The sequence below is a fragment of the Spea bombifrons genome, chromosome 1, assembly GCF_027358695.1.
Source record: "Spea bombifrons isolate aSpeBom1 chromosome 1, aSpeBom1.2.pri, whole genome shotgun sequence".
In the NCBI taxonomy this organism is placed as follows: Eukaryota; Metazoa; Chordata; class Amphibia; order Anura; family Pelobatidae; genus Spea; species Spea bombifrons.
This window is the reverse complement of record NC_071087.1, coordinates 111,475,388-111,619,566: the sequence shown is the minus strand read 5'-3', so window position 1 is coordinate 111,619,566 and position 144,179 is coordinate 111,475,388. Positions and strand designations below refer to the sequence as shown.

Below are 144,179 nucleotides of genomic sequence, written 5' to 3'. Positions count from 1 at the left end.
TTATACATACATTACTCTTTAACATAAGAAGTGTTTGCCCACAGAGTGTTCCCGTGGTAAATCCATCTGGATTCACAATAGGTTGCTGATGCAATAACCTTTGCAGGGTCCCACAAATAAACTATTAACCCCCAGTGAATATTAGAGCTTTACGCTTGTCTGTAATGTTACCTAGGGGCAGTTGGTTCTCTGGTCATTATCATGGGTTTTCCCCTCTCCTAATCCTGGGGAGCACTGCTATGTCTGCGTGCACTGGAGGGTCCTGAGACTTCAGGCAGCTGAGTCTCCAGGACAGAAAAGGTATAGGAAAAGGGGATTTGTAGATTACTAAGGTTAAGCTTAATACATATTTCTTAAAAATGAGTTCTGGTATATCACTGTGTTTTGTAACATATACAAACTAGATGAAAAATGCAGATGAATAACTAAAATACAAAATATCACAAAAGATTTTACAGCAGTAGAAAGAATGTATGCAAAGATTTTCACATTAAATAATTGAAATTTAATAAATAGGTACAATATAGAAATAATAAACTTGACAGATTGTTTTATATTAAAATGTACATATATAATTTAATACAAACTAATAGATCATTATTGATATAAATAAACAAAACCAGGTTTCAAGTTTTTGAAGTACAACCTCCAATCCCTTTTCCATCACACCTAATAACAAGCTAGTCACATGGTTCCTTACCAAAAATCACGGTGATTACTCACTCTACAATATACATTTAATGTCCATATTTCCAAGCCCACCTGAGGTTTAACAAATGGTCACATCAGATGAGGAATTCACACTACTGACCACTGGCTTGTTACAAATTATTGAACTAGTCAGCAGTAAAACAATTTAAGGTGAGGACAAGGGATTAGTATGACTTGAAAAACAAATATTTCCTTAATATACACCTCTGGATGCCAGAAGTTAATTTTTTGTGCAAAATTCTAGAACAAAACAAAATAGGTATTTTCCTGCTAGAAATGCAGCTCAACATAACTGTCTTCAAAGATGTATAGGGTCGGGGTCTGATGCTCAAGGTTACTTCCTATTATTGATGCCGAGTCTTCATAACGGGAAGTAAGGTGTTTAAAATTACTGTTTATGCTGTTGTGAAAGATTGTGCTTTGGAAGGAGCATCTTTATTACTGTCAAAACAGCTGTGATGAAACCACTTCCCATGGCAACAATTTGAATTGGTTAACACTAAAGAAAGACTGAATGAACTGCTGAGTTTAAATAAAATATAAAGGAACAGTCATTTTGTTTTTGGCATGCCAGTTACTTGAGCTAAAAGTCCCTGCAGCCTGCCTGGCCTCTGCACGGTGTTCTTATGTAGCGCATACGTCAGGGCCACTTGGCTCCCACCTTGCTATGATATGGCACTTGGGCCTGTTCAACAGGGTAGTGTGCCAATGGCACATATTGTTTACTGCGGGGCTCAATCCTGAAACCAGTCACTAGGAAAGAATGCATTGGTGGATACAACTGTCTGCCCCCAATGTCTCTGGACACTAATGCAGTACACCCAGCGATGCTGATGTTCAGAAAAGAGCCAGTGTCCACCAAGAAACTAAACTAAGTAATATAATTTAACTGAATTACTATTTGTTTTACTGAACACAGGGCGTCAGTGAAGCAAACACGCAAACACTAATACCCAATAAAATGGACAACATCGGTATATCAAACACTACTTCACTAATACCCCTCAAAAATAGGCATACAAGACCCGTTAACTAAGATATCCCACAAAGGCATAGTATCCTACATCAAGTTTTTTTTCCCCTTAGACCATTACTGATGCCCACTGATTTGCCAACATGGGGTTGGAGCCATTTGATTTTCTACTGCACCTGTAATGATTCAATGGGTCTCCTTTGTAGTTTGGTGTTTAGTCTATTAAAGTAGTGTAATGGAGAGCAGTGTATTAATGTACAAAAAGCATTGAAAGACTTTTCATACATGGACACATGCTTTTTCTGTCAAACGCAAACAAGTATTTTATGGTTGTGCTTTGCTTACCTTACATATACCTGTAACAGACCAGATAATATTTACCCCTTCGGGGTAATCTAACTTGCCCTTTCCTTCCTCCTCTACTTTTATTGTCAGTCAACTGAAGTTGCTAATTATGTTGAGTTAGAGCTGGAAGTGTTTGTGCACTACTTCTATCCTCTTCTGGTGGACAAAGAGCTGCGGAATGAACCAGTAGCCTTAGTGATATTAGGATTCCACCTTCGTTTTTTGAACCTCTTTGTTCTTTCCCTGGTGGTGAGACTTTTAAGTGCAATCTCCACATCTCCCATGAAGTCCTTGTAAAGTTTCAGTATTCGACAGCATTGAAGCTTCTGTTCAAAGATGCTACTTTTAGGTATTTGTAGATCAGGATAGTTCTTTGTAAGTTTGGTTGTGTTGCATAGCATACATTTGATGTTGAACTGAAGTGCAGCTACGCTGCTGTTGGCTTGTTTTATCTCTTTGAGATGGCGGTGTTTGTGTTTCGCCAGAGCACTGAAGGCCTGAAGGAAATAGGACAAGGTCTTATTTATCTCTTGCAGCAGTTTATCTTCTTTTTTGATATGGGTAATATCTGATTTGGGAAACCATTCCACTTGTTCATCACACAAGTTGACATGCTGGAGTTCATGGTCAGAAACCTACAAATCATAGAAATATATAGATATATTAACATGAAAAAAGACGCACCATTTTTAAGGCTAACTGTCACAGGTGCATACGTTTTTTTACAGTAGCTAATAGCAGCTAATACTTGTGCCCACCTGAGGTGACCAAAAAAATGGTCCCACGGTCATGACGATTTTAGGAGGCTTACCTGAAAAGAAGCTGAAGATTGTATGGTCACCCTTACTCTAGGTTATAAGTAATGACTAGCAAATCAAGCGCTAGAGAAAAACATTGCAACTTTGATTTCAGTTTCAACGTGTGTATCGGTTATCATGAAGAACCTCAGAATCATAGGAGTCTATTCACTAAACAGGGTGTTTAACGGAAAGCTAACCCTGATATCACTCTGTATTATCAAGGGTAAACCAATATGAACTCCTACAAGAGTAACGGAGTTCATGCTGTATAATGCATAGCTCAATTAGGTGAGTAAATCTCACACATAAGCTATGAACTTATTGCAGTAAAAATACAGAGTGAAGTGAAAACTTCAATTTTCCTGCAAATTCACTTATTTAGTGAATAAACCTCAATCACTGTTGTTTCCTGACCCTATAAATCCAAAAAAGGATGATTTGCTGTTTATGGGGGGGGCGACAACAAATAAACGGTATAATATAATGGTCCATTTGAAATGATCACGGGAAATACATTTTACATCACATTCTGAAATAACACTTTTGTTGTAATAGGTCAACAATGAGAACTGTCTACATTTGAAATTGACTACACTTTTAACAGTTAGTATGGGTCTACTATTGACCTTTATGTAAGATTTTAAAATTATGAAATTGAATGTTATTGAGAGAGCAACAGCACCAGTGTATACTCACAGATAAATTAAATAGCTCCTTGCCATCAATGAACATTTTTTTGGCCTGCTCTATACTCTGGTTCAGTGTGTTTGTCCCACACAACTCGCATTGGACGCTGCTGCTGCTGGCCACTGAGCAGGTGCAGAGGATGGATAAACCATAAATGATACCTAGGTGGACAAAAGAAGAATCATGAGTGTTAGATCACATTTTTTCCCACACATGTGTGACTCCATAACTGGTTGATAGACATGATGTTTTCATGTGAGTCAATAGAAAAAAATCCTAACACAAATCAATTTGCCACACTTTGCGTTCAAAACAGCATCAAGTTATCTAGGTACGCTTACACACATATTTTTAAGTAACACGGCAGGTTATGATTGCAAAAAGAAATAAGCGTGACGTGTCTTTCATCTGCTGCACTAGGTTTCCTTGGCTGACCACTGTTTACAGTCCTCAACATTGCCTGTTTTTTTGTGCTTCTTCGAAAGAGCTTGGACAGAACATCTGGAAACCCTTGTTTGCCTTGAAATCTCTGCCTGGGAAATGCCTTGCCAATGCACTTTAGGAACCTTGTGTCTTTTTGCTGTACTCAGTCTTGCCACAGTGTATGACTTTTGACATTAAACTTCAGCAACCTCACCCCGGTAGTGAGCTTGGCTGTTCCTCATCCAGTTTTATTCCTCCTACACAACTGCTTCTGATTCAGTTAATTATTGTTTGAACCTATGTATTAAATTGCTTAAATTGATGGACATTTGTGCCTGTTTGGTATAACTGTTTAATCATACACACAACTATATGCCTACAAAATCCCTGAGTGTGGAAGTGTACCTTGAAGGATTGGTGCTGTTTTGAAGGCAAACATTGATGTGATTTAGATGTTTCTGCTGTTCACTTAGTTTGCATTTTGTTAAATGATAAAAACTAAACTACTAACATGTATATTTTGGAAAACATTTCTTACAGCATTTTTCACACCTGCCTAAAATGTTTGCACAGTACTGTACATCTCTAGAGATTAATATGTGTGCTGCTTAGTGTGTATGTGAATATTTTATAGAAAATCAGCTTAGGCAAATGGGCTTTGTGTATACTATTAGGAAATTAACATTTGTTGCAGCAGAGGTTCAGTGTATTAAGCAAGGAGTGCTTTCCAAATGTTTCTAGTTAAGTGTTTCAAAAGTTTTGTATGTGAAAGTGATGTTATTTGAGCCCATAGGTTTCTTGTGTCTGCCACCGTGAAAGTGTTGAGCCCATGACTCCATGACGGCAAAATGCTATACTCTCATTTTGTATTCAGGACCCTGAACACGTCTTTTCTTGTGATGGTCATTTCAAAACTAGCTCTGGTGCTGTTAGCTTGACCATTGTTGTGTGGCTGTAGGCACATACTTGATACTGCTTAGTCAGGCATCAGTCACTTGGCATTACTTTCAGACACATGTTGTGATATACAAGAAAGCATGGTACTCATGACACATATTATTTTATGTCACTTTGATAAAAGTCTTAATACGAGTTGTGTGCAAAGAGCAATTCTTGTAAACGTGATGCATTTAACTTAGCAAACAATGTTGCGGCTGATTGCTCCATTTTCTTTGCACCAGACTTACTGACGATTGTCAATGTACAATGATGAAACACCTTATTTTCAATTCTCTTTTATGAGAAAAGATAACACAAAGTACCTAGTCCATAGAGACTATAGGGGAAAACTGATAGTTTTTTTCAGTTTTGACCACAAACCTGATTCAGAGCAGATATCCCACACATTGGTGGAATTTCCTGCCATTTGTCTCCTATTCTCCGCTCACGCTACTTTTAACTTGATTAATCATGAAATATTTTTTCTTATTTAAGTTACTAGTAGGAAAACCACAAGCCATATATGCTTTTAAAAAAGATTCTTCAGACCTTCTGAGGAAGTTTACAGTGTCTCTACAAATTCTATTAGGGGTGATGTTTCAACTAAGCTGTATCTTTGATAAACTGTGATACGTTTCTGAAAATAATATTACAAGCAATGTTAAAAAAAAAAACTAAAAAAAAATGTGATATTAAACCTCTTATGTCCAAATGAACCTGTGGCAACACTGCACTTAGTTTACAGATTGTTATACACACAGAGAAATGGATGAGGGTTAAAATAATTATCACGTTTGAAAAATAACGTTAAACGTTCCCGTAAAGCACAGTTTAGGGAATAATTAAAATATTGGAAATAATTATTTTTCCAGCTCTGTATGATAACCAGATTTGTTTAAAATCTGTGCATTTGCGCTGTTAGAGAAGATAATACATAGTTGCAAAATGCATATGACTTAGCAAGAATAGCATGTGTTAATGTGTGTAATGACTCTAATGTCTTATGCTATGCCAGACAATAACCTCTAATCACATGTTTCAAAGATGAAAGCATTACCAATGTCACAAGACAGATATATATACATAGATATAGATATACAGCTAATGTGTATCAGAAGTATCACAATAGACATGGTAATAGAAAGCAGTAGCAAAAGTATAACATACCTGATAAAATCCAACAATTTCCAAAATTCCCCAGCATGCTAAGGGCTTCCCGAGAGTTTGTGTGCGTCTACGATTGTTTCTAATTTAAGTGGTTTGAAAAGAAGAAGTTGTCTTTTATCTAGTCCACAATCGGATAGGAGATGACCAATCTCATGGAAAATTCATATTAATACTCTTAGAAAAGATGTGGCCCCAAGTAGGAAGTGACGTTGGTTTCTCGTTCGAAATAGGTTTCTAGCTGGTATGGGTGTTGCAAAATAACTGTCTGTAAGACAATGACCTACCGCTTGTGTCATTCTTAGGGCTCATTTGTGGCTTTGAGAAATACTTGTCTACATCACAATGGAACAAAACTGAAACTGTAACTTTTCAAGTACTTGAATGATTGTACTAATTAAAATCCAGATTGGTTTATGTTTGTGCGCACATAGGGAGAGCTGTTATCAGAAAGTGTGGGAAAGCAAAAATGTTGGGACAGCTACACTGGACCATTAATATTTTTAATATACTATTTCTTCTGTTGGATTTTGAGTCTAGGATGTGTAAGGTTATGTATGTGTGTATTGTACTTGTGATTTTAGAATACATGCCAGCCAGGGCCGGCCGAAGACTTAACGCCGCCTGGGGCGAAGTTTAAAATGCCGCCCCCCCCCCGCCGACGCCGGGGGGGGGCGGCATTTTAAACTTCGCCGACGCCATTATCTACCCCCCCCCCCGGTACTTACCTTTAAACAGTCCTGCGGCGAGTCTCCCTGCTCTGCCACGGTGCCGGCTTGTAATGCTGAGCGCCGGAAATTCACGTCACTTCCGGCGCTCTGCATTACAAGGTGGCACCGAGACCGAACAGGGAGACTCGCCGCAGAGGAGAGAGAGGGGCGCCGAGCGGGTAAGCTCTCTCCTCTGCTTCAAAAAAAAAAAAAAAAAAAAAAAAAGTGCCGCCTCGGGCAATGTCCCAGTCGGCTCCATTGTAGGGCCGGCCCTGATGCCAGCACATGCAGGAAGAGCTGGTTCCAACTTCATTCTTTTTGTGTTGTCCATACTGGGCCTGCCCATTACAGAGCAATAAAAACTGGAAAAATATTGCACGACAAGATGATTTAAAATGACGGTTGCTTAGAGTTACTGTTGGGCACTGAATAGTAACAAAAGTACTATTTTATGTTGAACAACCTCCCCATACATGCAATCAATTGTGATATGGCTTGATAAGACATACTGACAAGTACCCCTTTGCTTGGGTTGCTTAACGTATTTTTGGACCAGCAGTAGCCTTTAACTACTCTGAATCTAGTCATGATCAGATATCAGTTATTAAGGTACTGTTTCGTCATATAAATATTTTTTGGCTACTGGTTTGAGCTTTGTGGCCCTTTTTTGCAATCAGACAAGATTAAGGACTGATGAAGACATGAGTGAAAAAATAGGCAGACTAGACGGCCAAATGGTTCTTACTTACCATCAGGTTTTGCTTCTATTTTCCTTTTCAGCTGATACTTACTTTGCATATCTGGTCACTGATAAATAAACACAAAAATGGAAAAGGAACTCTCAGATTAGATCAAAAACTAAAACCTGCAAAAAGTGCAAAATATACTTAAAGTATTTGAGTAACTCTTTAGTAGGGGTGTTTAATGTACAACTCCCCTTAGTGCATGCAGCTACTGTATGATTTTTGGTGGACCATAATGTTCCATGTGCATATTGAATCAGAAATTTACAGTTTGGTGGAATACTATCATTAAGATTATATTGTATGATAAAATATGCCAGTGGAAAAAAATAGTTTACCAGAGCCAGTCCCAGTAACACGTATTCCTCATCCATTGTTACATTATCATGGTAATACTAGGAACAATGTAAAGAAAAACTCTCAGCATTTATATAGCAAATAGAAAATGCATTATTGAAGTTATTGAAAGAGATGTGTGTTGAAACATAAATGTATAACAGCAGCACATTTCATATATATAGATTAGCTAAGAAAAAAGAGAGAGATGTATTAATGTCTTCAGCAGCCCTACCCTATACTTCCCAGCAGCCGGGATATTCTAGAGCAAGAGGTAGCAGTTCAATATGGGATCTCTCTCTACATTACGCAGACTTCACTCCCTTTCTGCCTCAGCCCACACCCTGCCTTCTTGCCTCCCACTTCCCACCCACTAAAAACTGAGGCTACATCTGCCCCTACACGTAGCCAGACGCATCCGTATGTATACATGGACTTGGGATGGGTATATACCCTGACTGATATAACTCTGCTAATAAGCCCTACTAAGTATACCTTCGAAGTGTCTGTCTTTAGGGCCCAAATCCCACACTATAGCGTCGGTAAAAATATAAAACTCTTGCCACTGATAATAAGTGTGATAAGAGATGCATTATCAGTTGCCGCTTTAGCATGGGTCTATTACACAGCTCCGTGGAGGTAGATTTCACTCTAGATTTAATACTCAAACAAAGACACTTAGTTTTGGAGCTTATAATGTACATTTGTGGTTTCTGGAATATTGCGAACAGCCCCATACAAAAGTGAGAATGTGTTCACGGTTAATGATTTTTTGCTTATAGTCCATGGAACTCACAAATGGACAGACCCTTTATACCTATATATATCAGAAAAAAGACCACAGCCTATGAATGGCCCCTGAATTTTCTATTGTATGCTAGTTTCCATTAGAAATGCAAGTGTTATTTGCTTACGTTCTGTTACAGTCTCTGGGAGAATCACTGTTTGATTGTCAGGGATACATTGGTGTAATAAAATCTGTGTCCTAGGTCTCCCTCAATCCTTCATCAGCTGTCCACCATAGTATATCCCAGTGCTTCACCTTAGAAGGATACTTGGGACTTGGTACAAAATACTATGAAGGGTGATCCCAACAGGATGATCTGCTCTCTATTATGCAGCAGTGTGGCTGCAGACCTACAGCTGATAGAATATTCATAGTATAGAAATGACCATGCAGTTTAAATACTCAGGGTGTATTATGTGTATGCATTCGTCCAGTATGTACATTCTTATTTCCAACAGCACACACATCATGATAAGGTCAAGCATTCTTACATACAGTATCCCACTATGGTAAACTAAGGTGATATCTCCTTTAATCCTGTTTTAGATGTAAGTGTTCAAAAGCATATCCTTGCAACATTTTTTAGTAAGTGAAATAACATTGTTGCATTTTAATAATGCACATATTTCCACTTTATAGAAAAGGAAGGAAAGAACACTTGAAACTTATTTTAATCTTAGATGGTTAACCGGGAACTCCCACCGTTTGGATATTATTAGTATCAGAGTAAAAATAGGTTTTCAAAAATGTTTTTTTCTTAAAAAGTTCTACTTTTTGCATATAGTAATGTTTTCAGGCAGCTGCATATTAGCTATTTGTATCTGTTCTGGCTCTGTTATCTTAGCCCAATCTGCTAGACAAGCACTCTGACTCCTTATCATATTGCCTAGTGGTATACAATAGAATACTAGAATACCTTACTTTTAAATCACTCTTTGAAGGAATGGACATCATTAGCGTTGCCTTAAAGAATCAAATCACAAGTCGACAAAAGTATTAGTTAACTGAAAACCATGGCAGTCTTTGGAACAAAATGAGATTAAACCAGGATTTATATAACATTTTGAAAAATGACAGGTGAATTGAAAAATACTGATAATCTTGTTATGATGGCACCTGCCAGTGGGTGGGATATATTAGGCAGCAAGTAAAAACTGCTTCCTCAAAGTTGATGTGTTAGAAGGAAAATGGGCAAGTGTTTGAAGACTTTGACAAGAACCAAATTGTGACAGATAGACGACTGCGTCAGAGCATCTGCAAGACTACAGCTTTTGTGGGGTGTTCTCGGTCTGCAGTGCTCTGTACCTATCAAAAGTGGTCCAAGGATGGAAAATCGGTCATGGGCAGCCAAGACTCATTGATGCATGTGAGGGCCCATATGGTCAAATCCAACATATGCGCTACGTATTTAGACGTAGATTATTTTACATTTTTTATAAGTGACTTGGGAGAAGGTACTGGAAGTAATTTCAGGCAGTTTTTTCTAAGGCAAGCAAGATGCTGGCATGTATGAAAAGGGAAATAGGTTTAGGAGATCAAAACATAAATGTGACTCTTTATGTCATTGGTAAGACTGCATTTAGAATATGCAGTGCAGTTTTGGGCATCAGTACAAAAGAGGACATACTGGAAACAGAAAAAGTTCAGAGAAGGGCTAAAAAAATGATTAAAGTAACAAGAAATTTCAGCTATGTAGAAAGGCTGGGATTGTTTTCTCTGGAAAAAAGACATCTTAATGGGGATATGATAAACCTTAAAGTATTTTCAAGGTCAATGCAGAGATCTTTTTGAATATCTCTTTATAATTTGTACCTTCCAGACAACACATGGGCATCCTTTAAAATTGGAAGAAATGAGCGTTTCTCTCAAACATAAAGAAGGTTTCTTTACTGTTAGAACAGTTAAATTAGGGAATAGACTGCCATTTAAAGTCATTCTGGCCAATTCAATCAATATATTCAAAAAAGCCTGCTCAGCACAGCCTCCACAGACTTCATTAAAAGGTGATGCGTGTCCTTAAGGGACAGTGCTCCAGGATATGACGTCATATCCTGGCGCTCTGTTTCTTAAAGGTGTGCAGTGCCATTACTGTACCTGAACGCCGAGCATGGAGGAGGAAGCAGCTGGGGCCATTGCCCTGGGTCTAGACCAGTGATACAGTGCTTGGAAATGTGCATAAAATATTGGGAATGTGCATGTCCTGATTTGCAAGTTACAGCAATCAATAACTTTGAATATTATCTCTTTTCTGCAGCTTATTAATTAACATGTATCAAACATGAATGTAACATTTTGTTTGTTTTCATCAGGTGTGGGCTGGCCAGAGTCATTGGGAGGCTGTTCCATTGACTGCTTTGTTGAACAATTTGAGTCAGCTTTTTTATATGTATCTATATATGACTATATGAAATGTCTAGAATATGTTTAGACAGCATTTCCTCCAGTTTTGCTGTTGTGATTGTTTTTCGGAATGTTACACAGGAAATTTTCATATTTTGCACCTACGTAACTGTAGCTGTCTCCTACTTTTGCTTGCACATCTTCATAGATTTTCCGGCCCTGTGAAATATAAACCAATGGACATCTATGGAAATGACTCACAAATTAAATGCAATTAATATATACATTGCATGTTTCTGGGTGAGCTGGGCAGAATGCCTTTTACAGAGAGACAATGTCTCTCCTGGCACACAATGTTAGCTAATGTATGCGCCGTAGTCTGAGACACCACTGACCACACACGAACAGGATCTGTTGCCATCAGAGCTTTAATATTACTTAATGCCATTGATTTAAGATACCTAAAGCTTGCGTGTTTTGTTCTGCAAGCACCATAATTAATTTTGTGATACTTAAATATTATCTTCATGAAAGTAGTGATGGAGGATAACATGATGAGGAGGGATAATCATGCAGTTGCTGAGAAAAGGAAGATTACATTTTCCATTGCTCACAAATATGGTGCGTTTCAAATAGTATTAACTATGCAACACCATTGCTTAGGTTTATTTAGTGTATAGACCTGTAGAACGGGAAAGAAATAACAGATCAGCTAAGTGCCTCCTTCCACTTCTTCCTCTCTTGATAAACTGTGCTGAGCAGCATCAAATGATTCTTGTCATGCGCATCTGCAAATATTGTGTATGTGATAGAGTGCACGGAGAGTGAAACAGGATGTTACAGAGGTGAAACCAGCCAAAGACTAAACCTAAGGAATAATTTACACAGATACTCAGTTACCACACACAATTAACGCAATGAAAAAGCTTAGTGTGTCCATTGGCCGTTCCCTAAGACAGAGAAGAATGTCTGTTGTATTTAGTGTCAATTCATCATTGTCTATGCTGTCATATTAGAAAATAAGAGCCAGGGCCGGCCTTAGGGTGTGCGACCTGTACGGCCGCACAGGGAGCCATGGCAACAGGGGCCCCTGCTCGGGACTTAAATTAAAACATTGTTTTAATTTACTACACTTGATCTTAGCCAAAAGGCTAAAAGGACAGGAGAGAGGGTCATGAGAGACTGTCCAAACTAAGCAGGGAGACCTGGCAGGTATAGGGCTGCCCTTCTTAATGCACAACAACGACAGACTGCACCGAACATAGATACCCAGAACCTGAGGGCAGATCTGCCTTGTTTGGCGCCATCTATGTGTCAGTGTGTGATGACGGTATTGGCTGGAGGGTTAGGGCCAGTGGCGTCGCCAGGGGGGGGCCAGAGGGGGCCATGGCCCCCCTACATTATGCTGTGCCCCCCAGTGTGCCCCCCCAATTAAAACGCTATACCATTTTACCCGGTGTGCACAGCAAGCTCCAATTGCAGCCGATGCGGCTGGCAGCTTCAAAGCAGCTTTAAAACTGCCTCCGCTGGCCGCTTAATGGATTGCCGGCATGCCAATCACTGACTGAGGCTCTTCGTCCCGCCCCTTTGAAGGGGGCCGGCTCTTACGGAGCAGTTGCTTGTCACTGCCTGACAGGGAGAAGAGCACAAGGGAGAAGAGCAGCTGTGTTACAGTGGAAGAATGAAGGCCAGCAAAAAAAAAGTATTTTATTTTAAATAAATAGTGGATGTGACAGAAGGAGGGACATTAACAAGGGGGGGGGCTGCATTGGGAAAATTAAATAATACACAAAGGTTGGCTGGGGACATAATTACACATCAGGGTGGTTAGAAGGATGTCACATATATCAATACACAAACGGGGGGGGGGTTAATACACATGGGTATGGGGGCCATTAAATTAACCAGTACAAGGGGTTGGTGCATCAATACACAAGGGAGGGGGGCTGGCTGGGGGCATCAAATAAATCAATACACAAAGGAGGGGGACTGGCTGGGGGCATCAAATAAATCAATACACAAGGGAGGGGGGCTGGCTGGGGGCATCAAATAAATCAATACACAAGGGTGTATTGCAAAAATGCACAAAGGGGGGTGGCTGGGGAGGCACAAATACACAAGGGTCAATACACACAAACAGCAAAGCAATGTGGAAGGCATTTTATATACTAGTAGTAGTAGTAGTATATAATTAATAATATTAGTGGGTTTTCCCATCCTGATGTGGGGGTCCATGTGGCAGCAGAGCCTGTCCTGGTGTATGTGTTTGGGAGTCAGTGTGGCAGAGCCTGTCCTGATATGAGTTTGGTCATCTGTTTCCTGGCACTTTACTTGCTCTAGAGGGTTAAATAGAACTTTGTAATTTTTATTTATCCAGATTTTGTGGTCACTTTAGAGGACAAAACTTTCTAGGCCTAGAAATCAGAGGAAAAGTAAAGGTTTTGTGTTATTTACTCTTATTTCAATCTGAATATATTATTAAAAGTTAGATGTTGGTTCAGAGTTTGTGAAACTCAGTTCTTGATTTCATTATACAGGACGCTATTCCCCTTTGGTTTCACAGGTCTTCACAGACCAAGTGCTACTCATCTTAGTTATATGCAGCTGTATGCATTGTGTTATCTGTGATGAGGTGTTCATTTGTTCATTTGGTGACGCAGCGCTAAGATGGTTGTGATGCATTAATGGCTAAAAGTTTTGTTGAAGTTTCCATTATGTCTAATCTCCTTAATTTATTTGGGCCTTTTAACTTTTTTGATTTCTGGGATTTTAATAATGTGATAAAAAAGAATGATTTATAGTTGTTTGGATGTCAAATAGTGTGTCAAATTCTGTTGATCTGTAACTGCTATGTTTCCATACATTATTTATGTATACCTGCAAATACAGTTTTTTTTTGTCTTATTCAGTTGCACGTGCTGTTTCCATGTGTTGTTTATTTGATCTATACCTGAACTACAGGGAGAAAGTAAAAGAGCGGTATGGTTTAGTGAATGAGGGGACAAAGGGACTCTGGGGATGATTACAGGGGAGAGGACCTCTCAATGTCACGGTGCAGTCAGAAGGAGGGAACACTGCACTGACTCTCAGTCTTCCCCTGATCTGCAGTCAGTGTGGCAAATATATTGGCAGCAGGGTCTAATATTAATATATATCGGAAGCCGGGACTAATAATATATACCGGCTGCAGGGTCTAATATTAATATATATCAGCAGCAGGAGCTAATATTAACATATAATGACAGCAGGGTCTAATATTTATATATATCGGCAGCAGGGGCTAATATTAATATATATTGGCTGCATGGCCTCTTATCAATAAATATTGGCTGCAGGGGCTAATATTTATAATATATTGGCTGCAGGGACTAATAATTTATATATCGGCAGCAGGGTATAATTTTTATGTATATTCGCAGCAGGGTATAATATAAGTATATATCCGCAGCAGGGGCTAATATCAATATATATCCGCAGCAGGGGTTAATATTAATATATATCGGAAGCAGGGTGTAATATTTCTGTATATTGTCAGCAGGGGCTAATATTAAAGAATGAAAAATAACTGTCACTTTAGCTGTTATTTTGAAATCATATTTTAATCACGGTCTTTACTTCAAAGAGATAAGTGCATATTATGTAGTTAAAAATGCACATCTAACGTGTGTATGTATGTGTGTATATATATATATATATATATATAGTGTATATGTACCGTTTTATAATTGGCCCCCCTACTTTGGTCTCTGGCCCCCCATGTGCCCCCCCTAAATATGAAAGCTGGAGACGCCACTGGTTAGGGCACTGATGGTGATGTTTGCCGACATGTCCTCGCTGAACATACTATGTCCTTCAAAGGCCTCTAGAAACAATTTAGTTTCTTAAAAGAGGGTGGGGCCTTTGAAAACACACCCACTCATAAAACAACCTGTTCCACTATGCCATAAAGCAATCATTCCTGATGTTCCCTCAACAGCTTCATTGTGATGTCATCATGAACTTAAGAATACAATTAGATAGGAGAATGAATTTATTTATTTATTAAATGCTATTGATTAAATGCTTGATTGTGGGCGGTGCTTTAAAAAACACACTCTCTCGTAAACAAACCTTCCTCAAAAACTGAGTGTGGCTTCTTCCAGCCCCGCCCACAATGCCATAAACCAGTCATTTTCGGTGTTCCGTCAGCAGCCTCATTTTGATGTCATCGGTAGCACAGGCAATGAATAGAGGGGGAGACTCGTAAACAGGTCATTGCTCAACAGAGCAGGCGACCGTGAAGATGTGCAAAGCCGAGCGCGATGTGTATCTGAGCCAACTACTGTGTTTGGGGTACATTGGAGCTTTTATACTCCTCTGTATCATATTATTAACACGCAAAAAGAGAGACGACGCTCACAGACAACGACATGGACCCGGACTTCATCTGCACCTCGTGCATTCTCTGGTCAACAACTCCATGTTCCAGATGGAGATGGAACACAGACGGTCCATGTCCCGTCTTATGGACAGACTCTCGAGTCTGGAGGAACATCTAAAGTCAGAAGGTGACTACAGGAGGCGGAGGCATGAAAACCAGTCACCGAGACGCCGGAGAGAACATTGCAAGACCACCTCGAGAAGCTCTCAGGTGTCACGAAAGGACATATCTCAGAATTATTTCAATCTGCCTGCAGACCATGCCCATGGTCTGTCTCAGGAGAACAAGGAGCTCCAGTCAGTTATCAACAGCCTTCGTAGGCAGAACAAAGAGCTGACAGAGCGTCTGGAAGGCATGAGTAAGGCAATCCCCTTGCTTGAAGAACACGTGGCCATCAAAGACCTTGAAAATCAAGACCTGCAAGACAGATGTCAAGACATGGAGATGTCCTCACGTGAATCTATTGAAGCGGCTGAGGAACTCGATGATAGACTGTTCAAAGCATTAGAAGCCAACGAGCAGATAGCTGAAGCCAATGATCAGCTACAACAACAGGTGTCTGCCCTCCGACAGGACAAGCGGAAAGTGGTCACAGTCGTTGAGGAGTTTGAAAATGCTATGGGAGAAATGAAGGCTTTAGTGCCGAGAGATGTACAGCTGAGCGATCCACGTAGCATTATACCTCTCATGATGATGGAGGAACTGATCATTAAAGCTCAAGTCTTCAGTACCATCGTCAACAAGACTCACTATAACTGCTGAATCACCAATTTGGGTTGTGGCCCTCACCACCAAGAGGCTACACTCTAGGGAACTATCACCCAGCCCAGAGGACACTCTTATGGCCACCAAAGAACATGACAAGTTTCCATCTGTACGGTGATTTCTAACAGAGAATCTTCTATTGATCTCCAATCACAAATGTCCAACCATTAATCAATTTGGCGATAAAACTCAATTTAACATCTAGTATGGATCATACCATTTATTATTGGAACAATGGGGGGATTCACAAAGGTGGAGTGAAACCTTCTAAAAAGGGGCAACAATATAATGATGCAAATTCTGAGATCCAGGAAGTTAGTATGGCGGCGTCCATGGTATACACACAATACAGATTTCTTATACACATACAGGAACATTGTACAGCGCTGCGGAATATGATGGCACTATAAACATCATTAAATAGGATTATTTATTGATTTCTATCCATGCCTGGGTAATACCCGGTGTAGAGTAGTTTTGCGTGTTAATAGTTGCAGTTTGGTTTGTAAACACATTTTCAACAGTTTCTATACATATTAGTGTGACATTTAAGACTGTAGAACACTGTATACATTGATACCTACCAAGCATTCAGAGCTTCTGGAAAAGAGGAACATTAAGATAGGAAAGAATTATATGGGGATTTGAGTGCCAAATAATGCTTTCATATTTTGCCACATCTTTCAGACTTCAGCATTAACTATTTTAAGTGACTGTTTCTTGGCATCACACTGTTAATCTGCATGTTCTTTCCATTACTCTTACCATTGTTTTGTATATATATATATTTTTTTTTTTATTTTTTAGCTGTTTATCTATTGATGAGTGGTTGAGGATTACCTTATTGGACTCCTGCTATGGTTAGAATATCACAGACGGTAAAAATGTAAAAATGAATAAAACATTTTACTGTGTTTGGTATTATATAAAAAGGGCTTGGTGTGCAGGCTGTCACACAGCAGTGAGTAAGCAGGGTCACTGAGGGGTAACATGTATTCCTTGGTTGCTTAAAAACTCTCTCAGACCTCAGCAGTTCCGGTTTCTGTCCACAATTGGCTTAAGGATTGACACGGAATGAGCTCTCGTCAGCCTTGTGAACGAAGGTAGAATAGTGCTTTCAGGACTCCTGTAACCAATAATTGTATGAACGTGCTATCAGACATATTCATGTAGCGGTTTATAAATTATGTTCTATGATAACATTGGTGAAGTTCACTGACATGCTGTAGTGCACCTGACCTGCATGGGCCCTATGGGACAGCTCTCTGATTTCTTCTCGTTCTCAAAATATTAATAGTTAATGTACATCTTTACGGCCCCAGGACACAATCTGTAGGGCTTTACATGACTGATAACTATAACAAACAGTATACATTTGCTTAGTTGAAAAACCTCCAACTCTAAGCAGCTTTCACTCTATTTACTCTATTGTTAAATGTTAACGGCCCCTGGAGCAACTAACACTCCACTTGTCAACAACCATATACTCACTGGCCACTTTATCAGGTACAGCTTGCTAGTGCCAGGTTGGATCCCCTTTTGCCTTTGGAACTGCCTTCATTCTTTGCGGCATACTTTCTACAATATGCTGGAAACATTCCTCAGAGATTTTGGTCCATATGGAAATGATGATATCACGCAGTTGCTGCAGATTTGTTGGCTGCACATCCATGATGTGAATCTCCTGTTCCAACACATCCCAAAGGTGCTCTATTGGATTGAGATCTGGTGACTGTGGAGGCCATTGGAGTACAGTGAACTCATTGCCATGTTCAAGAAACCAGTTTGAGATGATGTAAGCTTTGTGACATGGTGAATTATCCTGCTGGAAGTAGCCATCAGAGGATGGGTACACTGTTGTCAATAAGGGATGGATATGGTCAACAACAATACTCAGGTAGACTGTTGCATTTAAACGATGCTCAATTGGTACTAAGGGGCCCAAAGTGTGCCAAGGAAATTTCCCCTACACCATTACACCACCACCAGCTTAAAGTCAGGATGGATCCATGCTTTCATGTTGTTTACGCCAAAGTTTGACCCTGCCATGTCGCAGCTAGAATCGAGACTCATCAGACCAGGCAACGTTCTTCCAGTCTTCCATTGTCCAATTTCGGTGAGTCTGTGTGAACTGTAGCCTCAGTTTTCTGTTCTTAGCTGACAGGAGTGGCACCCGGTGGGGTCTTCTGCTGCTGTAGCCCATCTGCTTCAAGGTTTGACATGTTGTGCATTCAGAGATGGTATTCTGCATACCTTAGTTGTAACGAGTGGTTATTTGATTTACTGTTGCCTTTCTGTCATCTTGAACCATTCACCTCTGACCTTTGACATCAACAAGACATTTTCTTCCAAACAACTGATGCTCACTGGATATTTTCTCTTTTTCTGACCATTCTCTGTAAACCCTAGAGATGGTTGTGGTGAAAATCCCAGTAGATCAGCAGTTTCTGAAATACTCAGACCTGTCCGTCTGGCACCAACACCCATGGCACGTTCAAAGTCACTTAAATCCCCTTTCTTCCCCATTCTGACGCTCGGTTTGAACTTCAGCAAGTTGTCTTGACCATGTCTACATGCCTAAATGCCCTGAGTTGCTGCAATGTGATTGGCTGATTAGCTATTTGTGTTACGAGCAATTGTACAGGTGTACCTAATAAAGTGGCCAGTGAGTGTATATTTAATATAACGTCTGTTCCTTGACCAAAGAAAGCCCCCATTACCTTACAAAATTGCAACAAATGTGAAGTAATAAACGATAATAAAACAAGGTCTTAAACTGTGAGGTAAACAAAACAATTACCGACAGCGATGTCAAATTCAAAACATAGATGTAATGATGTGTTAAGATGCAATCACAGCGTATTTCATAAGGTCAATGGGGTCAACAATTTCTGCTCTACTTTCAACACTAGCATTTCTGTTTCTCCCAGTGCAATACCATAAAAAGGGTCTTTAACACTTTAAGTCCCTTTAGAACAGTGGTTCTTTAGAACAGTGCCTCGACCCTAATTATGTAATTACCGTATTTGCTCGATTATAAGACGACCCTGATTATAAGATGACCCCCCAATTCTGAATATTAATCTAGGAAAAAAAGAAAAAGCCTGAATATAAGACGACCCTATAGGAAAAAAGTTTTACCAGTAAATGTTAATTCATCTAAACTATTTTTTTTTTAATAAAAGCTATGATTGAGAAAAATATTTTGGTTTTATTTCCTTCTATTTTCCAACATGCCCCCCAGTTGTGCATATCTGCCCCAGAAATGCCTTATACCTATATGCCACTGGAACCCATGATATGCATTTTAACCCTCTAAATGTCACTGTGCCCCATGATATGCCTTTTAACCCTATATGCCACTGTGCCCCATGATATGCCTTTTGACCACCTATGTGCCACTCTGCCTCCAGAAATGCCTTATACCCCTATATGCCACTCTGGCATTTAGAGGGTTAAAAGGCATATTATGGGGAAGAGTGGAATATAGGGAGGTTTAAGGCATTCAGGAGGCAGAGTCGCGTATAGAGGGTTAAAAAGGCATTTCTGGAGGCAGAGTGGCATTAAGTGGCATTTCACAGAGCACTCTGCCTCCAGAAATGCCTTATGCCCCCCATTTAACACTCCCCCGCCCCCCCCCTTCTGACTTCCCTGTCATGTAGCCGGGGCAGCGTGTAGATCCCACGCACTTACGCCGCAGCCGGAAGGAGGCGTGGCTAACAGCGGGGGTTGTACCGGTGCGGCACTGGATCTTGATCTTAGTCGTCTCATAGTCAGACCTATTTGGGTCATCTGATTATAAGACGACCCAGATTATAAAACGTCTTATAGTCGAGCAAATACGGTATATATTGTGAACCGCTGCTTTAGAACATATCGGTACATCCTTAAGACCTGAGCCAAGAAGCCCATTAGGATGTACTGGTATGTCCTGACTTTGTTGCAGTGGCAGGGACTCTCTGCTGCTACATGGGAGATTAGATTGTCTATCCAGAGCCTGGACACTCCACTGCCGACCGATTGTGAAACGGTGCTCGTTGCAAGCACCAGTACACCGTCATAAAAGGAGTACCTGATCACATGATTCGGTACTCCCTTCTGGTAGGTGTCAGTGCTGATACCCACCGAGGACAGGAAAGCCCTGATGTGCTCTTCTAGTGCACCTCATGCTGGCTGATTGCACAAATTTCAATTAGGAAGGCAGGGCTATGGAGCCCTGCTTGCTGATCACAGTGTGATCATCACAGGCAGATCAGGAGTAGGAGAGGGAGAAACTTTGTTCAAACCCCTTGAACCAATAGCATTAAAAAAATATGTGAAATATGGTAATACAAGCCTTTTGAATATAAAGAAAATATGTTATTTATTTTATTTTTTAGTATAGGTTTTAAAAATTTATTTCCACTAATAATTATTATATTTTATGTATTTCTATGATTTTAAAACAAGGGGGACCCACTTCTGAACAAAATGATTTATGTGGGTTCATGAAATATGGAAAGGGGGAATCATAGTTTAACAAACATGGTAAAAAATGACAAAAATAAATCTGGTCCTTAGGTTCTCAAAACTCCCGTGGCTAAAGTGTTAACCCCATAATAGATAAGTCAAGCACTATAAACAAGGTATTAGTGACTGTGCGAATAAAGGACTGTGGGAGTGAAGTTTATTCACTTAAACCTGGGGTTTCCAGGAGAGTTGCAATTCCATCTTCTTGGCTGCACCATCCATTATAAAGGGCCAACCACAGAAAGCTTCTCTAGAAAGAAGGGCTGTGCTGGCCCTGAATAATGCAATTCTCCCTATATGAACTTTGCAAAGGAAACACCTCTGGGGTCCCAAAAGCTTATGTAAATTTGGCACTGTTACACCAAGCTGCCCTGTTTTTGCGGGTAGGGGGGATCATGGGCCGATCAGAGGATCTCTCCTGACTAGCCTAACTAACTATGAAATCGATTGAGGTTATTATTCTGGACACAGGGTTTCCACCTCTCGGTTTTCTTCGCTTAGCTCTTTACTCTTCGTCATTTTGACTGTGGAATTACTATAAAAGGATCAGTGCCAGCAGAATATACATTTTATGAATGTTTTATGTAATTTTATTTTTTATTATGTTATTTGTATACATTTTAACAATGTTTGTTTCTTTTTGCTTATGTATGTATGTATTCCAATACAGCAGTACTTATTCAATTCGTGTGTGTTCAGTGTTGTGTTGTGTGTCTGAAAGCCTGTGGTGTGTGTATCAAAAGGGCGGATGAATTAAATTCATTCTGAATTAGTGAAGTTGCATGTGTCTGATCTAGCGGTTTTGATTTAGGAAATAACCCTTTCGTATATAGATTAAGAAGTTATATCACAATTGGGAACCCTGAGACCCCCTCATCTGCTGTTGGATTGTGATTCCCTGCCATCCACACCCACCTAGATACAGCTGTGTATTCAGTTACAATATGTTCAAGATAAATACCAGCAGTTCTCAGAAGATGTTTTTAACACAATCACACCCCTGTTCTGAACCACACCTTCATAGATAAATACACACACATTCTCTCACACATGCATACATAAATATATACTTATTATATATTACTTAATATATACACAGTTGATATAAAAAGTCTACACACTCCTGTTAAAATGCCAGGTTCTTGTGATTTTAAAGAATGAGACAAAGATAAATCATGTCAGAGCTTGTTCCACCTTTAATGTGACCTATAACGTGAACAATTCAATTGTAAAAAAGCTGAAAAAAAAGCTCACAATAACCTGGTTGCATTCTTTAAACTAATATTTTGCTGAAGAACCTTTTGATTGTATTACAGCAATCAGTCTTTGTGGGTAGGAGTCTATTAGTGTGGCACATCTTGATGTGGCAATATATGCCCACTCTTTGCAAAAGCCCTCCAAATATGTCAGATTGCGAGGACATCTCTTGTGCACAGCCCTCTTCTGATCAACCAACAGATTCGGGTCTGGGCTGTGGCTGGGCCATTCCAAAACGTTAATCTTCTTCTGGTGAAGCCATGCTTTTGTGGATTTGGATGTGCGCTTTGGGTCGTTGTCGTGCTTCCTCTTCATCTTCCTAAAGGATGCCTTAAGGTTTTGTGCCAAAATTGCTTGGTACTTGGAACTGTTCATAATTCCCTCCACCCTGACTAAGGCCCCGGTCCCATGCTGCCACCACCATGCTTCACTGTGGGTATTGTGTTCTTTGGGTGATGTGCAGTGTTGTTTTTGCACTAAACATACCTTTTGGAATTTTGGCCAAAAAGTTCAACCTTGGTTTCATCAGACCATAACACATTTTCCCACGTGCTTTTGGGGGGCTTGATGTTTGTTTTTGCAAACTTCAGCCAGGCTTAGATGTTTTTATTTGTGAGAAAAGGCTTCCGTCTTGCCACCCTACCCCATAGCCCATTCATACGAAAAATACGGGAGATTGTTGTCACATGTAGCACACAGCCAGTACTTGCCAGAAATTCCTGCAGTTCCTTTAATGTTGCAGTAGGCCTCTTGTAAGCCTCCCTGACCAGTTTTTTTCTAATCTTTTCATCAATTTTGGAGGGACGTCCAGTTCTTGGTAATGTCTCTGTTGTGCCGTATTGTCTCCACTTGTCTTCACTGTGTTCCATGGTATATCTAACGCTTTGGGAATTCTTTTGTACCCTTCTTCTGACTGATATCGTTCAACAATGATATCACTCTGATGCTTTGGAAGCTCTCTGTGGATCATGGCCATCGCTCTGAAATGCAACTAAGCAAATGTCAGGTAAATCCTACTAGAACAGCTGGACTTTATTTGTGATTAATCAGAGTCACTTTAAATGATGGCAGGTGTGTAATGACTTCTATTTAACATTGGTTTGAATGTGATTGGTTAATTCTGAGCACAGCCACAACCCCAGTGTGTGTGCACACTTATGCAACCAGGTTATTTTTTTGTTTGTTTCCCACCCCCTCAAAGATTTCAGTTTGTTTTGCAATTGAATTGTTCACATTATAGGTCACAATAAAGGTGGAAAAAGTTCTGACATGATTTATTTTTGTCTCATTCTTTAACATCACAATAACCTGGCATTTTAATAGGGGTGTGTAGACTTTTTATATCCACTCTATCTCTCATGTACACACTCTCCCTCATTCACACATATTTAAGTTATTTTCTGAATTGAGCTATATATTAATGTCCAGTTTATGACAAACCATGCCACCAAGCACATTGCTTAACAATACATGTAAGAAGCAACAAAACATTTTTATTTCAATTGTTATTTTCCAGTTCATGCCAAACGAAATCAACAATGTAATGACAACTAAATATTTTACTGAAAAACCCCCAAACAAACATGACATCCTTTTTGTAAATATGGTTTTGGGGGGTGTTGCAGCTTCATTGTTATTTAGGGCCAAGGAAGTTCTAATTCACAAAAAGCGTAAGTGCCCATTCTTTTATTGAAAAGATATACATTTTAGTGTTTTTTTTTTATTTAACTAAAGGTTAAGATAGGAGATTTTTGCAGGTTGGGGTCACTTGCCCAATCTTTGCATGTTTTTCCTGAACTATGTAGAACCCTAGAATAAAATACAGATATCTGATATATTGCATATGTGAGGCGACTGAACTGAAATTTGTGCACGGCCTACAGAGTGCGCCACACTGGAAACTACGCTTCCCCTCAATGGGTTAGTTATATTCATACAAAACTGATTACATATTAATGTTATCCGTGCACATATTTACATAATATGAAAAAATGTGGCTATGTACATATCCCAGAATATTATTCATTTTCTGTTCTTTGACATTTGCTTTGCTTGTTTCTTCTGGAATTCCAGAAATGTTCAAACAACAGGATAAAAAAAGAATTTACAAAAATGTTCTTTTCTGTTTAGCTTCTCATCAAGTTTCCTTATTCTATAACATAATACCACAGGAAACGCCCTGATAGTTACACAAAGTTTTTCGGAGGAATTTCATGTAATGGATGGTTGCTGACCACAGTTAATATATTAATGGGTATTTAAGTGCTGATGTGTGACATGAAGCAGGAAAATTAACCACTGAAAATGTATTTTATTGCGTTTGTTTTCCAAGCAGCCATGTGCACGGTGGAGTCACCCCAGGCAAAGGGGACAGTTGTCTATAGACCCCAAGTAGAGACCACATTTGTATATGTGATTCAGGAACAGGGTTGTGGCTTCATCAGGCCATGATACAATGGAAATATCCAGTTATATGGTAACTGATCACAAAGGATGTGTCTGATGTAATGAAAATTGTATTACTCACTATCCATGTGAACAAAATGCAGTGGAATGCAGACTTGCCCCAGACAGTAACGTTACACTATCTACCACACACAGGACTCCCCTGTTGTGTGCTGTCTGTTATGACTGAGGCAGACTAACCTAGGGTGAACACATTTCCAAACTGCCATTCAGGGACACTTACTTTCTTACTTACATTCACAAGAGCATTGCATCAAAGTTATGCTTGCAACTGGCCAAAACGTATCTGTCACTGCATTTTTCCAGCACTTGCGCAATCAATCACCGGCTACTTAAAAAGGTCATGCATTTCTTCAGACGTCAGTTGTCGCTTTAGAAATAAGGAACGTGTTTTTTTTATTGTTTTTTTCAATGAGCAGGATCTTTTACAAAACATGCATTTTTTCACATATTTCTAAACCAGCCAACCAGAACCTGAGCTGCCAAGTGCCAACCATAGAAAGTACTACTAGACTATGAGTTGCGAGTGACACTTCCTGCACTGCGTCACTCACTCTACATTATACCCACTGCTGCAACATGTGGTGATGTCACCAAGACATCCGCTCGCAAAAGCTTATTCATCAGTGTTCACTGCAGGTGGCAGATAGGCACACTGACAGAGCTTGTTCTGGATACTACATTGGTGACCACTTCAGCAATGTTTTCAAGGACACGTACAGTTAAAGTACTGCACTAGAGTGTGTGAGATATATAACATAGTGATGAGTTACCTTCCGTGTTTTTAGACATGTAACACATTGCAGTGCAGCGCTACAAGAAAATTGCGTCTGTCGTGGAAGTGGCAAATGTGGGTGCCCTAGTAGCAGTTGTTTTACCAAGCAGAAGTACGGCGTAAGAGCATCTGTTTATTATATTTAAATATTATTACATTATATAAATTAATAAATGTAGATTTTCAATAAATGAACACATGGAGCCATTTCTATTTTACTTTCAAAATGAAACAATCAAGTTCTCAGTCCTAAAGTTAATTGAGAAATCATCATTACAGTATATGTAGATTTTTATCCCCTTAAGGACTGAGCTTTTTTTTTTTCTTTTTGTACCCTTCGTGCCTGAGGCTCTTAACATTTTTGCTTTGCTCATGTTTAGCTGTAAATTTTCTTCCTTCTCCTTTAGTGTACCCACACAATTTATACATAGTTTTATTTTTTTCAGGAGAAACAGACTTTCTTCAGAAACCATTATTTGGATCACCTATTTTACTATTAAAAAAAAAATTGTGAAAAATACTTTACTCGTCTACAAAGGCTAATAAAAAAAACCTGCTCAATATATTCTAATATTCAGCCTGAGTTTTGAAATAATCAATTTTTTATCTTTTTTTTTGCAAGTTGTAGAGCAATACGTATTGTTATTTCAAAACCTTTTTTTTTTTTTTTTCCTTTTTCAAACCTTATAATCTTGCCCCCGTGTCCTATTTCGGACATCTTTGAAGCAGCCACTTCAATTTACCCCCATAAAATTGTTTAGTCTCCCCCCCCCAATCGTGTTTTATGTATACATTTACATGCCAAAACGTATCTGTCCATGCATTTTTCCAGTATTTGCGCAACCAATACACAAAGGCTATACTTTTCTTTAGATGTCAGTGGGCGCTTAAGAAATAAGGAACAGGAACTTATGCAATTTAACATATTTCTTAACTAACAACCAGTACCTGAGCTGTCATCCAGAGGGCTGACCTGCCAGGTGCCAATCATAGAAAGTACTACTAGACTAGGACCTGTGAGTGACACTTCCTGCACTGCGTCACTCACTCTATTATACTCACTAATGCAATATCTTGTGACGTCACAAAGACATCCATTTGCAAAAGCTTATTCATCAGTGTCCAGTGCAGTCTGCAGATCGGCACACTGACAGAGATTGGCCCAGAATGAAGATGTCCTGCATGGGTTTGTCGGGTTGTTTAGAGGCTAAAAGCATATTTCAAATAGCGATATTAAAACTCTGTGCGCTATTTTTACCACCAGCCTTTTCCAAAATTGGCCGTAGTAGTGTGTGTGTGTGTGTGTGTGTGTCTATATATCTATATAAATATCTATATAGATATAGATATATATATATATATACACACACACACAATGTAAATTTACATATGGATTGTTAGCTCATAATATGTCACTGCCTACACCCCAATTTGTGTTCAGCAACAGCTCCTGAGCCACAGTGATACCATGTTGTCAGGTTGTATTTTGACATCAGTTAATTCTGGGTCCATGTTCTATTTGATCCTGGCCAATTCAATGTACCCATTCAAACCAAAACCAGACACCCCATGGGTATTTCAAACACCAGTATTTTAACTCTTTTCATGCTAGGATTTTTTTTTTTAGAAGATACAGTTCTCATTTTAGGAGTTAATCATAAAAATATATTTATTATGTTTTACATTTGGTAACATAACTGGATAATTTTTATATGTTATCACATTTTAATTTATTTTACTAATCATGTTGTGATTGTAACATTTCCAGAAGCATACCAGTATACCAAATTACAAGATGTAAAAATAAATAAGTAGACTACTTGCAACAACCAAATTGTTTAGCAAGATCCCTAAGCCTTTCTACGCAAATACATTTTAGTATTTTTTTATTTTCTATTACATGCATACATCAATTTCCCGTTGAACTGAACTGTGTTCCTAAGAGTCAATTGGCAAGCCCAACTTGTATTAAAAGTAAGGTTTGCAAAATTGTTGGTTTAAAAGAGGGGGGGGGTTACCTGCTGATGCCAGAGGCATTTTCTCCCACTTCTCTGGTCATCACTGTAGAAACTGGCTTCTACTGGTACAGGAGACCCTGCTCTGTACAAGTTATGGTTGTTGTACACAATTGTTTTATAAAACACCACGTTAACCTTGGATAAAATAGTTTGTTCCACGACAATCCATGGGGAGCTGGTCCTGTGTAACTTATAGATAACATTGAAACGAGGTTCCGACGCAAAACATTGGGGTGTGGGCTTTAATATCACAGAAAGAAAATACATCAATTTACATTTGTATACAGCCCATGGCTTTTTAGAAAAAATTAATGCAATTAGTCACTGTAACACCACACAAGAAAGACAAGTACACAAACAAACAATCAAGCTGTTTATTAGTACAATATATAAGGCAAAGAGCTATGCAAAAATACTTTATGTAAATAAAGAAAATCAATGTAGTGTATATCCCTTTTTTGCATGTTGCATTGTGAGCCATTGCCAAAAGAGTCTATAAAGTAACAGTTTTACATAACATAAGAAAGGTGCAGTATACCATCATGTCAGCATTAAAGCGAAACTGTCATCCACAAATGTGTCGATGACAGGCTGCCCTACAGGTAAGTATAACACTTTTTATATACATTGTGTTAACAAAAACACCAGCAAATGTATATATACAAAACGTTGCTTAAAAGGTGCTGGGAATTTCCAATATGGTTGCCTGGTTGCCGTTAGCGCATGCACGCTTATCAAGACTACCTTCCGTTAGCCCCGAATGCAGTACGCAAGGTCACGTGCAAAGTATTCTGTGAGTAAATAAAAGGAGGATTGTGGGTGCGCACACAACCAACCAGGTAACCATTTTTACTAGTTTTTTTTGGTCTAAATCCTGCCTTTGAGATAATGGAGGGTTTAGACATTTACATAACTTTTCACTTATACACTTCCTAGCCAATGACCTAACACAATGTATGGGTAAAAAAATGTACCCGCTACAACCCGACACCATGCCATTTTTCAAAGACAATGATGTCATTCCTTGAAATGATATATGTGAAATGGCTCTATCATTCTTTGACTTTGTTGTACAAAGGGTGGAGGTACTAAAGTACCTCTAAAACTAGTCATTGTGCCCTGACACAAAAATGTCCTGTAACCTAGTAATTTCTTACTGCACCAACTATGCTGTGATGACATGGTTGTAACAAAACATTTAAAACGTGCAAACTTTTCACACAAAAAGAACCAAGACTTGTAAAATGACCTTTTGCAAACAAAAAAAATTCTAGCCTATAAATTAAGGCTAGTATAAGAAGAAAAAAAAACAAACACATATGGCATGTGTATTGTTATATGCAAGGCCTTCTGATAGGCCAGCTGTTATGTAACACATTGTGCTAGGGAAACACAATTCTTCAATAATAGCCCTTGAGTTTTCAGATTGCACAGTAACTAAGATATGTCTTAGAAAAGCATTATTTGTTATTTATATGTAAAGTATAAGCAACACTTCAAACACTGTTGGCTTATCACCGTCGAGAAGATTTCCTATGTTATAAGCTTTGGAGTCTGCACAATAATTCCGACATCCAACAATAAGACGGAATACACAAGAGTAACAAATGAGTAGGGAGGAGACATTGTCTCTGTGCAGTTACCGCCAATCCTTGCTCACAGTGAATGCCAAAAATCAAGCAAAGTAATTAAAACCAAACCACTATTTATTTACAACTCAACGGATGTTAAACTTTTACATTTAAACTCTGCTTCACATCCCAAAAGCACCACAACATGTACACTGATGGCAAACTTTAGCTTTTATTCCATCAAAAAACACGGAAAAAAAGGCAAATAACCTATATTTTTAAATGATTACTTAAGCACTTGTGCTTATTGCTTTCAAATGTGGCATCACATTTGCTTTTCTGTAGAAAAGTGCATGCCTATAAAAAGTTTAATTTTGTGCTGCCTGGACCCGTCACTGCAGCATCTGTCACTCGTGTTTCAGAGTGTATGTAAGTGCTTTTCTGAGACAAGCCCTTTTTTTAAGTAGCCGATTCCCTGAAAAAAAAAATGAAATTAGTCGACGGTGCTACGTGGCACAGGGGATATAGCTTTGGAAAGACCTTTAGAACGCATTTCTATCTTCGAGTGAGAAGTGGAGTGTGCAGCAACTCAGGGCCTGTCTTCCTGCTTTCAAGGTATCCCAGAGTCTCCAGTCACTGAATAAGCAGCCAACAGACAGTAAACTTATCTGGAAAACTCCATCTTAGCTTTGACCTTCCTGCCGCTGGTGTAACAAACAGATAACACGCTCAATGTCTTCTTCTGGCACCTGCCCAAAGACAGCAAATTAGAAGTCTGCATCAGTAGGAGCATATTTACATGTTTTGTTTACATTTTTCACCAAAATATGGGAATGGATTATTTTGAAAACAAAAGCAAAATTAAATCTGAAACAAAAATCACACAGCTATTGGTAATAGACTCAAACATTTATGCTGGCTGGAATCCACCTGTGTATACTATTGCCTGGAGAGGCTGGAAACATACTGCACAAGATAACGGTTTAATTGTGCACTCATACTTCTTTTACACAATGCTGGTACTCTTAATAAACTAGTTTAATAACTTTCCCAAGACTGCTTTAACAGTCTTATACCTAGAATGTCAGTTTACATTTGAATACAGAGAAATCTGTATTTATGCCTTCCCCTTTGCATTTTTTTCATGCTTTTGGTGCATATGGAAATGGCCTTACTTACCGTAGGTGTTTATAACACAAAGCTGAATGAGTACCAGAATAGCAGGATGCTCTTTAGTGATAAGCAGATACACATATAGACGATCTTTTCATTTGCTAGTCAACTTGTGATTAAAATAGCCATTTAACTATAAGCTGAAAGGATGCTCAAATGCACTTTAATGCATATGATAATGCCTATGAAAAAGACATTCATTAAAAACCTGTATGACGTACATACACGTCCTCATTTTCTTGCAGTGACAGGGCATCTCCCTGCAGCTTCACAGGAGTTCAGACTGCCAAAGCATCATTGGCTTCCCGCTGATTGATAGCTTGTAATGACTGCTGGCACTCAGAAACATCCAACGGAAGGCCATCTGAGAGCGGGAAGGGATTGTCTAGACCTGCTGGGTTCCTGGGCAGAGGAAGAGAAGACACGCTGTGTGCGAGCCCCAGCTTGCCACTCTGCCCCCAGACATGCCTTATACCTCCTATATGCCAGAGATTCCACTGTGCCCCGATATGCCATATACTCCTTATATGCAACTGAGCTCCCCTGATATACCCTATAACCCCCTGATATGCTTAATATTGATATGCCTTATACCCACTATATGCCACTGTGCCCCCTGATATGCCTTATAACTTCCAATATTCCACTTTGCCCCTCAGATATGCCCTATACCTTCCAATATGTCACTTGCTCCCCATTTATGCCTTATACCTCCCTATATGCCACTCCACCCCCATAAATGCCCTACACCACCCTGAAATTCATTATACTCCCTGATTCACCACTCTGCCTCCCCAGGTATGCCACTCTGAAATTCATTATAGCCCCATACACCACTCTACCTCCCCCTATACACCACTCTATCTCCCCCAGATATGCCACTCTGCTTCCCTGAAATTATACTCCCCATACACCACTGTAACTCATAACCCATAAACCACCCTGCCTCTCTCCCCGACTCCCATACACCACTACCTCTCTCCCCGACTCCCATACACCACTCTCTCTCTCCCCGACTCCAATACACCACTCTCTCTCTCCCCGACTCCAATACACCACTCTACCTCCCCCCACCCATACACCACTCTGCCTCTCTTCCCGACTCCCTGGTGTCTTGTGAACCTCTGTTGCTGACCGGCACTTTCACTGAAGCTTCATAGAAGCCCCAGCGGAAGTGAAGGGGAGTAACGGAGGCTGTCTGCGCGCATCGCGCAAACCCACACCAGCTGACAGAGAGGATGATCCTCTGCAGGAGACCTGGATTCTCCTGTCTGTCCGCCGGTGGGGGTCATTACTCCCCTTCACTTCCGCTGGGGCTTCTGCGATGAAGGTCATGTGATGCTGGCGCTGCATCGTAGAAGCCCCAGCGGAAGTGGGAGAGGTGGAAGTTGTCCGCTGGCTAACAGTGAGAGGAATCCAGGTCCCCTGCAGGGGATCCGGATTCTAGTGTTATAATCCAATCTCTGAGGTCGGATTATAGAAAGAAATGAGTTTTCCCAGAGCAAAAAAAAAACAAACCTCTTTTTATAATCGATCGATTATCGATTAGTTGTTGCAGCCCTAATTATATATATATATATATATATATATATATATATATATATATATATATATATATATATATATATATATATATATATATATAAAAGGATGAAGCCGATACTCTCAGAAGACCCCATACTGAAAAAAATATTCCCTCAGCCCCCTATACTGGCATTTAAGCAACCACCAAACCTGAGGAAAAGATTAGTGCGCAGCAAACTGGCCCCCAGAACAGGAGCATACACAGAATGGCACTGTACCATGCAACAAACCCCGCTGCAAACTTTGCCAACATATATGTGACAGTAACACAGCCAGTCACAACAACAAAACATACAGCATCAAAGACTCTTACTCATGTACATCGGCAAACGTGGTGTACATGATACAATTCTCTGCATGTGACAAAGGGTGCTACATTGGAGAAACTGGGCTTAAGCTGCACCTTAGAATGAACCTGCACCAAAGCTCCATCAAAAACCATGAGGAAGACAAATATTGCACCCTGGTAGGACATCATTTCACACAGAACAATCACTCCAAAACCTAAAAATTAAAGTACTCAAAGGAAATTTCAGAGACTCTCAGGAAAGAAAAACATTTGAGATGAAAATGATTACACATTTTAACACCATAAAAGAGGGACTTAATGTGGATTCTGGTTTCCTTACACACTACCAGAACGTCATATGAACTTCATCTAAACATCCAATGTGTGTCTAATTGCTGTTTCCTTAAGTTTATTTGTTCTGTCCCTGGGTTATCTCTCTACCTCTCTGCATTTCTCACCTCCAGACCTATTATATACGACACCCCACTCACCCCTTCTCTTATACCATCACTTGTTTTAAGTTGTAACCTCTATCATGTTGATTAGTATTGCTTCAGACATGATGAAGGGAGGATAACTCTCGAAAGCTTGTCTTTTTAATATAGGTTAGTCCAATAAAAAAAGGTATCACCGCATACTCTGCAATACTCTATTTTTTGACTGTGTGTGTGTGTGTGTGTATGTAATTATATATATATATATATATATATATATTATATTATATATATATATATAATCATCCTCTCTGTCAGCCGGTGAGGGTCTGCATCGCACAGACAGACTCCGTTACTCACCTTCACTTACACTGAGGCTTCTATGAAGCTGCAGTGAAAGTGCCTGTCAGTAACAGAGCCGGGTAGAGAGGCAGAGTGATGTATGGGAGGGGGGAGGAGTCAGAGGGGTGTATGGGAGCCACCCTCCCATATACCACTCTGGCTCCTCCCCCTCCCATACGCCACTCTGCCTCTCTACCCAGCTCCCTGGTGTCTTGTCAGCAACGGAGGTTCACAGGCGGCAGAGTGGAGTATGGGAGGGGGGGAGGAAGCAGAGTGGAGTATGGGAGGGGGGAGGAGGCAGAGTGGAGTATGGGAGGAGCCAGAGTGGTGTATGGGAGGGGGAGGAGGCAGAGTGGAGTATGGGAGGGGGGAGGAGGCAGAGTGGTATAAGGGAGGGGGAGGAGGAAAAGTGATGTATGGGAGGGGAGGAGGCAGAGTGGAGTATGAGGGGGAGGAGCCAGAGTGGTGTATGGGAGGGGGAGGAGCCAGAGTGGTGTATGGGTGAGTTATAGTGGTGTATGGGGGGGTATTATGAATTTCAGGGCATATAGGGGGTATAAGGCATATCGATATTAGGCAAATCGGGGTAAAAGGTAAATCAGGGGGCTCAGTTGCATATCACTGGCATATAAGGAGTATAAGGCATATCAGGGGGCACAGTGGAATCTGGCATATAAGAGGTATAAGGCATATATGGGGGCAGAGTGGCAAGCTGGGGGTCAGATGTGCATAACTGGGGGCAGTTTGGTAAATGAAAAAAATTTAAACAAGGCTTTTTTCTCAGTTTTTATTAAAAATGAAAAATAGTTAACATATGAATTAATATTTACTAATAACGTTGTATTAAAACCTAGTTTGAGAAACACTGTGTTTGGGTTCTTGTAGCTTTTATTATTATGTCAGTAAAATAAGAAGGTGAATAGAGAGAGGCCATTGCAATAAAGAGATGAAAGTGTAAATTGTATGTTTTTTATTGCAATTTTTCTTCAATTTAAAATAATGTATTTTTTTATCCGATTAATCGAAAAAATAATCGGCCAACTAATCGATTATTAAAATAATCGTTAGTTGCAGCCCTAATACATTTGCTCGATTATAAGACGACCCCATTTAACACACACACACACACCCTATACCCCGATTTAACACACACACACACACTCCCCCCCCCCCCCTCTCAGCCCTCTCTTACCGGTGCTTCCAGCCGGGGCAGCGGGTTGACGTCGCCTTCCGCTGCAGCCGGAAGGAGGTGGAGTTGGCAGCGGGGGTTTGTATGCATCCGTCGCGTATACTTTCCCCGGCTGTCAGAGATCAGAGTTCCCCGCACCTGAGCGGCACCGGTGCAGGGAGCTCTGATCTCTGACAGTCGGGGAAGGTCTACGCGACGGACACAGACAATGCCCGCTGCTAGCCACACCTCCTTCCGGCTGCAGCAGACGTTGTCTATGCAGATCGCGTAGACGTCAACCCGCTGCCCCGGCAACACAGCAGGAAGCACCGGTAAGTGTGTGTATGATGGGGGGGGGATGAGACAGGAGGATCCAGGTCCCCTGCAGCGGTGCGGGGGATCTGGATCTTAGTCTCCTAATCAGACCTCTATTTGAGGTCTGATTAGAAGACGACCCCGATTAGAAGACGAGGGGTATTTTTCAGAGCATTTGCTCTGAAAAAAACCTCGTCTTATAATCGAGCAAATACGGTATATATATACACACACATGTATATATATACATACATACATACATACATATATACACACACACACACACACACACACACACCTCCAGCATGCGACAGCAACGGTTTGGCGGAAAACTCTGGGTGGTCTACTTAGATCCCCATGCGCATGCCTGGATAGCGTTCTCATTGTGCATTTTCTTGCCACTGACTGGCTACTTCAGTGGCAAAAATTGTTGGACTGCGGCAGAGGAGGGCAGCTTTAGAGCTGCAAATTCTACCTCAGGTAGAGTGCATTATTTTAAATATGCATTCTTCTTTAGAGGGACAGTGAACGGCCCTGTAAGGGTATTGACAATAATACATTTATTAAAAAAAAATTCTTACATAAAACTAGGGCATTTTTACATCGCCAGTCAGACTTTACTATCACAATAAGCAGATGGAAACATGATCCAGGGCTCGAGAACATACACAAAGTACCCATAAAAGCCAAATAAATAGGAGCGTGCCAGTGTGATTGAGAACACAGCTAATTGAGAAAATAAAATGTGAAAGCATTGAAGCAGAGCTTAAACGCTCTCTAATTCTTACCAAGGCGTGATCAAAATTGAAGGTGCTAATGTAATAGGCAGATATGTCTGCAGTAGCCAGAGGTCCTGCTATTTGGGCCACGATTCCACATTCATCTGCATAAAACATAAATATGTTCATTAATAGAGACAAGAATACTACAGACAGAGTTACAAATCAACAGTTACCCCCAACGAAGAGAATCTTGAGATTCTGTCAGTTGCTATCCCCAACTGCTGGAACTAGGTTCTAGGAACCATTCAATTAGGCCCAGTGGCCAGTTAGCATGCCAAGAAGGCCAGTGTGCCATCGTTCTGGATGGATGCCCCCAATGCCTGTGCAATGCTGCCATGTGGTGGAAATTGGCTTTTGCTAAGTTAAATACTGCTCATTTAAGCTGATGCCCAAAAATAAACAAAAAAAAAAAATATATAATATAATAATAATATAATAATATAATATAATACACATATATACACACACACACAAACATACTTCAAACGGATGTACACCATAATGCACATGTGAAATAGATAGTTATATTAATGTATATAAAAAAAAAATTCTACAAAAAACAAGCAAGTGATAACAAAGACCATGCCAATGACCTATAATTATTTCCAAGCAAAAGTTGTAATTAGTGCCAGCTTCAAAAACGTCCCTTTGTTCATCCAAGCAGAGCAGAGGCCTATGTTAGTTTTGCTTGAAACATCTTTTTGTGAATTTAATTCAGTCACAAACATATACCGTAGATGTATGAATACTTTAACGCAAGGATGTACTTCACCTCGGGGGTGTAACATAGGCTCCTGTGATGCAGGGGATCTCCAGGTGCTAGCGAGACCCAAAAGGTTTCTTGATGAACAAGTGGATCCTTTGATGCCGACACTTAATGACATCTGCTGCTAATGAGCTTTGTAATAGTGCTATGAAACCTGTTGGCTCTATAAATAAAAGGCAATGTTATTATTTATTACCAGTTGCGTGTATGGTCTTTATCATATCACTGGTTTATTTTTGTGAAGAAATTACAACTAGGGTTTATTAGTTCTATAACGTAACTATACGGTTAAGTTCACAAATATGGAATAATGGCATTTTCAATGATACATGCATGCAGATCCACAATAGGAAAAGCATAAAGGGAGTCTTTTAATACAGCTTACGCTGAAGCCATAACATTTTGTGTTAAAAGCTCTGATCCATCTTTATTTTGTTTGCGGTGGAAAGAACCACAGCGTGCGCAGTATACTTAATTATGCTTCTCCTTTTCAGTAACCAAAGACAAGGAAAATTGTCAACAAAAAATAAGCACAAGCACTAATTTGCACTTGCTTTCGAGTCTGCAAAATAGTATTCGAACCATAAAGAGAAAACAAAAATATGGGCCATATGAAGCAGGCTGTATGTTCATACTGAATAGAGAATTCCTATTTCATTCTATAGCAAGCATTCTCTGGATTTCCAATTTTATGTGGTTTGAAGAAGAAGAAAAAAATGCAGGGTTTCACCTTTTCATGTATTTCCCCGCAAACTTTGGCAACTCTAACACATATTGGTGGAAAAACAGCAATAAGCGAAACCACTTAACCACAGGAACTTACCAAAGCCCAGGGGCTGCCCACCAATTCTCACCATTCTCCAAAGTTCCCCAGATGAACTTGTTAGAAGTAAGTCAGTTGGAAACCTAAGAGATGAAAGCAGATAAGAATATGAGAGGGGGGGGACGCCAGTAATTCCCCTTGGCAGACAATGCTTTATCTGCCTGCCATGGCCAGGAAACCGGTCACGTACGACTCATAAGAAACTAAAAACGTGGGCACTGAAAAAGTAAAATCTCTACTTTGTGAAAATGAAAGATGTGCAAATGCCCACAATACTAAACCTTGGAAATATTCCATGCCATAATTCTTACTTGAGCTAAAAGGTTCAGAAACATTATTAATATTTTAGTTTTAATGCATCAATCTTGTTTCTGCACCTGAATAGCCTCAGAAAGAAATGCAGTCATTAAATTGCAAGGGGGGGGGTGAATATATCCACAATTCTATATGTCTTTTATATGTTGCTAGTGACACAGAGACATTAGGACACAGTGAAGTACAGGCATAGGCTCTTTCATAGGAGCAGCTACCTACCAATCTACAGATTGAGTTCCAAATCTCTTGTTTATTTGAAGTTCTTACCTCTTCTGTGCCTCTGTGTCCATTACAATAGAGATGTACCCATCTATCAAGGAAAAGGCAAAAAAATGGAATAATCCAATGTCCTGGGAGGCAGCAGATGAACTGCTTTGAGATCTGCGATAGAAAAGAACACAGCATAAGCATGACAATTTCCACAAACATTCTACTGAACCTCACATTGAGCGTAATTGTGATCGAATAACTTGGTAGCCCATCACCGAGCGAAGTATGACCAGAACAAGTGCCCTTGCCACATTACAGGAAGACACTCACGTGTGGGAATAGAAAAGGACATCCAGGAGAATGGTTGAAATGGACGGAAGAGTGTCCGGATCCAAGGTCAAAATACAGAATCTATTCGGTGGACTTTGCACTGGATGTACCGTCAGACTGAATACTAAAAAAGCAAAACGAAAAAACAAAAGTGGTCATCAGCACTACTAAATATCAAAATATGCTATATCTGCACTTGAACCACTTTTCAAAAAAAGCTTTTAGGGGCCATAAAATATAAAATTACCGTATTTGCTCCATTATAAGACGAGGTTTTTTCCAGAGCAAATGCTCTGAAAAATCCCCCTCGTCTTATAACCGAGGTCGTCTTCTAATCAGACCTCATTCTGCTGGGGCCAGGCTGCTTAGCGGGCTTTGGTCGCGAGCAGCATCCAGGAGAACAGGAAGCTAGCACAGTCCTCACATAACTCTGCCTTCCCCCTCCTTCCTCTGGGGGCGGGGCCAGAGAAGTTGCTCGCACAGCCGGACCCCTGCAGAAGTCTGCGAGTGGGAGATCTGCAGTTCAGGTAAGGGGGTGGGGGAGGGTTTTTGCACAAGTATGGAATGAATGAGTATTTAAATGTTTGTGAATGAGTGTGTGTGATAGCATGGATGTGTAAGGGTGGTGGGGGTGGTGGTAGCATGGCACACATCCACAGGTTCCAGCATGTACTGGCTGCCTTGGCTTGATAGGAGTGTGATTGCTGTTAGCATATATACATGTACATATATATATACACATACACACACACACACCTCCAGAAATGCATTTTAACCCCCTATATGCCAGAGTGGCATATAGGGGTATAAGGCATATCATGGGGCAGAGGGGCATATAGGGGGTTAAAAGGCATATCATGGGGCACAGTGGCATATAGGAGGGTATAAGACATTTCTGGAGGCAGAGTGGCAAGCCTGGGGGCAGATGTGCATAACTGGGGGGGGGGGCAGGTTGGCAAATAAAAGGAAATAAAAAATATATATTTTTCTCAATCATAGCTTTTATTAAATATGAAAATTAGTTTACATTAATTAATATTTACTAGTAAAACTTTTTTCCTATAGGGTAGTCTTATATTCAGGTTTTTTTCCTAAATTAATATTTTGATTTTGGGGGGTCGTCTTATAATCGAGCAAATACGGTACTTGACTCAGCCTTGTATGCAGTATTTCAATGGCAGCCAAATAAACCCAACCAGGAGTTGATTTACTTCTGCTGCCAAAAAGAAGAGAACTTTGGGCATAGCAAATATGGCCCCGGAAATTACTGAATCTAGTCCCCCCCCCCCCACACACTAAAAATGGGGTTACACATAGATGTTTTAGGAGAACAGGAAAAATGAAACGTATGTATGATAGCACATGGCCCCCCTTATGGTTACTTAGTGACATCAGACTGCATAGAACCTGCCATCCAACAACATGCTTGATCACAACCAATACCCTTAGATAAAATGCAATAATTATACACACTGTGGTGAATGCCATGCCTGTATGATTTGATAACACTTTTTTCATATTAATTTTATTGTGACCTCATTATGTAATCTCAAACTTTTTTACTGTTGCCGTTCCAAGTCCACCAAGTCCTCTACCCTCTGGAATTGATGCGATTGTTACAGATGCATTCTGTGTGTTTTGTAACTGCTCTTTTTCTGTTTTACTCAGTCTTTCTAGTTATAAACAGATTATAAATCTATCTAGTTATAAAAAAGAGGGTGCAAAGCCACTTTAGTGTACAATAAAGCAAATACTGGTCCTTTATCCCCCTCTTGTGGCCACCTGTGTGCAGATCATAGACCATGATGTGAAAAATTCAAAATCCCAAGGACAGGTATTCCAGAGTAAGTACCGTATTTGCTCGATTAAAAGACGACCCTGATTATAAGACGACCCCCCAAAATCAAAATATTAATTTAGGAAAAAAACAAAAACCCTGCCCTATAGGAAAAACGTTTTACTAGTAAATATTAATGTAAACTATTTTTTCATATTTAATAAAAGATATGATTGAGAAAAATATATTTTTTTATTTCCTTTTATTTGCCAACCTGCCCCCCCCAGTTATGCACATCTGCCCCCAGGCTTGCCACTCTGCCCCTAGAAATGCCTTATACCCCCCCTTTTTGCCACTCTGCCCCTTGATGTGCCTTTTAACCCTCTATATGCCACTCTGCCTCCAGAAATGTCTTCTATCCTCCTATATGCCACTGTGCCCCATGATATGCCTTTTAACCCCCTATATGCCCCTCTGCCCCATGATATGCCTTATACCCCTATATGCCACTCTGGAGGTATATATCTGCTAACAGCAATCACACTCCTATCAAGCCAAGGCAGCCAGTACATGCTGGAACCTGGGGATGATAATAGTGTGATTACAGCCTCCCTATGCCATGCTACCACCACCACCCCCTTACACATCCATGCTAGCACACACACACACATTTAAATACTCATTCATTCCATTAAATCACACATACTTCACACATTAATCACAAAACCCCTCCCCCACCCCCTTACCTGAACTGCAGATCTCCCATTCGCAGACTTCTGCAGGGGCCTGGTTGTGCGAGCAACTTCTCTGGCCCCGCCCCCAGAGAAAGGAGGGGGAGGCAGAGTTATGTGAGGACTGTGCTAGCTTCCTGTTCTCCTGCAGCTAGTAGGAGCGACGCTGCTTGCGACCAAAGCACGGTAAGCAGCCTGGCCCCAGCAGAATGAGGTCTGATTAGAAGACGACCTCGATTATAAGACGAGGGGTAATTTTCAGAGCATTTGCTCTGGAAAAAACCACGTCTTATAATCGAGCAAATACGGTAAGTGTGTGTGTGTAAATTGAGCATATCTATGTCACGTACTTCTTAAAGGGACATTTTAGCCATAATGTGCACATTAATACCCTGTTCAATTTTCGTGGCGTCCATTTTGCAAACGCTTGGGGATTCTGCAAAGTATGCATTTGACCCTTCCCCATTCATCAGCAGCCCAGGAGATGTGGTTGGCGGAACACATGCCCCTGTACGTTATATACTCATCTCTAGAAATAGCTCAGCAAATACTGGGGTGAGGGCCTGTTTAAAGTCAGTGGACATGGACCACAAGTGTTCTTATTGATTTTAGTGGGGGTACATACTTAGCATTGAAGGGCAGCTGCTGCAGCAGGCCTGTAACTTCTAGATGAAGTGTTCCTTTTATTATTTTAGAAGAATGCATATTACAGCGGCCACAGATTACTTATATGCATTATTAGTATTCTTTTATTCATATAGCGCCAACAGTTTATGCAGCGCTTTTTACAATACATATATTCAAGGGGTATGATAAGACTAGAATTGACAGACTAAGACAAACAATACATTAGGATGAGAGAGCCCAACTCACAAGCTTACAATCTTGGAGGCAATGGGGTGAGAATAAACATTGTACGATGCATCAGCGACAGGTAAGTTCTAGCAACTAAGATAGTGTGGATTCTCTGAAGGTTTTTAGATGTTTCGAGGAAGGGTGAAAGCTGAAGGTTGGTGGAAGTAGGTTCAAGAGATATGGGGCAGCCCAGGGAGCCAGTAGAGGAGTGGAGAAGCAGAAGAGGAGCGGCGTGCAAGGAAGATAAGCAGTGGAGTCGAGCCAAAAGAATTTTGCAGCAGTCAAGACGGGAAATGATAAGTCAATGAACCTGAGTTTTTGTTGTGGATTCTTGGGTGAATAATGGGCGGAAGGTGCAAGCGGCAGGATCTGGCGAGGGACTGAATGTGAGGGATGAAGGAGGTTTGAGTCAAAGATGACCCCAAGGCATCGGGCCTGGTTAGTAGGAGAGATAGTCGTGTTAATAGTGACACAGAATTCAGGTACTGGGGTGGAGATGGAAGGAGGGAAGAGTTTAGCTTTGGACCAGGAGTAGATTTGGGTATCATCTCCATATAGATGAGGCCAAAACTAGTTGATTAGTTTGCCAAGAGTTGACGTATAAAGAGAGAACGGCAGAGGGCCAAGGACCGATCCTTGGGGTGGGGGTGCCAGCCTAAAGCGGAAGAGGTGGTGATGTCTTGCCAGAGAAGGAACAGTTAGACAGATATCGGGGGATCCAGGACAGACCTGTATCTTGAATGCCTGTAATAGAAAGTGAGTCAAGAAGGTGGTCATCAAAAGCAGCAGAGAAATCCAAGAGTATTGGAATGGAGAAGTGACCTTTGCTTTGGCAGACAGAAAGTTATTGGGAGACTTTTGTTAGAGGTGTTTCAGTAGAGTGAAGGGGTTTGAAACCAGAACCAGAGTGTCAAGGAGGGAACCAGAGGAGATGAAGTTAGTAAGGAGATTGTACACAATCCGTTCAAGCAACTTAGAGGTAAAAGCAAGCAGGGAGATAGGCAAGTAGCTAGTCAGACAAATGAGATCTAAGGATTTTTTAGGTTGGGTTTGAGCATGCATGAAGGTTCCTGGGTACTTACCCTCTTACGGCCTGTAACACAGAACTATTGCAAAGCTGCAACATTTACAGCTTAATCATTTTTATTAATTTGGATACCAACAGTTTAAAGTTCACTAAAAATAAATTGTTCCCCGTATTTACAAACTGTGGAATCTAATGCCTAAAAATATATGCTCTCCAATTACTCTTATTCCTTCTAAACAGAGTGGTGAATAACTTTACTATAGGATTTTTTGTGAGCCGCCTCCCTTCAAACATAATTCAGATTAGCGTAGGCCTTGGCATGCAGTATTCATATGTGCTGTACGGGGTAAAAACACTACATAATCAGCAACACAACCACTTACAGCTCTTTTTCTTCAATTCATTAGTGGCTTCACCACGATTCATCTGAACCAAGTCTCCGTTCTCCTCCCTGTAGATACTAAGTTCTCCTGAGAGTGTGCTAAAGACCACAGGGAGATCCTCATCCCGGACCTAAGGACAAATATAAAGTGTTACTATGACTAGGCTTAATATGTAAACTAGATACAGCCATATCAGTCTTCTGTCTGGGACCTCTAAGGTCCCTGAATCTTTCGTGACTACATATTTGTCTGTATTCGCCAATTAAAGAGGTATCAGCTTGGACTAACAATTCCAAAAAACAAACCACTGCTTTACAATGTAAAAATAAGCCTGTAATAGACTAAGCTTTCAACGAGCAGAGCTGTACCTGTAACCAAACATCTCACAATACAATCTGGGGACAAATAGGGGCAAAAAAGTTACCAACTATTACCTACACTAATGTAGGGCTGTTCAAATCATGGGTCTAGGCCTATGTGGCCCTTGCATGCCACCAATTTGTTTTTCATTATTACTAATTAGTATGCAAAACTGACACCTTTCAGTTATGAGTTATTATGAAGCCAAACAACAAGGAAATGAGAGATGGGGAGTTAATCTGCAAGCAATAAATCAACAGGGTGCTCTATGTACCCCAATGGCCTTTTCCACCCCCTTCCATCTGGCTGGAAAATATTTCTTCTCGTTAGCCTAAAACCACTTAAGCAGATGGTTTGGGTCCCCTTTATAACGTTGTCCCTTCATAAAAGAAAAGTACTTTTTGCAACAGCAACAGAAGAAGCATTACAAGAGCATAAATCCATTTCAAGATGCAGATGGAGCTTTGTAATGTGAAAAACATTTGTATTTCTAGTCTGATCTTTTACTTATTTACATATGTTGCTCACTGGCTAGTGATCTCCTTTGAAGCCAAGATTTATGCTTGTGTATATGTTAACACATTATAAGATTTCTTGGCGTGTGTACAGGTAACATAATAACAGACACTTAGGTTAACAAAAAGTCCATCAACTTCATTCAAGAGGTGAGGGGATCCAGGTTAAAAACAAAATACACACACACACACACACACACACACACGTTTTACTTGTTCCAGAACTTAAAGGTAAAATATCGCTTGAGGGCCTTTTGTTTCCCATTATATTAAGGCAAACTGTCACAGCTTTTAACATAACTAAAATTTATATTATATATATAAATCACAAAAACAGGTTGGTAATGAGTGAGTGTTAACTTTTAAAGTGAACAACTGTACGCAATTATACTGTGTCTGCTAGGCTCACCTTGACTCCAAGCCAGAGAAAGCCTGCCATACATTGTTGATAACTGTGGTCTAACACATCAGGATCATTTACAAATATTAATGAAGGACTGAAAGATGGGGAGGGGTGAAGACTTTTTTTATGTTCTAGGTGCGACTTATGCTATGGCTCTTAAAGCTTGGCCAAACCCTGGCACAGCTCCGATTTGCCCATCTGCAACTCAAGCTGGAGAAAAATATGGCCAAAAATAGCTATAACAGATGGCAAAACATCAGTTTATAGAATGTCTAATAGGTGCCAACCGATGACAAAGTCACTGCATAATCAAGGTGTACGGGCAATGAGGACAACCCTGTTAAGAGTTAAAACAAAAATAATAAATCTTCGTTCCAATGAGTGTCCCAACACAATAATCTTGATGGACATAGATGAAAACTGCAGTAGAAGAGTTTCTGGTTGATGTGGAAACTTGGCACTGCAGGAACTTTAAAGTTTGAGGTCCACCCTGTTTGGAGAAATATAGCTGCCAATGCACAGTAACATATTCCAGATTTCTCACCAAGTCATTCACAAGTTTAATTGGTGACCAAAATCATATTTATACCAGACTGCACCAAAAGTTTGTAAAACAGCTCGCTGCACAACTTGGTTTCACACAGAGAAGTTCCTCACCAAAATGTAGTCAGTCTGGTAGGTCGACAACATCAACACAGATACATTGTGCTCGGCCAGAGGGGCGATGACAGATTTGGCGATCTTCGTAACACCCACAGTCTGGACGCCACTTGAAGAGCACCCATTGGACAGGACGTTCAGTACTCGCCACGTGTTTTCCGCCACGTGCAGGTAATCTGATGGGGGTAGCTCTGAAAGAAATAAGAGCCACAATACACTTGTTAAACTACTAAAAAAACACAAATAACATCTGAAAAACAGGAAGGATTGCTTAACACCCAGTGATAGCAAACAAATCTGAAAACAAAGTCAAATATTCTAAATTCCTGGAAAATTATAGTAACTACAACCCCCAAGGTATTGTTATCATCTGATCAGGAGCACAAGTTACATTTCACACGTACAAATAAGAATATTTCATCTTTAATAGATGACGGGGGAAGCCAAATTTACATGAAGCTGTAAAAAAAGCTTTCCTGAAAGAGCACCTTAGTATTTGTGGAGCATGGTTGTGGTCTGGCAACTTCAAATAATCGCCAAATTAAAAGTCTGGCCCAACATGGAGCATGGAACAGCACACGACAGATTACACATGCTAAACTGCACACACTAACGACATGTTGGTGGCTCCCTATGTCTGTGTTTATCCTTCAATGGCTTGAATCAAAGAACAGCGTGACAGACAGAACGGTACGCTGCAGATTACCAGTCTGCCGATTAATACTCAATGGGGTGTGAAACCAGCACGCCCACCACCTCTCACCCCAAACATTTTTTCTTCTTCACAAAGGTAGCTGCAAAGTCCATCAGTTGTGAAACATAATAGGCAGATCACTGAAATGCAGATGGAAGTGAAGAAACTTCTCCTTCCTGACTTTATACCAAGAAGTTTCATTGTTAACCATTTCATGCCAGCCCAGGTTCCATCCTACACTTATTTGGTACTTCCGGCAAGTCATGCACACCACCCACATATCACTTGCGGTCCTTTGGATCATCCATCTAGCGCAAGGTGGGAGATTTTTCCAGTCATTTAAAATCAGACAGATGGGGTTGATCTATTTAACAAGCTGAAACACTTAATAAAAGATAATTTCATTCTAGTCAAATAAACATGTTAACAATTGCTTGTATGACACAAGATGAGTCAGGGCAAGACACAGAACCCGGCATCACAATGATTTGGGTATTTCTTAAAGCGTCTGACTCACAAAATGATCTGTGCTAAAAACAGGTAAAGCTGCAGGGTGTGTCTAGACGGCCAATAAAAAGGAACCGACGCTCACTTTCATAGGAAGCTAGATGTTTTGCATGGATTGCTACAGTAAAAAATGGTTAATCCAACCAAAGTTATGTATTTACAAAGAAATAGTTTCATCAGCAGTGGAAATTTCCATCTGGAGTTGTATACAAAACAGGTTATTTTATGCCTGGTTCGTATTCTTCAACTAAGGAACACAGGTGTTTGCAGGTAGGGCCACCTTATCCAAAGAGGAAGTTGGGTTTTGTCCAGGGTCCATCAACACAGTCACTAGACCCGATAGTTAGACCTACAGTTAGTAGACAAATGTAAAGTTTTATTTTGGCAAATGGCACCCCATGTTCATATTCATACACATTATCTGATGCCAAGGGAGACTTTAATTAAAAGGGGAACGTTCTCCTTTTTTGTGGCTACTATCATATTAAAAAATATTAAGCCGTTTTCTAACACAATTCCAGTTTCCACACAATGCTTTTCGCCAGCTGCGTGTTAGTCACGTGTATGCGTTCCGGTTTGGGTATCTTAGCCCAATCTAATACACAAACATTATATTTATTATACTGTCTTTATTATACTGTCTTGTGGTAAACAGTAGAAGGGCTCGATCTTTGCCACCCTGAGGGCATGAAAGTTTTCAGGGGAAAGGACTTCTTAAGTATGAAGACTTACACCAGCGTAGAGTTTGAAAAGGGAACCAAAATATCACAAGGCGACCTACAGATTTTATTTTGTGAATAAACTTTAGAAGAATGCATAAAAAAGTACTTCGAGAGTTCTCAAAACAACCAAACTATGGCAGCAAAGCACTCTCATTGAAATCAAAATCAGTTTTTGCAGAATCCCCCCCCCCCATTACCAGCTATCTTATGCATTACAGTTCATATGACGGCTGGAGGGTCCCTTTAAAGTTCTGTCTAGTGTGTTTGAGGAGCCCATGTTGCAGGCCGTTGGTCACACACTGCATTCATACATTCATTTAACTTGCAGGAAACAGGACTGTACCGTATCCAGCAGCTTCTCATGTCCAAGTCTAAAGCTAGCACACATGTTCTGGCACACAGCCTCGCAAGCAAGAGGAAGCGCAAGCCCTCCAAGGCCATCAGATAATAGAGCCAGGCCTTTCTCCTTCCTTCCTGGCGCTATATACCCCTTTCACTTCTACCACAGCGAGCCGAGATCCTGCACCGACCCGAGCAAAAACTTCTTATAAACATCTCAGATCTGTGGCCAACACGCTGCTCTTGCGTAAAACCGAGCGAAAAATAAATGGGATTTTAAATTTAATTAAAAAGCTAGCTTGGACATTATTTCTTGTTACTGAAGTCCTTTCAAATCGAAGATCTTCTACAGTGTTACTCTACTACTATGAAGGAAGCAAGGGTGGCGTATTCCGTTCCTCCGAAGCCGGTGCGGCAGCACATTCTATAGTCACACCTACGCAGGTAAATGTGGCCCATCGAGGGCACTAAGCCTGGCATCCCGCTAGGTCCTCTCCCTTACCAAACACTGTCAGAGGCGGTGAACCTGGACTTCTATAATATCCAGATTTCAGCATCATATGGACGGCGTACGCGACTAAAAAAAGATCCTGTGCACACGATGTCACGCATCATACTGCTGCTACTCCCACGAACTTCACCTTCACAATTTGCACACCTTTTAACCCTTCAGCGACAGCTCCCTTAGGCCTCTTACTGTAGTACTGGTTGACAAAGAAAATTATTTTTAACTAATGCGACTATTCCCGTTTCGTACTTAGTTGTTGAGCAAATGATCATATCCAGACGGTACGGATCATAGGAACGGGATGGAGAAGTGTCAATAAAATCAAGAGTAGCCATAATAGATGAGGAGCATAGCAGCAAAGTCCATCTTGTGGCCGGCGACTTGTTTCCTGCAAAACCTTTAACTGTACTGGAGCCCCGCGGGCCAACATTCTTCACTTGGATGCGAGAAATCCCGGCAGCGTGCTAATTCTGGGTACCACTAGCCATTCGACAATAAATAGACCAGCGAACGGGGTGGATTCACAGTAACCTTTGAATAATGAGATGAAATGCCTCACCTTGCTACTAAATGCGCAGAACTACACGTATAACACACGCCATCAGAACGTTACACCAGCTCTCTGTACCGGAAAATCTCACTGCGGCTGAGCTTGCAGAAAGCATTGTGCCCACGAGCAGCAGCTCATTGTGATAGCCCAATGTGAAAGAACGCTGACATTAGCGAGTAAACAGGGATGCGCGGACAGGACCCCCAACGGACATTCACATTCTACCCCCACGTAACCTCCATAAACAGCCATTTATCATATAGAAGCAGCGCCGCAAGATATTCCTTTACCTTCAAAGCCTTCTTCGTCCAGCATCAGCGTGTAGTCTTCAGGGGTTTCCGTCAAGCTGAAAAACTTGCATCTGTTCAGGAGACAAATGAGGTTTGCTTTCACTGTTCGGGGCCCATAGATAATTTTCTCACGTACATGGCAGAATTGTTATAAAAGTTACACAGAATGTTACATAATCATAAACACCGGCAAAACATCCGGTGCGAGACAGGGATTTTAAAGTTACGAATCAAGCGCATGCAGTCAGACATTTCGTTTTACTTTAGCAAGAGGGTAGTAGATAAGTGGGAGAGGCTTCCAACATAAGTGGCAAAGCTTAACGCAGGAAGGCAATATAAACATGTATAGGATAGGCGTACGGATATCCTGAATCTACAAAGAGTTCAAGGCCTGATGAAAGCTCGAGCCATAAAGTAAAAAATAAGACGTGCAGATTAGACGGGCCAAGTGAGCGTTATTCTGTTTCCAGGAAAAAACATACAGCCGACCGATTAAAGTCACGGCGGCACACGCTCGCAACAGACATCACCATGCGCGAGAACCATGCCTTTAAAACTACTAGTGCCAGTATGTCCAACGGCCACGACTTGGACATAAATATTGTTGCGTAGTTATTTTACTTAGAGAGTCACTTGGCCACCTCTGCTGAAAAGCTGCTCTAGTAAGTAAAAAGGGACATGATTGCAGGAAGCACACGTGTTGTAGGTGAACCTCATCCATGTCATACTTATGGCTGTACAGAAAGTATTTCCCATACAGAGAGCACATCACTGCGCATGCTCTATTTAATCACGTGCTCTTCTCTCCCGCACATATCTGCTCGCAGATGGATAGAAGTGAGGATCCCAGTCTATAAACTTTACTATAACCACGCTCTCCGTATTACGTTATCCGACCCGAACCGTCTGCTTAATAGGAATCTTCTCCCTCTTAGCGATTAAAGCGGTGTGTAATCTGCCTTCATGTATCCTGACGGTGCGGGGCCAGATTGGTCCAGCAATGCATAGTATTTACACAGCGCTACCTCTACGGGGACAGGGATACGGCTGCGCTTGGCAATTGTGACAGGATGGCATGGATGCGGTGCTCGGGGCATCACGGAGGGCTGGGGCATCACGGAGGGCTGGGGCATCACGGAGGGCTGGGGCATCACGGAGGGCTGGGGCATCACGGAGGGCTGGGGCATCACGGAGGGCTGGGGCATCACGGAGGGCTGGGGCACGGCATGCCATATGGCTCATACCGCTGTTGCGAAGCTGTTTACATTGCGTTATGCCAGAGAACACCATCAACAGCACAATGCAAACAACAAGTTTAAATAGACGGTAAACAGGAGACTTTACCGGCGAGCTGAAAGCGCCAGAAACCGGACGCTCACAAGCCCCACGGATCCAAAGCAAAATATGTTTCGGACAAGATGAACCGATACTTATAGCAACTACTCGGGACCCGAGCCTGCCACCCAATACCTGCCCCTCCCCCCGGTACCTGGTGCGGTGCGGCAGGAAGAGCAGCTTGACCAGCGGGTGAGTGTAAAACCACAGGCCGGACTTGTCTATGCTGGTTACCCGCACCCGGTGCTCCAGCAGCTGCAGGTCCATGGCGGGGATACCCTGGGAGCGAGCGTGCGTTCCAGTGGGCGGGACATGTGTTAGAGGGGCAGCGGCATTATGGAACGGATAGGAGGGTCAAGTTCCAGGAGGCGGTGCCATCACGGTAATGGGCGGTATTATGGGGCGTATGGACGGGGCTTGTGGTGACTGGCATCTTTACGGTCTTGCGACTTCATTGTAGGCTTAATGATTGTTCGTTAAGGAGCGAGACGTGAGATGTGACGGCTGCTTCTGTTCTTACGCAATATAGACATATTTCCTCCCAGGAAACAGCAAGTGTATGTGCGTATGTTCCCAAATACACTCATCCAGTCCCTCAGACCTGTGAATGAACATGTAGGATAGCATTTACATCCTGACTGGATCCCTATTCCATTTCTATGCTCCCTGTCTGTAAATGTGTTTAGACAGGATTGTACACATATTCTGTATGCTCTCCTCCCCATACACATACACACTCTCTCTAACACACGCATTAACAAACACACAACAAACACACTCCCTCAACTTACTCAGAGCTTTTTTGTGTTTTAAACTGCTTGCGTACATTGCCACCCTGTCCCTTGTGCCAAGATCAATGATCTATGAAAGAGTTTTCTTTCTCAGGAATGCTAATAGGAATCAGATTCCATAATACTATGACCTAATTAGCACTGTATGGAGAAGCATTACATCAAAAACATTGGAATGCCGCCGTCACCCTCCTTACAGACCTTCCAGGATACATATAGAAACATATTTAATGGCAGATGAGAACAATTCAACCCATCTAGTCTGAACATTTTCCTAATATCTGTCTCAGACTTCAATCAGACTTTGATCTTGTCTTAGATACAGGATAGCTTTATGCCTGTCCCATGCGTGTTTCATTTCCCTACCCGTATAAAACGCTACCATCTCTGGAGGATGGAAGATCTTCCATTTATTTAACACCCTCTCAGTTATTTCAAAATTTCTATCAATTCTCATTAATTTCTATCAATTCTCATATATATATATATACACACATACAGTATCTCACAAAAGTGAGTACACCCCTCACATTTTTGTAAATATTTTATTATATCTTTTCTCGTCACAACACCGAAGAAATGACACTCTGCTACAGTGAGTGTACAGCCTGTATAACAGTGTAAATTTGCTGTCCCCTCAAAATAACTCAACACACAGCCATTAATCTCTAAACCTTGGCAACAAAAGTGAGTACACCCCTAAGTGGAAATGTCCTTAACCATCTTGGGCATGGAGTTCACCAGAGCTTCACAGGTCACCACTGGAGTCCTCTTCCACTCCTCCATGAGGACATCCCGGTAGATGTTAGAGACCTTGCGCTCCCCCACCTTCCATTTGAGGATGCCCCACAGATGCTCAATAGGGTTTAGGTCTGGAGACATGCTTGGTCAGTCCATCACCTTTACCCTCGGGCAGTGGTCGTCTTGGAGATGTGTTTGGGGTCGTTATCATGTTGGAATACTGCCCTGGGGCCCAGTCTCCGAGGGGAGGAAATCATGCTCTGCTTTAGTATGTCACAGCCACTCAACCCTAGCCTTATCCATTCAGCTGCTTTAACCCCTATAAAACCAGGCTGTTTTTTTTTTTTTACTCTTTGTGGCCAAGGATGTTTTAACACTTTTGTGGTGTTCAGCTGTAAATTTTCTCCTCTCCCATTTAGTGAACCCACACAAGTTGTTTTGTTTTTCAGGACAAGAAGGGCTTTTTTCAGATACTATTTTTTTTATCAGATGATCTCATTTCCTATAAAAAAAAAAAAATAAAATGAAATTTTTTAAGAAACCCACTTTTTCTCACTTTTATTTGAAAAATCTTTTATTCATCTAAAAAAGCTAATAAAAAACCTGCTAAATAGATTCTATTTGTTCTGAGTTTAGAAATACCCAATGTTTTTGGCTTTTTTTCTGCAAGTTATTGGACAATAAGTGCAAGTAACGTTTTGCTATTTCAAAATATTTTTTTTCTGAATCTGGTCATTCTGCCCCATGTGTTATTTGGGTATCTTTGAAGTCGGCCAATGCAATGTACTGCCATCAAACGATATATTTTTTAAAACAAGACACCTCAAAGTATTTCAAATGCTGGTATTGTAACCCTTTCCATGCACTAATTTTACTACCACCCTTTGTCAAACTTTGTGATAGTATTTTTTTTTTAATCAGACAAATTGTATTTCAGGTATAGCTGTCACTGTTACACAACACCCCAGTATGTGTTCAGCAACATCTCCCGAGTACAGCGATACCCCCCATGCATGTGTTTGTTAGGTTGCTGGGGACATAAAGTGCCACATTTCGGAAGTGTGCATTTTTTTAACTTGGAACTATGACATATGGTCCTACTGCCCCCATGTCCTATTTGGGACATGTTTGAAAACTAGACTCCCCAGGGTATTTCAAATGGCAGTATTTTAACCCTTTCCATACACTAATTTTACCAGCAGCCTTTGTCAAATTTTGTAGTGGTACTTTTTTCCCCCAAACACACATTGTACTTCAGATGTGAATTTACCACGCCAAGGTCACTGTCAAACCACACCCCAATGTGTGTTCAGCAACATCTTGAGTACAATAATTCCAACCAGAAGGTTGGAATGGGTTTGTCGGGTTGTTTGGGGGCTAAAAGGTCAGTCTGTGCCTATTCCCTCTATCCTTGAAGCCGACCACTCCAATTTACCCCCATCAAACCATTTTTAAAAATGTTTTTAAAGTAGACACCTCTTTGGGTATTTCAAATGCTAGCATTTTAAATCTTTCCATGTCAGGGTTTTTGGGAAGATACAGGGCTAATTTTAGCACTTAATAAACTTTATTATTATTTTTTTTATTATTTCTGGACTTTTTTCCCATTTTGCCGGAACTGGATGGTTCCCCTGATGGGGACATCACTGCATAATTTTTTTTTCCATTTTTGTTTTCATTTTGTTTTAAATATGTTAATAATTGTGATTAGAAAGCTGGGCTCCATTGACTTGCATGGCTGAATGCAGTACCTGAGCCAGCGTTTTCAGGAGGGTCTGGAGAGATCCTCTTGGAAACTTGTTTATTTTTTTTAACCACCATCTTGCAAGTGGCAAAATCTTCCGCAGTGGCACAGTGCATGTTGGGGTGGGTGTTTGGTGTTGCCGAATGCCTCGCTATTGAGGTATTAAACAGGCGTCCACCATCATACAGTGTATGGCAGGCGTTGAGGTCCTGGGAGGGGCCACACGGGGCGCCTAATGCCGACCTCAGTGTTGCTTAATGGCTTGACATAGAGGCATTACAGCAACATCGGTTAACCCCTTAAGGACTTTGGTCTTTTTTCAACCTTATGAACTATGTTACTACGTTATGAACTATGTTACAACGGGCGGTCCCTAAACCCATTGAAAACAATGCATTTTGAGCCTGTACACGTACGGGCTTTGTCATTAAGAGAAGAAAGTGATTGTAGATGTGCCAGGCACGTCATTGGTCGTTAGCGGACCGGTTTAACGTGATGTGCCATCATTGGTCGTTAAGGGGTTAAAATTTAAACCCAAATACTGCAATTTATTTATAAGTCTTTTATGGTGACAGCGTCAAATGCTTTGCTGAAATCTAGATAGACTATATCTGCAGCTCCTCCCTGGTCTATTATTTTAGTTACCCAGTCAAGGAAAAAAATTAAATAGTTTGACAGGATCTCCCTGTAAATGAGTAAAAGTCATCCTGTTTCTGATCAAGCAATAACTTTTGGTGTATCCTTTCCCATCTCACGGTCTTGTCTGGTTTTATTTTGGAGAGTTCAAGCAGAACCGCTTCCTCTGTAAACACACATGCTTTACATGTCCCCCCCCCCCCTTCTTCCGCTGTATATATAATAAAAAAAAAAAAGTCAACGTACTTATTTAGGCAGGCAGCTGGATCTTTTCTTTATTTGTATGACTTCCTTCATTTGCCTTTAATCTAATTATTCTTTGCTTATACCTTTCATGTGTTGCTGGCCAGCACAGGTGAAGTGTTTACCTGCAAAGCATGGTGTTTATAAACTCGGAGTCAGTTACTAAAGTCACAGACTCGATGGCAGAATTTTACACAGGCACCTACATGTGATATTTATGTGGGGATGAGTTTTAATGGAGTATTAAGCCCAAGTTTTAATAGTATTACAATTTGTTGCAAGAACCTTGCCAAGTCTCAAGTGGCTCTATTACAACACAGACCCAAATGTATAAGGGAAGCACAGCTACCTTTAAAGGCGATACGATTTACTTTCTTTTACATTTCCCCTGTCCTCAAAACTCTCGAACTGTAGAGATCCACACTGGAGAAGGAAGAAACAATTTAAATGGGTTTTGTGAAACCATGGGAGGAGGAAGAAGAAGAAAAAAAAAAAAAAAAAAAAAAAAAAGGTAAGCGTTAGGACTCTGGTTTCATTTAAATAGCTTTCCTAACTGCTGTTGGAAGTAGCTTGTGGATTTAACTTAACAATAAATTTATCGCAAGCCTGAAATGGTTCATGCCTTGCAAGAACATCTAAATAGTAAGGTCATTCGAGCAGGGCCCTCCTCACCTGTTTCTGTCAAACAAACGTCCTGTCTACCCTTTGTACAGCACAATCTGATGACATAAAATAATAAAATAAATAAGATAACCCTTAAAGACACCAGCAATCATGTGCACTTTGTTACTGCCAGGGAATTTTGCAGCATAAATTTGCTCCATTTTCCACCTCCAAACTCAATGCAGAGCAGGAGATGCGTTTGTCAGAAGCCATATCCATGCATGTTATTATACTCTCTTCCGGTCTTATTCAGCTCTGGCCAGTGGATGGCGGCGTGCAGGGGTCTCTTTAGACCCAATGCGTATGTGATTTCATCACATCCATTGCTCCAATAACAATTCAAGTGCCTCAAGCAAGAACAGTCAGACCATGGGGAAGGAAGACAGATGTTATTTGGAGGAATGAAAATGTAAGTACTCAGAGTAATCCAATATGCATTGATTTATAGCGGGTGTGTCAGGGTTACTATATTGTCACCTTACATCTGCAGTGCTCACAATTACCATTCCATTACAGCACGCCCACTGAATCTAAGTTACAAACACATGCAATATAAGATCACACAAGGAAGATTCCAGAATCTCCCATTTTCTGAGAAGAGGCAGGATGAGGATGACGACCAAAATAAATGGTTAGTCTGAGATGGGAGTGACCATTGGGCAATTCCGGTGCAGTTTGAGAAGTTGTGTCAACATCCATAGCACTCACTGAAATATGCCTACTGGTGATACCACTTTCATTGTTGTAAAACCCTACGACCAGTGCTGCTGTTTTATAAACCATTCACAGAAGAACTGGTACAATAAAGTATATCTCATAAAAAGGATGCTTTCAGGCATATGCCACAGTTGTTCACATAGACAAGATTTCAAGACAAAAATAAAAACTCCAAAAAAAACTAGAAAGTCTTTAATTAATCTAAATATTGGCAAGCGACTTGATTTTATTTACTTCTTTTTTGCAACAGCTAATACTATAGATAAATAAATATTCCTGCATTGGCTGTGTTTAGTGTAACATATAACACATTCTGGAACAAGCGCCCTTCCCTTTAGAGTCAAGAGCAGGGTCACGGTTGGTCATTCGGAGAATTGGTCATAAAGAGTCTCTACTCCAGGACTCTGGTATATATAACAGATACACAAGCTCAGAAGTGCCTGCTCTTCCTGGATTGTATCTACCAAGAAAGGATATGACAAACACTGCTGTATGCTAAATACAGAGCCAGTTTCTCTGCTGGTCCATTTAATGTTACAATGATTTTTAGAGATAGAGAAAGAGAGCCTGTGTGTTATCTTCTCACGCTGGTCCCATTTAATGAGGAAACAATGAAATCTTTGTGCATAGAGGAAGATGTCCTGTGCTCGGTAGCAGGACATTTGGAATGGTGCAAAGTGCAGGGCGTAAGCCTGACACATCTAACAGTGACACCAGTCATAATACAGAGATATCGTACAGCTTACAACGGATAATATTCCCATATAGTTACTTTACTCCCTTTTCAGCCATTCATTTATAATTCCCACTGGTTTTGTGCCATGACAGAGGCTTATTTAAGAGTTAAAGAATCATACGGATTCCTCAAAGATGAGGTATGCATGACTGTAACCGTTCTGGTAGGTTTTCAGGTTATTTACCACATTCAAAATATAGATTTCGCATAAAACAAGAATGTGTCTGTATCTGCCTTGCTCCACATTCCATTTCTAGAATCCAATGTACCTTCTGTGCAACTGTTAGGAAGGATAGTGTTACTGGAACAGAGGACTGTGACTCCTAACGCAGACAACAGGGATAGGAGGAAGTGGTCATGTCATGGAAGAGGATGGATGTGAAACAGTTATAAATATGTATCTTCACTCTCTTTGGAGCACAGGCTCTCATTTGACTGGTGCACTTTGAAGGTGTCCTTTACATTCTTATTGGGCATCAGAGGCTGGCCCGGTTCCTGCCGGTGGTCTCTTTCCCCTTCCCCTCCATTTTCTTCTTTCACACCCCCATTAGACTGGTCCCCCTTGCCCTTACTCTTTTTCTTTTCTAGTTTTCTCTTCTCTTTATCTTCCTTTTCCCTCTCCTTGGCTTCCTTAGCTCGTAGCTTCTCTTGTTCTTTCTCCATTAGCTTCTGTTCCCTATTCTTCTTACTTGCCATGTGAAGTGGGAGAATTATGGAAGGGGAGTGCTCCAACGGTTTGTGGCTCCATGGATCTGAATCACTAATTGCTTTGGCCCCATGCATACGGGGAGGAGATTTACACTGCAATTCCCCATACTCCTCTTTCCATTTCTTCAGCTGTATCAGAGTTTCTCGTTCCACATCACGTTCAGTAATCGGCAACTCCACAATCTAAGAGGAATGCAATAATAAAAGAGCATGAGTGGTTCATTCAATAACAGCATGCCAAATTAGAGCATTAGATTACTGGAGACCCATTTCTACATATAGGAAACAAAAACGTATATTCAACAAATCATAACTTTTCTGGCCAATCAGATGCTTTACATTTTGACTTGGAGTTTATTATAGACTCTGAAGGGTCATCTCATATGACTTTTAACTATACATTATACAGAGTCAGTTCAGCCCCCCTTGTATATTAACTACATATACGAATGCCCAGAAATAAATAAATATATATATATATTGTTCTGTTTGATTAAAAGTATTAATTTGCAAATTACTTGTATACAGTAATGTAGCTTATTATTGACCAAAACCTTGGTTAATTTAATTGTGTTTAATAAGGCCAATAGAAGATTGGCAGTCCAGGAGGCTGCCATAGTTATCAGTCATGTGATATTTTGACTTTCCCTGCTCAAAACACCACACTGAGCTTCTGAAAACTAGTTTCAATGTGACACTAGTAAAATAATAAAAATGTAGCGGGATTCCCATTTAAACAATTATTAAACATTATTAAATGTTTGAAGAAACCCAGGAGCCACTGGAAGATGCATTTATATGACAAGACCCATGAATTAAAGCAATAAGGCTGAAGGTTCATGCCAGCATTATTACTAAATATCTGACTGCGAGTCCCAAATTGCACTGAGCAACAGATGATATATATATCTCTATCTCCAAAATGTATGCCACTCAGAGGCCACAGAGTTGTATCTAGAACGGTTATAAACACTTGTAAGATGTTTCCTAGTTTAAATTGATATTCCCATATGTTTTATAATACAGTGATCTATTTCTGCTAGTAGAAGTTTTGGCTGTATGTGCTTACCTCAGCAATAAGGAAGTTCTCCTGCATGTATTTGGGGTCAATGGCCTTCAACTTTTCCATGGTCTCATATTGGCCCTGACAGGACTTGAGCTTCTCAGAGGAGCCAAGTGAATACTTTAACAGAACAAGTGCCACGCGAAATATGATCTTCACACCTGCATAGTATGGTAGAGAAAAAAGGACAAGTCAATAAAAGCAATACCCTCAGTTTCCTATGGGAGAGGGAGAGGCAGAGGCAGAATTGGTCAATCTGAGGACTCACCCTCCCTAAATTTTCAAAATAGCTTGGTCTACAAAAAACTGTTACCCGACAATTCTACAACTTTAAGATAACTTAATATAACTTGTGTTATCTTAATTAGCTATAATAAAGCTGTTTCAACAAAACAAAGGAAAAAAAATGAAATTGAATATTTCTAACATCAATCAAGATTCCCTTAGTGCTATTGTCCTCTGGTTACCTCAGAGAGTAATCAATGCCCCCTATCCCTGCATCCAGAAACAGGGTGTTTACATTGTATCAGGGGTCTGCCGTGGCCCCTCAATCCTTCTCCCAGCCAGTGGACTTTTATATGTACAATAAGAGCACGTATGAAATGTAAGCTTAAGGAGGCAAAGGATATTATGAGATGCACCAAAGAACACACGGAGAAGAACATTTACAGGTTAACGAGAACCGGTGATAAAAATCTTTGAGATAGAAGAAAAAGTAAGCCAAGAGTAATTAACCTCAGGGAGTTACATAAACTGGGATAACGATCTTGCCAACCTAAATAAATAAATCTGTTCAGTTTTTACAGGGAAGCCGACAAGAAGACGTCTCAGTTACAAAAAAACAATGAGACGTGTAAAGCATGTGTGTTTATAGAGAAAGAAGTTCTACTGGAACGCTCCAAAATAAAAACAGACAAGTCCACAGGACCCGATAGGATACACACAAAGTTATTAAAAGAGCTTTGGGGTGTTCCAGCAAAACTGTTGGCAGATTTATTAATTAAACCAGTCGCTAATGACAGGAGTAGTTCCAGAAAAATGGAAGTTGGTAACTGTAGTAGCACTCCGCAAAAAAAGGTAGCAGGGAAGCCTTACGTCAGCAGTTGGCTAATGAATGGAAACCACGCTAAAGGATGGGATTGTTAAATATCTGGAAGTAAGTGCCTCAGGGTCTGTATTTTATGAAAATGTTATTGGCGATATTACAGCAGGGCTCGACAAAGCCCAGGCGCCAGGTCGCCATGGCGACAGAATTTTGTCCTGGCGCCTAGGTGTTTGTGAACCTCTTACATCTGCAAAAAATTGCCCCCGCGTCACCACGCGGCGGCGCTGCTGCTGCTTTCTGCCCAGGAGTCTGGGCAGACAGCACAGCCACTTCGAGCCCGCCCCCAAGCCTGAGATCACTCCCACGGAGTGATCCTGTAGGCTGAAAACGCGGTTGCAGGAAAACCAGCAATCGTGTTTTCAGCTGCCACAGGCAGCTTTAGGGAAGGGGGTTGTGTGTTGATTAGGTCCCCACACAAGTGTGGGGACCTGACACAACACCCCCCTGCTGCCTGATCGCTCCATGAGAGAGACAGTGCAGCGTTAACCCTTTCAATGCCGCGATCATTTAGGGGTTAATTCTTGTTTTGTAAGGGGCTCTGCTGCTGGTGGTCTGCCTGGAAGCCCAGGCAGACCAGCAACAGCAAAAACGAGCCCCCAAAAACCCTTTGATGACTCCTGTAGGCATGGAAGCCTACAGCAGTCATCAAAGAGACTCCCCCTGCAATGGCTGGTCTATAGACCAGTAATTGCGTCCCAGCTACCAGAGGCAGCTTCAGGGACAGGGGAGAGGGTTCTTTGGTCTCCACATGAGTGTGGGGACCTGACACAACACCCCCTGCTGGCTGATCGCTCCATGAGAGCGTCAGTGCAGCGTTAACCCCTTCAATGCCACAAATGTGTATGACACATTTGTGGCATTGCAGGGGTTAACATCTGTCCCCAAAAGCTTGTGGGGACTAAATATCAGTCAATGCTGTGCTCCAATGGAACAAAATCAAATAAATAAAAAAAAAGCACTGACCTGGAAGTCCAGGGTGCTTCCAGGTCAAATGCTGTGAGTTTAGTAAGTGGGCTGATGATGATCAGATCACTCCTAACCAACTGTTAGTTTAAAAAAAAATCCTGGCTCCTATCTTTTTTAGCTGGCGCTTAGATTCACAACAAATTTGTCAAGCCCTGTTTTACAGAAGGTTTTAATGGTAAGGTATGTCTTTTTTTTGCATATGATACAAAAAGGTATGCAACAAGGTAGACATTCCTGGTGGAACAAGTAAAACGGCAAATTATTTAAGTAAATTAGAAGAACGGGACAGGTGCAGTTTAAGGTTGATAAAAGTAAAATAATGCACTTTGTAATGTAAAACCCCCAAAGCAGAATATAGCATTAGAGACACCATTCTGTCATTAACAGAAGAGAGGGACCTGGGAATAATTATTTCTGATGATTTAAAGGTAAACAGGTAATGCAATACCTGTGAGGGGATTTAAACATACATGAGATGCAAAATAATGAATTTAAGGCAAGACCAAGGACTGATTATGGTCTGAAGTCTCTACATGAGGAAAAATGGGCAGGCTAGACTGGCTGAATGGTTAAAGTCAAGTTCAATGTGTGCAATTCAATCCAACCATAATGTATGGGCACCCCATTTATAGATTGTCTTGGTGGCGGCAGCATTATATTAGTTATATCATTATAGTTAATTGTGGGTGGCATTAAGGGTGGATATTTTTATCACTGTTTCCGGTCTAGGGCAGGCAGATTTTACCTTTTTTTTTTTTTTTACCTTTTACTACCAGAACCAAGTCACACTCATGCTTGGAGTAGGGTGCGTTCGGGACAGCCGCCATCTTGCATGAGGTGCTTGTGACCACTCTCTGGTGTGGTCAGTGTGCCCTGGGGTGAGTTTCCATTGCCTCTTAATGCCTCGCAATCGACAACTGGCTCCTAGGTTCTTTAAAAAGCAGACGGCTGGCACCATATTTAACACGGCGCACATTGACATCCTGGGAGCCATCAGACGAGGCCCCTGCTGCAGATTTCGGTGTTGCTGAATGCCTCTTAAATCCCTTTGTAAACCAGCATCCCAGACATGTCAATTACCGTCAATGGGATGTTTTTCCGTGGCGTTTCTGCCACGCCAATTGTCAAAGTCAAGTTTTATATGCATTTTCAAATACGTAATAAAAATTGTTTAATAGCTATTCTAAAGCTAAATTGCTATTTCAGGGCTATCCCCCAACTACTGTCCCTTTGTTTGCCTTTTACAGGCCACCTGAAAAACAGCCTACCTTTAAATAATTAATCTTAATTCTGTTAAATGCCCGTGAGGGACAAGGCAAAGACTACAGCAAAGATCACATTGCGGAATCACACATGCGACCAGCAAAACTTCCATGATGTGCCATGAGTTGCGCGGGAATGTTTAACATTCGCTTAGTGTTTGGGGCGCGGTTATTAAAGGGTGACCATTTATTACGTCAGAAAGGTTTTAAATTTAGGAAAATAAGTTTCAATAACACATGCTTAAATGACACACACAGGGAGTGGTAACACATGGTTCGATCCAACTCTTCCAGACAGTAACCAAAACGCAGACACAAAGCTTACATTCAAGTCCTGGCAAGTCCTGTGCAGACAGGCCACACCGCATACACAACCCTAAATGACTAACCGCTGCGCACAACCTATAGATTTCAGACATCGCACACAGATCCTCACAATCTGAACGACGCAAACCAGGGAATGCCCGGTGAATCCCTGCTGTGACCAGACCGGAAAAGCCTGGGGGGAACCGAGTACATCAGAATAATCGCAAGAAGCGCATGTTTAATTAAATAGTCAAACTAATTCCTTTGCTCACGCGACATTAGAAAGTGTTCGGCAATTACATTAACACATGGGATTACATGCTCATGCAAGGAGGAATTACTTGCGTGCGACAGTAAAGAATACAGAGAACCGCGAACATTGCAGTGGGGCATACTCAAAAAAAACTGTGCAAACAGAAGATCTTAATTATGCTCCACAGAAGCCATTTTTTGTGGCAATCCATTAACGTGTTACTTGATTACAGTCTTAAAAAAAGTTTATTTTGCCGTTTTTGAAATTAAAAATTACATTACCAGATGATTTCCAGATAGAGTCAAAATACTGATATTCTATAGATACGCAACTTAAAATAACTGCTAGTACTGCCAATAAATATTTCATAAAACGTAGTATTAAAAAAAGGAGAACCCGGTACCTTCACAGAAAAACATGTCCCAGACGCGCAGGACCGAGCTCCAGGGAAGAGTGCGTGAGAATGCACACATGAACCATTCAGTCATGTACAGGATGGGGTCAATCTTCTGCTTGCTTAGATGCTTGTAAGCTACTGGAGACACTTTACGGAGCAGAGAGAAGAGGATCCTTCCATCCAGCTGAATCGCTTCCTATACGGATACGGAGAAAAACAAGAAACCTTGCGATGAGCGAGCTTTCATAACACAGACGGTAACGGCCTCAAACAAGGGATGCTTATAGGCCACATGTGCGGTTATAACATCAGGTTATAACATATTGAAAGCACAGCGGGACATCCACACACAAGACGAGCTTCTACAAACTGAAGGGCTCTTTTTTTTTTTTTTTTTAACCACAAAGAGCGTTCAAACTCATCCACAAGTCTCTTCCAAATGGTATTAAAAGTGATGTTTTCATTCATAGTTTCAAGCAGGAATTTCAATATAATATAAATATTTCCCTGCGATATAAATTGGATGAACGTGATATCTGGAATATGCGCCTCTAGTGTCGCCTTCCAAAACTGGAACGTCTAATAAATAACAGGAAATCTTTCCTGTGTACTGCTTTTGTATCGGTCAAAAGGAAATCAAAACAAGCCATAGGAAAGCATAATTAAAATTAAAGGTTATCCTGTTAACACATGTTAACAAAATGCTAACAATACCAACCCTCGATAGGAGGACAAGATAAGGCAACAAGCAGCATGGTGAATGACAGCAAAAAGTACGTTAAGTTTAAGAAACAGAAAAGCTGTCAGACTGAAACTTCTGATAACCCTAAACATGTTTTAAGTGAAATGAAAAACTGGGAAAAGAGTAGACGTATTTAAGAACTTTTTTTTTACATTAAGTGATTACATAGTCGTAACAAAGCATGCGCAATTATATCTTAGAATACATCATCAGCAGTTTTCTGCAGCCGCAGACATTTTAACACCTTGGTAACTAAAGAAGTCGGCAGATCTGTAATGGGGTAGGCAGCCTGCGGCTCTCTGTCCGCTAATACATACAACTCCCAGCAATCGCAGGAACTACAATCCACAAACAAAAAACAATCAGGTTTCTGTGACGACAGAAAGCAATGCAGATTAACATTTAGGGCTGATGCGGCCTGGACTCTGAGAGCAGAGTCTTGACGTATTTAAGAAATCTTAAGATCGTAACGACACGAGATAACACAAAGCAAGCGTAAGCTCAGCTTGGCACGCTTCGTCCGCAATGGACTTAATCGTAGGTATCTATACTCGCAAAATACACATTGTATAAAAATATATACAAAAAGATACAATACAGCAAGTGAGATGTATATTCTATGATGTGTGAATAAATGATATCCGGTTACATTGATACAAAGAATACAGGCATATGAGATCAATCCAAAATGGGAATGAGAATTAAACTACAGGAACCTAATTGGGCTACAATGAAAGTTATGTTTCCGTACATAGGGGCTCAATTAGAGATATTATACCACTGAGCACACACCCAAAGAACAAAAAGAAACCAACCGAAGCAAACAAAAAACAAAGAAGTGACCCATTATTAGCTTAACGTATAAAAGTAAATCCATATATTAAATAGATACAAAGGCAGGCTTTGTGCCGTTACGGTCTTAATATTTATTAAATAAAAGCTACGTTTTAATTGAAGTCAAGGCTCTCCAATTTATATATGAATTTGCCTCATCACGGTTTGTTTCCTTTCCAATAGTTCTAGGGGGTCTAATAAGAAAGCACAGCCATTTATTTTACATTTTCTTGCGACTAGCTGCTTCAAGCAATAAAAATGGGCCAAATAAATAAACACAACAGGGTTACAGACAGTCAGCTGTGGCTCAGCAGTGATTTCTTTCGAGTATTTTTTTTCTTCCAGGAAAAGAATGCCTTTTAAAGTTCAGGGTAATATAGTGTGGAAGCATAAGCATGTCGCGGGCTATCTGGTATATAAGACATGCTCAAGGACTGAATAAGGACAGGTGGTATTACAGAAGACAAAAAAATAAAAAACCGGGCAGACTTGATAATCAGATCCCAGGCTCCTGGAAAGTAAGGACTCCTGATTCTGTGAAACATCAATGGAACTGGTGGATAACAGCACATTATGGGCACTTTTACCTATTGTGTAATACACCCCAACTTCTTCTAGATTGTAAGCTGGTTTGAGCACCTCCTCACCTGTTTCTTTAGTCAAGTTGCAATGTTGTACTACTACTTGTCATGTCCCGTCTACCCGTTGTACAGCGCTACAGATTATGATAGCGCTATATAAAATAGGAAGTTTTATACTATCACAAATATCATATAAAGCTAAAAACTATTTTTATCACTCAAGTATTCTACGTAGCACGGTAATAGCAGTCCTAGAACGCTTGCTTTGTGACCAGTGGTTTATAAAACTTCTTTTATAACAGTAATATACCAACCCTACACAAAATTACAGTGCTCACAAAGCATGTGGCCTTTTAAATACATGGCTGATCCATGGGGCCGCCTTACCAGCTTCTCACTGTAATATCCCGGAAGGTACTTCTCGCAGATCTGCACTAGACACCAAAACGCTTGCTGCGGAAGGAAAGAGAAACGTAAGAGACGGCATATGACCCAAACAATTATTTGGTAGGGAAGGCCTGTAAACTGACCTCAGCTGGCATATGCATGAGCAGGACAGCAGCTATGGGGGCCTGGGCCTGACAGTAGCCTTCATCAGGACGGTACAGGGTATAAGCCTTCAGAACCCTGAAGAGATCCTGCTGTCTGCAGGGGAAACACACAAAGAGCTTACACACCTAATAGAGGTGCAGACATCAACATTACTTTGATAGGTAACAGTGCTGAACTACTGCTAGAGAACTTGCTAGAGTTTTAAAGTTAATGGTTATGCTTTCACAGGCAAAGAGCCGTCAACCTAAGCAATACATAAAAGCCAGAATTAACTTACCCATGACCACCACGGGCAACAAACATCTCATGGAATGGAAACTGCCTATGTAGGTCCCTTTCTATTACATCCAACCACTTGGGGTCACCAACCATGGTATCCAGCTCCTATGGTAAAGGAGAATTGGGTATAAGGACCAGAAAGGGCATTTCCACCGCATCTGAAGCGTGCTCCAATTTTAATTTACTTACTTTAAATTTTTCTTTGTTTTGGTCCATCTTTACTCTGCTTCCAGAAAGGTACTGCCAGGCTCGCCCGCGAAGCGATGGTGGAATCCCCTTCTGACATCGCAGCTTTATCTGACGGAACACAGAGAACAGGTTATGAAAATCATTTTTACTGCCAAAGACTCTTCCAGATATAACACACTTACATTGATGCGCAACTTCCACTCTCCCATTCTGCCTTATAAAGCACATTTTGTTTCCTCCACCATCACCTTTAATGATAGCGGGGAGGGGACCATGAAGTGCCACCACATATTATATACGTGGATGGCTCTTGAGGCTTACTTTGCCAACCACATATATCACATATGCGTAGCGGCAGAAAAGAGGTCCACCGATTTTGCAACTAACAAAATACATCTCACTCCGGTAAGAAAAACGTGATGATTACAGATTAATGTAAACTTTTAAGGTCAGGCGCTAATAAAGAACACAGAGGTGGAACTGTTAAAAGGATGTGTCATTCCTTTACACTATAATTAACCTCCAATTTATTTTCTAACCAAACATACACGGATACACAGTTGACCTCATTTGAAGCTAATGTGTGCCCTGGCAAGTGCTAGAATGGGTGTGTATTTTCAGGTTTGTTTGTAAGGCAGAAAACAAGCAACAATCACTTCCTCTTGACTTTCTATACATGCCTAAGGGTTTCACCCGGAACATGAACTCCAGGGGTCCACCCAAATCCACCATGGGCTATGCGCTGCTGGAACCAGGCAGGAAACTTGTTATTCACAGAACTTAAGTACCTGGTACAAATGTGGCCAGAACACCCAAGGGTGCTCAGAGTACACCCACAGCTGCACCCATCAACAGGGTGTGGGGTAAAGGGGTGTCCCAGCTTGATGACAAATGTATACAAGCAGCATCATAGAGGAAGACAGATTATTACCAGGTATCCGGTGTCACACTCACACCGTCAGCAAGTATTGGATTCTTAACTTACCTTTTTGTGCCTCTTTGCCATCCATTTATCCCAGTTTCCGAGCATGTCAAGCCATTTTGCCTCCCTCTGCCTGAGTACGTCAACCGGCAATGCTTCCTGCCTGCAAACCAAAAGTTAAGATGCAAATTCACATCTTATCACAGCGATGAACACCACTGCAAATCCAAAGACGTCCTCGGATATCACTGCCAACCAGAAACGGTTTGCTCCCGAACTTTTTTTTTTACATTCAGAAAATCAGTAGTAGAGCAGCGCCAGTACAGCGTGGGGTTGTGCAGAAGCAGGAGACAGCGTATGGCATTCTCCCACCACACGTACTCAATTCCTTTTTTTTTTGTGCAGGGTACTCTACCTTCACACATGCTAAAAAGTGAAGATCCAGCCGTAGTGGGCACATGCACCTAAACATGATATCATAGAACATGCTCTCCACATGTGCGGGTGTCTGCAGAGATAAAGGGTCCAGAGAGTACTCTGTGTCTGATTACATTATGAGGTACAGGAGATTACAGGGCAAAAAGCAAATATTGCACGTCAACACAACTATCATTAATGCCTTAAAAGGGCCAAGTACCTAACATTTCAGAGACTAAATTTAAATCCCAAAATTGCATCTTAACATACACTGAATATTGGTAGCCACTGATTAGCTCGGGTTCTAACCGGCGAGAGGTATACTCTGTCTGCGCACTCAGTTTACGCTACCAGATATCCTTAATTCAATTTGCAGACAAAAAGCGTTACAAGGCACCAGCGTGACTCTCTGGACGGGGTTTCAGCGAGGGGAAAGACCTGATAACAGAAGTATTGTCAGCCGCTTCCTGCGAGGAGCATTTATTGAATGGATAAAGGGATTCTAACATCGCTGACCTGAGGAAGGAAAGAACATTCACTCACTCAGAGGAAGTTGGACGACTGGTTCCTAGATCCCACGCACGGGTATACAAACCCAACAGACGCCCTACATCAGAATCACAAAGTCCCTCACATGACATTGATTGCTGCTACGTCAACAATGCCTTCTTAACCCAGAAACAAGCATCATATTAAACGGACCCCGCGATTCATACAACTCTTCGGATGACATGTCCCAGAGACGATCTCCTACTTAGAAACATTTCCTTCTGGCAGGAGTTTAGGTATGAAAGGAATTCCCTGGTTGGGTCTTAAAATCCACAGATACATACTGTAAAGGGTTCAGTATAATCTGAGTTCTTATCTAGTAAACACACATTAACCGTTACTGCTTGGAATTAAACTTGTCTTTCAAGGTATGGTGCAGTAACTGTGGCTACTACCTACGCCTCATCAGGCAGGCATTACAAAGGCAATATGGGAGTGAATCAGACATTGTGGCCCCGTGGCTTGGAGAACGGAGAGAAATAAATAAATATACATAGTAAAGTAACTAAACAATAACTCGGCCCCAAAGGAATCAGCAGCGTCACTCTCACTAACTCCTTTGGCCCTAACAAAGAATAGAATCCCATCGGTCCACGTTTGCTCACTGGAGCTTAGCGAAAGGGAATAGGTTGTAGTCTAATAAGTATTTTACGGAACAGAAACCAAACAAACAGAAAACAATTCCACCTTTGTAAACCAAAACATTTCTCGTTTGCCTGTGAGAAGCAATAGTTAGGGGGTTAGAACGCGTGGACAGATCTGCTGAGCAATCTAAACAAATGACCCAGTTATGATCATTATATGGCCTGTAGTCCAATCATTCCTAACCCAGGGGGGACACGGGCGATTGTAGAACCTGATATTAAATGTGAAGTTTTCCATAGAGATTGAGAAGGCCTTGTTATATTAGTACGGTAAACATGTGCACACTATGATCTGAGAAAAAGAAAATACATGAGCTGTATAAAGATAAAGCAACCAAACATTCACTACAAAGTAGGTACTCACAGTTTGAAAGGTAAAATGTTTTGTTATTTCTATTATTAGGAACTCTTTCTAATGAAAACAAGAAACATGGCTCGTTCAAGAATTAGGAGGAAAAAGCCATTTTGAACTCAAATGTTAGCAGGATTGTTCAGCTACAATTTTTTTAGCTTTAGGGCATCGTCTACTCAATCATCGTTACAGTAACCGCTAAAACAGCTCTGCGGATTGTGACACAAGCTACATACAGTGCGCCTGAGATTCTCCAAAGCTTATGCACATCTTAATAGACCATAGGCATTTCTGTCATATTATATACCGGTATATATATGTGTGAGCGTGTATGTGAGTGCTTATCATACACATGTAATTAACTTTCACTTAAACTGACCGCATGGTGTAAGTTTGTAGCTGGTAGTCATGTTAGACATACTGTAAAATGGTTTCCATGGCAACAAAAGCCCATGTGCAACACTACCATTCTGATTCGGCACGGTTCACCCCGACTCCTTTTATTCTTTATCAGATGTTCTGCTGCAGCTCCTTGGTCCCTAAAAATTTGAGTGTTTCTTTCATTTAGATCTTCCTTTCAGTGAATAATTGTATGCCTAACGGCAAGGATTGCTGTCAGGCGTTTGGGGCCAATAAACCACGCCAGAGACAGGGCCCAGCACAACTTGTACAAGCCACCGGCACCCTAGTCTCTTCAGCAGAGGAGCGTGCCGCGTCAGGAAAGGGCAAGGCTGAGGGCTTCTGCAGAGAATGGAGGCCAATCGATTATCCTTGATAAAGGGAAAGTCATGTAAACGATCACTGATAACACTTCACTTTCTCTGACACGCTATACCCATCCCTGCGGGTGAATCTCTCTGTACTTTGTGTATATTAAGTCTGTGTACACAACTTACACTTTCCAATTGTGTTTACAAAACAAAGTCACCTCAAGTGTACATAACTAGGAACAGTACATTTGGGAACATAACTACATAATTATTTGCCCCGCTTATTGAATCCGACATCCTTGGAAGGCGGTATGAGGAAAGGGGGGTTAAAAGTGTATTTCAACACTGAACTCTACTTTCAAACCAAACATTTTCTTTATATTCTTCAGATAAGCTTAATGCAGCTTGGCCCCGACCTCTCATGACCATCCGCGATGGGTAGTGTCCAGATCGCTTAAACAGAAACAAATGCTTATTTTATTCAAAAAGAAAATGTAACAAAAAGAAAAGGATTTCTATATAAAACAAGTGAATATAAGTAGTAAAGAGAGTTTAAAATCGTCCTATTTACATAAAAAAAACTACACTGACTGCTATCAAAATGAAATCTGAAGCATTCTTTTCTCTAGCACTGCAGTATTGCTTTGTATGATACTTTATTTTAACACTTGGTGCGTGGGCCATCCTGCAAAATCCACAAATGCATTTGTCCCTTCCCAACCCCCGGCCCGCTAAACGTCCTGCGAGAGATTGGAGGCAAAGGGCTTATTTTAACGGGGGTGTTTATATTTTTTGACTTTGATCCTCCATTGCCCTGCACTGCTGATCACAGTATCTGATCAGCCCGCAGCGCAGAAATCACCGACAGAGAATGCCTGAACTTCAATTGCCAGAGAAGTCCCAGGCTGTCGAATCTCCCACGTACCGGTCACCCAGGGCTTGTTTCTGAGGACGCAATAGTACGTCCTAAGGGTTAATTGCAGGTAGTGACAGGAAAGTGCTCCTGACCTCAATGCAAGTACTTTCCTACTGCTGACAGATAGCTTCAAGCCGCTGATAGTGGCAAGAAATGTCTAATCATGGAGGAAGAAGGAAGATTTTGCAGAATAGCTGCAAACTCTGTGCCAGGTAAGTTCTTTGTTTTCTCCCCGTTTTGGAAGAATGCATACTAAAGCACTCACAAATGACTAATACGCATTCCTCTATATTAGGAGTATCGGGGATATTCGACTATCCCTTTAATGTCGGTCCTCTTAATCAGGATCAATGCAGTTGGGTTCCACTAATTATTCTGCAACTATATATCTCCAAACCAAATGCACGGATGGCAAAACAAAATGCAAGCAATACATAGTTTTAATACCCGACGTATGCTAAAAGCCGCGATGGCTGCTCTTTCCCTTTTAAATGAACTGAAATACAGAAGTGTTTACTCTTGTGTGGGCATCTACCAGGAGGTGGGAAGCACCTTGGCACGGGGCACGGGTGTAAACACGGGTAGAACAGTGAGCAGGTTTACTCATTATACTAGGAGGTTGCTAGATAACCAATGTTTAAGCTCAGGCTGTTTTCAGTTGAGGGTCAATGGGTATGATGACAGAGCGCCTTTCACATTTCCAAGTAAGGGAATACTGGTTAATAAAACATCGGAGCAGCCCTCCCGGCCAGCACTACCGTACCATGGAGAATAAATACAGAAACGACAGGGTCCGTGGCTCCACGACAGCAATCAAACTTTTTTTTTTGGGAAATACCAGAAACTCGGTCAGTGTTTTCCTAGCAGTCTGGCCGCCTCAGTGATCTAAGTGGAAAATACTTCACAGCACTAAATACTCTGAATACCACACGCTAAATACAAGTGTGCTCCTAAGGGCAGCCCTGAAAGGGCCGCACCATTCCAAGTTTGCTCCCTGGCCACACAATGCCTTGATCTTGCAGCTCCGAAACGGTTTGAAGACAATGGAGAGTCTTTGCGATGGATAAGAGTGTGTTTATTTTGTAGTTCTGTAGAAAAAAGCACTTCCTGAAGTCATTTGGAACGGCTCTATGGATGTGCGCTAATATACACACTATTGTCTGCGTGTTCAGAACACGTAAGAGGCGTGATGGATGGAATACAGAAGGTTGAAAACGGAACACGTGAGTGAAATATCAGCTGTCTCCGTACACACCCATGCCTAAAATCTAAAAAAAAAAATCCTCCGCACACCTGACTGCCACAAGTAAAAAGGGGAAGTCATTAAATCATCGAACGCATACACACAAAAGCGAAGAAAGAAATCACTCCTCCCTCGTTAATATTTACAGCGTTCCCACCGCACAACCCAGCTCTGTGGGCATTAGCACAACCCTATTGTAAGAGATTGTAAGCAGGGCTCTCCCCACCGAATGTATCGTTTTATCTTAGTCTGGCAATTCCCGTCTTGTCATACCCCTTGAATTTATGTATTGTATTAAGTGCCGCGTAAATTGTTGGCGCTATATAAATAAAAGATAATAAGTTTTCCAGTATGGGATGGTACCTCAGAAGCATGGATCACCTCTTGTTCTGGATTTGCACATGTAGTACGTTGCACTGCGTTGTATTCACGGTTACAATGTTTGTCCATCATACGGTAAGGTTTATGAGAACAGTAATAAGCAGGTTACATGCGGCTAATAAGGGTGGGTATGGAGAAAGATTTATACGCTCCTGAAGATACTGCAAAAGTTTGGACAGCAGGTGGAAGGCACCAGACAACCCATCCTTAGTTACTATGGTCAACAATAAACCCGTGCCAACATACAGAGAGCGCTGAAACCGAATCGCCGCACTGCTAATCAAGAACAACCACTCGGTAACATCGTTAGATTCTGGTTTCAACTCGGAGCACGATGGCGCTATTGAATATATACACAATAATAATACCTACATGGCCTCATTATACACATTGAAGGGCCCGTCCCAGCCAGCTTCGGTGACAGGAAGAGCTTCGCTGGCCCTGTATAATGTATAGTTACATCAGTGAGGTTTCTAGGCTCCCCCACCTATGCATTATAGGTGGCCAGCTCAGCCCTTCTTGCAACAGAAACCTGTCAGGGTTGGCCCTGCATGATGAATAGTGTCATGGGAAGTGAAGTGAAACCACAGCTCTCCTTTAGTGAATAAACCCCACAGGATATGAAGCGTTACAGACCGTATCTAGCCATGAACTTCCCTCATCCAGCAACCAAAACAGCCCCCAAAAGACAGAGAAGGAAAAATACATGACAGGTGGCAAGATATGAACAGCATGTGATGTATACGAGGCACTGTAATGGTCCAGCTCCAAGTATACGGACAGACGTGCGAGGTCTTTAGCCAGGTCAACTAATACACCTCAATGAACACAATGGGAGCCCTGCCACCCCCCGTATTCAGCTTACAGAAGTAGCACCAGGTACTAAGCCTTATCCCCAGCAGGTGACAGATTACCGCACAGCCGCTTACAGCGCTGTCACCTTTACCCCCTGGTACTGACAGGCGACACATACACGCCTTGTTCTCAGGAGAGACTCCGCTGAGAAGCCCCCCTGACAATGCCCCCCTCCCGGCGCAAAGTACCGCCCTCCCCACATGCCCCTATTCCACCAAGCGGGACCCAGCAAGCCTGCTGCTCCAGTCACAGCCCCCACCCGTGTCCCACTAGCAGGACGCCAGATGCCAAGAAAATATTCGGTACTTACGTCTCTCCATCGACCTCGGTCTTCAACAGGAATCCGTACTTATCGGTCCTCCTTTCCGCGGGGAACCCGTTAACCTCGGAGTCGGAGCCCAGAGACTCGAGTTCGGGGTCACTCAGTGTCTCCCTAGTTCCACGCAAGCTGGCGGAGGGGGACACGCTGCTCTCTCCTGGGCTTCGCGCCATACCGGCTTGCCCCTACTTAGTAACACGGAACCATTACTTTTTTTTGTTGTTGTTTTTTTTCAGCCCCCCGACAATACCGCGTACAGCTCTCGCCACAGCAGCAGGCACCTCCCGGGGCCCACACTGACAAAACACGCCCCTTAATCACTCATAGCCATTAAGCGGCTCAGCCTTCTTCCATTACCCAATCAAAAGCAAAGGCTGGATTCTGCCAGCCAATCAACCCTCCTGCACTTCATGTCAATCAATCGAGTAGCTAGACGCAATCTCTCCTCCGCCTAATCGCTTCTTTAAGCCAATCAGTAACTAGAGCAATTCCTGTCAACCAATCACTGCACTCAACTCCAAATCCTTTCGACAGCTGTCAACCTATACTACGTCTCCCAGCAGAGAAATCTGAAAAAAATGAATGTTTGTCAGTCGGAGAAGGCGCTTGTCCTTTCGCACGTCAATCATAACATAACACAGCCCATGTAAGCAGTCTGTCAGAACCGGCCCATCCCACTTCCTGGATCCTGCTGCGCGTGCTTGTGTCTGAATAGCTGGAAAGTTTACACGGTGCACTGATGCACAGTCTTGTCCCCGACGTCCCCCACTGGGATATGAATGCTCTGGCTCTCCAGTTCTTGCTGGGCTACAACTCCTATCATGACCATCCACTTTCTAACTTTGCATGGTACTAACCGTAGCCCAGAGTAATTAGATTGACAGATTTTCTCCCGCAGTTCCAGAACAATAATAAATTCCCCATGTGAAGAAGAGACCTCTGAGACGTACTGAAATGTACTACTTCTACATAACTTTCATAGGGTATGCAGGCCCAGGCAGGTCATCTGGTACAAGGCAAAGGCCCGGTGGGCCCCTGGCTGACATTACCGTATACTCACCAATTCTAGCAGCAGATGAGGTGCTGCAGTGTGTGGCCAGCGGCTGGATGTTCCCAGTCGCACACTACGTCAACCACACTGAAATGGGCAGGCAGCTGCCAGCCTTAATGTGCCAGGGCCGCCTGGTCTGGCAAGTAAAGGAGAGTTGACCATTTGTTGCAGAAAGCAGGGACTATCCTGTCTGTGACAGACTTGCTGATAACTGTACAATTTTTTTAAAAAAAATTGCAGCCTTTCTGCTAAGTTTCCATCCTGCACCGATTAAACCTAACCCAGGGCAAGGTAGGCACCAACCTAGAGAGCGGATCTATATTTTGGCAGCGGAATGGACTGCCCACTGCTGAAAGAACAGGGACAGCGACAGGAAGTCCAGTCCACTGCAGACGATGACTACGGTGGTGGGAACGCGGTACCGAGGATGCTGTGCGCCAGAATATGATGTCATATCCCAGCACTCAGCAGCAAAGCCACGGGCACCGCAATGTGAGATAAGAGGCCCCATACTCACACTACAGGACTTCAGCAAAGTGATAGGGAAAAGGGAGACAGATAGTGAGAAAGGGGAGAGATAGATAACGAAAAAAGGGGAGAGATAGTAAGAAAATTGAGCGATAGAGGATATAGGAAAGAGATAATGAGGAAAAAGAAAGGGGAGGGATAGGGAGAAGTTGCAGAGATAACAAGAAAGGAAAGAGATAACGAGGAGGGGAGATGGGAATGAAAAAGAGAGATTAAGAGAAGGGGCGGTAGAGAAAGAATAGAGATAAAGAGGAGGGGAGATGGGAATGAAAAGGAGAGATAAAGAGGAGACAGAAAGAAAAGAGATAAAGAGAAGGAAGACATGAGATAAGAGTGAGAGAGATAATGAGAAAGGGGAGAGGGAGATAAAGTGAAATAGAAGGACAAATAAAGGTAAATGGAAGAGATAAAGAAAAAGGAAGGCTAATGAGAAAGGAGGTTCAATGAAAAGGAAGAGAGGTAAAAGAGAAGGGAGAGGTAGAGAGAGAGGAGGAGAGATAAATAGAAAGGGTAGAGATAGGGAGAAAAAAGGAGAAATAGGAAAGGGGAAAGATAAAGAGGAGGGATACAGAAAGGATGGGGAGATAAGCAGAAAGGGAGACAAAGAGAAGGGATACGAAGAAAAATAGGAGAGATAGAAAGGAGAGAAAGAGGAGAGATAATGAGAAGGGGGGTCAGAGAGATGGGGAGAGAAAGCCTCCTGCCACCGCGACCGAGTGATGCAGCGCTCAGCTAGTGTGCCGGGCGGCTGCTTTTATATATTCCAGCACAGGGATGGGGCGGGATACAAGGAGGCAGCAAAATGAGGTTTTGCATAAGGTTTGGCTATTCATTTCTTATATATAAGGCAAATAATTGATGAGGGTCCTATATTATTCTTTGGTTGTATTCTGAAATAAGTATTGATATAGCTCCACACTCACACCTACCTTTTCCTTCCAGAAACGGCTCATCCAGCAGCACTGCATGTGTCGAGGTGCAAAGGAAATTTTGTCATATCCTGGTGCTCAGATTGGGACTGCGCACCGGGTCTGAGCGAGGCCTGCCGGAGAGGGCCACACTTGATTCTATCGGCCAGTCCCTGTCAGTGCATTCATAACGCGCATTCATTAATTTATTCATTCATCAACCAATGGAGTGAGACAGCAGCCTGTGAGATTTAGACGTTTCAAACCTTTTACTACGTTTGGAATCAAATCGCAGTCGGCCAGCTGAATGCATTCAATTTTCCAAGCATAATTTTCAGCAAATCTGCGATAATTGTTCTAGATCAGAATTTGTTGGGTTACTCAAAATCACTTTCACCCAGAAACGATTCTCGCAGCACCGGCCTTATCAATGACAGACTTCCGGCTATTGTCCAACTTTCCTACCAATAACCAACATAACACGTGACATCAGACAAAATGTGTTTCATTGGAGTGTTTTAAAGCTGATTGGGTTTCACACTACATGGAGCCATCTGTACCAGGTGACAATCTTTTTGAGTTTGACGTCTGTCAGCATTAAGGGGCGGTTGACCCTGTCTGGTATTTGTCATGGCTCGCCTGCCCTGACCTTTTAGATGCCACAACCTGTGGGCTTCACAAAGCACAGTAAGGCTTTTAAAAGCATTCTGGTAGCCTAATGCCTCACAGGAAACCTTTTGTCAGTCCAGGCGATGAGGCACATGACATTTCAAGCATCATTGGATGTTATTGTCCAAGTACTATGCAACACCCAGAGCAGGGGTGGATCCGCTACCTCTAACGAAAATGATTACAATTACATGCAAACAAGGAGCACGGCATCTTTATACGAGTAAAAGCCTTGTTCCAGTGGGTAGTGTCCGTTATAAGGCTAAGAGCCCTGTGATTGGACCTTAGCTGTAGCATAATTAACAATTCGCACTGAGGCTTTACACAATAGTGTGGTGTGTGGGGCTGCCACACACACCACACTTCTAATTATCTTCTATTTTTTTATAGCGCTAACGCTATACACAGCGCTTCATACAATACAAATCAAGGGGTATAACAATACTAGAATTGACAAACTAAACCGGTCCATTAGGTAAAGATGGCCCTGCTCGCCAGCGTGCAACCTAGAAAGAATGGAGGGCAGAGAAACAAAAGGTATGGAGAAAAGGAGCGATAGTGCCGTGAGCGGATGAGGAAGGAGAGAGAAACATGGGGGACAGTGTTAGGAGGTGTCCACAGAAGTAAAGGACTAGTCCTGTTGAGCATAGTTGGCAGTGAAGGGATGCCAAGGGTTGGCGCCCTCTACTGGATAAGAGATGAAAGTGTAAATGAGTCAGGTGAAAAAAACTATATATTAACCCTTTCGTGACACGTGTTTACCCCCCTTAGTGAGTGGCGCTTTTTTGCCATTTTTTGTTCAGCCATGACTCCCCTTTCCCATGTTTACAGCGCCCACACTAATTATATATTAGGTTTTCAAGAACAGATTTTCTTACACAAATGAGGTCCACTGATTAACTTCAGGGATCCCTATTGGAAGGGGATGGAAACCCCAATGACAGCTGGAATTTAATTTGTGTCATTTTATTGAGCTCTCTTTTTTTTTTTAATATAAATATATTTTTTGAGGTTTCTCCCTCTTTTCACTCTGATCACAGAGTGCATTCTTCCAAAAAAAAAAAATAGTTAAAGCATGTACTGGACACAGAAGAGACTGCCCTGCGGCAGGAGCCCTCTTTTATCCATGATCTTGTCACAGATTGGCTACTTGAAGTAGTCAATGGGTCTCATGAAAGCAGTACTTTCTAAACATGCGCAGTGGGGTCTGATCATAGCTAGATGCAGTGTGTATGTATATATTATAAAGGACTGCAATAATATATCGACTAGTAGAGGTTAGATTGTAACATTTTATATTTCCACCCTTGCTTTCATTTGTATCTGTATTAAGAATACCTCACTGTGTAGTCTGTGTCCCTATAAACTGTTCTCTCGCACCCTGAATGGTGTCATGTCATGACTGGTGTTTCCGCAGAGGAGCACTTTTACTCTGAGAACTGATGCGGCCATCTATCTTGTAGACAGCTTACGCTACAAAGAAGGCGGCAACAGCAGCCAGGGGATGCTCTAGTAGACCCCCTAGTTCCCCTGTTACAATATTATATACAGTAGAAGTAACCCTGAACAGGAGCTCCATATGTCACATACCTGGGAGCGCCATCCAGTCACCAGATAAAAGTAAAGAAAGAGCACACCAAGGATTTATCTAATCAGAATAATCAAATATTAGCATAGTGGTTTTATAAAGAACTCGAAGTTACAGTCCCCTCTAGGGACTTATCAAGACAACAATCAACAGGTAGTTTTATTGTTCTTTATTTGTAAGCCGGGTATCATGACATGATAAGTATGCTGGCAGAGAAAGAATTTCCCAGCCCTAAAACTTTCCATTTTGATGTCCCAATATAATGAACAGAAGGTACATTAAATAGCCATGGAAATTATATATAAAAATCATTTTGGGACTATCCGCTTAAATATTCCACTAGTCGCTATGGCAACTGCACAATTGCTTTTTTTTTTATACACAATTCACACCCTCCCATATTAAGATATAACAGACACCCTGCTCCTGCGCACACAGGGGATGTTAACTCTTTGTGAACAAAATGGATCAATTAGTGGCTATAGGAAGCATAACTATAAGAGAGTCCCTGTCTTGTTATTCATTTGATGAACCATTTTTACAGAAAAAACATTTTCATGCAACATATCCTTAATATGTGCCCAACAATGTTACTTTTTTTGCAACCTTTTCAACTGCCCTTTGTGGTCTCACTTCTTCCTGCCTCCTCTCTCTTTCAGGGCTAGGTGAATGGTGGCTCCATTCTGCATATTGTAATATGCTACAGAGTTGGAATCCTTAATAAAGATTCCCTGTGGAAAAAAGAAAATAAAAAAAAGGTTAACCGCTGAACCGTTTTGAATGAATTCATGCTTAAATGTTTCTGCATAAGGCCTACTCACATCATACTGAAGCTTCTGCTTCCCGGCTGGCATGCCTGTGGCCTCGTGGATCTTCACCTTTATGACCGAGACCTGCAAAATTGATTAAAAATAAAGCGGTGAGAAGCAGCAAAAACAAGTGAAAGGAAATACAGTGGCTCTGCCCGCTTAGTTAATACCAAATGCTGACTGTACAATACCTGATCTGAGAGCGGCAGAGTGAATGCCAACACCTGGCCACTCAACTTCCATTCCGTTTTATCCTGCATATTGGGGACTTGAACTTTGACTGTAACAGGTCCCTGTGGAATGAAAAACAAGGTTGGATCTTTATGACCAATGCACTCTCAGGGAAAGAGATTTAGACCTCAAGCTAAATGCTTACACACCTTGTTCCTGCGCAAGAACTCCTCTTCTGGAATCAATGCATCCTCATTCTTCATTTTCTTGGCTGCCGGTTCGTCATCCAACGGGGGTGGCGGATGAGAAGGAGGCATGGGTGCCGGGGCAGGCACAGGGGCCACCGGAGGTGCGGGAACAAATGCTAAACAAAAACAAAGATCCAATGTCTTCAGCAAGGAGGCATTTAAAATGATCTTAAAGTAACATTGACCAGCACTCATTTATGGGCACATATATAGCTGAATCATTTTAACAGTTTATGGATGTTTGCTACTACATAATAATCAGCTAATGTCTTATTTCCAACTACACACATTTCTAAAGCACATTTCTAAAACATTAAACATACCCGCAGGTACAATCATGTGTGGCGAACGCTGCGCCATCATAGGAGGTGGGTTTGGTGGCATGGGAACCACATTGATTCTTGGAGTGTGCAGGATGGGTGGCATAGGGGCAGCCAACATAGAACCTGGTGGAAGACGCACCACTGAAGCCATAGGAGGCCGCTGCATGACTGGTACAGACACCATTGTGGTACGTATAGGAGGCGGCATCTAAAAAAAAATAAAGGATTCAGAAGGTCAGCTTTGAAGTTGAGCTTAATAGGATGGGTGAAATAAATTAACATCCCACTTTAAAGTGGCATCATGCTCTCTAGTGGAAGGATATATATATTATCTTTTATTTATATAGCCCCAGCAATTTACGCAGCCAACTCCGCCCCCTGATTTGCCACTCTACAGTATCTTAAATTATTCAATACTAGGGATGCACCGAAATCGAAAATTCAGCATTCACTTGGCTGAAGCCGAATGACGCAACGCACAGGTACGCAGTAGGGCCACTGCGGACAATTATTTTCCGCCGTTTTTTTTTAAATTATTTCGGCCACCGATATATTGGTGCATCCCTATTCAATACCTAAATGCTTTAATGTTAAAGCTTGCTCATTTATATGTGGCTACTTATCGTTCAGCTGGAGGGTTCCCAACTTATATTCTTTATTACACGTGCCAGCTTGAGAAAGGTACAGCGAGGCTGAAACACATTTCATTTGGAAGCAGATGTGGTTTTTGAATTAAGGTTTCTCCTTAATGTTTCTCCATACCTATTCAAGTGAGTTACTCAAATTTATACGCCATCTAAGACAACATTGTCTACATATTGTAAAGGTGTTTTCCATGTACTTGCCATGACACTTAAGGAAGCTTTAACGTTAAAGGCATCTAGGTATTGAATAAGTTAAGATATTGCAGATATTTTATATACCAATTGCCATTCATATATTTAGCGCTGTCCATTTTTTATATTTACATAGTAAATAAGGTATTTTTGCCCTGCTGTTTTTGGGGATCTTTAAGGATTATCTTTTATTTATTTCATTTATCACAGTGGTGTTTATTTAGCGCTGTACACTATTATTTTTATCATCCTTTTATAATTGTATTGCCTTCCTGAAGGAGAGGCACTGGTTTCAAAAGGCACAGAAAACCAAAGTTCCGAAAATAAGTAGCTACATTGTTTTATAATCAATAAAAGGAAATTAATAGGGCCTATTATATGAAACTTAAATGTTCTGAGAGAAGAGCAATTAGGGATTACCGAGGGGGGTCTTGACACAGGTGTGCTCATCTGCTGGTGGTGCGACACTGGTGGGGGTCTTGGAGCAGAATTCATGGGTGGAGCGGAACTGGTCAAGGTAGAAGCAGAGGATGGCTGTGGAGGCTGTGGCATTTCATTGGGCTTGCTCGGTCCAATCTTATCCTTGCCATCTTCCTCTGGCACAAGTCCCTTGGCCTTATGAATGGCCTCTATCTGCTCCTGCAAGGTAATATTTGCCTGTGCAGCCTGCTGGGTACGTGCCATGCTGCCAGAGTGACCATCCCATGTCACCTACAGAAAAAGAAAAAAGCGTCAATCTATATAACAATGACGAAGGCACAGCTTTCATATGCAGGTATTAAACCTATTTAAGAGCGTACCTTCTCCTCTGGCTTCTGGATCTCCTCCTCACCAATCTTTTTACCAATAGCCGTTTCTTCAACACCGAAAATATCGGTACGGCGTTCAGCCAACTGTTTCAAGCTGCTCTCAATGTCCAAGCCTGAAAAAAGTGTACAACAGTTCATACAATTGGATTCCCATGAAACAAGAAAAAGTTTACAAACCAAAGAGGACAAAGCAGTAAAATTCAAAAACAGACCCTACCTGGATAAAATAGTCAAACTTTAATTAGCTCCTGCTGCTCCCAGCCATTGATTCAATGGCAAGGCTTTAGTATGTATCTCTTGAGTATAATTGCAATTTATCATGCTTTTGTTAAAACGCTAAATTTTTGCTGTTCCATAGTGTATTACTGCGATAATTACCATTGCAAAAAGCAAAGACTTTTCTAAACCCAGGATATTGAGATTTACAGAAAAGTGTACAAGAGCCTTTTAAATAGAACTGTACTCGTTATGAAGCTGTACTCTCTAATCGTATATTGAAGGAATGTAGTGCTTTCGTCTAAGCTCATTGGAATGAAGTTACTGTTGAATCCAAGATGTTTGATATCAGTAGCAACCTACCTGGTGCATAGACTTCATCATCTCCTTGCTTCTCCCTGATGGAACGGTCCCTTTGCTCAAGCCACCGGGGATCCAGCAACCCAATGCGCATGTGCTCTTGCATCTTGCTGGCAGGAATCTTCTCACCAGTGATGGGAGACACCAAATACTCATCCAGAGCAGGTGCCGGAGGCTGCGGCTTGGAAGCTGTGGGAGCCACACACAAAGTTAACATCTCAGGAAAAAATGATTTAGCTAGACTTAGAATGTGCAAAAACACTCACCTTTGGGATCGTAATCTTTACGAACAATCACTTGGTCAGGAGTAGGAGGCAGAGGTGGTGGCATGGGAGACTCTGGAGGCAGAGGAGCTTTTTGTGCATAGTCTTCATCATCTGAGCCCTAGGGAAAAATAAAATACCCGAAGACTCATTGAAACAGTAATGTACATTACATACAAGGAGTTTGCCTGTCCCACAAATTACACACGAGGATGCCACATGTTGTAACTGGCTATGGGCAAGTGTAGGCCTAACCATAAGGATCCACATTCTCGCGTTTGATAGGAGGGTGATCATATACATATTATATTGTCTATTACTTTGATCACCATCGTAAACAGCACTACGCAAATGGCATAGATAGTCAAACTTTGGGGTCCAGAGATGACAAGCAAATCCAAATACTCTCTAAAATAATGCACATATGAAATAAGATCTTACCTCATCCATGTCTTGAACTCTAGTATCCTGGTCCATATGAGAAGAATCCCCTCCCTTGCCATCTTTCACTTCATCGTCGTCATCCGATTCCACCTCCATCTCCACGTCCTCACTCTCTCCAAACTTCTCGTATCGCTCCTGGATTAGAATACGAGCTCCCAGCTCCTCTGGGGTTGTGGGAGGTGGGAAGTTACCTGCAGGATAATAAGAAAGAATGTTAACCCTCTCTACATAGGCCAACAATTGTTAGATCTACAAAACTGAAGGTAAATAAGACTAGTCTTCAAATATCTTATAGAGCCCAATGCTAGGATATTTAAGCCAAGCTGCAGAAAGCCCCAGATTTAATTGTGCTGTAGTTCAGAGTTTGATCGAAGGGTGTTACAAGTCATGTAAAAACATTAAGGCATGAAATGTTTACTTAGAAGATCTGCGATATCAACAAACGTCAACATCGGCACCATCTTAACAACTTTCCTTACCTTGCTCATTGGGCTGAAAGTCTACAGTCTCAACTACAACAAAATCATGCCAATCTATTTGCGCATAAGCTACACGCTCTCGCTCCTTCTCTTCCTCCTCCTTTTTACGCTCCCTCTCCTGGAACTTTGCCCACTCAACACGGTAACGCACCTATAGTATTATAAAGACACAAGAGTAACTAAAAATATCTAATGTAGAAAAGAATACAACCAAAAACAGTTTACAAAAGAGTATGCCATATGGACAGCATTTTAAATGCATAATATAGTGTCATGGTTATCCCCCCCCCCAGAATGTATGCTATATAGCAGGGTATTGTTTTGTTGCTATGGTAACATGTAAGGGCATTCATCTGGAAAATGGAAAGTTTGATAGACATAAATTGCTCATCTTTTTGGCAGACATTGTGAGATTTTCACCTAATCTGTGCATTTTAGCCCATAAATAAATATATGCGAGGGGACATGGTTATAATTTCAGTCCACATTATGCGGGAACTACTCAGCTGTTCTTGCAGAAGAAGCTGAACAACTTAACACATCCAAACAGTCTCCAGGTTTTCTGTTTAGTTAAATGTTTATTGCATATTTTGGGTCTGATTTTAGAACAAAGGGATACAAATCCTGGACTCAACTGAGAGCTACATCAAGGAATTTATTAAAGCTGTGTCTGGTTCATTTGTTTTTCAACCCACAAAAATCATACAAGCCATGACAGAAAATCAACTCTACATGAATTTAAGCAGCAAATACAAATAAAAGGTCAAGAAGCAGCAGGAATTACCTGATCCAAAACTTCTGTGGGGTTCTCAGCCTCTTTCTTCAGTTTTGGAAGCAATCCTTTAGGGGGAATCAGGATCTGAAAGAGAAGGGGTCAATTACACAGAGCCATCCAATAACAGAGCAGGACAGCAAACAGTCATCGTTATTAATAACTGTGTCGTAAATTCCGTCAGTACCAAAGCAGCCGAGGGTGACTCATGCCTTTTACCGCAGCAATCTGATTAGAAAAGTCCGGAAAAAAACATGGATTTCATTCACAATCAATAAGTGAATAAAATTGACATTGTATCTATAACTTCAAGCTAACAATGTCTACAGCAGGCACACTTTGAACATCCAAAATGTTCAGGGCATGGCCTATACGCACGATGGAGGGTTTGAAAACAACAACACGCACAGTTTTATTCATTAAGAAGGGGGCCTGCAGAAGTAGTTTTAAGCCGGAGACAGGGATTATTTGCAGGAGAGCTGAACATTTCAATTGCCTGTAATGACTATTGTCAAAGGCAAACCGCGGTAAGCGTCTCACACAAGAATGACTTAGCGGGCTCTAAATAATCCACAGGCACATCGATAAGGAGTTAATAAATCTTCTGAGGCTAGCTCAAGTGTTTTCATAGGAGATTCCGGAGTGTGCACCTGATAATGCATTCTACTTTTTAGTCACTTTGAATAAGGAAGGGCCAAACCCAGTATAATTGCGACTTCTACTGTATTTAAATACACAGAAACACCATAGATTTAACGTAAAGCAGGCAGGCGGGATAAGTGATCCGTAACAGCTGCCAGCCCCCCAGTGACTACATACCTTAGTGTACTGTTCCACCAGCTTGGTGAAGTAGTTGAAGAGGCTGTGCTGCGGACGCAGGAAGTCGAACTGGTAATTCCTCTGCTCCTTCTGCATGAGCTGCGTCAGAAACTGGCGGCCATTCCGGGCCACAAACTGAGCAGTCAGCTTTACCACGTCAAGGTCAAAGGCAGAGATCGATGGCGGATCAGCCACAAACTCAAACTCCGGAGGTGGTTCCTTCGGGATAATTGTCTCCTGAACCACCTGGGCCTGGACCTGCCAAGTTCACAGTTCATATGTAACAGCATAGACTGACAAGCCACAACACACTAAAACATGTCAGTAATATATATATATATATATATATATATATATATATATATATATATATATAATTTAAGAGAGCTGTAGAAAGCTGGGAGTGAGCTATGTCTATGTGCAAACATACTGTACTAGGGTTTACTTTATGTTCTCCCAAAACAAAATGAAGACATGAAGCAATAATTACCTTCTGAGGCAGCTGCTGCACAGACTGCTGCTGCTGCATGACTTTGGGGATGGCAGCCGACGGCTCCTGGGCTTTGCCCTCCTTGAACTCATTGACTTTGTGGCGGTAGTAGGCATGGTAGGGGTCATTGGGGTTCAGAAAGTTAAACTTTGGGTTGTTTATTTCATTCTGTCGGATCCTGGCCTCAAATTCTGGGCCATTTCTATGGACAGATGACAGTTTAAATGTCAGTGCTTTAAAAAAAAACACACACACACATATACATATATATACACATATATATATATATACACACACACACACACACATATACATATCAAAAATACATGTGGCAATAAGTGCAAGGTTGACTGTAGATTCTAAACTAAAACAAAGATTCCACTTGCATTAAATGCAAATCCAAATGCATTAAAAGGCATTTTATAATTCACAGTCTAGAATGCTTCTTGAACATGGAGCAGCTGTCCAGTGAACTGGAGACATAAATGTTTTGAAATGTGTGAACAATGTAATCACATATATAAACCTAAAAATGTCTTGAAAGTAAAGTTTTAGCTGAAGGAGGCAGTAATGTTTTTCTTTACATAGCTTACTAAATATAATGTGGCTGAACCAGGTCTCGAAGGCTGCATGTTACCCAGCTCTGGCACACAGGGAAAAAAGAGACAGACTAGATGGGCCAAGTCTGATGTCAAATGTTATTGCTTAAATTCATATATTCCATACAAAAAATAGGGTAGATATCTGCTTTTGTTGTGCAGAATACCAGGGATCCAGAATTTAGAAAAGATTGAAGCCCCAATAACAATAGAAGTTTTGGGGGAAAACAATGTACACTCGTACTGAAGATTGTACTTAATATTAGCCTTAATTTGTGTAATCCCCATAGCCTACTATAGAAAGTAGATTGATGCCATCATTTAAACATCAGAAAATGAAAAAAAATGTATTACCAGGAAACATGCTTTTGCACCGTTTGATTTGCCATCTCATTACAGACATGGAAACTAGCGATATCCCCCAATCCTACACGTCTGTTCAGACTTACCTAGCTACGAAGCTTGCAGTCTTATCCACAATATTTCGGACCTCAGGGGGCGGGTAAATAATTCCCACCATAGGCTTTGATGGAGCCACCTCTTCTTTCTTTTCCTCTTCCATTTCCTTTTTTGGAGTCAACAGAAAAACAAAGAATAGAACAGATGTTACCAGAGAAACACATAACCCAGTTTTATCACATTGTGTTAGTGTGTATATTCATTCATACAGCCATATGTACGGCTCTTATATCTGCTACAGCACAGAAAGAAATGTGTAAGCGAGCGTTCCACCTACAAACGTACCCCGTCGTACAGTGTGAAACGATTGCCACAATTGTCTTCTAATATTCAATCAATAGCATTTACTCCATTTGTATACAAGGACCCAATTACTAAAGCCCAATTGCGTTCGGACGTCAGTATATAGTGAGCCTGCCTGGCTCAACAGCTTGGTGTTATGAACTGAGCCAGACCGTCTCGCAATGTAAGGAAAGTCTCGTGAGGACAAGAATTCTCAGCTCCTGAGAAAATCTAGACTGCTACTTGAACTCGTTATGAAAATCGGTTTTTAACTTAGTGGTTCTCGGTACTTTAAAAACTGATTAAAACAAATGGATAGAGCTGCATCAGCCCAGGAGAGAACGAAGGCTTAACACAGGAAAGGATGTAAAGGTAGAAAAGCCATCAGGACCTTATCTTTAACACTGCAGAATAGAAAAGGAATGGTCACAATTGTTTACATTAAAGCTTTACTGCCCCTGACAAGCCCTGCTAAAAAGGAATGCATATGTGGAACTTTAACAAGCACTCTTTAAAAATGTACGTCACTTGATGAAGAAGCCGACTGAAGGCAATCAGGTGCAAGTCGTGTTCAGCAGAAAATAGCTGGGGGGAGCAAATGCATATGGGGCCATCTGGATCACCCCAAAACATTTAAAGTGACCATGCAGCTATTATATGCGTTAAAGTGCTACCGCTGGCTGGAGTGTCCCTTCTTCAGATTCTGTAGGTTGATTGTAAGGGTAGTGACTACATAGAAGAACTTCCCATCACGGGTGCTAGGAGCTGATACAGTGGTGGAGTATAAACATGCATGGGGTTGGCATAAAGCCATCATTACTGTAAGACTAGACCAAGGACCGATACAAGTCTTTACATCGGGGAAAACGGGCTTAATGGTTCTTGTCTGCCATCAAATTCTATGTTTCTAAGTGAGAAGGCGGCTATTACAATACCTTCCAGGACCATGAATGGATTAAAGGAGATTTTCCCTACATAGAACTTAACACCAGTGAATTCACTTTTTAAAGGAAGAGTCATCTTATTTCTATGTGGGGAGGCGGGTGGGCAAGTATTAACTTCCCCAACATGTTCCAAATCCACACGCAAATCATAGTATACACAGTGATACGCATCACTATATTATAATATTCCCAGAGTATTTCATACAGAAGAGCATTTCCAGTGCAAAGCGATAAACTGGTCAGATCTATCAGAGAAGCACCTCTAGATTGTAAGATCATTAGAACAGGGCCCTCCTCACCGGTTTCTGGAAGTCAAATTATAATTACATTATATACTACTTATATCTACCCATTGTGCAGCGATACGGAATGTGATGGCGTTATTTAAATAACTCAATGCCCTTGCTACTTGCTCTCGTATATTCCACGTGATACCGGAAACACTCCATAAATAATACGTTACTGTAATTTCACTCACTGTCGCAAATGCTTAAAGAGCTTGTGTTTAGGGGAGCTACTTAATAAAGTGAAGACTTATATCTCCAGTTACTGCTTTTATCAGAGACTCTGAGGCAGTAATTGCACGCTGTAATCACAAATACTTCACACTTATACTGTGAGGTAAGCACAGTGTATGAGGTTAAACGTAACTCAGGCTTGTACAGGGGAGGGGAAAGCAGGCCGAAGACAATATAAAGCCGCCTCGTTACAGGACAATAATGTAAACACCGCGGCCTATATTGGCAAATAATGGCCTATCGCCTCTCTACCCCTACTCGTACCTGCTCTCCATCCTGCGGCTGCGGCGGTAAGACTTGCATCGGCATGATGACTTCCTACGCGAAACCCCCTCGCCCGAGAACACACAAGGAAACCGTATGTCCTACGAACAAAGATGGCAGCCAGGAAGCCTAGCTGAGGAAGCAGGCGGGAACATGGAAGGCACTAACTGGATGGGGGGGTAATATTCACAATTAACATTTTTTTTTTCTCGCCAATATATCATTATCGCTAGATTTCTCCAAATATTCATGTAAGTATTGGGGCATACACATCTTGCTATCAACGAATATTACAAGATTATAGTCCAGGCGTTCTAGTATACCCCCCTCAACGCTTAAAAGTGGTATATGCTAATACGTAATCACGTACTAAATGTCGGGTAGAGTTATAATCATTAGAGTAATACTTACACCGACACGTTTTAAAAAAAAAATATGCACCCATCTATTAAGTTTTATGCCGGTCGACGTTTTTCCGGTAACCAACTTAAGTGTGATGAATAATACTGGAATATTGCTGTATTATAAATGCAGTTTTTCACCTTCAACTGTTGTACTTATGACTCCCTCAGTCGCTCTTTTTCCACAACGCTTGACGGTTCATGCGTGGTAGGCATGGTAACAGCTGTGGTGTACGGAAGAGGAGGTAAACTGCTTCAGAGCGATGCGTAACTCACAATATACTTATTTTCCATACATGACATCCGACCCCAGTTGCTAAATATTTAAGCCGTGCCCCGGCCGATGATTTAGGAAGGAGTACACTACAACCGCTTGTATGTAGCCCTTTGCTGCCTTGTTTGCCCTTAATGGGCTTTTTCACTTAAGGGAGAGTCATGGTTTTAACTTCCTCACTTTAGTGTGTATTATGAAGGGCCAATATTAGCAGAGCTCTCAAACAAGACCTGTCCCTGTATAAAGCATAATTCCATGCGTGGATGTATTTCACTCATTTAACTATGCATTATATAGGGTCAGCCAAACTCTTCCTGCAGCAGAAGCTCGACAGGATTTAAACATTCATAACATATAGTATAGTGAAGACAAGGAGCAGAAACACAAAGCTCCTGTTCCTATCAAAGTTTTGTTTTTTTAGGAATTTTGGGCAAATGCCCCAGGGCCAGTTTGCACCTGGTTGCTATGGTGATAAGAGCTCTTTGCACTAGAGTAACTTTTAAGACATAACCCCCACTGTACCTTTTAAGAGGAATGTTTCTATGCAGTGCCTACTTGATTGCTACATTGATCCCAATGCATTTATCATTTATGTCTGGCAAGTGTGTCCAATACTATATTTTAGACATGGCTTTTTTTTTCTCATCCTGTTGCCGTAGTTCCCAGATTTAACCGGTTTCACATCTTTCGTTGGATCAACCCATTATGATGCACATGCTTGGAGATCGCACATGCATGGAAAGCCTGAGAAAGGACATTACCGACCTACAGGGCACTGTAATAGATGTGTTCTCAAGAGTTGGAGCTGTACGATACCCCTCGTGGAAATTTCCAGATACATTGTCCTGCGATCTGGACCTGGCGCAGCTTCTGGAGAAATACGACCACATAGATGATGAACCAGAGTTCACGCAGCTATCACATGTCGTTCTACTTGAGCTTGTCATTGACAGGTATGGATAATTGACAATATACTTTGCGTGTAGGACCTCTTTTCTTCTGTTTAGATGATACTATATTTCTGCTAGAATGTTGTCCACAAAACCGGTTCATCTTATGAGATGTCACAGTGAAGAAGGTCTTTTTGATACGTACAGAACTAATGCAAACAACATGTTACTGTTTTTTCTTCTGTTAGATGTATCTACCGATGCCTGTTTTTGTTGGTCGTACATCTCTCTAGGTGACTCCTGTAGTTGCATTTTTTCTTCATGCTAAGCTAATCTAAGGAACACTATTAGTTGAAATAAATTACTATTAAATTACGGCTTATTTCTTCTGAATATGATGCCATTTTAATGAGGCATGGATTTTGTATGAAAATGTGGCAGATACAATAGAATAGGGTATTCAGTATAATCCGAGCTGCACAAATGCAGGGGAATAAAACGACTTTTTCGACCAAATACCTAAAACAGCATAGACACCTTCATGCCGTTTAACCGAACCTGGTGTCTGTGTATGGAAACTGCTTGCCCTGCTTGAAGGTCCTACTAAGTTCTTCTGCACAGACGTGTTCTACTGACTTTAAAAGCAATAATGATTTTCACCTTCGGTAGGTACCTGAAACCAAACATGGTAAATACAATACTCACAAAGTATACATGAATCCTGTGCCTTGTGTATAATTAACCTCCATCTAGCACATATTAAAATTGGTCTGAGAAAAGGGAGGTCTTTTTCCACCTTATTCCATGATTTGGTACTTCTTGTTTACTTTTGCTGGGTACTTGTGAGTGGAGTCTTAAACCTACTCTTGTTTAATTTTTCGTTTTATTAAAAAAAACCTGAATGATGCAGTTTCCACTTTCATTTATCTGACACATTGTCTTTACAGATTATTGCTCCTTCTTCAAAGTTTCACTGTATATACAGAGGTAATAAGCAGTGATGGAGGCCTTCCGCCTGCCCGCGATCTGGGATCCTCTATGTCCATTGGCCTGGCTGTGCGCAAGTACTGGAGCAGCGTGCTGAAACTGGGGAGCGGTTACCAACAATTAGTGAGTAAATGACATGCAGCCTCTATAGCAATATGCTCTAATAATTACAAATATGATGTTGTGCTTAAAACAAATGCCAATCGCAAATAGGTTCTATTATTTATTCCATTACAACTTTCTATTTCCTCTAGAAGTCTGTTGATAAGAATGTCATTCAAGCAAAAGAAAAAGAGACAACAAAAGAAGCTTCCCAATATCCGCCTTCATCTAGACTACAGTCTACCCCCATGAGTTCCCAGCGCAGAAATGTGATCCCCTCGCTGACAGAATCCCAAACCTGTGTTGCTTGGGACACCCGTACAATAGGATGCCAAACATTGGAATCATCCCTTGTGCCATGTGATGCATGTGACATAGCTCAAAGTAGTCTACGAGAAGTCAGTGAAGCCATCATTAGTGTTTGCCTTGATCAGAACTTGCCCTGTTCACTCACCAAGATCCAAGAAATTCTTCATCCAGGCCGAAACCTTTCACCAACCGAGATGCGTTACTGGGCTAGCGAAGAGAGCAAAGACCTGGCACGTATTAACAAGCACTTGTCTGAGCTCATGAAGATGATCATTCCACTGAAGAATCAAGTGGAAGCTGCCCGAGTGGAGAATGACAGACTTCAACAGAACATAGAGAGTGGAAAAAAGGCCATGCAGGCTCACAAAGAGGAGCTGCAGATGCAGGCAAAGGAGAGTGAGAGGAGGCTACATGAAAAAGCCCAGCAGAGTCAGAAAGTTCTGAACAAAATGGAGAAAGACAAAGAAGAATTGAGGAGAGGTACCAGCTTGATGAAACTAAAAGTCTTGTAGTAGGTATGGAGAGGGTGTTTACGAGTTTAATTTCATGGTTTTTCATGCATCTGATGCAGGGACAGCAGTCCTTGAAGAACGAGTTTCCATCTTAAAGGAGGAGCTGAAATCCCAGCACAGCGTCATCAGAGATCTGGGTGAGAATTTGCAAGAAAGTAAATGGAATGTGTATCTTCGTTAGTTTCAGGAAAGCAAGAGAATGACTTCTTATTGAGGAGCCAGCTTGTTGGAAAGCTGGTGATTTTTGAAGGAAGCAAGACACATATAATCATGGTATTGAAAGGCTAGGATGTGGAGACTACTGGGAATTTGGCCAATTGTTATTTGAGATTACCTTTAAACATATGCATTAGAAGAGAGTCAAATCAATTAACTTGTAAGTTTGTATGTGTGAGAGAGAGTACATAAACAAGCCCTAAAATATTCAAGGGAGTGCCCTTGGTATTTCAGTGTAGAGGATTTGACAGTATGGTGCAGGGGCTATATCTATGAGAGGCCTGCCTTAAATCGGACAGGTCATAGCCAAGTGTTTTAATCCAGTTCTCCCATATTGGTCCACATCAATTTAAAGATCATTAAGATATTTCTGTGTGTGCATGATATCCAGTCCTGTAGGGTAGTTTTCCTGGCTACTACCACTAAAATACGAGACAATTTATCAGCTTCTGGTTTGCAACACTTTGCAGTAGGTACCAATTTGGTGTTGCCGATGAGGTGCAATATAGAGGTAACTATTAACGGAATGCTTTTAGGTACAATAGTGGAGGATATCACTTTGCAAGAAAAGTGAAAATACGTTATAGTAGCTTCATAACTGGCCAAGGGTAGTGCAGGGAGCCTTACTTGAGTTTTAGCTGGAGTGTCACGATGGTGCATCCATAGAGTGGTGAGATGGATAGGTTTCTTATTATTGTTTTATACATCAGAGCTGGCAAAAAATCAACTTGTGCATGAGATGCAGAGCATGGTGGATAAGGAAAAGGTGACGGAGCTAGAACAGACCATGAACAATCTGAAACTACATCTGGATACCACAATGCAGCATTTAAAAGAGTCAGAGGAGGCCGTGTCCAAAGAGAGAGCATGTGTAGAAAGCCTTCAAAGCCACAAAGAGGTGAGTGGGCTTTCTAGAAACACAGCGAGGCATGTGTTCTCATTGTGTTCTCATTGCAACAAACGGCATTCTGTAAACTCTTATTGAGGTGCATCTGCAACCACAGACAGACACTATATGAACAAATCGGGATACAGCTCTTAATTATTGAATTCAGGTGTTTTAATCAGACCCATTGCCACAGGTGTATAAAAGCAAGCACCTAGCCATGCAGTCTCAATTTGCAAACATTTGTGAGAAAAATGGGTCGTTCTAAAGAGCTCAGTGAAAACAAGCATGGAAATGTGATAGGATGCCATGAGAACAATACCTGCCTGACTGCATTGTGCCAGCTGTAAAGTTTGGTGGAGGGGGGATAATGGAATGGAAATCTTAATGCTTCAGCATACATTTAGGAGAATGCTATGCTTCCAAATTTGTGGGAACAGTTTGGGGAAAGCCCTTTTCTGTTGCCCCAGTGCACAAAGCAAGGCCCATAAAGAAGCTGTTCTAGCTGCAAAGAGGGGACCAACTACATATTAATCTCTATGTATTTTAATACAATGTCATAAAAGTACCTGTTAATGTGTAATGGTCTGGTGTCTCAATACTTTTGTCCATATAGTGTAGATGCTGGTCTCTAATGGCTACTGATTACTTAAAAACACAATGTATAGTGAGTGTCTCTTCCTGTCTATGAAAATGTTCAATATTGAATCGCAAAACAGTAGCTCCGCTTTAAAAATCACTATCTCTATGCTTCTATTACCAGTCCCTGCAGGTGAAGCAGAAATCCCTATTGCAGCAGCTGGACAGATTAGCCCAGGAGTGTGAAAACCTGCATGGAAGCTTGGAGGACGCTGAGGAAGAGAGAACAAAGTTGGAAGAACAGATGGAGAAACTGGATAGGGAGAAAGAGAATCTCATGAGTCAGATAGAGGAGAAACAGGTATTTGATAGCTCCATAATAATAATATTCGGCACACGGGATTCTACCACCAGAAGTGGAAGCTTCCTCTAGATGTCTGAGGTGGGTGGTTAATCAAGAAGTTAATGCAGCAAGTACTTTTTCAAATAAATTCAAGCAGTGTATATTCCCATGAAACGTATGCTATAAGGAAGGATTATTGATCTGAAACCCTTACCTTGTAGGAACATGGTTATTTCTACATAAGAGATGTTTCTCTCGTTTCCCAATGATATCTTTTTTAATGATGACTTTAGGAGGCGGTGAAACAGCTGCAGAAAGACAAGCAAAGTCTAGAGGAGGCAGTTTCTGGCATGGAAAAACAACTGAGTAGGCTGCAAGGATCTCTCAAAGAAGAAAGAGAAAAAAATAAACTGCTGGTGTCTTACCCAGATTTGCATATCCCTCCGGAGTTTGAAAGTAAGTGGAGAGGTAGGGTAGGTGCAGATGTTACAGAGCATAAGGTGCACTCTGACACAAGGCTACCCTGTAGTTCCTTGATATCCATGGCAATATTTTACACAGTGCCCCTTATTGCTGGTGTGCCGTGTGTACATTATGTTAGAAAATATAGTAATTAAAAATATACCATAATGAAAACAGGCACTGTCTTTTTTTTTCTTTCTTTCTTTGTACCTAAACATGCCCCCCCCAGAGTACCTTTATATTCATCATACTTATCTTTAGCCAGTAAAAACCTGTGCCCGGATCACTTGAAAAAAGGGAGCTCTGATCACGGCATGTGACCTTGTCTACTGATATAACACCCCTCGCTGCACCCGTGCGTCTATTTCTGTTAAAATTCGCTTCCTTTTAAAATGCATTTAATGCTTTATGGCTGGCCTCATCCTTATTGAAATTTGCTTTTAGAACTGCCTAATGCTGGTTCAATTGCACTCTCTAATATTTAACCAATTAAACCTTAACAGATCAGTCATTTTATTCTCTCCTCTGAAGCACAGTAATTTAAGAAGCATTTTTTTCTGCTTCTACGGCAACAACCTATGATTGCCTGCGTTTGTAACGCACGATGCAAAAGATTTGAATGCCTAATCTTCTTTTGTAAGGTTGCCTTGCACATTTGACATTTACGCTCGCTTGCTTTAGGCACTGGAGACGTAGCAGAAGATATGGAGAAACAGCTTCAAGCCAACAATATCCGCATCAGCATCTTAGAGGAAGAAAATCTTAAACTGAGAGCCAATCTGTCTAAACTCAAAGAGAAACACCAACTAGGGCAGCTAAAGGTGAGTCCTGATGCCCCATCGTGTTCTGTACCAGGTGCAGGGCTGGTCTTGGTGCCAAGCAAGCAAGTCAGGCAGCTGCATGGAGGGCCTGGACAATGCATGAAGTCAGTCTGGTACCTGATAGGGATGCAACAGAATCCTTGGCAATTTGTGGAGGACATCCACAAAAGATTTAGAAAGAAGATATGGAGTCTACTGGTCTGGAGTGACAAAGGGGCTTCTTGCCTGCAGTGCTCTGTGGTCTAGGACCTGCCCAGGCCAAGTGCCAGCTAAATATTGATATACATATTTGTTGTGAATCTGTGATTATAAACACACACACCAACCATTGTCAGACACAAAAAAGGCTTAGTATATTCCATCTGACAGTGATATTTATTGGAACTGGATAAAGCCAATGGAAGAAGTGGAGTTTCATCACATATTTTAATTGTGGGGGCACAGTTGTGGGAAATTTTCAGGCATATGTCTCATATGTTAAAAACAATCAACTGGAAATGCTGATTAAGGGTGAAAATATGAACTTTTCCCTCATCAGCTGGTTCCCCAAACTCAGCTCTGGAATAACCCACATGCCACAGAGCCAACAAGTCTAGATCTGCAGCGCCCACAAAGCAGCACCATGTGAGTATTGAAACATCTTCACTGCCCATGGCTGTCAAAATAACTTACTTCACTTGCATTATGTTATGTTAGGTGAACCTGTATGATATGTGTGTGTGTGTGTATGTATATACAGCATTTATGTATTCATTTGTCTTGATATATGATCTTCAACTAAGCTACAATAATGAAGAAACACAATTTGTTGTAACTAATAACACACAAATGATTGTATTGTTCTTGCCCATATTGAATATATCATTCAAACATTCAGAATGTCGTTGGGAAATGACTGGAGTCCAATTAATGAAACTGGATTGGAGGTGTGTTTTACTACAAAAAAATACTTAAACATGTTGGGTTTTCTATTCTCAAGAAGCATCTGCTGAAATCTCAGAAGACCTACATGATTCAAGACCATGAATTGTTGATTTGCATAAAGTCGGGAAGGGTTACAACGTAATAACAAAGAGCTTACATTTTCATCAGCCCACAGTTACACAAATTGTTTATAAATGGAGACAATTTAGTGCTGTGGCTACTCTCCCTAGAAGTGGGCGCCAAGCCAAGATGGCTCCAAAAAGCACAATGGTAATGCTCAGTTTGGTTAAGAAAGAACCCTAGAGTAACAGCTAAAGGTTTGAAGTAATCATTGAAGCTTATTAACATTGCTGTTCATGAGTCTAGAATAGGTAGTCTATGCAGGACACGACAGAGGAAGTTGCTGCTCTCCAATAAGCGTTGCTGCTCGTCCGTCTGAAGTTTGCCAAAGAGCACTTAAGACACAAAGCTACTTTAAAAATGTTTTGTGGCTGATAAAACTAAGGTTGAATTTTTCGGGACAAACACACAGCACTAAGCATGATGTAAAGAGGGCAATCCATACCAACCTGAAAACATAACGTAAGGTGGAGGAAGCATCACAATTTGGGGCTGCTTTGCCGCCTAATGGCCTGGACAGCTTGCCATTATTGAGGGGTTGAATTCCCAAGTTCATTAAGGTATCGTACAGAGTAAGGTCAGGATTGCTGTCCACCAGCTGAAGCTCAGTAGAAATTGGGTGATGCAGCAGGACAATGACCCTAAAGATCACAGTACTATAGAATTTCTTCTTCAACAAAAAAAAAAAAGATAATCCCCTTTTGGAGTGGCCCAGTCACAGCCCAAACCTTAACCCATTATAGCCACTGTTGAATGACCTCAAGAGCCGTTCTCACCATACATCCCAAGATTTTAGCAGAGCTTAAGCGGTTCTGTAAGGAAGAATTATCTAAAATTTCTCCTAAAAGTCTGATCTGCAGCTACCAGAAGTGCTTGTTTGAGTTTATTGCAGCCAAAGCAGGTTCGGCCAGTTATTCAACCCAAGGGTTCCCTTACTTTTTACACCAGCATTGTGAATGTTTAATAAAGATATAAAAGATTATCATTTTATGTTATTATCTTAAGAACATTGTGTTTGTCCATACTTGTGACTTATATGTAGACCAGATCACATCACTTTATGAACAATTAATGAAGAAAAACAGGTAATTCCAAAGGATGAATTTACATTTTCTTGCCACTATATATGTATGTTTATATGTATTGGTTAATATCAGGATTAACCGACAGATGACAAACTCTGAGAATTGTTACACAATAATTAAGAAGCAGTCTGGATTAACGTCCTTGATATTATTATTACATTATATATTATTACAGTTACTGTTATGTTATAGAATCATTATTGCTAGCAACATTGTGTAGACAAAGTTTGATTTGTTTAAAAAAAAATAGTAGTCATTTTATTTTCAAGTATAATTAGCTTTAAGACTGTTTCAAACTTTTTTTGTGCCACTCAGGTCTACCACACCACAAATACGTTCCGTGGCTGTATGCAGAGACACGACCCATTCTCCGGCGATCCTCCAGCGCGAGAGGAAGGGGTCCTCTGGGAGTACACGCCAGGCTCTGAGCTTTGTGACATTCCCATCGGAGAGCTCATCCATCGCAGCTTACGCACGTGTTAAACAAGTGAAGGGAAAAACTCGAACTCCCGTTGGGTCGGATCGCAAATAAACATAGAGCATGAAACGGAATTTAGAAATAGGCCAATAGAAATTTTATGAGATTGTTAACAATGAGTCCTAATGAACGCTGTTATTTGTTTTGCTACATAGTTCACGTAGGGCAATAAAAGTAAAGGTCAAAACGTATCGACATCTCTATTGATATATAGACAGAACGACACAGAGACCAGGCAAGAGTATTGTATTTACCATAAATTATTTATGTGGGACCCGAGTAAGTTTTTATAGATGACTGATTATGCACTTAACATTATTAATGTAAAACTTTCATTTTTTTGTTGTCTCTTATAGTCAAGCAGTAATGGTATGATCCAGAGGTGTGCCCTGTGTTTGAATATAGTTTGGTCCACTGTGACTACTAATGTTATATTTACATCCCATGTACAGTTGTCTTGGGGTATTATTTGCCTCCGATGCCGCATATTCTCTTCCCTGCACCATCAAAAAGGTCTGATCAGTTGCTGGATGGCACAAATCTTGAACGTCTCCCCATTAGATCATCCGAAAATGGTGTAGCAGGAGGTGCAAATTTTACCATAGGTGGACCACAGTAGCCACATTGTGAACGGATAAAACATTTAAGCTTACTAACTTCACTATGCCTACCCTGCAGGGTCTTCTTTTCTGCAAAAAAAGATTGGGTTGGCTCTGCATAAAGCAAAGTAAATTCAGTGGACACCTAAAACATTAGCTAAATTATACAAGGTCACTGGAGGCCATCATGCAAAAGAAATTTGCTGGTGTTGGTCCTTCATGAAGCACCATTTTGCTGTCAAATAAACACTTTTTATGTTATTTATTCATGTGTTTATTTTCATAATAAATCCAAAAGGTAGGTGGTGGGAATTGAATCCCTGAAAATTTTAATTTTGACAAATCAACATAATGTCATTTCTCTACTAGAAATTACCCCATCCAACACATCTCTGTCCAAATCAATTTGATTTTGGCACCGAAATCCCTGAGCGGACAGATTTATTGGCAAAGAACTGTTTTTTTCTCTTCCAGCTTCTAAACCCGACAGATAATGAAAAGTCACGTGGCTGTAGCCTCACTGCTCAGTATAACCTAACAATAATTAAAATAAAAGAAAACATTCAAAAACAGATGGTCATAGTTTGTCATAGAAAGTGAAAAAGAATTCTTAAAAGTTTCTATGTTGCTTTATCAGAGGAAAAAATAAAGTCGCTCGATTGTGTTATTCACTTAATATGTTCAATTATTTTTTTTAAGGGGAACAGCAGCTTTAAAGCAGAGTGTGAAATCTACTCAGGTTAAGCGAACACTGAAAGCAAGTAAAACTGATATCTTGACACCAAAAATATTTATTTGACAGATGAACAGAAAATAAACTTGTCAGCACCGCTGAAAATAAATTTCTGGAAATGTTTCCAGAGCGTGAAATCTGTTTATTGAGCAGTTTAAACAAAAAAAGGTGACATGCGTGATAGTCTGTAAAGAAGAAACTGCTATTTTAAGTAAAACATTGAATTGTGGGCTTATTATTATTATTACAATTAATAAAGAGAATTGCTTTCTTAATGAAACTCAGGAATGGGAAATGGAAAGTTGGGTTAAATGCAAAGCTTGCAAGGAGGACCTCTTTACCTCCTCTATTAGTCTTTAGATCAGATGAGATTGCTTTTCTTGTCCTATGTACTGTGCATATATGTACATATTGCCTGTTACATTCATACAAATATAGTTTCTGATAATATAGTATAGCTGATCTAAGCTGTTTAAGCTGGCTGGTAGTGACACAATATGGCTTGTGGAGATATTCAGAACTTTTCTGCATCGTTTGAAGAAGGATTCAAGCAGACAGTGCCATCTGCAGACTATCCGCGTGTTCATCCTGCTATAACCATTCATTCATGGAGATGTTATCTATCGATTGATATGGCGCCATCAGATTCCGTGGCGCTGTTCACAGGACAAAGCTTGCAGTGCATCGCATAACAATTTACAGAAACAAAAGGTGAGGACGAGCTTACAATGCGAAAGGGTTTAAGCACTAAGCCTGTATGACAGCTGTCTGATTAAAGTAATCTTTCATATAGAAATGTTAAGTATAGTATGTTTACACATATGTAAAGCACATCTACTGGCTTTAGTATATACACCGGCGTGATCGCATCAAAGCGATCTACTCATCAGAGGGAGATTCCAATCATGCACATATTAACCTAGAACATATGATTTACATTTTTATGTAAATCGCTAGAAATCGAGATCATATTTAGATTCTCAACATTACTTACTACAGCACTGCATCCAGAGAATAAGGTAGCACGGAAAGGTACAGGCGAAAATTCGGAATAACATACTAAGAGGTGATGTCATCGCGAAGCACAAAACTTAGCCCTGTCTTATAAATCATATATCTTGTTGACATCATCTATCGTGCCCTGGCGACATGCTGCTACATGCTAGTGTCTGGCTAAGAGGCACTGTAGCTTTAAGGTAAGGCAGGGGGCTGGCTATCCTCTTAAGGGGCGGGGACACCGGATTTGTGTTATATTACTACGGGACAGCCTGGTCACAGAAGCACAGACACACCCTGTATTACAGAGAAGGTAGCATCGGAGGCGGAAGAGTGTGGTGACACATCCACAGGCGTCATCATGAGTGGGAGAGTGGGAGACCTCAGCCCCAAACAGCAGGAGGCCTTGGCCAAGGTGAGACTGGGCATCCCTTCCCTGCATTAGCTGCACAGGGCATCATTATCTAAAGCCGTTACTAGGCAGATCTCCTGCTGGATATTGTTACTAGTGGCAAGTGCCATTGCAGAAAACACTGCCCTCCTGATAAACGTTCTATAGATCGAACACAGACATTCACCTGGTTGCACTAGTGTTTAATCGTGCCCCCCCACTAACTCCTAGTGACAGTGCCATTCCCTGTCTCAGCTGACTCCCACTAAATGCCACTAACCGTATTCAATGAACCCCTGTCCCAGTTAGAAGGTCCCTAAGGGCCTAGGGAACCAAACCTGATCTAAAGCATCAGACTAGCTCCTGGGCTACAGATAATCCACAGATCGTTTAACCCTCTTCCTGCTTGAATGCCAGAATTTACAGAAGTTTTAAGAAATTCTTGCATGTGCAATGTACAGAACAGCTTTTAACCTCTTAATTAACTTGCCAGACACTTATTTCCATTTTTTGCTAGCTCACTTATTTTTTTAGGCTATTAATCTCCTGGTCTATTGATGGCAATGGCCGAAAACTTGATACAGACAGGTCTTGGTACAGAATTTAAGCTTTGATTAAATATTATATAAATGTTTGCAGTTGGTGATCTAGTTCTATTCGAGAATTATATATTTCAGCATATCTACTGAGAGTCTTGAAAATGAATAGGGGGCATAGTAGCCTACATCCAACACTGGATTACACAAGCAGTCATTTAAAGCAGTGCTGGCTTTCCAATCATAAACTGCTTGCGGTAGGGTCTTTTTCACGGTAGACCACTTTTACGATGTCTGACTGCATGTCCACAGATTTCATAATTTCAAGTAAATGTTCATTCATCAATCTGATGTCGCAAAAAGATTGGTGGCAGGAGTTCAGATCATGTTAAGCCACTCCACTCCTTGTCCGCATGGTTCCCAGGTTAGTTGCAGATCCTGAGCAAATACTTGTATTCTTCCTTAGATTAAAAGGACCAGGAGGACTGAATGGATCCTGAGTGCCCAAACCATAACCAAGACTGCTTGATGCCCCAGTATAAAGGTTGCTAAGTTCCAAATACTCATCCCCACAAGCAGAAGTAAACTGTAATTAAAAAGTTTCAAATTGTGATTTAAAAGAGAATAAAGCATATCTGCCATGTGCTACTACTTCATATGTATAGACAGCTCTGTTTAGACAAATCATCCGTTTGATTAGACAAATCATCCTACCTTATAATAATGAATAGAATTGCTCACTCTTAATCACTCAGAGAAGACCCCTGAAAGGCTATGGAGGAAGTGACCTATTGATATTATGTGAGCAGACTTTCATAGCATAATGAAGCAGCTCAGTGTGGTGTTTAAGCAGATATTGACTCAAAATATCACAACTACCTAAAATGACTATATACAAGTCTGCAGCTAAAGGATGTTTATTACAATAAACCCACTTTTTGTCAGCTGCATAACGGTATTCATCAACGTATTTAATTCCCAAACAGATTTATGTATGTTTCCATGAGAATTGCCTTCTTTGAAGGAACGTTTGTCCCATAATATAGATATCATTGAACTCTGGTCAAACGTTGCTGTGCATTAAGTTGAATGTAAAGAAGTGCTTAAGGTTGACATAGTAGTGATTAATAAATGTGGTAGGTTAGTTATATGGCTGGGCGTTATAGATTAGTGGTAGAGCTATAAAGCGGTGACTGGTAAGGAGAGCATTATGGATCCTACTGAAATAGCAGGCTGATTGTTCATGGCATGGCGTGATGATGTGATGTTAAGTGAACTGGTTGTGGAACATCAACGTGTTAATGACTTTAGGATACATTATTGTTCCTTGCACCCCTGGCATGCTACAGGTTAACAAGTGCCTATGTTATGGGCCTTTTTTTCTGAGACCGTTTTATCTTTAAAACCCCACCTGTTAAAGTTTTAGGGCAGTGAAGTGTGTAGTTTGGCACTCAGATTGGGATAGGAGGAGAGAGAAGGAGCCAGGTAAAATTTGGATGGCATCCAAGTGTTAATACAACCGATTATCTAATCGGGTTAGTTAAGCAAAGCAGAGGCCTTGACTTCTAAGGTCAGTGTGTTTATAACCTCAGTGCCATCACACACCTGACACGGCATGGGTCACAGGCTTTTTTGTTAAAATGGCAGTATTTACTAGTCCTGTCCCTCACTGTTTAATTTGTGGAGCCATCTTAGGGGAAAAAAGAGTTCTTTTTGAAATTTGTAATTAAAATATCTCTTCCAATACTTTGGAACTAAAGCTATGGACCTGAGATAAGATATAAGTACTGAGTAGGACAGTAAGATAAAGCCTGTGCCATAAGTCTTATGGTGTGCATAACTTAATGACGACACAAGTCCATCAAGTTGGACACCCATTAGTCTTCTAAAACGTAACTTTTAATGATATATCTAGAAATCTCAAACACCACACCATCTTTTTTTTTGCAAAAGGACCCTTCAAAATACAGAAGAAATAAAAAAAACCCTCATATTTCCTGCTAGTATCGAATTTTAGTTTGTGATACTGATGTGGGGGGCTCACAGGATTCCCCAAGAAAAACAAAAAGTTGTTTTAATAGAATTATGCCCTATAAAGATAATTTTCATTGGACCACATAGATTGTCAATACATTACAAAGATTCCAGGTGTAACATGTATAAAGTATAAACTTAAATGCTGACTGCTTGTTATTATTGGGTAATTCCATATTAGCAGAGTTTTCTTATTTGTTTCTTAAAGGCTCCTTTTGCAACTCCCTATCATGAATTGTTGTTTTGTTTGATATTTTTAGAGATATCATTAAAAGTTACATTTTAACCAGTATTTTTCCATTATAGAGATTACTTATGGTGGGTTTTAGTTCAATTTAGCTTAGTTACTCTTTGGGACAGATTTCATTCTGTTATGCTATTTCATTAATATTATCTTTGTGTGATCTGTGACTTAACTGAGACTCACCTACTTTTGAGTGACAGCAGATACTTCAGTCTGGCTCATACTCAATGCAATCTATGATATTTCAGTATCATTTGTGTCCAGTATTTGAGTCTGGACTGCCTGTGCCCAATATATCACTAAAGAATATTTTATCTAGAGTCATACTCCCCACCAGATTTGTTACAAGTATCACATTAAAAGTTTTCAGAAACAGTTCTAGTTTTTAGATAATACAATATTTCTGACTGTTGAATATTTGTTATATGTATGTGTTCTAGCTTGGTTATGTTAGCCCAATCTACTAGACAACAACAGCCTGACTTCTTATCACGCTGCTTTGTGATAATGTAATGGCTCAGTCTTAATCACCCAGATGGACACAAAATTCTCACGTGACTGGCAACAATGGCAGCCTCCTGGACTTAAACATTTCATATAATGCTTATGTTCGTTACTGTATACAGCATTGTATTTAATGACCAAAGGCTTGTCTTCATGGGACTTCAACTTTCAGTCTGGCCTTTCATTCTTTAATATTTTAGTCTTGTGTCCAAGTGTCTGATACTTAAGTCTGACCCATCTCTCAGGCCAAATCCCACCATGTAACACTCTAGGTCAGCCTTTTTATGTATGCTACGTAGGTCTGGCGTTTATCAGAAGCTATTATGATTTTAGAAATGTAATTATCATATTATTATTATTATTATATTTTAGCAATTAATTGCATACTTGCCGGTTAATGGCTCTGCAATGCAAATATTTTTATTAATTCCTCTATAAATAATAAAACTAGGATCATATTATAAACAGATCAGGTATTATTTCTGCAACCTGACCCTGAGCTGTAAGGAATGAATTTGGTGGAGAAGCCTGCCGGTTTAAATTTCCAAATGTTTTAATTACCGGTATTATTATAATTATTAAAGGCCGTCTTGCAAAGAAACTCACAATGCAACAACATTGCCAGCAGCATTGACATTACGATTATTCCACTTAAGGCATTCTTTGTGACACTTAATGCCTTTGCATGTTTCAGGTCTCACTTTAGGTCACTCATCAGACTTACTTTCACTACGCAGATTGCCTTATTCAAATAAAATAATAACATCTAAAACACTCCTTACTGATATAGCTTTGATTTTTCACATTGGCCACCATGTGTGAGTTTTCACCTTACCAGAGTGGTCTTTAGTAACTTATGTTTGGGTACTGCTTGCCTTTATGCATGCAAGGTATATATATTATATTAAAGAGGAACTGCCGACTATAACCACAAGTTTTTAAAATTACTGTGTTTTTTTATATATATATATATATATATATATATATATATATATATTAGTTTTTGCTTAATATAATGTTTCGGGCAGAAGCATAGTGTTCTAGCTCTGGTATCAACTCGATCTAAAAGATGAATTCTCCTTATTTATTATGCTGCTTTGTGGTAAACAATAGATCACCCATGCACTGACATTCTGACTCTTGAAAGTCTGCGGAGAAAAGTATTTTGCTGGAGAAGCAGGAGTTTTCATAAAGTTATACTTTCATGTGGCATCACATGACAGCCTCTGGGCCTGCAGACAAAGGACGTTTATTAAAATAACGCACGGTCTCCATCAGCGCTGATCTATGTCACGGTATACAGCTCAAAGAAAAATATTAAGGCTTCCATGGGACTTCTCCTCTAAATGGTGAACTATGATACCTCATGTTGTATTAAATGTGTGACAAACCTGTCTGGCGTTTCTTTGTTCAGTTTAACAATATTACTTATTCTTATGTGGCTCTCTGGTGTGTGTGGCATATATATATATATATATATATATATATAAATATATATAAACCAACACAAGGTTGGTTTGTAAATGTAATAACTGTCCGTTTTTGTCCTTAGTTTCGGGAGAATGTCAAAGACCTGATGCCAAAGTTGCCCCCTTATTGTCAGGATGACTACTTCCTGCTCCGCTGGCTGCGAGGTGAGAATGACGTGGGCTAGTTAGCCATATGATAAGCTGCATTGCATGTGGGTCCTTGAAACAAACTTTATTGCTGTCTGAAAGTTGGAAGTATCAGCCGGGTAATGGGACAGGCTGTAAACCCAGTGATTAACCCCTTCTTCCCTGCAGGACAGGTAGACATCAAAATAGGACTACATTTCCCATCAGGGTAAAATAAGATGCGTTATCTGCCCCTTCACACAGGGGGCATCTTCCACTTGGACGGGGGCCAGGCTGGCGGCAGTGCTGGTCTGTCTCTGAGCTTTGCACCAATGTTATTAAATAATACGGGTGCCAATCTAAAAAAAGACTGCAAGATATGTATCATGAATGATAAAAACACGTTGGAAAAAAGACATAAAAGTAACAATAATTAAAGGCTAATCAAATGCTTAGCAAACAAGGTTCTAATAAACTAGACGCTGATAACTACATGATAACCGATTCAATTATTATATGATAAATGCTAATCTCCCTTGTGTAAAGGTCTTATGCTGTAAATGATAACATTTAGGATGCAGTTTGTATTTTGGAATGGCTCGTACATTTACTTTTAATACTAATAACCTCAGGGCCCTGTTTCTCATTCCACAGTTTAGATAATTAACTGTGCCTTATGGAGGTCCAACCCCTATGGATTATAGTGGGCTAGCAATACTCATCGTGATTGGCCCTTCACGAAGTATATAGAGCTTGGTGAAAATAGCTATAATTCACAGTATTGCAAATAAAACTGGTAAAATTGTGTTGTGTTAATTCATCATATATACTGTATCACGTGAAGCCATCAAGAACTGCTCCAGCTGTGGTTGAGTTCATAACTCTCCAGCGTTGTCCAGGCTGAGAATAATGGGTGCTGGAGTTCAGCAACAGCCGGAGGGATTCTAGCCTTGTATATTCTGGAGCACAAACATTTCACACCCGTTTAGAACATTTACCTAAGTGAAATGCACACACCGCAAACACTGTGTTATGTGTAAGGCTGCTTCTTGCACATTAAATGGTAGGTGTTTTTTTGCTTAACGCAGAATTATATGGCATATTTATAATATATTAATTTCTGCAATAATATATTTATAGCACTGGTGTGTTATATTGGCCATCTCTTGTTAGCTGACAAACCCTTGGGCTTCCAAGTGGCAGCACATTGCGGCACTGTTTTTTTTTTTTTTTTTTACAATGTTTTGCCCGAAAGGTTCAAGGATTACAGTTTGTGAGACTGTAATATAATATCTCGGTATAATCTCTCTCTAATCTCATCTCCTCTGCACTCCCTTTCCAGCTCGATGCTTTAACCTGCAGAAATCAGAGAGTATGCTGCGAAAGGTGAGGACTTTATACTTGGTGTAATCGTGATAATACGGGGGACCTTTAGCCCCTTCTATTCACAGCACTCCGAGCACACCCAAGCAAACTGCATATGCAGATACTATTAATACCATTGTACTGGTAATAAAACTATGGAAGATACCGTATAAATCAATATTTTAACGTCCTTGTGCAATAAGCACATACTGTATGTATGCAGTATCCCTGCAAATTTCAAATTCGTTTGGATAGTTTCTGAGAACCAAACTACAGAAAAAAAATCATTAATCAATCAATCATTGAATCATCAGACCACGGAGGGCAGATGCATTAACAGGGCTGCAGCTTCTCGCCTAGATAAGAGTTCTATTCATTTTTTTTCTCACAGAATATTTCAATATGCCTTCTCTTTTACTGGGGAGGGGTGTCAGGGACATTGAACTGTCCTTTAAACCTATACATGTACAAAGATAATGTCGTCAGACTGATGTTGGAGAGCAGGAATGGGAAAGTAATCTAGCAGCTAAGTAAACACAGTTTCATTAACTGATGTCTAAAGTTTCTATCTGAGACTGAAGGAGTGACGTAAGGAGCAACTTACTTCTGTAAATCTTAAACACTGTAGCAGGTATGGCCTCCTGCCATGCGGTTTCCAAGTACATACATAGTTACATAGGCTAAAAAAAGACATACGTCCATCAAGTTCATCCTTTTCCATATCTGTTAATTCTTGCTGTTGATCCAAAAGAAGGCAAAAAACCCAGTTGTGGCTCTTTCCAATTTTGCACAAACTTAATTCCTCTTTGACCCCAGAATGGCAGTCAGATCTCTCCTTGGATCAAGAAACTATTTCCCCATTATTTAAAAATTATATCCCTGAATATTATGTTTTTCCAGGTATCCATCCAGTTGCAGTTTAAACGTCTGTACAGACTCCGATAAAACTACCTCTGCAGGCAGAGAATTCCACATCCTTATTGTCCTTACTGTAAAAAACCCTTTCCTCTGCTTTAGTCTAAATCTCCTTTCTTCCAGTCTGAACGCATGACCACGTGTCCTATGCATAGTCCTGTTTATGAACAGATTTCCACACAATGGTTTGGATTGGCCCCGAATATATTTATATAACGTTATCATATCCCCTCTGAGGCGACGTTTTCCTAAACTAAACAGATTTAAATTAATTAACCTTTCCTCATAACTAAAGTTTTCCATTTCTTTTATTATTTTGTAGCCTGTCTCTGCACCTTTTCCAGTGTTTTAATATCCTTCTTTAGAATAGGTGTCCAAAATTGCACAGCATATTCAAGGTGTGGCCTTACCATTGATTTATACAGAGGCAAAATTATCTTTTTATCCTGTGAATTGATGCCCCTTTTTATACATGACAATACCTTACTGGCCTTAGCAACCGCTGACTGACATTGCACATTGTTTCCTAGTTTGAGAAATCCTTCTCATTTGTCGTTACCCCTAATTCACTACCATTTAGGGTGTAGGTTGCTTGTGCATTCCTTATCCCGAAGTGCATAACTTTGCATTTATCTACATTCAATTTCATCTGCCATTTGTGTGCCCAGTTCCCTCAGTCTATCTAAGTACCTTACATACAAGGGGTGTGTATGAACCAGCTTCCTTACTGCTGCTGCATATAACATACATGCACAAATTAACTTATTGACGTAGTGTCTGTTACATACAAACCTTTATACTCTGGTGCAGCCTTCCCACGTGTCTCCCCTCATAGCATGTCAGTTTTCCTTTTCATGTTCTCTACCTAGCATACACCTTGTGTGCTCCTTCTTTAACTTACCGTGTGCTTTTCCTTGTACAGCATGTTGAGTTTCGGAAACACATGGATTCTGACAATGTGTTGGAGAACTGGCAGCCTCCAGAGGTGAGTCCGAGTACAAAGGCTGCCATGTAAGGCAATAGTGGAGTACCATGGATGTTCCGCATAGTTTTTCCAACATACTGCCATAGTTTGTGTAGATGTTCAGTGACTTCCATGCCCTAGACATGCTAACACTATGCTTTAAAAGAGATGGGGAACAAAAATGTATTCGTATGCATGTGTCTTCCATGAATAAAGTGTCTATCTATGCATATGTAAGCTAACTAAGAGGGTTAAACATGTATCTCTACATATAAAGTTGTGTTTTTCAGTTAAGTATTTTACAGCCCTGTGGAGAAGTCTTTTTTCCAGGTATGGGGGATGCTGTTGGACATCAGGGCCGTTGTAAATGACACTGCCTATCACTGATCAGGTCATCTGGCTGTTGCCCAGACCTGTTAATCTTCTCCGCTAATCCACCAACAAAACCTGTTCTACATATTGCAAAGTGTCAGATTAGTGATAACCTGTGAGCCTGAGAGCAATGTGTTTGCTAAATAAAGCTCGTGGGAAAAAGTTTTGCAGTGAAACTCCCGAATCTAGAGGTTTATTCACTAAACAGTTGTGGGTTCCACCTGACCTTTTGCATTAACTCTGAATTGTGCAGAGCCACAGTAATTCATTGTGAGCCAACATTTTTTTCATCTCACCTCCGTGTTTAGTGAATAAGCCTTTCAAGCTAACAACCTGCTGAAGTTCTACAAATGACCTTGTGCTACAGTCACACCATGAATACATTTGTTTGTATATGCTACTTCCTTAAAGCGGACCCATCACCTTTCTGTTTTGTCTCAAATTAATTTGCCTTTGTAAACTGTATGTATGTTTTATGGAGAGTACTTTACCTGTGATAAATAGGGCCTGTCCTGAGCTCTCCTTTGTTCTTTGTCATTCTTGGAACGTTGGGTTTCATAAAAAAGCATGTAATTAATTCATGGGAAAGAATAACCATGCAAATATGATCCAGATATCCGACCTCACCAATCAATTAATTTGGGATAGTAACAAACCCATTCTGCACACTTGACTTCCCAGGCTGACATTATATAACTACACATGATATAGGTAAACCAAGGCAGAAGAATGTGGGCATAATTATCTAATGATAATATATCCCCTCGTCCTCTGGGGGACTATCCCCAGGAGGAGTTTAATGACATGCACGCTTTTACACTCTTTCACTTGTATGCTCACTTGTCATTTACCTTTCATAGGTAGTACAGAAGTACCTGTCCGGAGGTCTATGTGGACATGACCGTGAAGGTTGTCCTATCTGGTATGATGTCATTGGGCCTCTCGACCCCAAAGGGCTTCTGTTTTCTGCTTCTAAGCAGGACCTGATGAAGACCAAGGTGAGGGACTGTGAACTTATGCATAAGGAGTGCCGAAACCAGAGTGAGAAGGTAAGAACACTTTACCTAAAATAAAGAAAAAAATAAAACCTTTGTCATAGTGTTATTTGGTGCCACATTTATTGCAAAGTTGTGAAGATTTATATCTCAGATGTCTGTAGTTTTTGTGGCAGATCGACAGTAAATCAATTGATGTGATTTACTCCATCAATATATTATCAGTCATATTTCAATTGAAATACAAGCCTATACCAAGCCTTTGGACTTTAAAAGTAGACTATTTTCTTTAAAAACCATCTCATTCATTAGTATTATATATTTAACTTAATGTTTGTTAACCTACACATACCAAATAAGAAATTGAACCATGAGAATTTTGCCCACACAGCTCTTATGTGCCCGACTGCATTTAGGAAGTGTGGCAGTCTTATGTGAATTGGCTCATATGAATGCATTTAGGACAAATATGGGTACAACCTTTACAGTTTGCCACTCCACGAAGAAGGGAGTAACACACCAGTGTAGCGTGAGCAAAAGCAAAGTACAAGTTAGTACTGGTGATCCTACTGTAAATAAATGTTGCATTTTATTTCTTATGTTAGGGTCTGAAAACTGCAAATTCGTAATTACACGTGGAGGGGTTTTTTTTGCCTTTTTTTGTCTAAATTTAATAGTTAAGGTTTTAACATTTTGTGTGTGTGTGTATATATATATATATATATATATATATATACACACACACAATAAATACAATGTTAAAACCTTAACTATTAAATTTAGACAAAAAATAGGACTGGTCTTAAATAAAAAATACCACACTTGAAGTTGGAGTTATTTCACTAATTTTAATCAATAGATTTATAATTTAATTTTTTAATTTTACTTTATTCCACAATGACAGCTATAAAGAGCTGAATTGATGTGCAGGGACGATATTCACATATTTTCTTTGAATTTATTTGCAGCTGGGAAGAAAAGTTGAAGAGGTTGTGATGATCTATGATGTTGAAGGTTTGGGTTTAAAGCACCTGTGGAAGCCAGCTGTGGAGCTCTACGGAGAGGTGTGGTGGGACTACCGATTGTGTTGAACATAATGCATTGTGAAGAGTTGATACTATGGGGTAACTTTCGTTAGCCCATGCCAGTCATTTTTTTTAAAAATAGGTCTTAAAAACATCCTATGAAAAAAATCAACACTTTGAATAAGATATGGGCGTTGTAGTAATATTTTGAGTACTGAAATGCGCAAATGTGTGTCGCTGACTGTATAGACTTACTTAAATAACATACAATAATAGGAGGGCATTGGAGGATAGGGCTTAATAGATGGTTAGAAGCAGACTTAAAGTAATAGTGATGACAAAAATGTTGCATTGTCAGCAACGTTCTCTTAATTGAGAAATGTTCTCTTATTTTGTGAAATAGTATGAAACAGTATGATAGATCGTAAGTAACCAGGGATTTGTTGGATAGTCTAAAGGAGAGGTTTATGAGGATTCGGTCTGGACTGTTGAGTGTTTGTGGATTTCTGTATAGCAAGCGTTTATGATTCTGGACTACTGTATTTTGCGAGCAGAGCATCCAAAGATTAATAAGCCATTTGTTTCAGGTCCTGACAATGTTTGAAGATAATTATCCAGAGGCTCTGAAGAGACTGTTTGTCATTAAAGGTGAGGCACACATGAGCATCAGTACAAGACATATTACACATATAACACGCATGCATATTAATCAAAACAGGAGTTTGCAAGTGAGTTAAACATTTCAATTCATGCCACTAAGCATTGTAAATAGCAAACCTGCGGAACTGGCCATACAAAATGCTGTCTGTCCCATTGTACAGTGCTGTGGAATATGATGGCACTATACAAATCAATAAATAATAATCGTTAAATTGGTAAGGAACCTCTAAACAATTTATCTGAGGACTATGGAGGGCCAGCACAGCCATTTTTGCAGGAAACGTATTGAGTTTGACTCTTCATAATGTTTAACTTTATGTAAAACCCCTGGTTTAGTGAATTCACCTCACAATTCCTTACCCAGGGTCATACTTCCCTCTTCTAACTTCGATCTTCCTTCATTTTTATCTTCCTCAGCTCCCAAGCTTTTCCCTGTGGCATATAACCTCATCAAACACTTCCTGAGTGAGGACACCAGGAGGAAAATCATGGTTGTTGGAGGTAAGTAGAAGGGGAGCATGGTTCATCGTGATACAGGTAAAGCACTTGGCGAATAGGGGGGTAGGGCCTTTTTGATAAACTCACACTACCAGGAACCTTTTTTGACATGACCTGCTGTTGAGAAATTAACATCCAAATGTCCATGCCCTCCATGTAATGTTTCTTAATGAAACATTCTGCAGGGCATCATGGAATATGCTGGTTCTCCGTAAATAAAATGCAGTAATAATAGTAAAAAAATAGCCAGTGTGCTAGATCAGTGCTCCTCAACCCTCTCTTCAAGGCGCAGCTAACAGTCTAGGATTTAGGTATTATCAGGTGTGTCTAAGGTGTTGTATAATTAACAAACAAAAACACCTTAAACACACTTGACTAATACCTAAATCCTGGACTGTTAGGTGTGCCTTGCGGAGAGGGTTGAGGAGCACTTTGCTAGATGGCATGAAGCTCCCATGGTGGTCATAGGTAGACCAAGCTGATGCAATGTTTGATGCAGTGGTACCCTGGAAGGATATCATCAGAACTCACTGTGAAGGTATCATCCACCCCAGATGAATAAGCTAGGGCATATTTCAGACTAAAGATTGGATTTAGCAAAAATTGCATATATGGCTTGGAAAAAAGAACTAAGCAAGCATTACATTTTTATGAGAAGTAGTTATCAGTAAAAGGAAGAGTTTACTTTAAAAGTTACTAGCCACTGGAAATCACAGGTTAATGGGCTAATTTCCAGATGTTTGCATAAATGATATGCGTGTTTATATATTTGTTTCCAGATAACTGGCAAGAAGTGCTTCAGAAATATATTCCTCCAGAGGAACTGCCCAAATATTATGGAGGGAAACTAACTGACCCTGATGGTGACCCCAAATGTAAATCCAAGGTAAAGCAATGTCATCGGCGCATACATTATAAAAGTTACTATGCAATGTGTGATGTGTTTAAATTTACATTTTATCAAGTGCTACCCACGAGCATACATCAGATATAAAGGCATATTTTAAATGATGTTATTGGCTTTTGGGAGTTTTCTGCAGAATCCCCCCATGCATTTCAAAAGGACCACATACCTATCATAAACATTAAAGTGCATATGATGGCTGGAGTTTCCCTTTAACGTTACCACAAGTTTTGGTGTCTGATCCAGTGTAATATTCATAAAGTGCAGGATAATATATTACACATATTAAATTCAACCAAAAAAAGATTGCTTTTTCTAGTTTTTGGAAAGAACATGCAGTAAAGAAAAGATTGTGCTTCGGAACTGAAAAGTGTAAACTGTAACTAAGGATGAGGTGGATTTAAGGAATAATCTTGGAAAATGGAATCTCTGGAGTTTTATTAACACACATGTTTTATCATAGATAAATTATGGGGGAGACATCCCTCAAAAGTACTATGTACGAGACCAGGTGCAACAGAACTATGAGAACTCCGTCACCATCAACAGGGGCTCCAGTCAACAGATGGAGTATGAGATCCTCTTCCCAGGATGTGTGCTTAGGTGAGGGGGGATGTCATTTCTGTGAGTATGAGATGTTTAGGGGCCAAGTTGATGATAACAGAGGGCACTTGAACTCCCTTCTACCCAATAAATGTCTTTTCCAACTGTGCTATAGCTGATAGTTGATTATATGGGCTGTTTCACAGGGTGCGTGACCAGATGTGGGAGCATGCCTTATTTATGCTGCTAAAGTTTTAGCAGCATACTTTTGTAGAAGCTCACCATTGGTCCGCAACATGCTCCTTTTCTAACACTGATTTTGTGGCCAACCTAGGTGGCAGTTCCAGTCTGATGGCGCTGACATAGGATTTGGGGTGTTCCGTAAGACAAAAGCAGGGGAGAGGCAGAAGGCTGGAGATATGATTGAGGTGCTGCCAAATCAGAGATACAATGCCCACATGGTACCTGAAGATGGGACGCTGACATGCGCTGATCCTGGTACTTGTAAGTATCCAATGGATTAAGTAATTGGGTAGTCAAATGTAATAACAATGCTGTGCCACGCAATATTTATTTGTCCTTATACCTCTTTTCCCCTTGATTATTAGTAATTCACTCTTGCACCGCTTATTATTGTTTGCTATAACCCATAAAAAAGAAATTTCCTTATTGAAAGCTTGTTCTGAAGTACACTGGAAATCATAGCACAATTGGTCAATCCCTCTACTTCTTTGAACAGCTACAATCTACCTGTCCTCTGAGATTTTTCCATCAGCCCTGTGTTTGAATAATGTTAATATTAAGCTAATTATTTACTTTATATAATCATGCAAAATCTGCAAATTAAATGTACTTTTCACAATAACCTTAACTCTTTTCTTACAGATGTACTCCGCTTTGATAACACCTATAGCTTTATTCACGCCAAGAAGATCAGCTACACTGTGGAGGTCTTACTACCTGATCGCAACTCAGAAGAAAAAATAGAGCAGCTTGAAAAGAAGATGGAAAGCAGCCTCAGTCTCTAAAGGAACCGTTAAATATGGCATCCTTGCTTTGAAGCCCCTACAAGACCCCAAATAGACTTGCATGCAGGGCATCTAGGTGTTCATGAGTCAGCAACTTATAGTAAAATTCACTGAATATAAAATAAGGCATCCAGGAGTCAGGTTATTATGTTCTCTTGGGTAGCCAAACATGACTCCTGAATGCCCTATTTAGAATCTGGGACTACAAGGCTAAGTAATAACATATCTGTTATGATTACTTCTCAAGGAAAAGGTGATAAATGAAGCACAGCAAGGTATGTTCAGGAGTAATACTGATTATGTCTTCATACTTGAATGGCTGTGACACCAAATACTGTTCTGACTCCCTACATCTATAATCTCTTCTTTTCGGGTTCTTCTTATTCTACCATGCCCCATTGTATCACAGATGATTCTCAAATGTTGCAGAGCATTTCAGCCCCACTGGGTCAGCTCTAAATCCAAGACTGCAGCTGGCATCTAAGGTATGGCTGCAAAAACATAGGTTTATTACCACCTAATTTGGAGGGCAACATTTATTCTGTGTACCACAGTATGAGGAATTTTCTATTACAAGGGCCGATAACCTGTGTGATTAACATGATCTTCAGGTTGCACCAATCTAAAGTCAAAGGGTGTTGGTTACTCCACAGACAGAAAGCTGCCATCGGTCAGCCATTTTCCTCTGCTGTGATACAGTCTTCCTGTGACACTGACAACCCAGGAGACTATAGTGTGTATTTGTTTACAGGTGACAGTGTCATTCCAACTTTTTTTGGTCCTCCATTGACTGTGCATGCTCGATATGCAGTAACCCTCGACTTTTTGGTGCAAAGTTAATGACCTTAACGAAGCTTTACCAAACTTACTGGGTTTCTATATTCAAATATGTCCAAATTTAAGGGTGTGCTCAATTTATTGCTCAACCCATAGTACCGGTTAGACATAGTGTTCGTGTTGCAGTAGCACACATATACATCAAGGCAATACGGGTTTTGAATTCGTCTGCATTGCTTGTTATCTGTGACACCATCATTAAGGCGCCATGAAATGAACGACCACATTGGGGAATAGTTGATTTGCATTTGATACTACATGGTGATGTCACAAATGAGACACAAATGCAGCAAATCTATATTTTGTGACTTCATTTATGAGGTGTTTGTTTACATTTATGCTACAGCAATACATAGATTTTTTAATGTAAACACAGAGTACACCAAGTTTAAGTGAGAGAGTACTTTTCAGAAATTGTGCTCATTTCTTAAAAATATTAATCTATATTTTGATGAACTGGGCACTATATATCATTTTTAAGGTACTTTTCTGTAACCACACCACATATGGCTTAATTGGGAATGGAACCACACTATCTTGCATCAGACAGAGTACCCCTTCTCTACATGGTTTTGTAATAAAGGGTAGACATTTAATATCTTATTTGTGTCTTTGCATACTAACTAATTTGTGAACTCATGGGTGTATTGATTTTTTTATATCTCTATATCTGTCAACACATGTAGTGTAGGGTTCTAGTCTTTAAATCCCAAGTTTACCTAAGGGCCTTGGTAAGTCTTTCCCAAAAGAAGATTGCTGTACACCCGCCAAGTGTCTTCCCCAGGAGGGACATTCCTTCTTTGGACCCAAACCCCTTTGTTTCCCTCTCCTGAATTCCCTTTTCCAGAAGCTCAGAATGTTTGTTGAGTATGAGTGTATCAGTGTTCTATATGCCCTAAACATCACTGTAATATCTATAGAAACAGCAGATAATGGTTTAGAAATAGAATTGGGCAAATAAAGTACATTCATTTTCTTCTAAATACATTCCTCATTTACATTAACAGCTACCAACAGATCACATAAGTCACATAAAAAGTCATCATGAAGTCCACCCATAGTCACACCCTATAGACCACCTTTGGCCATTTGAAATGTTAATTGGTTCAATTGTGAACATAGCCACTATGGGTTGAGTTCCTTGGGATTTCATGAACATGTGTTCCCAACGCATGCTTACACATGTACTGAGACCCTGTGGTACTACCTGACTGAAATGTTCCTAATGTCAAAGGGAAACCAGTGACAAGGCAGAATTTCTATATGAGAAACTACAAATGTTATGGACAGGAATGACTGAAGCAAACATAATTTGCTTCACTGATCCCTGAAAAAAAGAAATATGGGCATGACATACTGCTTATGATCTATTAAGGAATAGAAATGTTTACTTGGAAATGCTTGAATGGTACTAAACAGGCTGCTATGTAGGGTGGATTTTGTTCAAGCTACAGATGTTGTTTAATTCCCAACACCTTATCTGTGTGAAGTGAAGAAAGAAGGATCCTTAATGTTTTGTTTTATTATAAGAAAATATTTTAACAGCTTTGTTTTAATGAAAGGAATGGTTGTCTAAAACAAAAGGTAAAAATGAAATAAGAGAGTACTCAGAGCATTATTAATCATTGTTAATTTAATTAATTTTTAAGATAAAATTAATGTTAGCACCTTATGTTGGTTGTGAGTACCGATTTCTGTTATGCACCTCAAATGAAACCAGTTGATTCCCATTCTGGCTTCCTGCAAACCTCCTGCTCCTTTGGAGTTAATGGAGACCCTATTTTTTATGATTTTAAATAAAGCTTCATCCAAGTGTATGTTTGTGTGGTTCTTAAAGACAATTTGTCACTTTTCCAAAATTGGCAAACGCTATTATTTTATAGTTCGGAATAAATAAGAATCTCACATACCGTATTGTACTATTCAGTATTAATGCGGCATATACACCTTGTGTGGCTGTGTGTATGCAGTAAGTGGATGCATGCACGTATTTTATCAGACTGTGCTCTTAAAGTGCCAGGGCTGATTTTAATTTCTGGTACATCCATGAGTGACAGCTATACCTAAAACCCTGTTCTCAGAGTCTGTATGATTACCCACCACCCTCAACATTCAGCACTCCTACTTTTCTATGGGTAAGTTACACCTAGATGGTTAATTTCTGTGCTTCAATATTGTAAATGAGAGTTATTTAACAACTTCACCTAAACTTCTCCTGCATTGCAAATAGCTGGGGGCAGGGGAAGGAACAAACGCATGTGGGATGGATTCTGAAAAAAAGCCCTCACACATTTTCAATGTGAAGGCCACACAAATTTAAAGGGACTACGCAGCTATCATCTGCATTAAAGTGTGTATAATGGCTTGATTGTCTCATTAATAAGTTCTACTAACTTGTAGAAAAAACACATTTTGATCACAAATCCTACAAAAAACCCTACATTTCTATTAGGTTTACCAATCTAGTTCTGACTGGAATGAAACCCAGCAAAGCCTTGTAGTGCTGGGATTTATACTTCCTTTCTGTTCCAAATCAGACCCATCTCTGAATTTTGTATTTCATAATTCTATTGAACTTTTTAAAATTGGAGTGCACAGACAAAATTAAATTGAACGTTTACCTCGGAGAAAGCAAGAACTGTAAAAAGCATTTTTTTATTTTTGCATTTCAGCTTGGGCTTGTGTTCATAGTTATAAAATGTTAAAGATTAAAAATCTAATTTCTGAACAGAATGTCCTTCCACCACAAGACAAAAGAGCAATTTATGTTTACCTAGTGATAAAAATATCTTAAAATCATTTTGAATTTCCGTTAATTTTATTAGTGATTTAATTGACAATGGCCAATTTTGAATGTTGAAAATTCTGCCCCATGTCCTATTTGGGACATCTTTGAAGCCAGCCAATCAATTTACCCTATAAAAACCATATGTGTTGGGAAACTAAGGGGGGGGGGGCTAAAAGGCCACATCTGGGAAGTATGCATTTTTCAAATTGGAATTTTGACATGTGGTCATCCTGCCCCCATGTGTTATATGGGACATCTTTGAAGCTGGCCAATTTAATATACCTCATCAAACCAAATATGTTTGAAACCTAGACACCCCAGGGTATTTCAAGTGCTGGTATTTTAACCTTTTCCATGGACTAATTTTACCACCAGCCTTTGTCAAAATTTGTGGTGGTATTCTTGTGTGTGTTTTTTTTTTACCATACGCATTGTACTGCAGGTATGAATTTACTGCTCCTAGAATATGTCACTGTCAACAACACCCCAACAGCACCATCTGCTGAGTACAGTAATACCCCCATGCATGGGTTTGTTAATTCGGAGGTAAAAGACCTTTGTGAGGTGTGTATTTTTTGGTCAGTCTTTTTTCACCCATCTTTGCATATTTCATTCTCTTATTGTCCTTTAATCTTTTATTCTTTTCTACAATTCTTTCTATGACTAACTAAAGCCTACTGAGCATATGTTAGGTCTCAACCTTTAGAGGTACAATGTTCAAGCAGACTTCTATTGTTTGTAATTAAAAACTACTGCCATAGTCAACTGAATAACTCAATAAAAATAGAGATTTTAAGTTGTGAAGCATGATAATTTGCAATTTGCCTTATCTTTTCCAAAGACTTACTTAAAAGTGTTTTTAATCATGGGTATTTATGGGAAATACAGGGCAGATGTTCATAAGCCTCTTTAAAATCCACTGCTGGTTGCCCTAAATTTTTGTTTTTACAATAATCACATGTAAACAGCTCATGGCTTAAACACTCCGGCCATCATATGCACTTTATAGCTGAGTGTAGTCTCCTTTAAATGAACATTTTTCTCTAGTGCAAATGCATGAAGGGATTCATTAAAATCTTTCTGTTACTACTGCTTTCTGCATTGCAGGAGATGGGTTTCCAGAACAGTAATGTTCATGTGTGTATGCTCACTGTTAGCTCCAGAGCTGGCTTGCAAGCATGTTCCAGAAGATCTAATGAGCGTGCATATTCATTTCAAAGGTATCATGTTCCTGCCAATAATTGGATGGTTGAAGTAGCCAAAACTTGCATGGATAGCAAAGCACTTTAACATGAATGGGGCACTAGAATGTTTCTCAAGGAGGGCTGGCACCTGGTAAAAGTAAAACACACAAACAGCAATGTATTCTGGCCTAAGGCTCTTTGGTGATCTGCCCCCTCCCAGCTGTGACATGCCTTAACAGCCAGCCCATTTACACACTAGTTGTGTAGTAAGCCGCTGGTCACCTTTAAGCCAAAGAGCACCAGGATGTGGCATCATATCCCAGTTGCCTGAAGTCAGGATACCACTGTGCTGGCCCACGCCTAGGTGCACACAAACACAGACAGACTAACACCATACTCTAGGGGCTCTGTGGTGAATCAAAGTGTCAGCAGCAATGCGATTCACTGCGGGGCCCCTAGGAAACTGCCCAGAGTAGCCATGCATTAAGACCACTCCTGATCAGACATAAATGTAGAGGGATAATATATATTATTTTACTAGGCCATACTCTGGTGGTGTCCAAAGCTATATTGTTATGACTTTGCAGCAACAGAGATTTTGTTACATTACTGGCTATTAAGCAAAAGCTCCAGTAATACTCCGTCTAACCTAGTGATCCCGCCATTTATATTCCGAGTATTCTAAAATTATGGAATGTTGCTTTCAAACCGGGTGCCTTGGGCGCAGACAGCCACGTGCATCTAACCTTGCATTCTCATTGGTTGTGAGCTGGGCATCAGGGGAACATCTGACAATAACCAAACGTGATCTGGAGCGCGCAAAACCTCAGTTGGGTACGTAAACTAATGCACTTTGACTGGGGGTACCGTTAAGCGCAATGGCCGCTGTTACTGTCATGGCCTCGTTCTTTATACCGGTGTTTTACCGATAACTCTCCAAACGCTTCTGAGTGACACTGCGCCTGTACCGATATCCGAAAACATTGTAGTTATTCTATTGCAAAGTTAACATTTCAATTCTGTTTAATCGTAATATTGTTACAGATGCTTATGCAGTCCTAATACCAAACTTACTACAGCCTGTTGTTAATTAAACCGTCCCGTTTTTCTATACGTGTATCCCGTTGCTGCGGGTTACCCGTTGTCTGGTCTATTTCCCTCAGTCATTACTCCAGGGATACCCAGCCTGTGTTATTTTAGGAAGGTACTCCTACCTGCCTCCCCGCCTATTGCTGACGCTTCCTGCCTGCAGTGTCCTTCCCCGGGCTGGGGTTACATACACTGCTCTCTTACAGTGCGTGTCACGCCCCCCTCACCAGTCCTCGCTGAGCAGACATGGGCCACGACCCCCACAGCAGCTCCTCTGAGCCAGACCTCTACAGAGACACGTGGGTGCGATACCTAGGTAAGAGACTTCGCCGGGTGCTCACCCGCTAACTACTACTTTAGCAAAGTCATACCAACTCCTCAGCAGGACATGACTTGGATACACGGTGTTTGAAATGACCTTCAAATAAGGCCTGGAAGAAATGAAGACACACTATATGTGTGTGTGTCTTTATTTAGTATATATATATATGTGTGTGTGTGTGTATATATATGTATGTATATATATATATATATATATATATATATAAAAGTTTATTTGCTGGAAATGTCAATCAATGACATAAGATCGCATAGATCCACCATGACTGTAGAAAGAGTATGTTTAAACTAATATGTAACTGCATCCATATGCCTTTATTTCATTTAAATTTAATAATAGTATCACTAAATATTTGACAGGTGTTGTGAAACATCTGAGTCATGGCATAGAAGGCAGGACAATGAATTACCCCCCCTGGAGCTCCTATGATTCAAAACATTTTTGCCCTCTGCCGTTATTTGTGTTTAATGTGCAATTCCACAAAGATCCTCTAGGGGATCTAGGGTAAGAATGACTTAAGGGCAGCATTTACATGTTAACTGGATCCTTTGGTGTTCATTAAAGGAAGTTGTATGCATTTTGTTACTCAAAATGTGTTGAAAATGCACATAGAGCTTGTTGTATGCCAAACGTTATTGCTGGGCAGCCAGCCCTCCTCTGCTCCCAGGCAATATTATACAGCAATCTAACAGCAGAGCTAATGAATGAACTGTGTTTTAGAAAAGGTATATACGGTAACTTGCAAGTTCAGCTTTGATTCTGGGTGTCAAAGGGATTTCTGCTTTCTGCCTGCCTCAGCATATACTGCCAGGCAATGCATAATAGGAAAGAGTGACAGATGTGCAAGTGAGATGTTAGGGAAGGTTAATTTTTTTTCTGATCTAGATGTTTCTCATCCTTTTATCTACCACAACTTGAAAGTACTCTCCGGCCATCATATGCAAATACATGTCATCTTATGTTTTAAGTATTTTTGAATGCAATTGCATAGGGGGATTCAATGGAATCCAATATAGATTTGCTTTCTTTTACCACCCCGTAGCTATTTGATTTGCAGGCGATCTGTTAATGAAATGTATCTCCTGCTCAGCAGTGCGTTTGCACGGATGCTTCACCACCTGTGCAGAATACACATGCAAGTATTGGTGCAAAAAGTGCTTCCAGTGATTGGATGGGAGCACTTCCTTGTCAGTGACTGGCAGTTTCTGAGCAACTGGGACTAAGGCTAGAAGGATCTGTAGCTTCAGTGGGTACTGAGTACTTTAATATGTAATCATGTTTGGGGCAGCAGATGGTGTGTGTGGTCCATTTAGAAATGCATGGGAAGATTCTTCAGAATCCCCCCAAATACATGTGCCCCTTTTTCTTCACTCCCTCAGCTAAATGTCTTCCAGGAGCTACATTCTGCCTAATACGGTACATCACCCTGCACGTGATGTGCTCACCTCCATTCAGCACAGATGAATGTTGCATATGGGGGGGTCTCTTTAGGCCCTAGTGCGCATCTGTAAGGTTTTTCTATTGCTGTGAATAGGAGCACTTTCTGGTCACTGATTGGCTGCTTGAAGCTGCCAATCAGCAAAAAGAAAATATTCGTATTAGTAGCTCTTTCCTGCCACTGATTGACAGCTTCAGGCAGCAAGTCAGCGCCAGAAATGTTGGATCATGGAGGAATAAGTCAGCCTTCCGGCACGGCTGCAAATTCAGTGTAGTTTTTTTTTTTTCTTTCTTGGAACAACGCGTATTAAAGTACTCACAGAGTACTTTTAGTAGGCATCCTTCTATAGTAGGTGTGTCAGGGACATTATATTATCCCTATAAAGATTAACTGGCAAGGATAGGTCCCATTAAAATCTAATAGTTAATAGTAAGACTTTAATTAGGTGGAATGTTTATAATGCCTCAAAAGTAAATTATTTTTATGAAAATATGTACTGCCCTTTACCAGCTGCCTTCTACAATGTATGCAGTCCCCCTAAAATGTGTTTCTACAGTCCTTATTACAGGTAATGCTGGCAATAAAAATTCTTACAAGTAAATATATAACGTCCCATATTTTTTCATTGATTTCATTTTTTTACTAAGTTGTTCAAGAACGGATATTCTTAAAATTTTATTTTCAAAGTGTTTTGTAAAAAAACAAAAAAAACAAAAAAAAAAAAACCAAAGCTATGTTAGACCTAACTTGAACTCTATGTTCCCTGCCTCATATTAGTGAGTACCTTGGGCCTCTTTGGGAACAAACTACGTATGAAGGAGGGAAGCCCCTTACTGCTCTTTTTTTTTTAATTGCAGGCTATGCTAATGAGGTGGGTGAGTCATTCCGTGCATTGGTCCCCAAATCCCTCGTTTGGGCTACTTATGGAGTTGCCACTGCCTATGTGAGTGCAGATGCAGTAGATAAAGGGAAAAAAGCATCAAAGGTAAGTACATAGTAGGGCTCGTATGCATTTATTTAACATCTAAACCATTACTGCTGTCTAGAATGTCAAAAGTGCAATAGTTTGGGGTTGTTTTTACTATGTTTTATGTGAATGAGACACATTTATAAAATGTTTTAAAAAAAACAAAACGGAAGCTTTATGAGTAGGGATGCACCTATTTATATTGGTGGCCAAAAAGGGCATTATTGGCAAAATGCAGAAATAATAAAAAAAAATAATCCTCCGCAGGGGCCAGGCTGCTTACCTGTGCGTTGGCTGCACACACTGTGCGAGCAGCGTCTCTTTTAACGGCCAGGAGAAGCAGGAACCCAGCAGAGTCATGTGATTCTGCCCTCTTCCTTCTTCCCCTGGGGGTGGGACAAGAGAAGTTGCTCGTACAGCAGCACAGAAGGAAGCAGCCGGGACCCTGCAGAAGTCTGCGAGTGAGAGATCTGCAGTCCAGAATTTTCATTTTGGTGCATCCTTAATTTTGAGGCAAGATTGTGCACCATTTTACTGTAATATTGCTCATATTTTTCTTTGCGAGTTTTTTTAAAATGATTATTATTCTGTCTTTTTCACCAGGCGCATTCAGACGATCCTGACAAAACTGCTCGTGTCACAGTGGCTGTTGTAGATACATTTGTTTGGCAAGCTCTGGCATCGGTGGCTATCCCAGGATTTACCATTAATCGTATATGTGCTGCTTCACTGTATCTTATGGGACGGGTCACTCGCTGGCCTCTACCAATACGCAAGTGGACTACTACTGCAATAGGACTGTCTGCCATTCCATTTATTATAACACCAATAGACAGGTAGTTACCACTGCATTCAATGAGATTCCCATAGGGTGTTACAAGTCTGCAGCATGTACACTGGTACTGTTGAGGTTTAGCATGTGCGATGTGGTTAAACAGTTGTGATATTATTTGCACCTTATCCCATCAGTATGCACAGCTGAATGGACTGCATATCATTACATCAAATAACTTACACTTGACTTTGTCTTGGTAGAAGATGTCATCTCCCAGACACATATAAAGGTAGTGGTGGTAAGAAGGGGATAAGTTACCTCCTGGCCTGCTCTTATTTAAAGGTTTTGGGCTACTTTTTATTGTGGTTCTTCAAAGTCATTGGAGTGCACGTGTAACGAGGACTTCAGGGAGCAAATACACTATAACTAGATCCTCTTTGCAAGGCAGGCAGATGTATTCTGGACAGGAATGCCTAATTTGCACCTAGTAAAATATCTTGCTAGCGTTGTCTAGTCCTTTGCTTAAGAATCACTCCTGACATGCATTTTACCATGTGTGTGTCAACAGGGCAACGTCGGGGAAATCTAATGCCAAATAGTTTGGCATTGTATCCTGATGTTCATCTAAAAAAAACCAAAAAAAAAACCATCTACTTGATTATGTGTAAATGTGGCAAGAAGTATGCGGGGAAAACATTTTGATATAGAATACTCGAAAATATTTACTAGCGCAATGGAGTACAATTCATAATCATCAGCATATCTATTTTATTACTTTTATTAATATAAAAAGGTTTATAACTTACATTTCAAATCTGAACTTTATTCATGGCCCGATTGACAACAATCACATCAAACAGCAATATAACTTCACTAACCTTGATCAAGGACACTACGTGAATTCATTCACATTTGATGCTTTTCTTCATTAAGGCTAGGTTTCTACTTGGGTTTTTGTCCGGCGTTTTTTTCTTGATGAAAAACGCCAGGAAAACTGCCAAGAAAACTGCCACTGCATTTACCTGCGTTTTGGCGTTTTTTCTGGCGTTTTAGCCTTTCTGTGGAAATTGCTTTTTTTGACCTTAGGCAGTTTTTCCAGCCTTTACAAGTTAGAAGTTTCACCCAGCTAAAAGGGATTAGGATAACTGGCAAGTATCTGCCCTCTCCTGATGTCATTTACTTGGTAGACCCTTTTGTCTCTTTTCTGTGGTTTGTAAGGCATGCTTTATTTCGAATGTCTGCTCCTCTGGGAAGATTGGCCCCAAATGATGGTGCAAATTGTTTGCTGTTGCTTTTGGCACACAGGATCCGGTCGCGTATGTTTGTTTGTAATGGCATGTTTGTTCCAAATGGTGTAAAATTCAATATGAACCAGTCCAGGACTTTGTTTTGTGTGAAACTGTTTGTTTTCAGCCTATTTCTCGTAGGACACACAGATACTGGGTCCATCCTCTGCATTGTAACTGTGGAAAAAACGCCATAAAAAACGCCAAGGCAATAAACCCACATGGCTTTTTCATGGCGTTTTTTCTCTCCCATAGACTTCTATTGGAGAAAAAAAGCCAAGATTTCTTGCAAAAAACGCCAGAGTGTCAACATGCTGCAGTTTTGAAAAACTGCCACAGAGCCCAAAAAAGCAGAAAAACGCCAAAGAGGACTGAAAAAACGCCAAACAGAAAAACGCCAAGTGGAAATGGCATTTTGCGATTTCCTATTGAATTACAGCTAACATCTGGCTGCAGCCGTTTTTCACAAAAAACTGCCAGGTGGCGCTATTGGCGTTTTTATAGGCGTTTTTAGCAAAAAAAAACCCAAATGGAAACCAAGCCTAAGACTCCACGTTCAGTAGGGACTACCCGTTGGATTATGTAGAATTCTGGTCATCCTCATCTTCTTTCTGGTATCTTTTCAATCCTCCATGGGGACTGTTTAACAGCTATATCGAATTTTATTTTTATTTTAATCTTCTAGGGTGCCCCAAGTTAAGTGACACTCGCTTAAGTAAAGCAGTAAAAAGTGTAGGAATCAAGTTTATTAGAGGTTTAAGAATGAACTACACAAATGTTTCAGATCGCCCCTATCCCTTTCTCAGTGTGCTGACTCCCAAACTTGGAGTTCTTGGGAACACTCACCCTGTGATGCAAAAACACACACACACACACACACACACACACTCACACACTTACTTCATAATGGGCGTGTTTTTATGTGATTAAAATGCAGTGGAATGGGTAAAAGGGCAGCCATGTTAAGATTTTTATTTGCTTAAAATACTAGTGTGTAATACTATTTTCTCTTAATGGAACAGCATTACAGTTGTCATCTAGGTGTTTATGTAGGGATAAAGGTTCACTATAGATAGAGCCAGATGGATTTTGCGTAAAGATCTATAAAATGGATGGGCATTGCATATTACCTGCCATTAATTCCTATAATCTTTACCTTCCCCCAGGTCTGTGGACTATCTGCTCGATTCTAGCCTCCGGAAGCTTTACAGCACACACTCCAGTACCCCGGAGAATTCTCGGTCTACATGATTCAGCGTAGTGTTGTAAACACTAAAGCATCTACGTTTACAGCCCAACTTTTTTTCTTCTGGGCCCTAGTATCCGAGATGAAGAGTGAAAATGTTTTAGAGCCCAGTGAACTTGCACCTCGCACGATCCACAAACTTCAGTCTTGTATGATTTAAAGCTGTGGCTCTTTGAACCACAAGCAAATGCAACCTTCTGTATCTTCTCCTGTAATCCTGATTACCTACTGAGTAATCCTTTTTAAAATGCAAACCAAGAGTCTGGTATATTGGTGTACTTCAGTTAAAATTGTATAGGATAACATTTTATCCATAAGATGAAATGCAACAAAGGATGACTTTTTACTTCTCCAGTGCAGGCTTCTCTCTCTATAAAGACACAGGCTGCCTTGCATTTGAGTTAATTTTGCATAGACTATAATGTAACATTCAGATTGGTGCAGGCATTCTTGAAGTTAGGAAAGGAGACTTTTTCAGTTCACTCTACCCGCAGCTGCAACTACGAAAATCAGGAAACGTAAGCTGGGAGCATACGTCCTGTGCATGCGCAGTAGCACTTCAACTGAAACAAGCCATATGTATACTAGGAAAACCGTGCTCTGGTAGCATGCATGTGATTAGTTGCTGCTTCTCCTATTGAATTCAGTGGGAGAGCTACGAACAAATGCCCTGTACTTTCTGTAGAAGCCGGTAGGAAGGACTTAAGGCAGAGGCCATATTTTCTTGCTCCTGTAACTGATGCACAGATTTGAATGGCAAGACATTTCAATGGAGGCCTTTCATATGGCACTCCAATATAACCTTAAAATAGGGTTGACATACTTCTTTGACAAGGCAAAATGATCACCAACTCACATGAAATAAAGAATAATGCCTTTCAATGAGTCTGTTGACAGTCGAAGCAAAGTGCATGTGATGAAGCAGGGACCTTAAAGATGTGAGATGCGGAGATAGAAATGTATAGATGCAAAATCACATTCACAGAGCTTAGTTTAGTAACTTCACAGAAGTTGGGACAGATCAAAGTGATGAAGTTCTATGTGGTACCCAAATGGCTCTATTACTTTAGAATGATCCCTATGAGAGTACCAGATTGTTGGATAAAACAGTTCCAGGACTTATATACAATTTGAGGCTAACCAACTCCAAGATATTGAATCACATATTGGGCTTTTGGATACATTTAAAAATTATAAAGCCTTTCATATGAAGGATAAATGCTTATTGACTAAATGTTTCAAATTGAATAAATATAAATTACTGGGCTTTTTTTTAATAAAGGGATGACTTTGAAGGCTAGAAGGGGCTGGAGTTAGGATCTATTCTATGCTATCGATAAGGCGGATTGGAATCTGAGTTGGGCTGAAATTATTAAAATACCTCAGTTTTTCAATTCAAGAGCTACATCATAAAAAAATGCATAGATGGCATTATGTTCCTGAGCATATGCATATTTGTTGGAGGTTATAATTAAAAAAAAAAGTGGGACTGTATACATCTGGTGAGAATGTTTTAGTTTGATTTTATATTTGACTACAAGTCTGGAGAAAGCTCTCTTCCATTTCAAATTAAAAATTTTTTTAATGAAATTACAACAGAACTCTGGCCATACAAATCATAATGGTGGTTAAGTCAAATTATTGGTAGAAGGTGGAAAAGAAATGATGAAATAGAATGGTCAGTAGTATTGTATGAAATTCAGTTACAATGTACTATGGAAAAGGGCTTCTTCACACCAAGACAAAAATCAAAGTTGTTGGGATGTATGGTTGAAGAGAGGTAATATTTCATACTAGGTATTTGATAGAGGAATAACGAGCGTCTCACACCCAGCCTGTATTTTTTTTTATTTAGTAAAATAAGAGTAATATCAGGAAATATCGCTTTACTGAAAGTGTAGTAGATGCATGGACAGGGCCGGCCCAAGGCAAGATGCCACCTGGGGCGAATTTTAAAACCTTCTGGCACTCAGCATTACAAGCCAGCAACGAGACCGAACAGGGAGACTCGCCGCAGAGGAGAGAGAGGGGCGCCGAGCGGGTACTGACCACTCGGCGCCCCTTTCTCTTTCCCCAAAAAAAAAAAAAAAAGGGCTTGGGGTTGCGGTTGCGGTTGCCCCACTCGGCTCCATTGTCGGGCCGGCCCTGTGCATGGAATAGCCTTTAGGCTGGTCTGAGAAATAACCAGCGCAAGGTGTTGCTTGGCCTTAAAATTTCCCAGATCTCAATCCAATTGAGCATCTGTGGAATGTGCTGGACCAACAAATCCGATCCTTCAAAGCCCCACCTAGCAACTTAAAAGGACCTCCTGGTAACATCTTGATGCAGATACCACAAGCACACCTTCAGAGGTCTGGTGGAGTCCATGCCTCAACGGGTCAGGGCTGTTTTGGCAGCAAAAGGGGGACCTACATAATATTAGGCAGGTGGTCATAATGTTATGGCTGAGCCGTGTATAAACATCCTGTAGCAACAATCTTTGCACTGGTAATGCTACAGAGCGTTAGCACTGCCATTAAGTAAGTTTTCTTATTGTGTGTATATTATATAAATATTATTTTGTGTAATTTGCACTACACAGATATTGTAGACTTGTATGCTTATGTTAGTTTTAATAAATGTTTTTAATTCAAGTGGATACCACATTTCAGCTTAAAATTCCAAAAAAAAAAAAAAAACATGCAATATACCACTTTATCCTGCTGGATGAGCTGGATAGTTTTACACACCAAGTCTTAATAGACTCGTCTGTTCTAGCTTTCTTTTCTGCATAAAGAAATGGGACCCGTGCCTACTGTACTAAAACATTGAATGGTGTAAGGCTTTATGCCAAGCCTTCCCAAAAAAAATTTTTATAAGATACTTGGTAAGTGGGAGTTGTAGGTGTCAGAAGTCTACTACCACATCTATTATCCCATGTTCCAGTGTCCTGCCCATTACAGATTTTAAAAATGCTGGTACGTTACAGATAAGTGGAGAGATTGTTACTATAACACGAGTTTAGAATTTTTTATTAAATATGTTACTTTTGGGGTTCATAACTTTCAGCTGACAAGAGATTAGCTGCCTCAGCTTCCTGGGTCTTCGGTTTACGATTATACACAGCAACTCCGATGGACAACACCAACAGGACAAGCACCTCCAGGAGGAGTGCCCCAACGGCAGGTGGTATGGGCAAGCCTATGACACAGACAAAATGAAAAGCATTATGTATGGAATATGTACATAATGGATGAACCATGCATGAAAGTCTACAGGGACACATTTACACTGAAGGAAGACATGCTATCATTGCTAAATACGACAGCAACCTGCATTTTGTAGTCCTTGATTATTGAACAGGCACTCAGCCTATATGAATGAGAGCCATAACTGGTCCTGCATCCTTGTGCCCTCCTATGTTGTTACTGTAAGTAGCCACGTCTTAATTCAGCAGCAAGAAGACTCAAATTGCCTACCAGAACCCCATGTTTTATCTTGCATTAGCTACCCCCCCCCACAAACACACACACTACCTGGCTGTGCAGGGACAGTTTTTGAGACATTTCCATCCAAGTTCTGCCCAGGAACAGACTGCCTCTGAAACTTTAAAGGTCCAAGGACCATAACATGATGCAAACCGGACTGCTCTTCAACACCTAGTGGAACATAAGGCTTGGATCTTCATTTTTTTCCTTAAAAGATTTGTTGATTGGCATATTTCACATGGCTCACATTAGATTCTTACCCTCTACATTTCTTTTCTTCCGATTGGTGTTCTTGCAGACAGAATCACAGCAGCTACAGAGTGAACTACGTGTCGGATTATCAAGGAGCTCCCACCTAGTTAGAAGATATTATAATGTTTAGAATATTGTTTGAAAAGTTGCTAAATTCCATTGACACTTTTACATCATCAATTCATCACAACACTTGATCACTGCATGTTGGTGGGTTGTGGAGCCCCTCTACTCTGTCCTTCCTATATGAATACCTACAGATCCTTGCTGTTGTGTACATTGAGATTAATAAAACGCACTCCACAAAACTTGGAACAACGTTTTGCAGTGTTAAATATTGGGGATATTTGCAGTAGTCAAGTTTGTATTAGCATTACTTTGATGTATTAAAAAGTTTATATTCAAACCGCTTATGGTTCATACCTGAAAATTTGACCATTTCAACTTAAAATTTACATAATTACAGGCTCAAGTGTGAACCTAAGGCTACACAAGTCTGGAACAGATGCATTCATACCAGATACATCAGCTGCTGTTTTTCATCACGTTTACAGGTTGCATGATCTTCAAATCTTGTGGCTAAAGGATGCTTAACTAGTACAGTTAAGGGAATTAGTTAGACAAGATTGCTTAATATAAATCAAATATCTAGCAATGGGCAATGTCACTACTAGTCTCTTTATGCCAAAATATAAGTGGCCTTGTATAGCAAGTAGCCAGAGTTTTAGGCACGAGCCCATTTGACCACAAGTAAAGCATCCAAAAGTACCTTTTTGTACCTTTCCCTCATTTCTACCTAAAGTCCCCGGAGTGCATTGGAGGCTGCACTTATGGACATATCAAAGTCTAAATTCAAAGTTGTGCATGTTGCTTGATTTACACATTTAAAGAGATACATACCTATTTGATTCTCTGAGATAAGAACATGCCTTTTTTGTAGGGTCATTTTGTACTTTAGGGTCCCAAACTAAAACATGAAAATGAAGATATACCTGTAGAGAGACAAGAGGTGCACAAGGTTACTTTCATTAGCATACTTGCGCATGTCCCGATTTTGCATTGTTGGACACTTTGGTGGACACTCACATCTGTATCAAAGTCTATAAAACGCATAGCCTCGAAGGTCAACCTGATGACATTTGTAGATGGACGTGGCTTAAAGGTAGAAGCGGCTTCTCTACCATCTATAAAACACCTGTGGAAAGGGAAGTCACTTCATTTAGTACCAGAGGAGAGGTGGTGAATGAATATAATTTAAATGAAGTCACATGTAGAACACAGGAAGCACCGACAGCTATCAAGTACCATCAACTAGTTTGTAAGCTTGCACATAGGATGCAGACTTTGGTAGTTGTGGCTATTTTATTACCATCCCAGCTAGTGTAAACTAAAGTTCTAATGTTGTGCAGGTTCATGGTCTGTTGGCTACTACCGCCATGGTCATAGTTGTCCTATTAACGGGCAACGAAAATTTGCCTCCACTATGAAACCCCTCGCCTGAGCCAGAAGGAGAGAGGGGAAAGAGGAAATGCATCATTTTCAGATTGATCAAGGAAGCTGCTGTAGAAGTAGGATAGGAAGAGAAAACTTCAAGACTGGAAACCAAATTGACAGTGTCATTGATCTTGGCTGCTACAAGATTGTTGAACCAGGTACCTCAATTAAAATTACTTTGTGCCTTTTGTTTGCCAGAATCTATAGGTAATTTTATTAACTTCTGTTGAAAGTTGATATGGCTACTTTTTTACCCCCTCCCATCACTAGGGGCAATTGATTAAGAGCAGTCAGTACCCTTTACTACAAGCATTAAACTCCTTTATTAAAGCTACTCATTTTATAAAGGCGTCATTGTTCAGGAACTATTTAGTTGAAACCCCACTTTCGAAAAGTAGACCTAAAGAGCAGCCTTTGACCAAGACAACATTACACGTTCAATTTCTAGATTGAACACGGCAAATGTCAATGGGGAGATGCAGACTCAAAGAGGACAGCAAGATGCCTTTCACCATGATATGCAAGTTTGTTACGTGTATACATTGTCCATATTAACACAGACAACACTATAAAATGTTTTATCGCACACAACTGTAAATGTAGTATTTGGGAAGATTGCAGATCCACCTTAAATGACATCACTTTAGTGTTGTATAAATTCTATTCTAGCAGGAGATTATGCAAGATATATTACCCATGGTTATCAATAAGCTTGTAGGTCTGTGTGGCAGCAGTAAGTGTGAGTGTTGGTGCAGCTATGCATTTATCCACATAAATCTGGAGAGGCTGGTGCTGGGCAGTTTCCACAGAAAGCTCCACAGATATGGATGATCCCAAAACAAATTCTTTAGCGTCAGAAGGTCCAGAGAAGTCATCTGTTAAGAAGGAGTTAAAAATGAACATTGGTGACACAGACAAGATGCCCTCAGAATTTATGCACAAAGTAGAGAAATACGAGAAACAGTGACAACTTAATACCTTTCTTTATTTCAGCAAAGAAAATAAGAGTACCCTCTCCTGACAGCTGAGCAAATACTGGAACATTTGGTGACACAGTAGGTGTAAGAGACCTGTAATAACCAAGGAAGAGTTACAGTTAGGAATACAAGAACATGGTGAAGGTGCACTTCATGGAATCAAATTACTTTCTACTTTCAGTAGAGGCAGTCATGGAAAGCATGCATCAATATGCAAGTCTCAAATATATCATCCATGAAGACTTGAAACATTTCCATACCATCTTAATGCCACTCACAAGATAGATTTATGTTTCTTTCTCCTGATTAAAAATCAAGTTTAGCCCAAAACACCTGTCACATAGTTTGCCAGTCAGAAAAAGGACTCAAATACACCTGCTCAAGTCCCAAAATAGTTGCTCCACTTTTATCTTGGTGTGGCAATGCCAGTAAGACTCAGTTCCAAATCCCAACAGAAGACTCGCCTATCCAATGTAGCACTAGCTGGACAAGATCACATCCAGGTTAACCCCTTAAGGACAATAGGGGTTTTTACTCGTAGTATATTGTGGGACAATGGCCATTTTAACATTTTTCGGTGTTACTGTTTAGCTGTGATTTTCTTCTTTCTCATTTCGTGCTCCCACACATTTGATATATTGTTTTTTTCAGGACAAACAGGGCTTTCTTTAGATACCATTAATTTTATCATATCATCTAATTTACTATAAAAAAAGATAAAATATGGGGATTTTTTGTTAAAAAATTACTTTAAACAAAAAACTTTTACTCATCTGCAAAAACGAATGAAAAAACCTGCTAAATAGATTCTACTATTTGTCCTGAGTTTAGAAATACCCAATGTTTTTATGTTTTTTTGCTTTTTTCTGCAGGTTATGGGGCATAAAGTACAGGTAGCATTTTGCTATTTCAAAACCTTTTTTTCCAAATCTGGTAATTCTTCCCCCCATGTGCCATTTCGGGTATCTTTGAAGCCGGCCAATGCAATTTACCCCATCAAGTCATATATTTTTAAAAACTAGACACCCCAAGGTATTTCACATGCTGGTAATTTAACCCTTTCCATGCACTAATTTTACCACCAGCCTTTGTGAAACTTTATGGTAGTACATTTTTTTGTATTTTTTTCCACACACGTTGTACTTCAGGTATAAATTTATCGCTCCTGGTATATGTCCCTGTCAAACAACACCCCAATATGTGTTCAGTAACATCTCCTGAGCGCAGTGATACCCCACATGCATGGGTTTGTTGGGTTATTTGGGAGGTAAAAGGCCGCCTTTGTGAGGTGTGTATTTTTTGGCCATTTAGACATCTGATCCTACTGCCCCCATGTCCCATATTTGGGACACCTTTGAACCCGGCCAATTCAACTTATCCCATCCACTCATGCATTTTTTAATACGAGACACCCTATGGGCATTTGTAATGCCAATATTTTAACTCTTTCCATGCTGGAATTTTTGTAAAGATAAAGAATTTTAGGACTTGCTTATTAATTTTTTTTTTTTTTTTTTTTTTTTTGGTGACAGTGGGGATTTTTATATGTTACCATATTATTTTTATTTTTTTTAAACTTTTTAATTTTTTTTTAATTTTTTTTACTAATCACTCATTAGTGAGCTGGGCTCCATTGACCTTGCATGGTTGGATGCAGTACCTGCATTCAACCTGCAGGAGGAGCTCGAGAGTTCACAAGAGGGTCTGGATAGACCCTCTATGAACTCATATTTATTGTGGATGCCATCCTGTGAATGACGGCAACGTCATTCACAGGATGGCACTTGTGGTTGCTCCTCGGAGCAATCACAAGGCGATCGGGGTAGGGGGGTAGTGTTACTGACATGCCTCGATATCGAGGCATGTCAGTAACACCATTTATGCTTAGGAAGCGATTCAGATCGCTTCCTAAGCTGTTTTAGCCGGGCGCCGCCGCGATCTTCGATGATCGGTGCGGCGGCGGCCATTTTTCTTCCGGGGAGGGCTGCCCTCCCCGGATCCACGGTCAGCCTCACTTGTGAGGCTTCCGTGGATGCTGCAAAGCCGCCGATCGCGGCGATGCAGCTATTTAACGGCAGCCCGTACATGTACGGGCATTGTCGTTAACCCGTTGCACGGCAACCCCGTACATGTACAGGGATTGTCGTTAAGGGGTTAAGAAGTAAAAAAAGCTTTATTGCAGTCCATAGCCCAAAATAAAAGCTTCAGCACACGGACCCCAGGCAGCTGCTGCCAAGGAACAAGCATATTTCTGTGCAAGCCTCACCAGGCACTACATTGTACATTAATCTAGTTTGCTAATCAGAAGTCATCATGTTTGTGTTACACATCCCCTTGTCTTATTTAAAAGAAAAGACTATCTATTGTAGGCAAATTTGAAGCAGAACAAATGAGTTTACGTGTCAGGAATACCTTTTTAATGTGCAACATAGAAATATGCAGTCACTTAAGTTCAGAGGTCTCGTCGAATGCAAGACCTTACCCAAGGGGATGATGGCCTCTACCCCATTGAGCCGTCACAAATGCTAGGACAAGGTATTGGAACAATACAAGAATGAAAGATTTAGATACAATGTCCGACTATATTATACGGAATAGCCAATAGGAAGAAAAACGCACACAACCAAAAGGTAGCCAGATCTAGGAATGCTTTCCTACCACTGCTCTCACCTGTTGAACAAACATGTTACGGGTTCTACAAATGGCTGGCGGTATTCTTGAACACTGCCAGAAGGACTGTAAACCAGATCTATGAGATGATTCACGTTACTGCCATATGCCTACAGAGACAAAAAGGAATCAGTTACACGCATGTTCGGTAATACACAGAGGATATTAAAGCCCACAGAACACATGTTTCAATAGTTTGCAGAGGAACTGGATTCCCAAATCACCACTGGGAGCATGTGGCATCACATTTAGTTTACAAATTGTACTTCGATGTGTGTATCTGGGGCAAGTTGATGTTTAGTGTCAACTAAAACACCAGGTCTTCATATAGGCTGGACATTGAAAATATGAGGGAACACCTGTCCAGAGTAAAAATATTTTAGGTCCAGTGCCACAAAAGGTCTTAGTATATTCAAGAAAAACTCTAGCATTTACCAAGACACTTCACAAAAATATAGCTATAGTTCTCTATCCGTCAGGAATATAATCAGATTAGGACTGGGCCAAACAATTTTTAAAACTGAAATATATCACAGCCAACTTGTCATTCTTGTCTACAAAGCATGGAGAATTTGCACTATAGGACCAAACAAACATTTAACATTAGCCGTTACAGAATTACATGGGGCATCATGTATTTCCTGTAGAACACCAGATACTCAAACCTCTGAATATACAGCTAGACATCACAGTAGATCAGAAAAACATGTTACAGGCAGAGTCATCAAGTTATATTTCGCCAACAATAAACCAACCAGAGTGGTGAAGCCACACTCTGATAACTTGTATTCAAACACAAAGTATCCTCTTAGGGCTGTGGTACTGGAAGGATTACAAGTCCCCAGGAAGAGTCTTGAGGGATTCAGCCTCAACCCTGTGCCCAGGGGGTCAATCTTAACAGCCAAGCCAATAGAGGTTCTGTTGCATGCATAGTAGACAGCATTATCAGGAGCTGTAAAACACAGAGAAGTGAAGGTTAACACAGATAGCTCCATCCTTACAATCAGGGTGTATCACCTGTAACTCTAGTAGAAAGGCCATGTAAAACACAGCAGCTTTAAAGTCTCTAGCACACAGAGGACTAAACACCACAGATCCTTACCCTTCTGAGCACTAAGCGTTGTGATCAAACAGCACCCCAGGGCTATCAGCTGCCCCCAAAACTCCATGCTGGTAGATAATCCTGCCCTGATCACCACAACCTGCAGATATAGAAATCACACCCAGCATCACAGCTGACAGGTATCCAGTTATCACACCTCACAGTTAACCCACTGCTGACCACAATATTATTATTTAGGTACGCATGTTATTAATACATTTTATTATTATTATTAGTGGACTGTACTGCACCTTTGGTATTAATCAAATAGCTGTATATATATATATATATATATATATATATATATATATCATATGTATAATGTATGGAATAAACTAAAGGTATGCAAAATGCAAAACGTTCAGTGATATGCTGCATGCATTCTGTTTTAGGACCAGCAGAGGTGTCTATTCCACTGTTTTTGAATGACAGCTGTGAAAGTTAAACTTATAAAGCATTACCAGCAAAGGTGGAATAAACCTGATCTGTTCAATAAAACAAGATTTAACAGGAGGCTTTGCAGGAGAGTTGTGGTTTCAACTCCTTGGGTTTCTCCACCATGAAGGGCTAATGTTGCCCTGCATAATGCTTAATTCAATGGGTGAGTAGACTTTGAAGAAAGCTCACCTATTTAACTACGCATTACATAGGACCAGCCAAGCTCATTCAATAGCAGACGCCTATCAGTGGTGGGCCTTTGTAATGTCTAGTGAAGTCAAATAACTGAAACACAATTCTGCTAACTCTCCTGTCGACTCTTCTGCTTACTCTCCTTCCTTTAGTGAATAAACCACTTTACAATATTTTCTTAAATGTGAGACAGGATATCCAAGATACATGACACTAAAAAGGGTTGCAATGATAAGTTCTTGAATCCTCCGGGTCACAGGAGTGGGGTCTTGCCCCGCTCCCCGCCCATTTCTCTTTTAAATGGAGGTGTTTCCCACGATGTTAGTTGGAACACCCCCAACATCAGAGAGAACGCCCCTATGGGAACGGGTTCGCCCACCTATATCATAAGTACCGCCCTCTGATGTCAATGGGCAGTCCTGGACGCGTCCTACAAGGGTAGGCTCTGGATGGCCAGATCTCAGAAGTTCCCAGGAATGTCCATATCCTAACACATGGTTGGGCTCATCAGTGATCTCCCACCAGCGGTAGTAGAGCACTGGGCCTGGGCAGGCAGACACTGGCAGATGATAGGCCCATGCAGCCCCATGGAGCAGGACTGGATTTCCCCAATATTAAATATTATAATACCTGGTTTTGTCACCAATATTTATTTATAAATGAAGAATAATAGATGATATGATAGAAAGAGAAAAAAAAAAAACTTGTCCACAAATTGCAGGTTTGGCTTGTAGCATAGATGGGCAACTGTGTTAATCAACTAAACTCTAACAGGGGAATGTCTGCTGCAGTCACTGCTGCAGACACTACAGCTTCTCCCTATCAGTAAATTATTAATTAACTTCTGCCTATCAGCATACCTGGGAACTTCTCAGCTCCGGCTACCCAGAGCCTTCCCTTGCGGAACGCGGCCAGGACTGCATACTGACGTCAGCTGACATCGGTGGGCGGTCCCGCTGACGTAGGGGGAGTTCCCGCTGACTTCGGGGGCGTTTTACGTGAACAGAAAGGGAGTAAAAATGTAGAATTGGCCTTTTTTTCTCAATTTAGAGACCATTCTTTTGAGGTGTATCACTAAAACATTGGATGGTAAGGGTAAGTATCGGATGTTTGCCTGGTAGACTCATGCCTACTCTGTGTAACGATCGCGGTCCCGGGTCCGGTCCCGGGTCCGGTCGCGGTCCCGGGGTCTCGTGTGCGGCGATCTGCTCGTGGGTCACGGAGACCCGAGCTGGAGAGCTCGGGCTCCGTCTCCGGCGGGCAGACGTCCGCACGGAAGTGCGGTGGGGCCCAGAGTTCCCGATCTCCCTGCACTGGCGATCTGCAACCCGATCGCCGGTGCAAGAAGCCGGGTGGCAGGTCTGGGGATTCGGCAGCGATCAGAATAAAGACTGCTCGCTGCCTTAGAAATCCCCAGAAAGCTTTACTTACCGGTTCGCCGGTCTCCACTGGGGGCGCAGCCAATTCTCACGGCTGGAGCCGTGAGTCAGAGGGACGTCTTAGGGCACGCCCCTGATGCTCTGTTGGGGGCGTGGCTTTAGTGGCGCCAGATTCAAAAACCCTGCAGATCTGTCCACAGGCACCCTGTTGTGGTCTTGAGTTTTTGCTGTTACCTTTGGTTGACCTTTGGCTATCCTGACTACCCTCCTGCCTGCTGATTTTGTACCTCTGCCTGAGATTCTTGTTACCGACCCCTGGCTCGTCTGACTACTCGCTTAGTGTACCTGACCCCTTGCTCGGCTGACTACCCGCTTCGTGTACCTGACCCCTGGCTCGCCTGACTACCCGCTTCGTGTACCGGTCCCCTGGCTCGTCTGACTACTCGCTTAGTGTACCTGACCCCTGGCTCGCCTGACTACCCGCTTCGTGTACCGGATCCTTGGCTCCTCTGACTACCCGCATTGTGTTCCCATCATCTGCTGCTTGTTGCACCTGCTGCTTCAGCTCAGTATCCACCTTTCTCTGCTATCACTGCGGCTTCCTCACGGTTGGGATCCTCCCGAGTACCTGCTGGTTCCCTGTTCTGAAGATCTCCTGCGGTGAGTGCCTTCTGGTGCTAGCATACGTGACACTCTGCCTAAGTGTGAGAACATTAGATCATGAACAGAAACAGTAAAAATGCCACCCTGTTCCTTTGGGCACCAAAGTCTGTAAAATGAATACATATTTGCGTGTGTTTAAGGGTTACAGGCGGAAAAGGCTATTGTTTTAGTGGCAGATAACCTGCCACTTATTAACCTGTTCTTATTTATTTGCATTGATGAGCAATCTGGTAGAGTCTTTAGTTGCTTTGTACAAATCAGAGTGTCTTGCACCACACGTTCCTCCGTGTTTTCAGTTAAATAGCGACTGTCCCAACACTTCATATCCCGGTGAAATTGTTCACTGTGGATTTGGTTTATCTTCAGTTACTGGATCATCCAAAAAATGTGATGCTTGGAGAGTTGCAAATATGAAATTACAAACTATGATAATACTTTGACAAAAGAACATTACATAATTGACACATAACATTAAAAATTAAGAAACATTTATGTATGGTCAAAAGACAGTATGTGAAATTTAAAGGGGCATTCCAGTGTCTCAGACAACCTCCTAAACAAAGAATACATATTAAAGTTCATTGTAAGTACTTCAATATTTATTTATTAGCTGTGAATATCCTTAACTTATTAACTTACCTCTAGGAGAAGCTGCAGCTCCAGAGCTGCAATGAAACCCCGCCCCTCCCCATGGTCCTATCTTTCCCTCAAGGAACCCTGATGAGCACGGGCGTAGGAACCGGGGGGGACGGGGGGGACGGATCCCCCCCAGGAAATCATGCGGGGGGGACCGATAATATAGAAATCCCCCCCAGGGTGAGTGCACTCGGGTGCAGCTGTGAGGGTGCTCACAGCTGCCCAATCGGCAGCTGCAGCTGCAGCCTGCAGGACTGGTTAGGGAAATCCGTGATCTCCCCAACCAGTCCTGCAGCTGCATTAAGGTCACACTCACCAGCTGTCTGTAACTGAGCGCCGGGGCGACGGGATATGACGTTTATATCCAGCCCCGGCGCTCAGCAGAAACAGCTGTGCGCAGCCGCACTGCACAGACTGCGAGCGGCAAACAGAAGGAAAGTTAGAACAGAAATCAGAAAGGAGGAAGGAGGAAGGAGGAAGGAGGAAGAAGGAAGAGAAAGCAGAAAGGAGGAAGAAGGAAGAAAAGGTAAGATTTGTGGAGAACCAAGGTGGGTGGGTGGTTGATTATTGGGGGGTCTGATGTGGAGAACAAAGGTTGTGGGGGGGTCTGATGTAGAAAACGAAGGTTGTGGGGGGGTCTGATGTGGAAAACAAAGGTGGGTTAGGGGGGTCTGATGTGGAGAATGAAGGTGGGTGGGAGGGGGTCTGATGTGGAGAACAAAGGTTGTGGGGGGGTGTGATGTGGAGAACAAAGGTGGGTTGGGGGGTCTGATGTGGAGAATGAAGGTGGGAGGGGGTCTGATGTGGAGAACGAAGGTGGGGGGGTCTGATGGTAGATTTGTGTGTGTATATACATATGATAAGGCATGTGTATGGGCACTTGGGCAGGCATATGTGTATAGGGCAGCTGTGTATATGTGCGTGTATGTGCATACGTCTGTATGGGCAGTGTATATGTGTATGTCTGTATGGGCAGTGTATATGTGTGTATCTGTATGGGCAGTGTATATGTGTATGTCTGTATGGGCAGTGTATATGTGTATATGTGTATACGTGTACGTCTGTATGGGCAGTGTATATGTGTATATGTGTATACGTGTACGTCTGTATGGGCAGTGTATATGTGTATGTCTGTATGGGCAGTGTATATGTGTACGTCTGTATGGGCAGTGTATATGAGTACGTCTGTATGGGCAGTGTATATGTGTATGTCTGTATGGGCAGTGTATATGTGTACGTCTGTATGGGCAGTGTATATGTGTATGTGTGTATGGGCAGTGTATATGTGTACGTGTGTATGGGCATTGTATACGTGTACGTCTGTATGGGCAGTGTATATGTGTGTATATAAGGAGTGTATTTGTCTTATAGTGTATATGTCTGTGTAAGTATGTGCAAGGGCAGTGTATATTTATGGGGAGGCATGTGTGTGTGAGCAGATTATGTATGTTTGGGCAGGCGTGTATAAGGGTAGTGCATAAGTGTGAGTACTGGCAAGTGTGTATGTGCAGGCAATTGCAGCGTATGTGTGTGTTTTTGTGGGCAGGCATGCGTAAGAGCAGTGCATATGTGGGTATGAGCAGGCATGTCGTACTTAAAGGGAAGATTATGATTCCCTGTAACACATGTTTAACCCATTGTGTGTGTGTACGTAAGTGTGTGCATGCGTGTGTATGTTATTCAAGTGTTTAAGTGTGTGGATATGTTCCTGTGTGCATGACGCGTTAGGAGTCTTAGATGGTTCCTTCAATACATCATAGTAGTCTCTGTGGCCGTGTCCAGTGGGGTCCATCTGTGGTTGTAAGATTTGTCTTTTTTGTGAGTTTCTGTGGGAATTTTCTCCCATTTATCTAGTAGAACGTTTTATGAGCTGAAGGCGATAAAACAAGACATTTTGGACAACACTATGCTTCTAACTTTGTGGGAACAGTTTTGGGGATCATGACTGTGCCCCAGTGTGCAAAACAGCTACTTTGCACCATAACCACTACAGTGCGTTTCTTGTAGGGTCTTACTCTGCCTGCAGTTAATAAAATATTTCTATAAGAGTATTTAAGTGTTGTCTGCTCCCAGACCACAAATGCGGAAAGGGTTAATTGCATCATTGTATTTCTGTAGGATCTTTTGTTAAAATTTTGGCAATTGTGCATTACTTAAAGTATTATTACCAGTTGTTCTAAGTGAAATAACTGAAATATAGGCCAAACTTTTGGTTAATTTTCTTTGACCTGTTTGTTTAATAAAGAGCTTGTCTGTGAAAACTGAACATGATACTTTTTTGTGAGGAAATTGTACACACACACACACATACATTTATATAAAATTTGCCATGAACAATTCCCAGTTTACTGAACAAGAATATACCCTACCAGTAAAAATGCTATCCCCCCCAGATTTTTAGGGGTTCCTACGCCCATGCTGATGAGGCTCACTGGAGCTGACTGGTGGTGAGTATACTATATGCCCTGTGAAAGTAATTTCTCTGTTTTAAATACATTTATCTTCAGTAATTTATTTAAATACTTTTAAAACGATTAAAGTGATATGAGGAAATGTGTTTTCATATGTATCTTATTTAAGACTAATGTCTTAATACTTTCAAATCCAGGGATTGTCCTTATTCTAAACAAAAAATATTGGGGCCAGATCCTGACATGGGATAGTGTGCCCAAAAATGTGGTCTCTGCTGTGCATGTATTATACTAAATAAGTCAGGAAATTGTTAAGATGATTGATAATATAAGGAGGTTCCGTGTTTGTAAAGAGACTATGGGTGTCTCTATGAAGCAATGATATACTGTAACATAGCAGTTTCACAATCATATAACACGTTGATGGCATCTAGCAGCATTAAATAGGAGCTGTCGCCTGTAGTAACGTTATATTGATTATTATTATTATAGACTATTATAACAAACTGTCTATATGTGAAGGATGTCGATATGTCCGTGTTTCTCATGCACAGTATTTTTCTCTTCCTGATTCTGGTTGAATGGCACAATACCTAATTACATTAGGAACTGTATGGCTATCGGGCAGGCCCAGTCACTGCAAGAAGCGATTGCTACAAGAGGACTAAAGATCAAATGAAGGGTCCTGTGACCACCACTGATGGTCACTAGTGACCACATGGCTACACACAAGTACATTTTATCTCTGGAAACTCCAGGAAACTCAGCATATATGATTCACATTCTCCTAACACCAATAAAAATACACACTGATACAAAAAGAGAACAAAATAGTTTATTTACCATTTAACAAAGTCCATATGTGACAATATCTGCAAATCATCCCCTGGTTTATAGAAACCCAAAGCCTTCCCATTTCAGTTTGCAACTATTAGACAAGAGAAAACAATATGACATAACATTTGAATATATAATTAAATATTTGATTTTTTTTCTAAACAAACATAGAAGACCAAAATTAAATAAATACAATTAAGCGTCAAACATACAGAATTCAGGATGTGCAAGTATATTCTAGATGTGAGCTACTATAATGCCTTGGACGGGACAGTATCAGATAAATTGTAAGATCATTTTAGCACCAAAATACTCATTTTGTGAGAGTTGTTATTACTGACAAAAATAAATGTTACTTCCTAGCAGCGCTAACTGCATGGAAAGATGCTACCATTTCAGATATGTAAGCACAATACTAACATTTGTTTAAATATAAGAACCAGACGTTGTATTTTCTGGAGTCATCCCCTCCTGTGCAAATGTACACCAGAAAGAAAAAACCTGGAATGAATAATTCATATATCAACTAAGTGAGTGTGCATGGAATCCTCAGTAAGATTACATGGAGCTGTCTTATTAGTTATAAAGTCGGAGACATTAGAGAACAGCTTATTAATTGTGCATTCATGGAGATCTGCATCAATGCCATTAATATTTTTCAAGTAATTAGCTTGTGTACCTTAACGAATTTCCAGGCAGATTTACAATGTCAGTGTAGTGAGACCATGGCTGGATAGTTGGTATAATAGCTAATAATTTAGAATGAAAAATAAGTATTATAATTCACTAGGTTACAGTGTCATGTGTTTAGGGTAGAGATGCTCAGGGCTCTACCGTTTAGCTAGAAGCCCGGTATTTACCATTAATAAAACAACTTCTCGGCTGAGCATGGAATATCATTAACATCCATGGTGCTCAGGGTCGCCTGTTAGTAGGGAGTGAGCCATTAGTGACACAGGAAGTATGAAGCCATGGATCTAACGGAGGGCTGTGCTGGTTGCAGGCCTTTTTGCATGAATCGACAACAAAGTTTCTTTATTTCAGATCTGGCATGGGTCACCGAAGTCTGACATTGGTGGTAAGTTTAGCACTAGCATAAGTAGCCGTACAGGACTCACCGTGCGGTTGTTCCCTAGTGAGTGTCAGGCAGTGTATCCCATGCAGCTATCCCTATATCACTTCTATGAGGGACCCCATCAGCACTATGTTCACTGTAAAATAAATTACTACAGCTGGCTTTTATCTACACGCCTTTTTTTTTTATTTAATATTATTTATAACCATATTGACTTTGCACGTGTCATTACAGTGCTCTATACATAGTTTATAGGAAGAACACTTAAACCTTGTTATCACTACATATTATTGTGGGCTGAACAACAGCATTTAAAGATGAGTCCATATTCAACAATACAATACAATGCACAGATTGATAATGGCAGCTGTAGCATTTAAGCAGGCCTAAAAAATAAAGAAAGAGACTTATTTCCAATAAGGAGAATAGAATTATATATTATACAGTATTGTTTAGGGAATACACATACAGGTGTTCACATGTATTGTTTTAATACATTATAGTGATATACAGATAATTATACACAGAATAGATGTTACACTTCTATAGCTTTTTCACTTCCATATAGGCTCCATAGGCCAATAGTGGACCCTAAGCATCTGCTGTGGAGAGACCAACGCCACGGAAGAAAGTGTCTCCCTGTTGTTTGATTACTGCCATTTCTAAAGACACTTCCAGCATAGCATTCTGCTGCAATGATTGATTTCTATCTGTGGATCGCAGTCAGGCAGAAAGACACAATAGCCAAAATCAAATATATTAAAAACATCTTGACTAGCCATTTTCACATAGAACATGGCATGTAGGATCTCAGTTCAGATGTTTGCTGTACTGAATTACTTCACAGGTTGCTGCATTTCTCAGTGATGCCATTGGGAGAAGTTAAGCTTTGCTGTAAGTGGCAGCTCCCGTAATAACCATAAGCTTCCCGTACTTGGCACAGGATGATGGGAGTGATATACTGCATGTTTTTTTAACAAAAAAAAAGTGTCTCACTGATACCATAGTAGCTTCAAAATACTTATGTTTGGCTCAAGGTACATAGATTCTCCTGTGTAAACTATTCACTGTCATAGCCAAACATGACATTTTGTATAAATAACACCTCTGGGGGAATTACAGAAGCACTGCATTGTTTCTGTGGTCTTTGCTCCACACATAGAAATTTATGACAGAATTCAGCCTTTTCAATGCGGCCAGTTGTACGTCTGCCATCTGTCTACTGGCTGCATGAGCTGGAACTCAAGACCCCTGACGTTGCCTTGGATGTGTAATGTATCACAGCAAAGGACACGGACACCTCTCACTCTGTTCCACCATTTGCCACTTAAGATGATTGGAAACTAGGTCATTCGGGTGTCCAGAGGTCCCCCTGCCTCAAACAGACATTTGTTCACCGATACACACTACATAAGCAGTCATGAACTGGCTTATCAGCTGAAATTGACACAGATAAAAAGTCTCGAGGCTACAGAATATTAAGTTCATTTGGAGCACTGCTTGTCTGCCACTTCAGGTTTTTCTGATCAGTCCAGGTTTACACCATATGTAATGAAAATGATGCACATTTGACAGTTATGTTTAAGAGCATTGGGGCTTAGGGATAACAGAAGGGATTAAAGTACAAATTCCAAAATCATGCTGATTGACTATTTGGTGTTTTTCATTATGATAAGACAATTTTTCCAATTTTGGTCCAGAATCATTGCTATGCACACTCTCCAATGTGTCTTTTATAAAACAAAATGGCAAACA

At 40.7% G+C, this 144,179-nt stretch overlaps 7 protein-coding genes and 1 long non-coding RNA gene across 9 annotated transcripts; 4 read left to right on the top strand and 4 right to left on the bottom strand.

The window, feature by feature from the left end:
• Positions 1-28,856: 28,856 nt before the first annotated feature.
• Positions 28,857-49,222, bottom strand: CASTOR1 (cytosolic arginine sensor for mTORC1 subunit 1). 2 transcript variants are annotated; one of them, XM_053468567.1, is made up of 9 exons: positions 49,081-49,222; positions 47,592-47,662; positions 43,979-44,172; positions 42,044-42,173; positions 37,271-37,394; positions 36,998-37,111; positions 36,416-36,498; positions 34,833-34,927; positions 28,857-29,488 (listed from the first exon to the last, which is right to left on the bottom strand). In XM_053468567.1, exons 1-9 carry the CDS (start codon positions 49,191-49,193, stop codon positions 29,423-29,425), a joined length of 990 nt encoding a protein of 329 aa, XP_053324542.1. In that variant the 5' UTR covers positions 49,194-49,222; the 3' UTR covers positions 28,857-29,422. The 2 variants fall into 2 exon arrangements, with proteins under 2 accessions (XP_053324542.1, XP_053324543.1); XM_053468568.1 differs by lacking the exon at positions 28,857-29,488 and adding an exon at positions 35,599-35,755.
• Positions 49,223-54,952: 5,730 nt separating this feature from the next.
• Positions 54,953-72,116, bottom strand: TBC1D10A (TBC1 domain family member 10A). The gene is made up of 9 exons (XM_053468563.1): positions 71,734-72,116; positions 65,420-65,519; positions 64,435-64,542; positions 64,244-64,350; positions 63,945-64,059; positions 63,802-63,867; positions 61,264-61,453; positions 56,975-57,129; positions 54,953-56,088 (listed from the first exon to the last, which is right to left on the bottom strand). Exons 1-9 carry the CDS (start codon positions 71,913-71,915, stop codon positions 55,585-55,587), a joined length of 1,527 nt encoding a protein of 508 aa, XP_053324538.1. The 5' UTR covers positions 71,916-72,116; the 3' UTR covers positions 54,953-55,584.
• A 4,524-nt stretch (positions 72,117-76,640) lies between these two features.
• On the bottom strand, positions 76,641-86,745 carry SF3A1 (splicing factor 3a subunit 1). The gene is made up of 16 exons (XM_053468555.1): positions 86,592-86,745; positions 84,574-84,689; positions 83,526-83,727; positions 83,036-83,293; positions 82,229-82,303; positions 81,445-81,595; positions 80,963-81,156; positions 80,525-80,642; positions 80,262-80,447; positions 79,674-79,795; positions 79,294-79,584; positions 78,038-78,245; positions 77,676-77,830; positions 77,487-77,588; positions 77,308-77,379; positions 76,641-77,217 (listed from the first exon to the last, which is right to left on the bottom strand). Exons 1-16 carry the CDS (start codon positions 86,634-86,636, stop codon positions 77,116-77,118), a joined length of 2,397 nt encoding a protein of 798 aa, XP_053324530.1. The 5' UTR covers positions 86,637-86,745; the 3' UTR covers positions 76,641-77,115.
• A 434-nt stretch (positions 86,746-87,179) lies between these two features.
• Positions 87,180-96,171, top strand: CCDC157 (coiled-coil domain containing 157). The gene is made up of 11 exons (XM_053468558.1): positions 87,180-87,237; positions 87,926-88,219; positions 89,104-89,266; positions 89,398-90,034; positions 90,126-90,203; positions 90,993-91,180; positions 91,932-92,108; positions 92,384-92,546; positions 93,234-93,373; positions 93,912-93,997; positions 95,818-96,171. Exons 2-11 carry the CDS (start codon positions 87,972-87,974, stop codon positions 96,032-96,034), a joined length of 2,097 nt encoding a protein of 698 aa, XP_053324533.1. The 5' UTR covers positions 87,180-87,237; positions 87,926-87,971; the 3' UTR covers positions 96,035-96,171.
• Positions 96,172-98,565: 2,394 nt separating this feature from the next.
• On the top strand, positions 98,566-112,988 carry SEC14L2 (SEC14 like lipid binding 2). The gene is made up of 12 exons (XM_053468566.1): positions 98,566-98,723; positions 103,570-103,651; positions 104,955-104,998; positions 106,815-106,877; positions 108,089-108,277; positions 109,192-109,287; positions 109,836-109,896; positions 110,326-110,409; positions 111,186-111,292; positions 111,774-111,913; positions 112,188-112,357; positions 112,739-112,988. The coding sequence occupies exons 1-12, from the start codon at positions 98,670-98,672 to the stop codon at positions 112,879-112,881; spliced, it is 1,233 nt and encodes a 410-aa protein (XP_053324541.1). The 5' UTR covers positions 98,566-98,669; the 3' UTR covers positions 112,882-112,988.
• A 1,060-nt stretch (positions 112,989-114,048) lies between these two features.
• Positions 114,049-115,535, top strand: LOC128499694 (uncharacterized). Its single transcript, XR_008354797.1, has 2 exons — positions 114,049-114,653; positions 114,746-115,535. It is a non-coding gene; the product is annotated as an uncharacterized LOC128499694 (long non-coding RNA).
• A 3,389-nt stretch (positions 115,536-118,924) lies between these two features.
• MTFP1 (mitochondrial fission process 1) lies at positions 118,925-125,099 on the top strand. The gene is made up of 4 exons (XM_053468572.1): positions 118,925-119,095; positions 121,415-121,542; positions 122,128-122,360; positions 124,752-125,099. Exons 1-4 carry the CDS (start codon positions 119,026-119,028, stop codon positions 124,834-124,836), a joined length of 516 nt encoding a protein of 171 aa, XP_053324547.1. The 5' UTR covers positions 118,925-119,025; the 3' UTR covers positions 124,837-125,099.
• Positions 125,100-127,853: 2,754 nt separating this feature from the next.
• LOC128468500 (zona pellucida sperm-binding protein 3-like) lies at positions 127,854-134,860 on the bottom strand. Its single transcript, XM_053450282.1, has 10 exons — positions 134,794-134,860; positions 134,447-134,643; positions 133,692-133,801; positions 131,023-131,114; positions 130,739-130,919; positions 129,637-129,745; positions 129,451-129,542; positions 128,559-128,653; positions 128,347-128,469; positions 127,854-128,011 (listed from the first exon to the last, which is right to left on the bottom strand). Exons 1-10 carry the CDS (start codon positions 134,858-134,860, stop codon positions 127,854-127,856), a joined length of 1,224 nt encoding a protein of 407 aa, XP_053306257.1.
• Between the last annotated feature and the right edge of the window lie 9,319 nt (positions 134,861-144,179).

Bases quoted from the DNA above. Each gene is read 5' to 3' on its own strand.
- TBC1D10A (XM_053468563.1), bottom strand. From the start codon at position 71,915: ATGGCGCGAAGCCCAGGAGAGAGCAGCGTGTCCCCCTCCGCCAGCTTG. The intron at 63,868-63,944 runs GTCAGTTTACAG...TTCCTTCCGCAG, and splicing joins TCATGCATATGCCAGCTGAG to CAAGCGTTTTGGTGTCTAGT. The intron at 61,454-63,801 runs GTAAGGCGGCCC...GTATCCGTATAG, and splicing joins GATATTACAGTGAGAAGCTG to GAAGCGATTCAGCTGGATGG.
- LOC128468500 (XM_053450282.1), bottom strand. From the start codon at position 134,860: ATGGAGTTTTGGGGGCAGCTGATAGCCCTGGGGTGCTGTTTGATCACA. The intron at 133,802-134,446 runs GTTGGTTTATTG...TTGTCTCTGTAG, and splicing joins AGTGTGGCTTCACCACTCTG to GCATATGGCAGTAACGTGAA. The intron at 128,470-128,558 runs GTAAGAATCTAA...ATGTTCCACTAG, and splicing joins GAAGAAAAGAAATGTAGAGG to GTGTTGAAGAGCAGTCCGGT.
- CASTOR1 (XM_053468567.1), bottom strand. From the start codon at position 49,193: ATGGACCTGCAGCTGCTGGAGCACCGGGTGCGGGTAACCAGCATAGAC. The intron at 34,928-36,415 runs GTAAGTTCCTGT...TGTTTTATGCAG, and splicing joins TGGGCAGCCCCTGGGCTTTG to ATGAATGTGGAATCGTGGCC. The intron at 29,489-34,832 runs GTAAGAATTAGA...GTCTTTGGGCAG, and splicing joins TCAATTTTGATCACGCCTTG to GTGCCAGAAGAAGACATTGA.
- CCDC157 (XM_053468558.1), top strand. From the start codon at position 87,972: ATGATGCACATGCTTGGAGATCGCACATGCATGGAAAGCCTGAGAAAG. The intron at 93,374-93,911 runs GTGAGTCCTGAT...TTCCCTCATCAG, and splicing joins ACCAACTAGGGCAGCTAAAG to CTGGTTCCCCAAACTCAGCT. The intron at 93,998-95,817 runs GTGAGTATTGAA...TGTGCCACTCAG, and splicing joins CGCCCACAAAGCAGCACCAT to GTCTACCACACCACAAATAC.
- SEC14L2 (XM_053468566.1), top strand. From the start codon at position 98,670: ATGAGTGGGAGAGTGGGAGACCTCAGCCCCAAACAGCAGGAGGCCTTG. The intron at 109,288-109,835 runs GTGTGGTGGGAC...CATTTGTTTCAG, and splicing joins CTGTGGAGCTCTACGGAGAG to GTCCTGACAATGTTTGAAGA. The intron at 112,358-112,738 runs GTAAGTATCCAA...CTTTTCTTACAG, and splicing joins ATGCGCTGATCCTGGTACTT to ATGTACTCCGCTTTGATAAC.
- SF3A1 (XM_053468555.1), bottom strand. From the start codon at position 86,636: ATGCCGATGCAAGTCTTACCGCCGCAGCCGCAGGATGGAGAGCAG. The intron at 84,690-86,591 runs GTACGAGTAGGG...ACTCCAAAAAAG, and splicing joins AGCCGCAGGATGGAGAGCAG to GAAATGGAAGAGGAAAAGAA. The intron at 77,380-77,486 runs GTATTGTACAGT...TCAATTTTGCAG, and splicing joins CTCTGCCGCTCTCAGATCAG to GTCTCGGTCATAAAGGTGAA.
- MTFP1 (XM_053468572.1), top strand. From the start codon at position 119,026: ATGGGCCACGACCCCCACAGCAGCTCCTCTGAGCCAGACCTCTACAGA. The intron at 119,096-121,414 runs GTAAGAGACTTC...TTTTAATTGCAG, and splicing joins CACGTGGGTGCGATACCTAG to GCTATGCTAATGAGGTGGGT. The intron at 122,361-124,751 runs GTAGTTACCACT...ACCTTCCCCCAG, and splicing joins ATTATAACACCAATAGACAG to GTCTGTGGACTATCTGCTCG.